The sequence below is a fragment of the Phalacrocorax carbo genome, chromosome 2 (assembly GCF_963921805.1).
Source record: "Phalacrocorax carbo chromosome 2, bPhaCar2.1, whole genome shotgun sequence".
In the NCBI taxonomy this organism is placed as follows: Eukaryota; Metazoa; Chordata; class Aves; order Suliformes; family Phalacrocoracidae; genus Phalacrocorax; species Phalacrocorax carbo.
Genome location: NC_087514.1, coordinates 47,961,573 through 48,098,924, shown reverse-complemented (window position 1 = coordinate 48,098,924; position 137,352 = coordinate 47,961,573). Strand labels below are relative to the sequence as shown.

Genomic DNA, 137,352 nt, shown 5'->3' with positions numbered 1-137,352 from the left:
AACAACATTGCTGATGAAATAAAGAGCATATTTGTTAAATTTGCAGAAGACACCAAGCTGAGAGAGCTACAAACACTTTGAAAGGCAGAATTAGGTTCCAGACTATACCCAGTATCTTGGAGGAGGCGATGAGAACAAAATACTATGTAAGTTCATAAGGAAAAAACCTACTCTCAGGAAGGAAAATGTGCACTCCAAAATGTGCAAAACTGGGATTAGGTGAGAAGGCATAAAAGTAATGGAGAAGACCAGGAAGTTATGGTGAATATGAGTTAATGATATGGCAAAAAAGTAAATATTGTACTGGGTTGTATAAAAATGAAGGTTTTTTCCTCCGCTCAGTGCAAGTGTGGTGTTCAACTGGAGAAGAGCATCTAGTTTTGAACACTTTGAGCACTTAAAGAAAGATGCAGGTGAAGTAAGGTGGATCCGGCCATTTTCTTTATTCTCCTCTGAACTCTTTGGCAAGATTAAAGGAACCCGACTGGTTTGATCTAAAGAAGAGAGAAATCGAAGCAGACAGATTTAGCATTTTCAAAATTCCTGTCCTTGGCAAAGTAGAGCAGGAACTGGCCCTTTGCATAGGCAGTGTAGGTGTTTGGCTGAACTATCAGACCACCAAGTCCACCAAAACAGCACAGTCCTGCTCTCTGTGCTGCTTACTCCAGAGGCCAGAAAGCCAGGCTGGAGAGGGCAGGGTAGCTAGACTGAGCTCATGCTGGGGTGAAGGACCCTTCCCAGGGGCATCATGTCTATCCTCTGGAGGAAGAGGGAGTGTCAACACCTTGACTCCAATCCAGCACTGTCCTTTCCTTTTGCTTTTCCTGAGGCAGGAGTAGAAATATGCTTGTAAGTTGCTCACACGGTTGAGAAGCCTGTGCCAGCTTTGCAGAAGAGGGAGATACCATTCCCAATAAACTTTCACTCTGTGACTTTCTCAACAGACAGAATTTTAGCAATTATTTGGCTAAAGTCACCACTGTTTGGAGAATACAGACATCTCAGAAGAGAATCTGAGGATGTATAAAGTCCTTCCTTGTGATCATGTGTTATAAGCCAACTGGACTGTGAATTGAAGGTAGTTAGATGCACTGATATAATGAGCTCAAGACCCAAGTGACAATTAACAATTCTATCTAAATAAAGTTTAATTCAATATTTTTGGTAATGTAACACTAAATGTGATAGAAGAAAAGAATGTCTTCTTTCTCAGCTTTTCACAGATGAGTTAGACTAACCCTACAAACTCCTGCCTGCATGCTTAGCGTGCCTTCAGCAGGGCTGTTGGCAGGTATGTGAATTTAAACAGATGGACAGGCAAGGATTTACAAGAGGCACTAACTGGTATCAGTACAGTACAGCCAACACATTCTCCTACTATGTGATGTGCCAACAGACATATAACTGTACAGGCCCTTTGCATTCCCCCATTTTGATCAGAGTTGCGGGTATGCAGAGGTGCAAGTCTTTGTAAGTATAGTAAACTTCTTTCTTGAAGTCTAGGATCACTGAGCAGTGAGCACCTCTTGTCATTATAAGTGGAGGCTTTTCAACAGAGTTCCCTCCTGTGTTCTGGAGCCAGAAACGTGGGACATGTAGTGCAATAATATGGGACTCCCTGAGACAGAGGTATCATAGCAAGGGATAAGAAAGCAGCTGAACCTTTGTGGTTCCACTGGGCCCCTGATGGAATCACAGGACAAAACGTTCAAGGCCCAAATTGATTTTAGGTTTTTGAAGGACCTATTTGGTGATTAAAGATTTCAGGTCTTCCCTAAAGCTTTCAATAGTATTTCTAACACCAAAACTCTCAGAAAGACGGATGTATAATGGATCAATAAAAGGAATGATTTTTGCATTGCCAACCTGTTCTTTGTGGTCACATGTTAAAGATGAAGTGGAGATATTTTCCGCCAATCCATGGCTTTTGAGAAATTACTTAGCCTCTACTGAGTCACTTATCTTTGCTGCTATCCAATCATTAATAATTATATATAAATAATATAGATGCTTCTCTTATGCAAAAAGGAATGCCAATAGCATGTTAAGGCCCTCCAGGCTTTAGTTCCAATCTTCTATCACTTTCTGTGCTGTGTAAATAAATTCTGCTTCCCATAAAGGCAAGGTTGAGCACATACAGGTCACAAGTCACAAATGGTCTGAGGTACACACTTGCACAGCATTTCAGCAGGTACAGATCTACAGCCCACACTGAATGGCATGTGCTAAATTCCTAATCATGTGGTATCCATGACGGTCTACAGATATGACAGACACAGACTGCAGGAAGAAATTATACCATCTTTTTTTTTTCTTGGAGCAACTGGAAAAAATAGCCAAGTTTTCAGACACAAACTTCTTTGCAGGCAGAAGAAGCTAGAAAGCTCATCTGTTTTTACAGCCAAATCAGCAGGTCTAGCCAAAGACATCATCTTTCCTGACAGATTTGCCTCATGGCAGCCTGGACAGCAGGACTCATCAGTGCTTGCTGGTGGTGCGTGCCTTGGGCTGTGCCAGCGCCTGCCGTGGGGGCCTTCATGGGGACTGCAGTCCCCCGCACACAGCGGGAACAGGACAGGGCAGGGAGGTGGCAGCAGGAGGGAAGTGAGGAGAGGAAGAGAAAAACCTCACCATTTGCCCCCACAAAGACCACCTCTACTCTGCAAACCCCCATCAGGCTTTTATTTCCCCTCAGCCCCCAGGCACCACAGCTTTCCCCCTAGTTCAGACAACATCCCTGCCATCTCTATCCAACCAGCCTTCAGCCCTATTGCTCCTCTTCCTTCTTTGCAGCAAGACCACTCACCACCCCAGCAACAGCGGTCACCCAGCAGCCTCCTGCTCCGTGGGTACCCATCAGCAGCCGTCGCTTGCCACGGACGCCAAAGATGAAAAAGGAGAAACACCACAGCTCTTCACTGAGCACAAGTTCAAAGGTCTTCTTTCCAGGGAAACACTTAATGAATCAAAGTCTCAAACAGGAGAGAGAAATTATAGCGGAATAAATCATATCACCGCAAGATTGGTTCAAAAGTGCTAAGAGAGCCAACACAAAATATGAACATCCTTTCTTAGCTCTAAAATAAGGGAATTAATATTACAAAAGGAGTTTAAGGAACAATTTTTAAAAAGGGCAAAGGTTTTATGTCTCCTGCTACTTTTGCAGGTTTGGTGGCTTCACCTTCTGAACAGTCGGCTTAAGGCCAGAAGTACTTCAGGTCCTGCATTAACTATACTTTATTTCCACAAAATATGGCCTAAGTACCCCTTTTTTGATCTCCTTTATTTATTTACTTAGACTTGAATTTGTGCTAAATGTGGAACTGTGAGATTTTTAGATGCTGAGTCAAGCTTATAATGAGGAAAATAACAGAAGTTGTAAGAGGACAAGTCCTTTCTATAGTTCCTTTGCAGTAAAACCACTTCTGGTAAAGACTGGGAGTAAATGGTGAAAAGGACATAGAACTGCTGTTTTGTGGTGTGGCTGTATGGGTGATGATGCAGCTGGTGCATACAGAGACCCCGTTTCATCCTGGAGCTGCTTCCACCTCTGTCGTTCCCTGTGCACTGGTCTGGGGTCATGGTGCCCATACAAAACCACTGATTTCTACAGCAAGCTGGTGTCCAGGGAGTGAGGCATTTCACAAGGCAGTGTTGGTGCTCCAGCAGCTGTATGCCCTGGGGACTGATTTTGTGGAGCAGAAAGAGTCATCCTGTGCCCAGAGAAAGGGCTTTGCCTTGCACACACCAGCTCAGCGCCCTAGCTGGTGCCTAGGTCCTTTTATTAAGGAAGCCAAAGCAATATTGCCCTCCACTGGTCCTGAAACTAGTTTAGCTGCTAATGTGAGTTGGACAAAATCGTTCTCAGTCCCATCAGGGGCACTTTGAAACCAAGACTCAGATTCCTGAGACATGTTGGTGTTGTTCCATCTGTGCTAGGACGTCTTGCTTTTCAGCCTCAGCTGCAGCAGAGACCATCATTACGAGTGGCGGTGGCATGACTGTGCAGCAGGAGCGGGGTGTGAGCAGTGTCATCTCCTGCAGGGACCAGCACTCTGCAGGGGATTTTTGGTCAGGAGACCTGCTGCTCAGCTTTCACTCAAAGCAGACAGAAACTTCACTCAGCGTGAGCTCTGGTGTTGTCTAACAGAGCCTGCCTAGTGAATGGATTTGCTGTCGTCAGGCAGTAACGTTCCCATCAGGTAAAACCTGCACCTCCACTAAACATTTCAGATTTCTAAAGCTTGCAATATTATGTTGAAACCCATGTTTTCAACTGTTATGTCTGCTGATTCTCACTGCTGGCTGAGGAGGAGGCAGTGGGCCCTACTCACAGAGCCTCCGGGCATACCCTGAAGGTGCCGGTGCTCGCTCCGAGGCACCCAATGAATTCGGCATCACTCGAATAACCCAGCCAAACACCAGCATCGAACAGCTCTACGCTAACAGCAAAAGAGATTAGATGCTTCCCATTGCACTTTGAGGACCATTTGAGGGCCATGCAGGCACCCCTGGCCTCCGCAGGCTTCAGGTTTATTCCTCGGGAGTGTGGTGTGAAGGCGTGTGGCACCGGAGAGTTTCACCTACATGCTGGTGACACAGAGGAAGCCTGGGAGATGATAGGTATTCCTGGTACAGTGAGCAGCAGTGAAATGATTAACCATCCTGGCATTTAAGTGACCATAACTAGGCTTCCTGTGAACAGCCCTTTGAGATAAATAATAGAAAATCACACCTATCTGTGTCCTACATTTTTTCAGCCTGTTTGGGGCAGGCTGAAATTAGGTGTGTAAATCTCCTTGAGCACCTTGGGCATTCTGCAGTTGTCTTAAGGAGCTGTGGCAGTTGCTAGCTTGGCCTCCCTAGTTCAGTCTTTTAACCTGCTGTTCCCAGCATCACCTACATCAATAAAAATATTTGCAAGGCATGCTCCTCGGAAAACTACTCTTCTAAGGACCCACAAATCTTACTTGTCTGAGCATGGCTTGATACACCTAGAATAGCTGTGGGAAATAAGTCCAAGACCGCCATGGCCAGTTGAGGTACGAAAGATTTTAATATCGATACACTTATTGTGCCTTATCATACGTAAGAAAAACTTCTTTAATTTCTACCATCATTTTCTTTCAGTGACGTTGGAAGAGGTGCACGAAAGCAGCTCGGAAGCCAGAGAGGTTTCTTGCCGTGTTAAGGACTTAATTTTAGAATAATTTCCGATAAGTCACCAGGAAAGATTATGGGCTGAGGGTTTTTGCAGGATATTAAGAATTATATCACCCCTTCCAGAGCTGTCTGCAAATCTTGTGCTGGTGTGATAAATAACCCCACGTTTACCAGAAGATGGGGAGCAACCAATGTCCTTGCAAACTAGAGGAGGTCTGTTTTCCAGAGAGCAAGGTAGTGAGAGCTACAGTTGTTGTTCTAATGCTGTTAATGGGCGACAGTATGCTAATTAGTCAGATTAACTAAGCGGGTGAGTCATGCACTAACCCTTCTTGAAAGAAAGTGCCCATTTTGAGATGCTAAATGAGAACATAAATGCAATCAGGCATAGAATTCTTGAAAGATAAGACAAGAGCAGACCTGCTTGTTAATGGAGCCAGTGAAATTAATTCTGCTTTGGAAAGGGGTGCACTTTTTCATATTCAGGGTTCATTTTAATGGGGAAGGATTCAAAACCTTCAGATCTATACAATGTATTTTACTGGGGTCTGAGTAGCTTTAATGACCTAACATAACAAAGATATTTCTGATATTCTCTTCTACATCTGCACCTTCAGAAAGACAACTCTTTTTTTTTTTTTTAATTAGAGGCATTCAGATGTTTCAAATGAAGACAAAACTATAATATTCTGAAAAAACACAAAGCCCTCTCATCTATAATTGATGGGAAAGTATTAAAAATGTTTACCGTGAATGCTCAATCTCTTATACTGAAAAACTACAGTCTCCCCACATTTGAGAAGTCGGCATTGATGCTCACAGGGACCACAGATGCAGCCCTGCTGTGGTGCTGGGAGTCACCGCCAAGGGTAAGGAGATCTGCCCTTCTGTGGAGAAGATCTGTGCCATTTTTTGGTGTGTACAATCCCTTCCTTTCTTGGTGGCCACCTGCTATGTGCGTGTTAGCCTATTTTAACCTTTTTCTCTTCATCAGTCATAATGGCGTAGGCATCAAGGAAATGCAGAAGTGGTGCTAGCAGCCATCGTACACTCTCTGGGATACTTTGGGCCCTGAGCTAAACATGACTCAGACAGCTGGGTGGTCCCAGTCTCAGGTCTGAAATCCATGTCAGCTTTCCAAGTGCCTGATGTGGCAAGCAAGGAAGCCCCGGGCCTGGCTCAGTGTAGCTGTTCAATGATCACACCTGCACATGGTGTTTGCTTGTGCCAGCACCTCCAGTGGTCCTTTGGGCACCATGGGTCTTGCAGATGCATGCTGCTGGGGACGACTTGATCGGTGCAAGGTCTTGCACCTGGGTCAGGGCAACCCCCAGTATTAATACAGGCTGGGGATGAAGGCATTGAGAGCAGCCCTGTGGAGAAGGACTTGAGGGTGCTGGTGGATGAAAAGCTGGACAAGAGCCAACAATGTGCACTTGCAGCGCAGAAGGCCAACCGTATCCTGGGCTGCACCAAAAGCAGTGCGGGCAGCAGGTCGAGGGAGGTGATTCTGCCCCTCTACTCCACTCTGGTGAGACCCCACCTGGAGTGCTGCGTCCAGCTCTGGGGTCCTCAGCACAGGAAGGACATGGACCTGTTGGAGCGGGCTCAGAGGAGGGCCACAAAAATGATGCGAGGGCTCGAGCACCTCTCCTGTGAGGACAGTCTGAGAGAGTTGGGGTTGTTCAGCCTGGAGAAGAGAAGGCTGCAGGGAGACCTTATTGCAGCCTTTCAGTACTTAAAGGGGGACTATAGGAAAGATGAGGGCAACCTCTTTAGCAAGGCCTGTTTTGACAGGATATAAGGAAAAAAGTTTTTACAATGAGGGTGGTGAAACCCTGGAACAGGTTGCCAAGCGAGGTGGTAGATGCCCCATCCCTAGAAACATTCAAGGCCAGGTTGGATGGGGCTCTGAGCAACCTGATCTAGTTGAAGATGCCCCAGCTCACTGCAGGGGTGTTGGACTAGATGACCTCTAAAGGTCTCTTCCAACCCAAACCATTCTATGGTTCTATTCTAATTCTATGATTCTGTGCAAGCCACGTCTCCGTGCGCGTGTGAGCCAGCAGGGAGGTCAGGCAGTGCTGCCTAGAGGGCCAGAGCTGGGCAGAAGCTCTGAAGGAATGATGCCCTGGGGTAGGGGGGTTCTGTGGTCATCAGGAGCTCCTGAAAACATACAGGCCTTATCACGACTACCCTTGGGTACTGAATTCACTATGAAAGTATTCTGCTTTACTCTTGTTTTTGAACATGCTCTGTTGACTCATCACTTGCCAGAACTAGTCTTTTTTCCTAAAGATTTATGACCTTTCCAGTCCTATTTCAAGGCAGCTATTTGCCAGTAGGACTGCTAGAAGTGCTGGCTCCGCTAGTCTGCCTTCTTTTCTAACCCAAAGTCTTTCCAGTCCTACTGCAATGGCCACCGGTTTCCACCCCAAAGGTAGCTGCACTTAGATGATTGGTGAAGTGATCCCTATATATATTTGCAATTCTCTGAAGTGCCTTGAGGCTTGCAAAAGGCACTGTATAAATCAATTAATAACAATATCAGAGGTCAGTCAGCCAATAAGAATACAATTTAGTTTAATGAGAGATAAATAAGACAGACAGAGTGAGAGGGGAAGGGAGCTACAAGGCTCCCTACTCGGTGCCAGGCTCTAAATATGCCAGCTCCTCGCTTTATCACAGTGATCATCAGAAACACAGAAGATAATTGTGTCATTGCCATTTCTTAGTCCAGTGTAATATCTATTACTGGTTTTGATGTCTTACTCATCTCTGTACCAGTATGATTTTAGGAAGAGTGTACATTATTTTCATGAAAACAAATATGAGCATGAGGAAGCATTTTTCCCTTGCGTGCAATTCCTACTAAAGAATTTACATTCTTCTAATTTACTGGTTTACTGCACCACTTAGTGCACTCCTGAGATGTGCAGAATGTCCTCGCAGTTAAGAATGTGCAGATGAAATTTACCCTTTTTGCACTGAATCACCCACTCTTCCCTTGGAAGTCACCATGCTCTTTCCTCCCTCTAAATCTCCTTTAACCGCTCTAATAAAAGAATAGATTATTCTGCAGAGTTACAAAATGGATCCAAAATGGACGGCTGGCATTTTATTTGGATGTTAGAGTAGTTATATATATTTGTGCCCAGTCTGGTACTAAACAAGTGAATGGAAAGACATTGTTTTACATTTGAATCTTCCTATTATATGGGACTGGAGATGTAGGAATGAAAATTCTCCATTGTAGCCCCAGATAAAAATCTGGGCTATATCACCCTCATCAAAGCAGCACTTGATAAGTTGCCAGAAGGTGCAGAGGACATGGGGAAATAACCCCGAGTGGAGCAGGACAAGGGATGGGGGGAGCCTGTGTGGGAAAGCGAGGTGTTTTGTGCTTGTGCCACACCAGCACAGAAGCTGCACAGTTTCACTGTGTCTGTGTCTACATGAACCTGTTGGGATGTGCTGGATAATGCCTCTGGCCCCGCTGCCCTGGTTGTGCAGCCTGAAGAACTGTTGGGGAAGGTGGCAGCTCCTGTCCATCCTCTGCACGTGTCCTTTCTGGGGGGCCAGGGGGAGCTTGTGCATTGGTACGGGTGCTGAGAAATGCTCCAAGGCTCAGTATTACAGAAACAGCCATTAGCAGCAGAGCATGAAACACGTATCTGAAGCAGAATAAAGGAGTATGAAGCACTCTTGGTGAGCAAGCCCATAGCTGTAGGGCAAGGCTGACTTGGGCTAAAACTTACCATAGTTCAGTGTAGCATCATTACATGCAGAATTGTCTCACCTGGTTATTCCTAGAACCTTCTTTTTTTAGCTCTGTCTGCATGTGCTGCATGTCTGTTTGGCAGTTACCTACATTGTGCTTAATGGGGTACTTGTTCAGACCTCAAGCCTTGTGGCCATGGTGGAAGGAGGCAAAGGAGGCAGAACAGACCTTCCTAAAGCTCTTTGACAAGAGCCAAAGCCAAACGGAGCTGACTTCCCGCACATCAGCACTTCCGAGGTTGCAACCCCCAAAAATTCCACTCACATTTTTGAGTCCTTTCATGTGCCTCAGAACAGCAGCCTGTGCAAATCTGGGGATGTCTGCTTCACACTTAGGTAATCCACTTGCAGCATCTCAGATCTGGACATGAAAACATTGCTTCTGCGAGGGGGGCAGCTCTTTGTTCTCTCTCCCCCGTGCCACAAAAAGCCAGCCTTGAACACCGTGACAAAGGATTAGCTCAAGCTGAGGCCAGGCTGCGTTGTAAATAGTCAGACAGAGAACAGAATGGCTTCTTTTATCAAACTTAACATCCCAAAGCTCTACTGACTTCATTGTCATTATGGTGGTGATTAATTTGACCCAGAGTACTGCCACCCACTGTTAAAGCCTTTGCTGCATCCCTGTTGATAGCTCTCATGACAGAGATTACAGTCTGCCACTGCGTTGTCCATAATTAGTACTTGTCAAAATGAGATTTGCCTATGGTAGCCCACCGTCCATAAGAAACCCACTGAAAATTAAGCACACTTTGGAAAACAGAAGACAGTTCATCCTCTAATTGGAACCAATGAGTACAGAATGAAGACTCTTTTTCTAATCTATTAAGTGTTGTTCCAGGTCTAAAAAATGATTTTGTGAATCCTCTCCATAGCTATCAATAAGTGTCCTCTGGTGAAGTATGAGGGTGCCGATTCTGTCTGCAGCTGGATCCTAAAATGTTTGCATGGTTAATTCCCTAAAACAGCGTAGTTTAATCACTTCATCTGAAACAGGGCCAGGGTCAGGGCACAGTGACAGTCCCTGCCGCGTGGCCGGTGCCAGTGCCGCTGCCCGGCCCTGAGCGAGGGACCCTTGGGAAGGGAGGGGCTGGGCACAGCCCAGGGAATACCTTGTGCCAGTAGGGGGGCACCTGGGGGGGCGTTTGGATGAGTCGTCGCACATTTCCAGGGAATGGAAGAGAGAGGAGGCAGTGAAGCCACCCAGCCCACGGCCTGCCCAATGGGCTAGCGTAGAAACGTGAGGTTTGTAGTGACCAGGGTGTAGGCTGGTCTGGGGCTTCACTCACTGGCATTTTGGGCTGGACTAGACATGGGGTCTAATAAAATGTTCGCTTTGCAGGCCAAGGCTACAACCCTTTAATTTTTTTTCCCACTGTAAGAGGAATGGCCAGTGTTATTGCAACCCTGAATGCAAAGACTCAGTAACCACATCCAGTATAGCGAAGGACTGCAATAAAAGGTTTTCTGATTAAACTCTGAACTACAGGGCCAGGGGTGGACACAGAGATGGTAAATGCGCTCAGAATAAGTGACCATGCTGGAATCAACTGAAGTTGATGTCCAATGACACTTTTTCACAGGACAAACAGGAGATCTGGTGTTTTTGTGACCAGAAGCCCGAATGCGTATAACTATGAAAATTGTTCTTGCTTGAGCCACTGCCTAAAAACAAGAGGAGGGAATCCAGAACACGACACCCTTGTGCTAGTCAAAATAGACCGCTGTTGGAGAAGTGTTCTATCTTTTAATTTCAGGGACTGGGAGTGCCTAATAGCTCTTGAAACCAGTGGAATATATCATGGGAAAAGTGAATGCTTGGAGAATAATTCACAAGAGGTGATGGTGTGCCAGACATAATTCTCTCATTTTATTCCACTAAAAGAAGTAAACGATTTTAAAAGACAACATTATTTTTTTGAGTGCCCAGCCACTGATAAAAGCGCCACAGGTCCTACAGCATGATAATTAATCTTTATGCAGTCCTGTATGTAAACTCCATTCACTAAAACTTACTGTAATGGACTCTGTACTTGAATCCTGCACAGCCAGATTAAAGCTCTCATCCTCATCTTCAGTGGAAGTGCTGTTAAGAAGAGGACGTTTTGTCTTGAACAGTGCCAAAACGTCAGTCTGATCAGCTCCAACTTGGGTAAGTTACAGGGAGGCTTATTAACGAAGGAAAGACCTCATTGGAAAGCTTCAGTCCATTGCAACCCTGGATTGCATTACTGCAGGTCAGAAACCTTCTGATCTTCTCTACACCCGTCAATGCACAGCTGAAGATGCGGGCCGGCTGGAGATCCGCTAAAAAGGATAAAATCAGACTGCTGGCAGATGTAGAATCCATAGTCAGGGAGGAGAGACTGAGTCACGGGCCTAGAGAAAAGTGAAGACTGGTAGTCTTTGGGTTTGCAAAAAAAAGCTGCTGCAAAAAGAGAGGGAATAAACAGTTCTTATCCACTGAGAGCAGGAGAAGGAAAAGCAGCTTTGAAGGTTCTGTCATTTGTGAAAGTTTTAGATTATTTAAATGTGACTTAAATTTTTGGAAAATATTTGTTTTCTCTTTTAGATTCTTCCTGGAATCATCTCTTTGAATTAATGAGACGTTTAAGCTAGACATTAGGAAGCATTTTCTAATGACGACTACATCCCATTACGCATCGCTACGAAGGTTAGGCAAGTCAGCAAACGTCTGCTGGGAGTGCACTGGGCATCGCCGGCCCCGCCGTGGCATGGGGGAGGCAGGGGATGACCTCAGCAAGCCCCAGTCAGTCCTGTTTCCTATCACTCCAGCAAGTCTGAAGATTTACTTTCACCCTGAAGGTAATCAGTCAGTCGTGATTTTGACCTACAGTTTAATGTGCTCTCTTGCTATAGTTACAGACATCCTCCTTCTGGTTATGCTCCCTGCTGTGACTAATGGCATCTTTGCAGTTAAAGAGGTGGTTTTTAAAGAAAAACATCCGCGTTTCAGTGCTGTTACTGAGTTTACAGATTTGGCAAAAACGACGACACAGCAGTCCTTGCTATGGCCTACGAACTTGACATTTTTTGGGTGCAAATGTGTTGGTGTATATTTATATGCGTTCCTCAAAACCCCTAAATACACAGGAAGCAACAATTTTTCTGTTACTGTTTACACAATGGACCGTCAGTCTCAGTATTCTCTATTCACAGTGAAGTAAGTGTAAAGTTCACTTACTCCATTCATGCAAAATATTCTTGATAGGCCCAAGGTTTTTTAAAACTGCATCGTTTTGCACAAATGCAAACAAAAATGGAAATGAGTTTGTGAAGAATCAGGAACTGAATACCACACAGGACACCGAGATACTCAGCAAGCTTTACAGATATGATCCTTCCAGTGTGGTATTTTTGGAAGATGTTTAAGGGTGATATGAGGAACCATCTCTTAAAGATAAAACATAAGGTTTTGAAAGGTATTTTGCAAAATACTTCAACCATTAATAAATATTACTTTTGAAAACAATGCAATGATTGAAGGTAGATCTCCAAACTGAAGAAAAGGTTTTTAAGTTAAGTGATGAGACCACTTTAAATCTATTCAACTGATTTGTGCGCGTGTGTATGCTGAAGAAAAATTTGGGAAAACGCTACATTTGTTTAAATCTCCTTCGTTTTAGTTTTCTAAATAGGTTCCCTGTATATGTTCACCTCTAGGCCCAATTAAGTTCAAGGGCAGCAGATCACAAAAGCTAATGCTACTTGACCAAAATTTCTACTCTGTGGGAAGATAATCAGTAGCTCAAGTTTTGCTTTTCTTTGCTAGGTAAGACTGCAGATGTCATCTGGATGCTAATTGGAGTCATTGTACAACCGTATTAGATGCCCTGTTCTCATTCAATATTGTGGCAGGTAACATAGTACCTGTGTTCTTCAGGAAAGGATCAATGACACAAAGGTAGTTTTCTGCTGCAGGGAGAAAGCAGACAATTAGAAAAATCACTATTTGTATTCAATCTCTGTTTACACTGGTTGACCACATCTCTTGCAAGCGCGCATTTCTCTCTAGCTTCAGAAATACACAAATGTATCAGCACCAGAAGTCTCCTCTCGTTTTACTTTGCAATTCAGGAATGCTTTATTAATCAACGCAAGATGCATTCATTGAACTGGATTAATCCTGCATAAGTAATTTTGAAATTTCCTGCTGAAGTTATTTTTCATTTCTGGGAACAAATCATTTATTTGGATTTTCATATATCAGGATCACAGAGATTTGCCACAGTCAGATTTTAATTTTAGTTACCTCTGAGCTGGCTTATATATTAGGGCACATAGTCTTGCATGAGAGCATCTTCTAAAATCTGTAATTGGTGTGGAACACTGACATGCACAGAATACATCTGACAAGGTCCAGAGAATTAGGTTCAGTTTCGCTGATCAACATCTATGCTGCAGATTAACTGAATCTTTTATGGCATTACAAGCCCTCCAGAATTCATTAGTGTACTTTCCCTTCCCGCTAACCACTCTGACCTCCAGCGCTGCCGTCACTGCTTCCTTGGCCTGGACCTGGAGGCTGAAACACTGACTCTTTTCCGCTGCGGCACTAACAACAGGAATGAGAGTGCATATGTTGGCAATTACCTTCTCAGCCTCTTTAGCACTGTTTGGGATTTCCGTCTCCTTTCTCTGTTCCCAGAAAGCTCCATTTAAACTGAAGCACAGCCTGTCCCTTAAAAGCAAGGGCACTAGAGTATGATATTGGAGAGTGATTATACTACAGTACAAACCAGTATATATAATGAGGTTTGGCATGGATTTTTCTCAGACATTGGCTCACAGATGCAGCTAGCAAATCGTTGTATTAAAAGCAGGAAGGGGGACAAACACGTGAAGGAAAGCAATGCCAGTTTTTGGGAGGTGGGTGCACAGTACCTTTGAGGACAGCACTATAATCAATGACAAGCATATTTCTGAAACACCATCTTTGCCCTCCTAAAGGATGTATGGGCTGCAAGTCAGCAGCAACCCAGCCTTCTCATGCTTCTCAGGCAGTGGATGGGACCACAGCTCAGGACCAGGGAAATAGCTCCATTCACTGGTCTGTTGTTCTGAAGGCCCAACTTTGCAAAAGTACCTAGGCAAATTTGTCATGCCGAGGTCAAAGAGAAGATTAATGTTTGGCAGAGAGGACAGCAGAGAAGGGGAAGGGAGGAATAGCCCAGGTCTCCAGCTCCCCAGGAGGACTCTCATTTGTGAATGAGAAACAGAGAACATGCTTCCCTCCAGCCCACTGGGGACCAGGCGATACGTCTGTTCCTCCTCTGCTTCTTGCCACCAGCAGCAGCTCTCCTCCCTTGCCACAGGTGCTGGCTGTAGTTGGGTGCTTGCCGCAGCCCAGGCACTGCAGAGAGGTGCTGCTCAGCATCTCTCTCATGATTGCTGTTGAGCTTAAGTCCGTGCATTGAAAGCTTGAACACTGCAACACCCAAGTACTCTGTTGATTTGATCCTTCTGCTTGACAGCTAGACCACTGTAAATGATTAGCTGAAGAAAATAGGAGCAGTACAATCACCAAGTGCTTATTTAGTTTCATGTTTATTTCATGTCCTCTTTTATTGCATTTTCCTGTGTTTCTCTTCTGCTCTTTATATCACCTCTCCTGTCATTTCTTTCCAGGCTTGCTCTGATATGTGCTTCTGAGAAACCATCTTTGCCTTCCTCATTACTCCAGCCCTTACCTTTTGTGCCCTTGATCTAGAAGAACTTCCCACTTCCTCCACTCGCAGGCTCTCATTTTCTATTTTTTCCTTTCATTCTTACCTCTTCTCACTTCACTCCCTTCCTTTCTCAGTCATATCTCTGCTCACGGCTTCCAGCTTCTCCTCTTCCTTCTTCTCCCGCATTACTTTAAAAAAATATGCATAAATCTCTCTACCTTCCTTTCTCTTCTGAAATAAACTCATTAATGAAACAGTCCTATTCCCTGTGCTGTCTCACTGTAGCTGCTGCTGTCTCGCCTTTCCCTTCCTCACAAAAGATTTGAACAGGACTGATGCCCTCTCGTTAGACCAGACTCTTTAACCGCGCTCACCGCCACCCCGCAGCACAGCTCACACTTGCTGTAAGCGTGGGAATCGGGGACTGCCTTTTTGTTTGCTTGGAGCACGCACTTGGTTTGCATAGGAAGGTTCTGGTCCATGACAAAGGTTGGGAGGCATGAATAAATAATACATGTTGTATAGTAACTGGCATCGAGAATGATTCTGTTTCCTGGTAAAACCCCTGCCCTGGTAAAACCTTGTCTGCTTAGCCTGGTGACACTTCTCGTCCCAACTCCTCTACTGCTCACCCGTGCCAGCACTTCCCCTCCAAGAACAGAAATACCCATACTTAGAAGGGTCAATCACCACAGGAGGGACATTTTGAAGAGGGAAGAAATTGCCACAACTAGCATTAAATTCCCCAAAGCAAGACCGCATTTAACCGGGCGGCGTCCTTTTCGCTTGCCTCGCCACGGGACGGAGGAACGGGCTAAGCAGTGCGAGGCAGAGGCGTTGCACAGGCATACGATCGCATCGGTAGGCTTCTGAGGTGGGACCCTGCCCGTGGGGACGCAGGTGGGGCTTTCCCCACTGCAAGCGCAGGCCAGGCACGTGCGCTCAGGGGAAGACCCTGACTCACTACATTTTACCGCGTTGCTGCGCTTACAAGCACAGAGTAATGACACTTGGAGAACGACGAGGCTGTTTTGTACGCCACCAAATAAAAGAAGTTTACGCATCTACATGATAAAAAAAGTTCCAAAGAATTTAATGTAGATATTATTTGTACATACATTTTATAAGTAGGAATATGGCAGACAGTTGAATTAGTACATAAAGTTTTATTTAAAGTTTCCCCCCTACAAGCAAGCTTCATTTACACAGTCTAGTACTGTACAAAATTTACATTCTTTGTGTGGCTTATTCAGTTAGCACTTTCCTTGGTCATGCCTTCCTGAAAGAAAGATTTACATACAGTCCTCATAAATCTTTAAATTATCTTGGTAAAAAAAAGAACCACTTAAAAGGACAACAAATATCCTTTAAAAATGGTACGTTTTAGTAGAGACAGGTGACAGGTTTAATGGCAGACCTTATCCTGATCTTAAATGTCATTCAAGGTTTCCTCATTTAGTATCTTAACAGTTTCCTTTTTATATATATTTATATTTATATACTTTCAACAGGAAAGGAAAAAAAAGTCATGATTGCACCAAATATATTTTACAAGGGATCCCTTGGATCTGAACAATATAAATAAATAGAAAACCAACTAAGATTGCACTATATAGTAGAAATGGATTGAGATTTCAGGATATACACTCCACCTTTATGAGTTCCTTAGTGATGCTCACTGGAAAACTCCCCAACGGTACATTAAAATATTAGCATCTTCAGATAATTATTTTATTTTAAAAAATTTTTCCAGGCGTGCAGCTACCTCATCATTTGGGTTATTGCATTTGTATGGTATCAGTCTTTACTGCATTACTCCAGTTTTACAACTGTGTAATTCTGCTGCAAGCAAGGGAGTTGCACTGCAAAAAAACTGGACTGATGCCAGAGAGAAACAGTGCCATGGTATTTGCTCTCCATTATTTATATTGCTCTCAAGCCTCAATATATAGTGTAATTTCTGTGTACATTCACCCTCTTTCTATTTTGCAAAGTAAATACTGAATTCTTTCTCCCATCTATTGCCTCTGCAGCAGAAACCAACCTCCAGTAGTTGCCTGCTCCTTGCTTAATTCACTAGCATTAAGTCCGATCATGAAAGAAATGCACAGGCTGGAAAACGCAGGATCTGAGTCTCCTTAGCCTTTTATCTGGTGCAGCCAGTTACAGCTAGGCAAATTAAAGGCCAGATTCTTAGCTGACATAAACCAAAGTACATCCATTGGCTTCAATGGAGCAATGTCAGTTTATACCAGCAAAGAGGATGGTCCTGAGCATAATGGATGCAGCAGCAGTAAACCACAATGGGAGAGCTATGCATATACTTTGCTGAGGTGTAGATGATTATGTTAACTGCAAGGTGGTGAAGAATCAGGCTCGGATTTTGTCACTTCCAGGACAGAAAGACATAAGCTCAAAATACGGACCGCCTGATTTGTGCAAACAACTACGGGTTCATGAAGTGAGTCCTAAATGCTACTGGTCCCATGTGGTAGCATTCTGAACTCACCTTGTAATGTGTAAATAATTACATAAGCCGTAGGGCAGTGGAAAGTCTAGCCGCATATTACTTTGGATCAACAGTAAAAATCTTTCAGGGTACATTTTAAGATCAACCACAGACAAGTATTTTAACTACTTACCAGTGTCTCTCCAAACTTGTGTATAATCATTTAAGAGTCCAAAGTAATACACTTAAGAGTTAAATGCAGTCTTCTTGTCTTTAGAAGCAACTGGGATGGATGCTCCTATTCTAACGGGTAGTGGGGCTTCGTTAAGCGGTCACAGAAGTAACTTTATGAACCCGGAACTTAAGGTGTAGGACCAAATTTCTGTTATAGTAATGTAAAAACAGTCATTCCATGTGATTTCAGAGAAATGACTCTGACTTTACACAAGTGTGATTAGAAGAATTTGATCCTAATCCCTAAACTGCTATTGCAAGAAGTGCTCTGTAAAGCATGGCTTTCATTGTAGTCTGCTTTCCGCTGCACTTTCACGTGGGGACTTTGAAGGCAGAGTGTATGAGTTGCCAAGCTGTGCAAAAACTGAATGATATTTCTTTACCTTTTATAATCTTCTGATGCTGTGTTGCTTGCAGAGCATGTGAAGTAGCTGTAGGTTAGGATTACAGAGGAGGAGACAATTCTGCAATGCAGTGTGAGCTTTTCACTATCTGAATTCTGAAGCATTCATGAAAACAACATCCTCATGACTTCAACACAGATCACATGCAGGTAGATACAATGCACAATACTGATCTTGTCTCTTCAGGCTGTATTTGAACATTTAGCCTTCATTTTTTTTAAAGTTAAATTTGATGTGAGGGATATCTCTGCAGCAAGAAAAAGTTAAAATCAGTCTGAAATGGCAGTCTGTCAGCATGTAATGTTCGGTGTATTTAGCTACTTGCTTCATAAGACACCGGCATCTATCTGAGCTGGGACAACACTTGGTTTTTGTTTTCTTTTAGTTTGCTCCTAAAGCATTAATATGGAATAAGGGGTCAATTATGGTAGCTTTTTTTTTTTTAACAGGAATCCTGTTCTAATAAAATATTTACGTCACCCGTCATTATTTTCCCAAACGCAATCAGTGTTCGTGTCAGTGCGCCTTGACCATCATTTGTTGTACGGTACACAGGCTGGCAATATGACAGTTGAACAAGCAGGTCCTGCAAGTGGCTCAGCAACGTCTCCTTCCAGTTCTGTCCAACTCCCTTTCTCAGGACTGTAACAAATAGTAGAAGATTTGTAGGCTCCCTGTAATAGAAAAAGAAGTCATATCAAATGTGGCTTTGGTAAAATCCAAGTCACACATCAGCTTTGAAGATGTTTTAAAGTGACACATCTTTTTGAGCTCTAATTTAGGGCCCTTCAAGAGGTTTGGTTCTCATACGGGCTGAACACCCAGCCTCCGCAAAGCAGGCACCTTTACAAGCACCTTATAAGCAGAGCTATAAGCATATAGTCCCGTCAATCACTTTTGCCAAATTTAATCTGATTTTTATATTACTCCATATCAGTGAATACAGTCTGATAATAAATCATCTAAATAGAAATGCACAAAGGTGAACAAATACTCCATGTTCTCCACAATTGGAAAACCAAACCAAAACCAGCCCCTGCAGCTACTTCATTCCTCGTCTCCTCTCCATCCCATCTGAGTAACATACAGACTGGCCGCAGGAGCCCAGGAAGAACGGAAGGGTCATTGCAAAAAGCAGGTACCCACCATACTCCAGCTGTAGCCTCCTACGAGGTAAATACTGTCGTCAAGGACTGCGCAGCCAGGGCCACTGCGACCCTCCAGAATAGGAGTCTGGAGGATATTCCACTGGTCACCTTTTGGATCGTAGCATTCCACAAGCATTACATCGAGATGGGAGAAACCTGGATGAGGGCGTTGAGAAAAGAGAATGTGTGTTATGACATACTGCTTTGTTATTTGTTTTACTGTTAAATTTATTAAATTACAGTTAGAATTATATTATTACAATTATAACCTCATTGTTAAACTTTGTTCTAGAAAATATTGCCATTTATATTTAAGCCACCTTCTGTAATGTTAATGTCTCGTTATTTCAGTTCAAATAAATCTGCTGAAAGCTTTTACAGTTCTACAGTCTTCTACAAATCACAAGTACATATAAAACCTGAACAGATCAGAAATTAACACTCAGTAATAACCCATCAATGGTGAAAGGAGATTCAAGCAATATTCCTCCTCATCTATCAGCACTAATGCAAGTTTGAACATGTAGGAAAAGCCTGTCCTGGCTGTCTTTCTCAAAGGTCAGCAGATCTAATCTATTCAAAAATCAACAGATTAAATCTCATTTAGAAATCAATGTCCAATGAGTCAAGGTAGAGCTTAGACAACTGATGCCATTTCATCCCAGAGGGACAAGGTGTTTAGCACAACGCATGTGCTGTTCAGGACCAGTTTCAATTTTCAAGCTGATTTAAGGTGTGCCCTCAGCATGCAGCTGTGATGTGACGAAGTCTTTGAGGTGACAGAAAACGTAACCAAAAAAACTGGTGGTCCCACCCTTCCCTGACCAAAAAAGGCTTCATGCGACTGTTGCTTTGTAATCACCAGAGCGCAGATGGGTCAAGACTCTCAAGACTCTCAAGCTGTAATATCAATTGAGCAAGCTGAACATAGACATAGAACCCAGGAGTCCTGGTTCCTGCTCCAGTATTTAGACATTTCCCTGTCTCAAACCACCTTCTTTATCAGAGCACCACAGAAAAGAATTGTGGCTTTCTCAACATGCTGGGATGCCTTACTTGACACTACTGTCTTCTCCATCCAGGCGTAACAGAAAAGAGAAGTTAAGATTTTCTGGAAAAGGGCATTTGGTGATATTGGTACTTCACAATGATGCTGCTTGTACAGGTATTATTTACGTCAGGAACAAATAGATGTGATGAAATAATTTTCCGTTGCTGTAAAGTTTTCAAGGGGCCACAGAAAGGCAACCACAGTGTGCTCAGAATCTGTCAAAAGTTCCATAATAAACTGCAGTATGCGCACGACTAGCTGTGACGTGGTAAACTCACTGCTGACACCAGTATACAGATCCAGCTTCACAAAGCAGGGCTTTGCCACGGAGCCCTGCTACTCCCCTCTCTGGTGGAGAATTTGTAGCATTTCACCCGCACTTCAGTTGTCTCCCTCCTCCCTTTGCTTTTGTTTCACGGTACAGAAGAAACCAGTTTTCCAAAAAGCCCTTCTACCAGACAACCGGCAGCTTTCCAGAAGCCTGGATGTTAAATACCTCTCACAACAGTGTGCAATCCATACATAACAAAGGCACCTATGGCAGCAGCTGTAGAGGCAAAAATGCAATGTTTATTAGAAGTTCCTTCTTTTCCAGAGGATGGTAGGTGAAACTGGGTGAAAAAAATGAAGGCAGGATGGAAGCAATTCAAACCAAAGCATGTGCTTTAGCTATAGGAGGGGTGTGGCATGTTGACTTCTACTTTAGTAGGAGAAAAAGCCAACACTGTGGAGCTCTGCAACCTCTACAAAATTTGCAGGTGCACTTGTGCAGGCAGCTTGTACCCCCTTCATCCTGTAAAGGCCAGTCCAGAACACCAATCACAACTGGGAGTGGGGAGTGGAGGCACAGCAGCCCTGCAAATGGCTGCAGGGGTTTATGCACCAGTACTATTTACCAGGGACAAAAACACATCTGAGACTTTGTCTGCTACATGCTCCACCACAGACATTCAGATCTTCAAAAGCAGTATGTGGCTTCAAAGCCTCCCAGGTACTTGGGTGCCCCAGAGTCATTCAGGCACACGTCCTGGTGTTCCTTGCAGTTAACATCACTTTTTCTTTTGCATTACAGTTTCCTCTTTGTTGTTGTGAGGCTTTTTTTTTCCTTTAAGCAAGGAAGGAGAAAGGAATATAAACCGTCAAATATTGTCAGGGGACAAAGGAGCAGGAGCTGTGCTTTTTGTCTAAGTGGCTGGATTAAGCAGAATCTCTTTAGCAGTAAAAGCAACGGCATGTAGGTATTAAGACAAAAATACCAGATGCCTAAGCAGTAGTTACTTTAATATGAGACCTTTTCAAAAGATGAAAACAAGAAACCTCTAAAAAGAGTTATAATTAACAAGCTACATTTAATACTTAAAAGGTATCTAAAGAGCCTAGTCCTAATATTTAATGGCAGGAAGTTTTTTTTTCTTCCTTCATTAAATCAGGAGCTTGTTTTTATGTGTTGCTTTGAATAAAGCTCTCTCTAACTGCACATTTTGGAAAACGATTTACAGAGGAAAATACTGCTGGTACTTTCGGGTCAAAGAATAATCTGTTTGTTTCATTGAATTCTTGGTAATGACAAATTGTCCATGTGCCTTTGAGTAATGGAATCTCCCATTTTTATTATCTAAAGCATTCATTACTCATATATTTAATGTACTGTTATAATTTTAAAATAATTTGCATAAAATGTTTTTAAAATTGCTGGCTCAAGTGTCCTGTTAAATTGTGTTGCCTGGATTTTAATGCATTTAACAATGACTGTCTAACAAAAATATTCTTTATCAGGAGACGGGGGACACTGAAATGCTTTTTTGCTATTAAAAATGTGACCTTTCAAATGGTTTCCTCCAATTGCATACAGTCGATCATTCATTACGGCCAAAGTGTGGATTGCTCGCTTTGTGTTCATGTCCTGTTTTCTGGCCCAGACGTCCATCACAGGGTCATAGCAGTACAGCCAGGGGACATATTCTCCATTGTGAACACCTCCTGCAAAGTAAATATGCTTCTGTTAATCAATGTAAATAAAGACATTGCGCTGCAGCAAGAATTTAGCTCTATGATTTTGAGTTCTGAGTTTCCAGGGTTTTTTATATTTCGTTTTTATACTTTGTTATATAGCAGGAATTATAGAAGACACTGGCCTGAAATATATATCTTGCCATTGTGAACGGCTCCCGCATGGGCTGCCAAAGGTTGCGGTAATGAAGACACGTAACGCCACTCGTTTGTCTCCAGATTGTAGCACTCCACGCTGGACAAGTAGCCAGTTTCGTTTCTTCCACCAATTACATACAAGTTCTTGTCAAGGCGACAGGCGTAGAAACTGGCTCTCCTGGAGGACAGGATGGAACAAAACAAAACAAGCCAACAACAAACCAATTAGCCACATCAACCATGTTTTTTCTCTCTCCAGCTGACTCCCTGAACTAAGACAGCAGCTCCTTCAAACGCTACTTCAGACAGAAGTGTCCAGGAGCTTCACATGCTTACAGCTATCCTAGAGACTGTGGCTGCTCTGCTAATCAAATACACGCTCCACATTAAATGAATACTTCATTTTTGGTGTCAAAACAATTAAGAACACATAACTCTGGCATAAAATACCCCTTTTCAAAGCTGTTTGTTGCTTTTTCACACCCGTGGAAGAGAAAAAAGGTGCTCATTAATGTTTGGGGCATTACCTTGTAAGGGATATAACAACTCAGTAAGACAAAGTGAAAAATGAGGTAGATAATGTAACAATAATAAATTATCTTGACATTCACTTTCTTTATGGTCCTTCAAGGGTCATTGTTCCCAATTTACTAAGAGAACCACATCATCAAAATTTTTCTTCAATTATCATTTTTTTCTTCCACAGTACTGCAAACAGAACAACTTCCCTTATGCCAGGCACAATATTACATTTCCGCCCTTTAATTCAAAAGCGGTCTGTCTCCATCCAACAAACTCTGAGGAAAGTTTTAGCCACCTGTCTGCTTTCACATGCAACTCAGGTATGCATGAAAATAGTTCATTTTTATGGTCAGGACTGCTAGGCACGTATTAGTTCGTCTTCCTGTGCCTCCAAAATTAACTGTAAGTGTCTGTTGCTGAAGTAACAATAGAGCAGTAGACGATTCTGAGAGACACTGTTTGGTGTAATCCACTTTCAGGGAAAGCTCCCTGTATTATTCAGCAGCAGGAAGGTTTGCTAGGGTAGAGGCCTTTAATTTTAAGCTGCAATGATATGAGAAATAAAACTGCAAAAGGCCACAGCTAGGCTAGGATGAAGACCTGTACAGAATGTTGAATGACAAGAATTGTCAGTCCCAAACCTCAGATTTTCTCCTGGGTGAAACAGGAGTGGCGTGCAAGCCCAGAGACAAGCAGGCAGGGCACGGTCTAGCTCCGATAGCTCCTGCAAAACAGGCACGCTGGAGCGTGGCTGCAGCTTGCTAAACCCTGCTCTGTGGCTGACACAATGCACTCCGGTTCCTGCCCAGGCACACGGATTTGAATCTAGGAGCAGGTGCATATTGTACTCCTGAATTGCACGGTCAATCCTGGGAGCTTGGTGGTCACCTGCACCATAAGGGCTCAATTCTACAGACCGTTACAAAGCATTCAGGAGTGGTGGTCCACGTACAGAGCACAACACCCTGCAATGAACATCTCTGGTATCTCCCAACTCCTCCCCAGGCTTTGCTACAGTCATCCCATGACTAGGTGAGGTAGTTGAGCCTGCTGTGCCGTGTCTCTAACTGGCCGTGTAGACAGGTACGCGTTCAGGAGCATCTCCTTCAGTGAAGGCAGGAGTAAGATCTCTCTCCTTTACCCAGCTGCCTATTTTCACAAAATTTGTAGTGTGCTTTAACATTTTGAAGAAATTTCCCTCTTTGTTAAAGGCGGTTGAGACTGGCTGATGGTTTGTAAGTTGGAGGAGAGGTTGGGCAGAAACAGCAGGGCTGGCTGGGCATTCAGGGAACCGATCTGCCACAATGCCACCTGCTTCTGGCCTTAGGTTTTGGATTTGGTGCACGCTTGACAGGGCTCCTCACCCTGGCTGGTGAGGAGCTGCATCACGGAGCACCTCTTGTCTACCTCTTTGCTTTCATCTTGCCTGCATATAGGCAACTTGGCTGGTGCGGGACAGCACCCCTTGTGGAGCAGGAACACTGGCACAAGGATAAGGCTACGGAAAGAAGATAGAAACAGGAGGACAGCAATGCTGCTAAGTGCCTCCAGCTCAGCTGACGAATTAAATAAGACCATTTAATTTATCTGTCAATGGGCAGATAGAAGCTGATGGCATATATTGCTCTGCATGGTCGGGCAGCAAATTGTGCATCTATGTTTTTAGCCTCATTTTCTATGGAAACAAAGCTTATTTGATTACACTGTACGTGTACCCATGTCTGTCTGAGTGTTGTCTCCTCAACAAAAACCTGCTGGCTGATTTCACTCTAATTTGACAGAGGGTATAGGTGTTAGAGGCAGTCAAGTGCCTATATGCTTCCTGAGAGTGTGTGACAGGCCAGAGGCAAGACAGCCTGCAGTGGCCCCAAAAGTAGGCAAAGCTGCAGAGGTTACATCCTATTAGACATCAGAGAGCCTGCAGAGCCACGTGGGCACATGCTCTCCACCCCTCCTGTGTCTGGCAGCTGCAAGCCACGAACCCACAGGGTGCCTGTCGTCAGTGCTTGGGGTGCTCACATGTCCGCTTGACTGTCCTCGCACACCTCCTCTGACAAAGCTGTTAACTAACTGCTCTCAGCGTGGTTTTTAGTTCAGGTTTAAGAAACAGAGGTAGGTACAACTGGCAGGCATTAACTATTTTAACTAGGATTTCACTGACATTATTCTGTACGTGTACTCCTGGTTTCATCCACACAGTGTCACTATAAGGAGCAAAAATGAAAGTGTCAGCACGCTTCACTCTTCTGCTTGGATGTGAATATTCACTCAGTAGCTCCTGGCACCAATAGTTTAAGCTTTTTGGGTTTTTTTTAACTTTTCAATGATACAGTCTGTAAGGGGCATGTTGTTAAGTGATGACTTTTTAAACTGTTTCAGAATATGATTCAGATTAAAATACAATACAGCAATCTTTGCATGACAACTTTCCCCACAAAACTGAGAAGAGACTATCCACTCTAACGAGATAAATGGAAACCACCTCAGGATCTGAATATAGACAGTGAGACAATTATTTTGTGGTTTTCTACAGGACTGCAAGTATTTGACGTTCACTAGTCTGAAATGCTTTTCTTTCACACCCCTTCACTCAACAATCAACCCAACTAACTTCTCGTCAGTACACACACATAAAAGGGAAGAATTTCTTTCTGATTTCCACAGATGATGAATTTATGCCCTGAAACAAGAAACACAACTGCCAGTCTAAGGTTTTAAACTACCAATGCTATTATTGATCATCGCAGTATCTGGACTTGCTTTCAGGGTCATTGTTAGAGTGTACGCTTTGCTTTTTAAAAACTAAAGTAATCTTAATAAGGGTTAACATTACTATTATTAAAGTCGCAGACTAAAATAAAATGTGAAATTCTTTTATCGCTTTTTCTGCGGCTTCTTTTCTCACTTCTCTCAGCCCCAGTGAGGACGCTGACCTGCTCACTTCCACTGGTGCTTCTTCAGGCTCTGGTACAATGCCGTGTTTTTTGCTGGTCTTCAAATGAAAAATTTTAACTCAGAATATAAGAAAAAAGATTATGTTTTAAATGTTACTATGTTCCACACACCTTGTCCAGCTCTGGGCTGAGCTGGCAAGATGCAACACTACTGACTGAGGTGTCCAGCTGAGGTTCAGGCCACAAATTCAGATACATCTCCTACAAAGACCACTCCTTCAGTAGGCATTTTAATCTAACTTAACTGGTCTCCAAAAAGCATCATGTTGCTATTGCATCATCAGGCAGATGTGTATTTCAGAAGCCGATGAGTCATTTGCTGCTTCTCTAAACAATGCACGCCTGAAAATAGCACATACTTTTCAAAAGCATGTATTTGTGAGATGTTCTTCAAATGAAAAGAAACTAAACTTGGCTTTAAAGAAAATACACTGACGGCTCTGAATCCATAATGGGATTAGACTTTTCTTTATAGCTCATACAGTAAAATCAATCAGATATGGATTTTAGCATATGAGATAAAAGTTTACTCATCAAGTATTTCATACAGATTTTCAACTTGAGAATATACTGCCTGTGAATGAGACCCACATTTACCTGGCAGTCATTTCAAAGGAGCTATTACAGTCTATCCAGCCAATTATTCTCAGACTAAAACTCCTAAGTAGGTTTTGACTTGATGGACCATAATGACTCAGAAGAACCCATTAAACAGTCTGTCTTGTCAATGGTGCCTGCATTATGCCAGCAGAGACAGGGCGTGACCCTGTATTCCTTGCAGGGAAAAAAATAGCGTGTTGACTTTAATGGGAACTTTATCTGACTAAAGGAGCTGGGAAAAGAGACCACGCAAAAGCCCTCTCTTGTTTGTATGATCTTCTAAAAACTGGGCCAGACCATACCTCTAAAGGCTGCAACAACTCTGAGGAAGTCATTAGGGATAAGAAAATAAACCATTAAAAACATTTTAGAAAGCAATTTGAAAATCCCTGTTTTCCAACAATAGCTCCAGTGCTTAGGAGCCTTTATAGAGAAATAACGGGCAAGCCTATGAGTTATGTATCCTGAACAAAAGAGGTGACAATTAACGTTGTCATAGTAAAGCCCCTTGCAGAAGGAACTATGTATGAGTGGACCATTACATTTAAATAACACTGTAAGGAGCTGAGATGCTAATATATTACAGTTTATTACTGGGCAGCTTCTAAGCAATCACAATGGGCAGCAGTTTCTGACTCCTGGCTGAAGGCAGCAGCTTCCACCAGAGCACAAGGCAAGTCATATTCCGCACCTGCAATTATAAGCCGATTTTCTTGTGAAACACAACTGGCCACTGCGGAGGTGGAAAAGCTCCTACTGTCTGCTTTCTCCAGCCCTCAACTACCTAATTCTGCCTTCTGAGCTTTGTCAGCCAAATAAGCCCAACTGTTCAGCCAGCCGCACGTGCCCCTCAGGAGTTTTGCTTGCGGATACCCAGAGGGCCTAATTAGGACACAGATTAGGCTCCACAGAAGAGTTTCAGGCTCCGTACAAACACCAGTCAGCCTCCCAGTTCACTGAGGATGACCTGCACAGCGATGTGCAATCTCACGCACGCCTCCTGTCGCCCCCGCCAACACGTGAGCCAGCAGCAACTCAGCCCGGTTAGCTGAACCAGAGGGGGAGGCATCCCTCTGTTTTAAGGTAAATAACCCAGTTGTGGGGTTATTCTACAGTGCTGGCAGGAGTGAGGGAGAAAGCGGGGTCTGCCAAAGCCGGGCCACCTCTTTAGCGAAAACCTGCTGTTGGACTAGCTCTACTAACAGCTAAAAAATAAAAGGGAATTTTAGTAAAGGATTTTTAAAGTAAAGGATGATGTTATTAATAAAGCCAGAGACTATAATGAACTGTGATGCTCTTTTTTATCTCCATTTATATGGCTAATTTTATCAGTTCACTCAGCTCCAACAGGGAACCCCATCAGGTCTGGTCCACTTGTGCTTTTTCATGCAGTGGTACAATGCAGTATTTTTTGGTGACACGCATTGCATGTGAGTCTGCATATGGACTTAGGTCAATCAAACTGAATCCTGAGCAAAGGCCTTTCAAAAACTCCATAGACTGACATTTTACCTCTGAAAATTGGAAAGGACAGCCATATTTCCTTGCACGTCGTAATACACACCTTGAATCGCAAGGTTGCACTGAGTTCAATGTATTTATGACTGCCAGACACCTGAACACCGGGGGCAGCCAACAGAAAAAGAGCTATAATACTGACAGCACATGGAATAACAACAAAAGTGTCTTAGGAAGGTGGTGTGAGATCTCTTGTACATTGGATGCATGAGAAGATGGGTATTGAACTGAAGAATGGACATTGAATGCTCTTTCATAAAACAACATTATAAGGTTGGATCTTCTGCCTCTGAGATTCTTCTTAGGAAACATGCATCATTCAGTTCAGGTTTGGGGGACTTTTTACCTGCCAAGGTAGGATTTGAGATCCAGAGTTAAGTTTATGCCATCTTTACCAGTTGTTGCTCAAGTCTACGTGCACCTCTGCTCTTCGGCACACAGTTAAGATTAAAATGTATGCTACTGTAATATGCATTAGCTGACAGCAACTTCACTTAACGACCACCTAGGATTAAGAGTCCTCTGACAAGGTGAGACATGTTGAGGAGAGCGTTTCATGGCTGGTGTGGTGAAACAGAAATGGAGTCAACATGTGAAGGTTTCAGTTCCCTAAAAAGTATCTGACTATAATTACTGCTTGTTTCCTGCAAACTCATCATGACGCTTCTGTCAGGGAACATGACAGGACACTATGAAGACTTCAGAAAAATCCTTCAGACCATACTCAGGCAACCAGTAACCGCACAAAGCCCATGGTTATTTCGCACAGGTTAGCCCTGAAGGATTTGGCATCTGGAATTATGAATTTGGAAAGTTTAAAAAAAAATCAGGAGACAAATGGGAAGCGACTGCATGCTGCAATTTTACCCCAGTATTTTCAATGCTTCTGTAGGTGCCCTTACTCCCAGAACTAAGCCAAACCTCAGCTGCTCCTAGGATGATAAAACATATATTGAAAAACATGTAGCAGGTTTTTACCTCTCTTGCATGGGTGGAAGTTGTATCCAGCTGTTAAACCTGGGATCGTATCGGCTAACAAAGTTTGTACTGTGTTTCCCTGTAAAGATAGATTATTTTGACACTCAGCTGTTTGTTTCATGTATTTAACATCACGATTGTAATATATATTACATATACTTCACAAGTTGACAGCTTTTATGAAGGGTTCCCCCTTTTACAACAATGTATGATTACACTATGTGTACAGTAATAATTCAACAAATGGGGCACTGCAAGGTTTGAATTAGCAATTGTTAGAAGTAAAAGCAGACAGAGATTATTCTTGCTCTCTGTAATAAGATCTTGAAAATGTGTATTTAAATTTACTTATAGATGCTGTGGTACTTTCACAGCCACAATAAATCACAGCACTAAACAAAATTACTGCCCAAAAGAGGGCATCCCCACGGTATTTTTATGACTAGAGTATTTTGTGTCAGGTAAAAAAATCAAAGGGAGGACATGTGCTTTTCTTTCTCCTCACATCACCTCTATAAGGAACGCGGTAAAAAAACATTGTGCAAATAACCAGGAGCTGCATAAGCCATCAGCATGGGGTATGCAGTGTTTGCACTAGATGGTTTATTCTACCATGTACTTTCAGTGTAAGTTAGAAGGAATTACACATGTGCATCGAAGGGGGAATACTCTCTTAAGAGTTTTATTCTGAGTGTGTTAGCTAAAATATGAAACATGAGCAACATACACCAGCTAACTAGCTTATCCCTACTGTCAAGCCCAAGAATCGTATTCACGTCTTCACGATATTAAGATTTCACCTTATTTTACATGCAGATTGACATCAAAGCAAGAAAACTGAAGCAAGAGAGTGTATGGCAATTTCCTTTAACACCTGAGACTTCAACAGATGAGGATCTTGGAAAGAGAAACCTTTGTTTATGTATGTGTGACTAAAAAATTGAATTAGAGGCTTCACAGGCCAGCAGTATAACCCAACTGCATATGTCACAGTTCTATAAATGGTCACTGGGTATTCTACAAGGTGAGTATTTTTGCATCGGAAAAGCCTCTGTATGATAGGCTCACTCTGCTTGTTTCATTCCACTCTTACTTCAGCATGTGTAAATGGACCATCAAGACTGTAGAGAAGAATAACGATACAGCTAGAATTTATATTCGTAATAATTTAAGATCATGTTCTACAAGAAAACAGGGAAAGAAACCGTGTTGACCACTCTGTCTGGAAGCAAACTCATTTCCTCACTATGTTATAAGCATGTTTCTATATGAGGAGGGTAAAGCAGAAGACTGATGAATAATGCAGCATTTCCCTTTAAATCCAGCACAGTGCCTAACGAGGACCAAAGCCCTTTATGCTGAGCACCGCTTGAACACATCTCAAGACATTCGGTGAGATCCCCATACATTAAGGGCAACTGGTCATTTTGCCACTGGGTTTAGTGAAGTGAGGCCTTGCTCTTGGTCCCCATCTGAAATCCTTTAGTCTATACAGCCGATTTAGAAAAAGAGGCACTGAGAGCTATATATTCAATAAACAGTAATACAGTAACAGCAAGCATCTAACTGGCCCTAGGTCTCACTACTTAGGCCATTTATTAATCTATTTCAAAAAGCAAGATTTCAAAACAATATAAGTATTAATCATAACTTTGGACTTGTAGTAGGAGATTTTAATGCTGTCATATTCACTACATCTTTCAGAGTTACTGGGGACTTCAGTGGTCACTGGTTATACAGCAGCTTTTTAATTCTTGTCACACAAACCTACCATTTGGGGACCTTGGCCTCATAATGTAACATGTGTGATACAAATATTTGCTAAAAATACCACATATGTAGAAGATTGTATAGCGCAGGGTAGAAAGACAAGGATTTAGTGAGCCTGCAGTGGGAATACAGGATAAACGAATCTGGTCACTTCACAGGAAGGGAGATGAAATCAAACCAGAACGGGCACAAAGAAGAGCTACTAGGGTAACAGGAGGAACAGAAAGTTTACCTTATGGCAGGAGACAAAGAACTTGGCTTGTTGCACCTTGAAAAACAAAAGCTGAAAGGGGATAGGAGCACTGTCTGTAATACATCAGAGGAACAAATCTCCAGGAGAGGAAAAACTATTAAGCTAAAGGCCAACTTTGGCATGAGAACAAGGTGATTTAGACAGTCAAAGAATACATTTTACTGGAAATTAGAATAAGGCTCCTAGTCATTAGAGCAATTGGATTCTGTAACAGCTTTCCAACAGGAGTAGCAGGGTCTAAAAATCCAACTGCTTTTTGAATGGAGCTTAGAAAATCTACAAAATGTGACTACATGTTGCCTGTGATGACAGGAAAAGGACTTGATGACCTACTTAACGTGTCTGGTAACTGGTTTGACTCCAGTTTAATTTTGGAATTCAGTTTGCAAGACAACTGTATGTATTATTTTGCCTTGCTCATCAGTCAGGAGGTTTACACATGTTAGGAAGCACCTCTCTGAATGCAGAAACTGTAACAAGTGATCAGAAATCAGGATTGGCAAATCCGAATGATGGGACAAAAGGAGGCAGATGCTGCTGCTCGCTGCTCTCTACAGGAAGGTCTCTGCAGCCATGCCAAAAGGTGAGTAGCTCTGAAGGTTATGAAGGTTGGTCTTAACCCATGCCTGTGTTCTGCAACCTGCTCTCATCAGCATTTACTCATGCAGGGATCCCTTGTGACTAGAAAGACATGGACATAGGAGGATGTAAAAAAAGAGAAAAAATGCCTCCCACACTCTCTAGGTTATCAGGAAGTCGCAGGAGCAGCGCAGAGGGTGCATGAGTGCTCCTCCAGGTCCACCCAGCTTCTCAAGAACCTGCGGGTCTGATGGCTAAAGAAATGCATGGCGCTTCTTCCATTGCCCTCATCTCAAGGATAATTCTGTCCACTGGAAAAAGACATGGCACATTCTCACTCAAATCAAAAGCCTTGCAATGCTCTTGGCAAGACAGTTCCAGCTAGGTCCACATGAAGCCCCTTCTGTACTATGAGGATAGCAGACAAAGGCCTCTACGTAAATTCAAGTGGGTACGCGCAAGCAGTTCCCATGTAGCTGCACATTTAAAGCAAATCAGTTTCAAGAAAGAACTAGCCCAGCAACAGCACAGGGTGCAGTTTATAATTTTCAGGTCCACTTTTTATGACAAGTAAGATCCACTTCTCTTGGGGTAAATCCATAGAGATTGGTATCAGCAATGCTCCTACCTCTTTTATTCCTATCTTCTCCACAGACAAATCATAGCTCTGGTATTCGCAGAACAAGGAAGCTGTTAAACATCTTGTGGTAACATCTTTAGCTCAGAAGTTGATCTAGCCGTCCTCAGACCTACGGTACTATCCATCTCAGAGTTGTGCTCAACTCCTGTCTCAGATGCAGGGTATGTAGCTGTTCTTACATCTCTCCATCATCTTGTGAGTCAGTTTCCACATCTTTAAATTGTGGGTATTTATACTTCTTTTCTTTCATCCTTCATGTGACATGGCTATTTAATTATAAACTGACTGGAACAAGGTCTGCCTCTTATTATCCATATGCCCACCACCAAGCACAACAGGGGCCCTCAGTTGTTGGATGTGGCTGATGCTCTTAATAATAATTATCATTAATGATACCACACTATCTCCTGTTTAATATAAAGGAGATCCAATGACAGAACTGAAGGGCTCTTCTCCTACGACATTTAGTGATATTTTTAACTACACCAGAAATATGCTTATAGGGTGGACTGGATTGTTTGTCTCAGGTTTTAGGAAGTGAACAGATGTAACAATTTTCTATAATTTGGTTTAGTGCAGATGCTGAAATGGGGCATTCACAATAAAATATATGCAGTATATGTAATTTCAGCTGGATCCTCTGGTGTTTTAAAGTAAAAATGTGTACCTGCAAGCTGTTTTATGGTTTCTCAGTCATAATTATCTCTGTTACACAGACTGCTACAACTAGAACTCTTTCTTCGTGTGCAAGCTTTTTAACAATGTCTTGACAATTTTGTGAATTTTGCAAGGCATGGTATTCTCCTTTTGCTTTGCTCAGAAGCGTGTTAAATTGTTTAATTTCTCTTTGCGGTAAATTTATGAAGTAATCAAATCAAAGAAGGTAGCAACAGATAATCTATATGAGAAGCTCTTGCACAAGACTAAAAAAAAGGACCAGTTTAAGAATCTCCGAGTCTAGATAATTAACACATTAACAACTTTAGCTGCAAGTATCTGGTTTGACAATAGAAAGGAAGCATTCATCTACTGCAATTGCATTAGTATATTATGACTGGAAGGAGACTGGAAATGAAGGTTAAAATTCTTAACAGCTGCTGCCTGGTGCATGCACTTGAAAGAGTCTGTTCTGCTGCCTGTGGCATTTCTCAAGGGATGTGGGAGCTGATGAATGACGGAGATGCTAATGCCAAAGTAACAGGTATTTATTACATCAATATCTAAAAGTAGCCTTTACTAGGTTCAACAATTAGGCTGAGGGTCCTCAAAATCCCTTGCTAATGACTACATCAGCTGACCTGACGGACAGAGGGACAGAGGAAGGCAGATGCTGCCTGTGCCTTTTAATGTTCTACACATACCATTAGGGTTCCACTGGTCTTCTCCTCCCAGCACGAACAAGAAGTTTTCCACTTCCACGACACAGTGATGGGCACTGTTATATGGCATAACTGCAAGTAAAGCAAGAATTCTTTGTTAGCTCAGGGCACTGATTCCATAGAATATCTCCAAAGGTACAAAATACAAGACTGGGATTACATCTGTATGAAATAATAGGGGACTACATCACCCCAAGCACTTATGTCCACTGAATTAGCAGCAGACAAAGCCACGTATTACTAATCTCATGTTATTCACTCTTGCAAATAATTGAGGAAAAAAGCTGGAATTCTGGTCCCTCAGTGCCCCCCACCTGCCCAAGTGCTGTATATGCTACTCTAAAAACAACTTGTAAAAAGGGGTGAAGTTGCCTGATATTCCCCTGAAAATTAGCAGATGCTAGGAATTCTGGTATGCTAGGAAACATTAAAAAACCCTCATCCCAGCTTTGTTCTGCTGGTAATGTTTCCACAAGAAGAGTCAGTGTGTTCAGTAGCTTTCTATTACACAGCAATGAACAAGCTGCATTTCCATACAGTTTTAAGTTTTTAAATTAAGGTCCTGCTGATTTAATGCCTTTTCCAAATGTATACGCTTAATTTCCTGTACAATGTCATTAGCAGCACAATCACACATTTTCTATTCATCTAATCAGGAAGCCCTTTGTTAACAAAGATCAGAACTGTGGCATTAGGTTTGCAGTATCCCTGTTTTTTGGAGGTGTCCTGATTACTATGGACCAACTACAGTTGCAATAATCTGTTTTTTTAAATTTACACTTTCCACTGCAAATGCTAAGACACAAAAATAAGAACTTGTACACCCATAATATGCACATATTATTGTGGCATGCCATACAGCACTATTGTGATATTATATGGTAAATGTAAACTTACACAGCATTAGTTATCATACCACATAGAGTAGTTTTGGCCCAATGACACCAGCAGGAAAAATGATGTCCTTGTTCAGCTCATCATATGGGCACCTTAAATCTAGGTGAGGACAAATGGGGAGGTGATGTGCATGTACAGGCAGGGAACTTATTGCTTGACACGGATCAACAGAGCACTTAGGAAACCAGTGCAGTGGGAAATCAATATGACTCAGGGCCAGCTCTTACTTTGTGCTCTTTTGCCAATGCCAAAAAAAAAAAAAAAAAAAAAAAAGCAGCCTATCTCACACTTGGATTATTTTGGGTGATGTATCTCTCATTTCATTTGTTTTATTATCTTTTATTTTTCTCAGAATGCAGTTGTGCAGTATAGCATATGCAAATAATAATAAGCAGAAATACGCACAGCTTTGTTATTTAGGACACATTTTCTTAAAGATCAAGTGGGCTCATTTAAGCTTCTTGCTGAAGTTTTTGCCAAGGCAATGATGAATAAGTAAGGCACATTTTTAGTTTCTAGTAAAGGTCGAATATCATTTTCATAGTCTGTGCTCTTACAAGTCATGTAAGTGAAGCAGTTCTTAAATTGGGCAGCCAGGTACAGTGAAAGTTCATTAATTAAGGTTATTTGTTACTAGTACACTTTATATAACTGGGAAGTAATCCTATACTAGGCACTGCATAAGATTTTACACTACCTACATGCTCCTACAGTGGGATCACAGAATGCAAAGGTTTTTGTTATCTTCTTAGCCCCATATCATATTTATCTCATTCTTTAATCTCAGACATCTTCCCATTTTAAAATTATCTCTCTCAAAAAACCCAGTACTTTCCTTGATTTTGTGGATGTTTTTACTACAGAATGAACTTGGGTCCCCCACGGGAAACTTGCTGTCTTCCTTAGATGTGTTTTAGGCCCCCTCCTCTCAAGGACAGACTCCCCAGGATCAGTCTGCAGGGGCTTCAATTCTTATGTCAATCCAATGCTCTATTACGGTTTCAAATTAGGTCCAAGCCAGTGGTTGTACTCTCAACCAGGCTCCTCCTTTGGTCAATCTGGACAGATCTAGCATTTATCCTGAGAACTGTCTGCAGGCAGCACACATGCATATTTTTCACATGTTGTGTTTTCATTTTTACAAACGGTTGTTTGTTTATCCTCCATATTGACACAAACAGGGCCAGTAGAGGAAGAAATTGTATTTTAAGCTTTTCTGCTGTTCCCATGCATATAAACTATGCAATAAGACTCCCACACTGATGATGATAATTAAACCTTGAAAACTAAGGGCTTAATCCTGGCTCCTACTTAGCTTGATGGCAACATTCCCACTGATATGGGATTGGGCCCAAATGACCCAAACTACCATCTGTAACTCATGGGAAAGCTAAAGGGAAGCTTGCCTTAGACAGGAGGGTAGTATTTGGGCTTCAGAAGGAAAGGTGACTGCCCCAAAACACTGCAGACCTTTACTATGACCTTTGTTTCTCACAGAGCTTTGGGGAAAACTGTTCTTGGTCTCATGAATTTGCCCATGGGGCTGGAGGGGGCTGGACAAAACGGAGGACAGAGCAACGCTGTGGACATTGAAGAGGAAGGAAGTTTTGTCACTGAAATGTGAAATCACCACCATCGCAGTCCTTCTCCCTGACCATTTTCAGGGTCCCTCAGAATCATGAGGTACACATAGAAATCAAAACTATGGGAATGAACAATTTTTTTTACAGCTATAAAACACCCCTTGAAAGCACCAGAAAACTTGTGCTGTAAACTGCAATTCCTTATGAACACACACCCATATAGGACATAATTTTTCATAACTATGGTCAAAATTATGTGGCAACGAGCACGCTAAAGTCAGTCTCTAGTAGGAACAATCTTCTTAAACTCACTAGGCTTGCCAGGGTCTAACAGGAAGAATTTGGCCCATCGCACAGTCTGGCCAGGCTGCTGCTTTGATTAATTTTACATAAGCCTTTGTCTGCTGTTTTGCTTTAATAATGTGGAAATCCCATCTCCTCATTTTTCGATTTCAACTCAGTGGAACACCTGCCTGCCCCGCAAAAAAGGTATTTGAAGAGAAGTTTGTATGCCACGCTCAAACACAGCCTGGTGTGAGTTTTTAGCGTGTCAGTCAGTGAGTTAGAGGGAAAGGGTAAGGAGAAGCTAATCAGGATGAAATGAGATTAAAGGCTGTCTAATTTTACAGCAACTGTGATCCATCAGCCACTGTGAAAGTGACAGTGGAAATGAATGATGGAGACAGACAGGTGGGGCTGTACATTTCACTGATTTATCCTCAAATGCACTGGGCCTTATTTTATTGAGTGAACATGACCGCATTTATCATGACTGTCATCTAAACCCACTTCCCTCCATTTAAAAAGGTCACTTTTCTAGGAGGGAGTAGGATAGAGGCACTTTCAAAACAGATTTAAAATTTAATAACACATGTTTATAAAACCCTGTGCAAGAATTCTCAACTTTATTAAAGACCGATTTAAAAGGAAGGAGAAAAGAGCAGAAGATGAAAAAGAACCATGGTCATCTGAGAAACATGCTTAGCTACCAAGGCAATAGGTGCCAGAGCATTATGTTAGACAGATATAAACAGATTAGTCGGAGCAGGCAGAAACCACCTCCTCTAAGCCCCTGCCCCTCACACAGACTTCCCAAAGCTTGGGAGGCCCATGGGTAACAAACTTGTGCTTTCCTGGACCAAGAGCACAAACGAGTCCAAGCATCCCTACAGAGGACAACACCCCCACCAGCTCCCTTCCCAGGCAATTTATGTATGATCTGTAGCAGACCCTTGGTAAGGTGGGAGGCAATTTCTCAGGCAGATATGTAACATGCAGAACTTTCTAGTTCAAAACCAAATGGGTGATTTATACTTGAGAATTATCTGGAAGGCTGTGGAGTCCAAGACTGCAGTGGTATTTGCTAAGAAATACTTCACTACACAAATGTCAGTGACATTGTCCAGGAGGTGACACTCATGGACGTTCTTCAGATGCAGGTGGAAGGCACAGCAGCACTCTGCACATCAGGATAGCTGACCCAGGCAAAAACTCCTCACATGTGCCAAACCTTAGTTAATAAAATGCACCAGGTATGTTCTGGGACCTACTTTCAGAGACAGTCTACATCTTATAGCCAAATGCTCATGAAACCAAACACTCTCAACCACAATGCCTATGAGGTCAGCCAGATGCAATGACGCTCCAAAAGCACCTCTGACTTTTGTATGGGGGTGACAGTGACAGACTTCACTCACCTAACAAACAGTAATGCGTGCTGTTTGTCTTACCAAGTTTTTGCTTAGTTTCTGCCAACAATTGCACATTTAGGAAACAGCATCTGGTTGTTCTCCGTACATTAATCAAGGGGTCATCAGTTCCTTCTTCTCCTTACAACCCACCTTCCCGTCTATTGTTACTGCAACACTAACTAGCAGGGAAGAAGGGGGAACAGGAATGGCATTTCTCAAGACAGGAGGGATGAGGTGTGGTCTCAGGAGACCTGAAAGCTGTGATACAGACCATAGCCATTCCCTTGCTCTGCTAAAAACTTTCAGAAACTGTATTTGATTCTTCTACTCGGAAGTTAAACAAAATCCATAGATTTTTCACTGCCCTGAACTGTTTAGCAGCTTGGGATACAGGAGGTACCATGAGGAAGCCAAGAAATCTCTTCCTCAGCTACTGTACATCTTGAGCATAGCCCCTTCAAGACTCAGTACACACCAAGAATTCATGTTTATCATCTCTAATGACCTGTGCAGATGATGCAAGAGAAGATTGTGTTTCCAGAACCAGGATGTGATTAGGGGAGGACGTATGGAGTCAATAATGACCTTCCACAGTATTAACAGTCTAACCTGTTGGCTACATAGTATTCAACTACTGCTACTTGAAAACTGGTTATTTCCATGGCTCTCCAGAGGGCAGAGTAATGTAAGAAGATGTCTTTTTCCAGTACAGAAGGCACCCATAACCTCACTTTAGGAGACTGTGATTTGCTCATGGCAGAGACACAATATTCATTTCATTCCCAACCCTCTCCCCAAAATGCTGGCCAGACCACAGCTGGTCCAATTATTTATTGAAAACAGAATATCAGATAGTGTTCAGCTTTCTTTGGTTCATACATTGTTTGCAGGAAGACTATGCATTTATTACTGAATGTGACTTGTTATTTCTCACCAAGGAGGTTATATAAATAAATGCTAGGATTCCTCTGCAAATTGTTCCCTTCAATTGTTGTTATTTAATAACTGTGGGGAAAGACTGACCACAATAAGTATGAAATTCTAGCCTCGGTGAACATGGTGAGACTTTTGCCATTGACTTTAAGGGCATTGGATTTTTTCCCCACTGGTATTTTCTGCTCAAACAGTAATGAAACAAAGTTTAAAAAGGAGAACAATCAACAGCAGATGGTAAATACCTCTGTTAAAATTCCTGTGGCCAAACTGCACCTTGTCACCTCAAATTCAAGCAAATACTGCAAAGTATTTTTTCTAGTAACTCCAATGCCGATCTTGAGCCTGAGCTGAATTCAGTGGGCGAAACCTGGGACAATCTGACAGGAGTCACGATAAGCAGAAAATCCTACAAGGATCAGGGTGAAGCACTGTGCCTCAAAAGTCACCTTTGAGAACAAATAACTGGTATAGCTCTGGTCCAGCTGCACCACAGAGATCTCCATCAGCTCAGCCAGAAATTTAACAACTTCTTCATCCCCGTGCCAGTTTTGCAGCAACTCCATTCAAGCCATTACAGGTAATATGGACACAGGCCACTAGAGTTCATCTAGGACACAGCCCCTACTTCACCTGAGGCTGCAAGTAAGCAAAGGTAAAATGCCACCCCATACCTACTCTAAATTCAAGATAACATAAGCACTATGAAAAAGTTATCTGAGCAGATGAAAGTCCTTGGTATCATTCACAACATAGTGACTGGTATTTCATATTAATCAAGGCATTTAACATTATGAAGATATTTCTTATTAATGAAAATATCACATTTTCATTCAAATGTCAGGAGTTATTATTTTGATACATTCTCTGGAATAACACCAGCCAGACCTGTCCAGCGGGGTTCTCAGTTTAATTGTTTTAATGGGCTAAATTTCCCGTTTGTGAGCATCTAAAGTAAGACACTTAAATTCATGCTGAAGCACCAGATCAGGCAAACATAACATCAGGAAAAGCTGGCATGCTCAGCTCCCTCCCGAAAGAAATTGTTTTCAAGTTAGTTGGATGCAAGTTCTGAGCATAGATCTGTCTATTTCCATGAATGAAACTCACTGCATGGCAGAAAGTTTTACTGGGTTTTCAGCAACATGTGTATCTGGCTGTTTGCAAGAACAAATTTTACCCATATATTTTCCAAGCTGCAAGCATACATTTGGATTTCACCTGACTAATAAAATAAAGCTGCCTGATCATATCAACAGTGTCTGGATAAAGTAGGAAAATACTGCATTTTTACCTTAAAAACTGATGCTCCAAAATCCTGACACAATCCTCCCCGTGCTGTGTATAGCAAACCTATGCGTACTCTGCTGTGCCCGCTTGCCACCTCCCCCGTGGAAATGACTCCGTGCAGCCAAACTGCCGATGCGGCGTCTGAGAAGCACATGTAAGCGATTACACCGAACTTCTTGGCATGACGCGGAGCAGGGGGATGTAATGCATGGTCCTGTGGGAAGGTTCAAAGCGACAGCTCCTCTTGTTTTGTTATCCCCTACTTATCCACCAACCTGCTGAAGGCTGCCCCCGCCACCCAGATGCCCCACCGATTCCCACAGACCCTTTGTTGTTGCCCACCACCGTGAGTTATGCAATGTTACCTCAGTGATGGATGCTCCCCAGTAGAATATGCTGTGTACCTACTCAGGCCTGGATCTACGGTCTCTAAAGTAGAGCCCCATGTTCTTTCTAAAGCCCCATGGCTTTCTAAAAAAGCCACAGGAGAGAAGACCCCGACCAGGAGTGGTGTGTTAAAGCCCAACTGCTTGTGACCAGTTGCATCTGTTCATGGCTCAATTTCTACCTGACCTTGAGATGCACACATCCTCCTGGTCTCCTCAGAAGGTAACCTTCCAAGCTCAGGAGAACCACAACCATGCCTTGTGTTTTCCTGGCCAGATCCTGTTGGTGCTGCTCAGGGACCCAAGTCTTGAAAAGAACTCATCACATTTGGCAAGATCTTACTTGGCCCCCCCTGCCCCAAAAGACGAATCTTTCGCTGTTTCCTCTCTCAGCCTCAGAACTTCCTATGCCGCTCTCCACTCTTGACTAACATATTATTTTAGAGCAACCAAAAGTTTTTTTTCTTCTCATTAAATCTTGAAGTCATTCCAAGAGAAGAAGAAAAATGTGATTTTGCATTTGGAAAACTCCACATGGAGGAGTGATGTACTCATATTTCACCATATTAGAACAGTGGTTCTACTCTACACTTAAGTTCGCTCATATTGGATAAATTGAAACCTTCAGAATTGCATTGCTACAGATTTTTTGACTTTTCAAGTACTTCAGTATTTTCAAACAAAAGGTTTTGTCTACAAGAAAGTCCAGCACATACCTAAAGCACCAGATATAAAGCAGAGGAGGGTGGAAAGATCTGTCCAATGTGTATCACCTGGAAAAAAGCTTAAAAAAATGCTTCTTTCCCAGAAGAAATCTGGGTATCTGAAGGCATCTGAAGAAAAGTCTGAAACTCCAACATGCCTAACTTCCAGCATGCCCAAGCACAGCATGCAGAAGTAGAAATGTCCAAGTGGTATCACGTTAACATACTTAGGCTGCCTAAAGAAAGCTCAGGAGTGCCTGCCAAAGACCGCAAGAAGGCTGAGTTAATCTTTAACACACAGACCACTCAGACAACATACTATCAGGGTGCTGAGGGCACCAACAGGACTTAGTGGCCCTGACCAGCCTGGGGTATCCCCCCACACCACTTGCCCATGGGCGCAGGAGCCCCGTTTCAGCTCAGGCCTGGGCACCCAGACCTGGCCTGGATGGACCCCATGTAGGTACGTTGCAGCATGTCTTCAGTCCTGTCTTTGGCCTTCTCTCCTGGATGGACTTTAGACCCATGTTGAGGTCTGTCCTCATAGAGCCACCAGCCCCACTGTGGCCTGACACATCCCATAGGTGGGAACGCTGCTGTCTGAGCAAGGACTGCAGCCCAGATTTTCCCTCAATTCTGTACGTCCCTACCAGCACCCTGAGACAAAAAGGCATGTGGAGATGTGCCGGCAGAGCTTAACATTCTCATCGCCACCAAAATGGTCATTCAAGTACCATGACATGAGTGTCTTACTGTTGACACTTTTTCCATGGTGGACAGAATTAAATACAATTTACAGTATTCTTTTTGCACAGGATGGGCAATAAAAGCCCACTCTAAAATGTACTAACCACTGGCCAAACAAATACAGAAGGAAATACAGGTTTCAATCCACATAATTAGGTAACACCAAAGACTGGTTTCTCCAACAGAAACCAGGCAGAAATGTTGCTCTCCTGCACCTCTCCCCACAGATGGGCTCCCAAGGAAGGGAAATGGCAGACCCACAGACAACTTTCAAATTCAGGGAAGGAAACTTGACCTGGGAAGCAAACCACATACTTATGTAGAATTGGAACAGATTGCTTACTTTGTAAATCTATACACAAAAGATGAAATGAGAATGTACACCTGAAAAAAAATTCATTAATAGATTTGGACTAAATTTATGTTAATTTTCTTTTGCTTTCTATAATAACAGTACTGTTTAATATTTTCAGGAAAACTGCCTGGAAAAAGGGTTGTGATGCCTAATCATAACAATCAGAAAAATTCACTCCATATGAGCACTCATACCAGAAATTTTATTCTGTCTCCTCAAAAACTCTTTGTGGATATAGAAAGCATCCAGTCAGGAAACAGAAGCAAAACCATGTGTCTTAAAATTAAATTCCAAGCTGAATATCACAGCACAAGTAGCTGCTATTTAAATCAAGCAATGTCAAAATTCATGGGCTGAATTAATGTTCACACAGAATCACAAATAATTCACGAATCACACACTAGCGCATGGTCATGGTCTGCTGACAAACAGGATTAAAGGTCAGGTTAATTTAAATCACTGGCCATGCTGGGACTGCAGGATTCAACACGTACAGTAGAGTAAATTAAACTTATTGTGATCAATCCCAAATACTTAAACCAGCCATAACTAAGTATCCTCAACTGGCCTGTGTTTTTTGTTGAAGAACTTAATTTTGCAAACAGTATTGTTCATGAAAGTATAATTTTCAGTTAGTTAGGTGAAGGGAAGTGAGGATTGAGACAGAAAGTCTGTATGAACGAAACTGGGGCTCCCTGTGCTAGTAACCATGGCTTGGACTGGGTTCTGGTGGAGACTGAATTCAAGAAGGGAATGAAACTGAAATGACCAGACAGGGATGGGTTGGGTCAGGTCAGAGGGGACACGGCAGAAGGGACCAGCACTGGAGGAAGAGAAGGCAAAGTCTGTGAACACAGCACCATGTACTGAGCCAGAGTCCCAGGACCTGCACTCTTCAAACTCCTCCATTGTCAGCATATCTGGGTGGACACTTGTGCTGTTTACTCCCCCAGGTTAATGGGGCGCATAGCCTCCTCTGTCACCAGCAACCGCCTGAATTCAGAAGGCACAGGTGTGTACGGCAGATCTATAAAGCCAACCTACATGATGCACTGTTTCTCAGCATACCTTGAAAAGGCAGTTTCACCTCCAAGTCTGTGTAAAAGCTGAGGAGATGCAGGGCACTCAGAAGTTACAGACTGCCATTGTGAGAGGCTGCAGTGCACATCTCCTCCAGCACATGTTTGTTTATTTATGCTGGCATGGTCCTTAAACAGCTAACCATGACAATTCCCAACTGCCCATCTTGCTGAGGGTTCAGTCCCATGAACACCAGAGACCTGCAGAAGCTACCACTGCAAGAAACATTTCTGCCCTTTCTTATCCCAGGTCCCATCACTCCTTGTGATGGCTGACACATGCATGCAGCCAAGCAATAAACAAGAAACCATGCCTTTTTTTTTAGGGTGCATTGAATTTAACCTAGACCTGTTCCCCACTAAGCTTCCCTGCCTGGCCTCACAAATTGGAGTTAGCAGGAGTGCGAGGCCATGAGAAGGGAAGGACTCATGTAACAGCAGAAGTGCAGCTTGCATCAGCTTATCGTGGTTGTGAAACTACAACCTCAGCACACGATACTAAACCATTCAAATGGGTCTAACCCAGTGCTGCTGTGGCCCTGCTCCTCTCACAGCCAGGGCAATCCAGGCCCCTCTTCGTGCCAGCACAGTCTCTCCTCGGCATCCCTCAGTGAGCCCTTTCAAAGTAATAATCTGGTGGAAAAATAACCCAGAAAACAAGAGAGTGCATTTTCATTTTTGTTTAATGCCCTGAGCAGGCTCACCCAGGAGTCAAACAAGTTCCAGCGCTGACATGAAGGAGGAGACAGGACCATGGGATGAGGTTTGGGTGGAAAGGAACTTGAAACAACAGCAACAGCTTCACCTACCATATGGCCGTGCAGGGGATGAAGCTGCCCTGCGAATGAGCCAGGTAACAGTGAACAAGACCTCTGACTGCAGAGGATGCTTCACTTCTGGAAGGTGTGTGGGAAAAGGCTGAGGGCTGCAGGAGCAGATGGGATTTCTTACAGTTATGGCAGCTGTGCCCTAAGCTGGAGGACAGGATTCTGTCCCTGCCTTTGCTACAAGATTTTACTGTGGTGCTAGACAAGTTCCTTTAGCCATTTTTTTCCACAGCTACCTGTTTCCTCTGTTCTGAGAACATTAATTATGTGTGCTTCATTTTCAGAGAGCCTGCTCTGATCCCTGTGTCTGATAGGAGTGCTCTGTGCTCACTGCTGTAATTGAAGTAGGTGGGAAAGGCAGTCTGGAAAGCATGGTCTGAGGGGTCTTGAAATGGGCACTCCAAAATAAAGGATACCTTTGACTTTAACCTCATTGCACCTCTGTTCCTTATCTGCAAAATGGGAACAATGACAGACTGTTCCTCACAAAGAGGACGGTGCAAAAATACCATAACATGCCAATGAAGCAGGTGGCCCCTGTTGTTGTGAACACTGTAAAGGAAACTTGTGAAAAAATTCTGTCTTCAGAGGATTTTAGTAGCGTGTGACAGACAGGATCTACTTTCTGAACAACAGAGAAAACAAAATACTGTGAGGAGAAATTCAGTACAGTCCCTTCTGTGCATTGACATGTGACAAAGAGTAGTATGTGATATCATTAGAGATCGTATCTTAATGCTTATGCAAACAGAGGCCAAATTAAGGTTGCAGAAGCAGCTCGATTCTCACATTTCCTAACTCCTGAGGGCTTGGCTTCACCGTCTAACACTCTTTTCAAGCTTGGTCCAAGCCCCTTGTGTGTGATCCACCCTAGGTTTGACAGCTAAAGCCTGCCTTATCCTGCAGCTCTTTCAGCATCTCTGGATCACCCACATAGGTGCTGTGGAGTCCGAAGTCTATCGAGCCCATGGCTGGAGTTACAGGAGCCCTTCCTCCTCCTCCTCCTGCTGCCGCATTTCCTTCTGGCTGGCAGTTTGAGGCTAAGCCACTAGATGGGGTGCGGTGTGCTCGGCTCCCCCCTCCCCCGGGAGAAGCATTTCAATCATCTTCTGGCTTCAGGTTTTGCAGCCAACCAAAAAACAAAGAGGTGAAACACAGCACAAAAAAAGACATAGCCAGCTTCCTCCCAAGCAGTTAACTTCTGCTTGTTCCTCATGTTCGGCGTGAAAGGGAAGAAATCAAACGGAGTACGCAAACCCCAGCTAACGCTCGGCGCATCAATCCTGGCGGATGCTGAGCCGCCTCGGCTCCCGCTGCCTGCAATGGGCACGGCGGGTGCTCAGGCTCTGGCACGGGTATCAGTCATACCTGCTTTGCCTCGTCTTGTCTCAGCTCCCCGAACCCAGACTGTGCGAGGATCAGTCAGCGATTTCTCTGGCAGTCCACACACATCTGCTTTTCTACTCCACGCGCCAGTCCCAGTGAAATATAGCAGGCACAGTTCCCTTCCCCACCAATACGCCGCCAAATCTCTCTCCCTCTCTCTCTTAATAATGATCTGGAAGCTGGGTAAAACAACATGCTCGCTTTTGACAAAGAGCATGCTTCCTCATTACAGGGGTAAGGAAGGGGAAAGAGAACGTGAGGAAACTCTGATACAAAAAAAACCCCAACCTACAGAATTACAGGAAAAAAAGAATCCTTTCCAAAATAGTCACTCCTTTCCAATGGAAATACAGTGCTTTACCCAAGATTAATCCCAAATTAGACTGCATAAAGGTGGCCATATCACAGCGCTCTTCTTGTCTCCCTGAAGAACGATTATTTTGGGAAGGCACACAGAAGCTGAAGCATGCCTATTCCATCAGGAATGTGGGAAGGGACTGGTATTTACCTGCGTACGCATGGCTTCTCACCTTCTCACACTCTTTCTCAACTGCTTACAAGAAGAACTGTCCCTCTCAAGGCATCATCCATCCCAGTAACACTACTTATTATTAAACCTGTACATAAAATACAACCAAGCGCTCCTTCCCAACGTCCAGCTTCTTCCATCCTTCCACAAAATTACAGATATCCTAGATTCCCTATACAGCACCTTCTCGTGACCCAGCCCAGCCTTGCAAGCTTCTGCAGACTCCTCTTCTTCTTCTCCATGGCCAAGAGAAGGACAGCAAAAAGCCAGGATCATTTTGAATTCACTCTTTTCTTTTGCTTATCTGGCATGGGTCGAGAAAGTCCTCCTCCCACCCAGCAGAGGAAGACTACCTGAGGGCAGCTGCTAGGGATGCCCCTAACACAGGGCAGCAGTACTGACAGGGGTAAGCACACCCCCAGTTCTCTTCTTTACCCCAGCAACGGGATAACTTGCATTTTGCAGCCTGTCACAGCCGGCACTGCACAGGCCTGTATCCCTGCTGGTGTCTCAAAAGCCATCTTGAAAGAGCCACACACAGGGGGTCACCCAAGTGGCAATGCAGCACTTTATTAGGCACGATTACACCTTCGCTGTGAACTGGGAGGCGAACACGGGGAGACAGATTTGTGCTGCCCAACAGTATGTCCTGTCACATAACCTGCATGACATTCCTGAGTAATTTGGATTTTCACAATAAGAAACAGATGAAAAAAATGTTGCAGAAAAAGAAACACAAAGGAAATAAAAAAAGTGTGCACTTGAGGAGTTCTTTTCTTAATTCATTGCAAAAACACTGACAAAACGCGCAGTGCATCATTACCGGGCATTAATACAGACTGATCCTGTCTGAGGAGTTTGCAGACTTCCTAAAAATGAATAAAGACAGAATATAAACCCAAATGCAGTGCCTTTGCTCGTGTATATTCATATGAACACTGCTGATCCACATCTGGCTAAAATAAATGTGTTTTTACACAAATTAGGTTACTACTGATACAAACAGTTTTGATTCATACTACAGAGCATGAACAGATGATCAACACAATTGCTTTGGTTTAGCACTGTGTTTGTGAAAGTCACCACTTATCAGCTGGGCTGCAGTAATTGTTTCTACCCTCTTACAATTAGAAAAAGCCACTAGCTTAAACTACCTTCAAGCACTGATTAGATTGTTTAAAAGAGCACATTTTACCTTACATTTGTAGCCACCTAGGAACATGAGCACTAGCAGGCATTGGGGCTCAACTAGTGGGTGCTACCTTGGAGAAAAACAGTACATGAGCTGGATCTCTTGCAATCCTTTGACCACAACAAAATTGCGAAAGATTTTTACTCAGAGAAATTCCACAGAGGACAAACAAACAATAATAGCAACTACCTGCAAAATGAGATGGTGAAATCAGCCTACTCCTTATGGCAGCGTACCTTATTTACACAGTACAAAAACACTGACATTTTGCACTGACTATACATATCCCAAGAAGCAGCGTGGTGTTTTTATTAGAGAAATACCTTCACTAAAATTCTGTAGAGTCCTTATAGCCAAATTTTAGACATTGAGTCTGCAAAGACAGCTCCGTATGATCAGCTATATGTAAACTTTCAAATGGTAAGTTCTCTGACTTTTTTCTTTCCTGACATAAAGAAGTATTTTTTGGCATTCTGCAATAGGTAGAACCTCTGAGTGATTACAAAAACCTGTTTAGGACACTTGCTGAAATCAATGTCACTGGAGGTTCACAAATACATTAATTCCTATTGCAGTACCAGGGTGCATAAGTGTAGTTTTGATGAACATTAATACTAAGCAGTTTTGCAAAAATCTTGTCTTCAAATCACATTATAAATCTTGCGGGCTTAGTTTTTTGCTCCCTATTCTACAGTACAAGTGCTGATAACCCAAAACATTTTCAAAAATTACAATCCAGACCACTAAATCCAAGACACTACATATGCTTGATGATGCCCCTTCAATTTACTTTCTTCAATTTACTTTCAATTTACTTTTAATTTTCAACCATAAGATCAAAACCTCCCATTTAAAAAATGATCAGTTGAATCACAAAGCTCTGTCTTAATACACTAAATGTGCAAGATCAGAGATAATTGTTGGCAACGCTGCTAATGTAACTCTGCAGCAACTTCACTGAAATAATCAGAATTAGGTGCTCAGTTAGGCTTTATTTAGACACGTGACAAAGGGCAGTATTATTGTTGCGCTCTGAGGGGATAGTCCTGGGGTAGAACTGTGAGTACTGAAGTTGATTCCGTATGGTACAGCAATACCTGAACTAACTTCATGCTACTGATTTAGCCCCAACTGTTGTACTCTCAGGTTCTCTTTTGTTTTAAAGGTCCCAGCTGGTCCGGGGCCTGAGTTCAGCAAGTGCTGTATACGCTGGTGGCAGGAAACAACACATTACAAAGGAATATAGAAATGATCAACAAATAGGTAAATCAAATATTTTTTTCCAGATTTTAAAACCTGTGGGTTGCTCCTGTGGACAACCACGAATCATGATGATCAAAGGACTGGGAAGCCTGCCATATGAGGATAGGCTGGGAGCACTGGGTTTGTTCAGCCTTGAGAAAAGGAGGCTCAGAGGGGATCTCATCACCATGTACCAGTACTTAAGGGCCAGCTACAAAGAAGATGGAGACTCCCTTTCTACAAGGAGTCACATGGAGAGGATAGGGGGAACAGACACAAGTTGCTCTTGGGGAGATTCTGATTGGACATGAGAGGAAAAGTTTTCACACTGAGGACAGTCAACCATGGAATAATCTCCCCAGGAAAGTGGCTGACTCGGCCACGTTGGATACTTTTAAGATTCAGCTGGACAGGGTGCTGGGCCATCTTGTCTAGACTCTGCTCTTCCTAGAAAGGTTGGACTAGATGATCCCTGAGGTCCCTTCCAACCTGTGATTCTGTGATTCTGTGATTTTTAAGTAGAACAGACATTAAATTCATAATAGATTTCATCCATAGATTTCATGGGGTGGTATGAATTTGGTCCACAGAGCTCTCTTTTTTTTTTACCTCTAATAGCCCAGACTCCTCTGCTTGTGGTTTTTTCCTGTGACACTTGCATGACATTTTTGCACCAGCCTCTGGAGCCCACCCAGGATGAATTCCAGTTGCAGACCCAGCAGGTAGCTCTGGTGTCCAACTACGCAACCCCCAACAAACTCATCCAACCAAAACCAGCCCTTCCTTCACCCCGCCTGCACTGTCCATGGGATTCCTTACACCCAGAATTAGTGTGCAATCGTTAGTCTTCCAGTACTCACATGCTACCTCTACAGCCTTGCTTCTGCAAAGACTTTCCATCCCTGGCTGTGCACCCGCGGGCAGCTCCACCACCCCGCTGCTATGTAACCCTGCAGCACCCCACAAAGCCTCTGAGCATCAGGGGAAATGCAGAGCTCTCCAGAACACTTTTTGCATACTGCAAAAAGGTAATTAGTGACTTCAGAAGCAGAGGCAAATAACCATGGTATCCTACAGTTAAATGACAAGCCCTGGAAGAATTTTTTTTTGTGGAAATTGATTTAAGGTGATAGATCAATAGAAGTTTTCTGCATAAAAACATCTTCTCCTGAAACAGTGAGTTTAGCATTATTCAAACAAATTCTTCTATTATTTAAAGATGTATCTTCATTCCCGTTGAACACTACTGTTTTGTGGCATGTAAAGCCAGAGGACTCTGCTCTAAGGAATCAGTTATTTTCTCTGAGGACAATGAATTATTTTCCAGTATTGAAAGTTTCAGATGAAAGTCCTCAAGTAGCAGCAACTGCTTCAGGTGGGCGCCAGCATTGTTTTACCTGGGGGGAAACCCCTTCCCACAGCAGCCCTGCCTCTCTGAGAGGAGGCTAAGCTGTTAAAATCAAGCAGGTGGAGTGCAGACAAATCATGGCTTCAGGAGAAAACGGATGCTATGTCAGGGCTTTATTGCTGTTGTAAATCTTTGCAGTTAAGAAAAATCAAACTTCAGAGCACTGAAATGATAATTTCTTGAAGCTGCACTAGAGGCAGCCCAAGAGCTGACAGGACAGTGGCTCCAACCTTGCTGGGTGAAAAGTGCCACAGTGCAGAAAGTCCCTGAAACACCCCACATATTAACAAGACTTAAGTTGTAGGCTTGAGTGCTGTACAAACCCTTATACAGGGCACTTCTGCCCTGGACGTATCTTTCTTTCCTGCAGCTGAAGTTAATGGGAGCCAGTAAATGCCCAGATGATTCCAGCAGTTGTGATTCTGCTGAATAAAACAAAGTTTAAACGAGCTTGTGCAGACATTAGTGATAATGCAGCTAGGAGTCAAGGACTACACAGGGACTAGCCAGAAGGCTGGGATTTGGACACCACAATTCATCCAGCTCTGTGCTACTGGCTGCCATAGTGCTTAAAATAATTGTAGTTCTCTGGAGAGAGTATATAGATAAACTCTGTCCTATGTTAAAGCACCATCATATAGAGTTGTTTACAGGCAGTACTTAGTAAAGTACTTAAGCGTGTATTTAAACACACTGCTGAACATCAGTGTGATTAATACTTTGCTGAATTAGAGATATGATACAAATACATTTTTCTGCTGCTGTAATTTTTCATTATATACACTTATAAGCTGGTCATAAGGATTTTCTTTCGGTTTTGCATCCAGCAAATGAGTTAATTTGGGAGTCAAATGAATGCTGCCTTAGTTATGCCTGCACAATGCCTTTCACATGCATGAGGGCAGAAGACTTATCCATGACCTTTAATTGGACTTCTTTTTTGTTAGTCTTTAATGATTCTTTCTTTTTGATCTGGCAGCTCTTTGACATTCCTTTCATGTCATTTCAATCAGAAAAGTATCTTTTTACATATGGTATATATGTTTGTTAAGGCTGTGCACATACAGAAGCTGTAATTCTTGACCAGCAAGGAAGCAGCTGCTGGTGAGTACAGACCAGAGCCATACACTCTGTTCTCCTGCATGTAAAACTTGGGGGGACAGATGGGAAGAGAAGAATTGCGGCTCTTACATCATTATTGATGGTGATTTTATTTAAATCTATTTCAATGATTTCTAATTACATAATTTGCCAAGCCCCCCCCCACCTGAGAGTAATGCCAGTGTATCTCTCTCACTTCCTTTCCTGCCTAACCCAGGGAGGAGCATTTACCTAGTTTCAAGTTTCAAGTTTTGGAGTCAAACTTTTTTGTTCTCCCTCTCGTTTTTTTCTTTTCCTTTTTTTAAATAATCAGAACTCAAAGCCTTGGCCTATCTGTATACATTAAGGTGCTCATTATCATGGCAAAACACACCACTCACATCTATTTAGCTTTTACTCACAAGGAAACAAACATGATTTAATAATTGCACATGTAGCCATCTCAGAGTTGAGGACTTCTTTCCTCCTAAAGTAAAGCTAAATAGTATGCATTAAATACATTATCTACTTGTAAAAAAAATGGGAAATTTAAAAATTATTCAGTCACAGATAATTTGTTACTCAAAACCACAGGCTCACCTCAGCCACTGGAAGCTCTGGGTGTTTGCTGAGCTCAGTAAGTGTCTGAGTGGGCTTACCCAGGTTCAAGGATAACAGACGTCACACTGTGGAAAAGATCCCAATTCCCATATGCTGTCCCTCTCACCAGCTCCCGAGAAGCCTGACTGGGGGTTTCTCGTGCCAAATGGCTGGGGTGTTGGGCTCGCCCCATGCCTCAGCCCTCACACACAGTTCACACAGGTGCAGGTTAGCTCAGGGCACCTCAGCTGGAAAATAGCCACCCTCCTCCATGCCAAAAAGAGAGTCCAGCTTATTTCACACACTACTCCTCGCAGGCACTACAGACAAGACCACCCAATGTCAGGCTTTTGCCACTCGCCCCAGTCCACTGACACCACCTGCTTAGGCCTTGCAACCTCAAACACTTGTGACATGACTTACTGCAGAGGGGGAGGAGTCGCACTCTACATTACGGAAAACCTCAAATGTATCGCAGTCAACTATGGTGATTGCGACTGCTCCATCAAAAGCCTCTGGGTTAAAGTCAGAGAGATCATATCCAAGCAGGACCTCACAGTGGGTGTCTGCTACTGACCACCTAACCACGACAACAAAGCCGATGAAGCGATACTTGGGGCACTAAAGCAAGCTTCTGGCCAACAGAACCTGGTCCTTATGAGTGACTTCAACTACCCAGAATTTGCTAGAAGAACAATATGGCAGCTCGCACGTCATCCACCAAGTTCCTGGAATGCGTAGAGGACTGCTTCCTCATACAAATTTTAGATGTGCCAACCAGGAATGAGGCACTGCTGGACTTGCTATTCACAAATCGAGAAAACCTGCTTTGTAATATCCTGGTTAGTGATAGCCTTGGCTGCAATAACCACAATATTGTGGAGCTCAGGATCAAGGTCAGTACTAAGACAAGGGTTATAGATTTTAGAAGAACAAACTTCAGCTCACGCAGAGCTCATTTGGGAGGGATTCCATGGGACGCTTCCATGGAAGATAAAGGAGTTAGTGAGTGCTGGGAGTTCTTCAAGAACTCTCTTGAAAGCACAAAACCAGTTTATCCCCTATAAAGGAAAGGGAAGTAAGTGGAGGAGGAGACCCCCTTGAATCAACCATGAGCTCTGGGGTCTACTCCAAACCAAAAGAGAAGCATGCCAGAGATGGAGAAGTGGAGGATTATCCATTGAGAGCTACAAGGGCATTGCCAGAGTGTGCAGAGATGCAGCTAGAAAAGCAAAAGCCCAGCTTGAATTGAAACTGGCTGTAGACGTCAAAAATAACAAGGGTTCTTCAGGTGTGTCAACTGCAAGCAGAAACAGAAGGAAAACATAGGCCCAATGTCAAATAGAAAAGGAGAGTCAGTCACCAACAATGCAAAAAAGGCAGAGGTTCTCAACAATTTCTTCACCTCTGTCTTTACCAACACTGTCAGGTCCCAGGCTTTGGGAACAAAATTCCCAGTTGATCAAAATATAGACCCACCATCAGTGAAGGAAGAGTTAGTACGTGAATTATTACAGGAGCTTGACCCCTACAAATCGATGGGCCCTGATGCCACCCACCCAAGGGTGTTCAGAGAGCTGGCTGATGTCATTGCAAGGCCACTCTCCGTAATCTTCGAGAAGTCATGGAGAACAGGGGATGTCCCAGAGGACTGGAGAAAGGCAAATGTTACCCCTATCTACAAGAAAGGCTTGAGGGAGGATCCGGGTAACTATAGGCCCATCAGCCTTACTTCAATCCCTGGGAAAGTTATGGAACGAATCCTCCTGGGGCCATCACAAGTCAAATGAAGCACGTGATTGGGAAAAGCCAACATGGCTTCACTAAAGGTAGATGGTGCTTGACAAACCTGGTGGCCTTCTATGACAAAGTGACTTGCCTGGTTGACATGGGGTGGGTGGTCGACATTGTCTACCTGGACTTCCGCAAGGCTTTTGATATGGTTCCCTACGGCCTCCTCCTGGAGAAATTAATGTGTTATGGCCTAGACAAGTGGTCTGTGCAGTGGGTGGGGAACTGGCTGACAGGCCGCACCCAAAGGGTGGTGGTAAATAGCTCTTTTTCAAAGTGGCGACCTGTCACAAGTGGGGTCCCCCAGGGATCGATACTGGGCCCAATGTTATTCAACATCTTCATAAGTGATCTGGATAACAGCATCAAGTGTAGCCTGATGAAATTTGCTGATGACACCTAGTTGAGTGGGGAAGTAGACACTCCAGAAGGGAGAGCTGCTCTGCAGGAAGATCTGGATAGGCTGAAAGAGTGGGCCAACAAGAACCTTACGAAGTTCAACAAGGACAAGTGTAAGGTCTTGTGCCTGGGAAAATGTAATCCGGTAGTGCAGCACAGACTGGGATCCACCTGGCTGGAAAGCAGCTCCGTGGAAAGGGACCTGGGGGTCCTAGTGGACAGAAAGCTCAACATGAGCAAACAGTGTGCTGCTGTGGCCAAGAAGGCCAAGAGGATGCTGGGTTGCATCAAAAAGGGCATCGCCAGCAGAGAGAAAGAAGTCATCATCCCACTCTACTCAGCGCTTGTCAGGCCACACCTGGAGTACTGGGTACAGTTCTGGTCCCCTCTATACAAAAAGGATGTGGACAGGCTGGAAGGGGTCCAGAGCAGGGCCGCCAAGATGATCAAAGGACTGGGAAGCTGCCATATGAGGATAGGCTGGGAGCACTGGGTTTGTTCAGCCTTGAGAAAAGGAGGCTCAGAGGGGATCTCATCACCATGTACCAGTACTTAAGGGCCAGCTACAAAGAAGATGGAGACTCCCTTTCTACAAGGAGTCACATGGAGAGGATAGGGGGAACAGACACAAGTTGCTCTTGGGGAGATTCTGATTGGACATGAGAGGAAAAGTTTTCATACTGAGGACAGTCAACCATGGAATAATCTCCCCAGGAAAGTGGCTGACTCGGCCACGTTGGATACTTTTAAGATTCAGCTGGACAGGGTGCTGGGCCATCTTGTCTAGACTCTGCTCTTCCTAGAAAGGTTGGATTAGGTGATCCCTGAGGTCCCTTCCAACCTGTGATTCTGTATTTGACACCCTGCCTTGGTGTTCTGTTAGAAAGAGCCTGTGAAAGCAGCTCCCGCCCCTTCATGCACATTAACTTAATGTAACTCACCAGAGCAGCAGGAGTCTTAGGGCAGCATTGGAGGAGACCCAGGCGGAGGACCGGAGGCATCCTGCACCACCTGCAGAGGGTGGGTGTGAGCCCCCCGACAGCAGAGCTGCAAGCTGAGCAGGGAGCCCCAGGTCCCAAGCCAAGGCCCCCGTGAAGCCAGCAGAGTGATTCCCCAGGGTAGCTCTCGGGGGGCTCAAAGTCATGTATTTTTTTTACCCCTGGGGGCGATCTATTCACAAACATAAGGGGTACAGTCATAGGGCAAGGGTGAGGTAGATCAATACTACAGCTGCCTTTGTTGCTCCTGCCCAGTAAATACTAGAGGACATCACTCGTCTAGATTGAAAGGAAGGCATATGTTAAAGCAATTAATTCATTTGCCCTAAAAGATTGAGGCCAGGCCAGGATTTGTACCTTTCCCAGTGCTCAGTCTGATCTTAAGCAATGGGATTTCCACCATTTCCCATGGGAGATTATTCCACAACCTAATAGATCTCAATGTCAGGAAGTTTTTTCCTGATATTCAGCTATAATTCATATCCATGAATTATGAGCTACTGTCGACATCACACCCATTGAGGCATTCCTAGAGCCTGCTTCATTTAAAATTATATGCTCTAGTTATGCAGGGTTTCTGTGTACTAGGGCAAAATGCTTTTTCTGCAGGTTAATTCATTACTATTCAATTTGTTAACACTTTTTTTCTCGGTGTGAACAGCCATTCTGCAGTTGCATACCCTATAGTAGCACAATCCCCATTTGGGAGTAGAATCACAATATATAAATATCACAAAACAACATACCAAAAACCATCCCCGTAAAGACATATTAGTCTGTTCCTGCAGATACTTACTCCAGCATTCAGTTAAATGAAAGCAGTAGCTCATACAACACCTGGTATGAGACAGAAAGCTTAGAAAAAAACCCTCTCGAGTCTGTAATAAATTTTATTTCTGTCTTAAACAGAGGGAAGGTACAGGAGTAGGGAGGCGAGTACGGAAGGGGGAAGGGATGTGGAAAGAACGGAAGACAGGAACTTAATCAAGCTGTGAGAAAATAGAGGAAAATTGAAAAGAGAACGACTTCCTACAAACAATGAGTCACCACAACGCAGTAAGGACATACAACAAAAAATAAAGTTGAGGATGCAAAATGTGCACCTCTTATCGTTAATAGCACTTACAAAACTGAGAAAGCTAAGGCAGGCTTCTGAAACCTGTATTGCAAATAATCGTGTACAAAACACTTCTTGGAAGGAAACTGCCTTTTATTTTAGGAACATTTGAGAGGAAAAGATTTATAAACCATGTATCAATTTCTCAAAAAAGTCTGAGGATTTCTATGAGAATTTTTTATGATTACATTATGCCCAGCTAGCGGTGCTTTGCAATCCTGTTTTCAACCCATTTGTATATAAATAAAATGTCACATTAGATACTGAAAAAAGGGAATGCTTTCTAAAGTAAGCAACTAGAAACACACCAGAGTTCATTTTCGTCTCCATACATGCCTAGCTCCCATTAATGCTACATAAATCCCAGAGCAACTAGATAAGAATAAACACATAAATTTTACCTGAAGTCACCTAAGGAAGAGAAAGCTATGTTTGCAGCGAGCACTAAATTCACACAACGCCACATAGTTTTGTGTGGAAGTTATTCCAGTTGGCTGATTTTTTAGAGAGTGTGGTCTCTAAACCAGAGACAGTAGGTCTCTTATTATTAAGGGACCTACACAAAAAGGTCTGGTGAGAACATTTTTGACAGTATTTCCTTTCACTAGAAATTATGTGACTTTACTGATATCTGCATCTAGCCAGGTGAGACACTTGCTTTAGACAGAAGACAGGGCAATGCAGCACCCAGTTCCTCCTGTACCAGGATATGCGTATTCATGGCGCACATACATTGCTCATAGACTGTAGATGACTCTAAATGTTACAGATCCTCTAGGGCTGCATTAAGCCCAAATACCTATGCTCTGTTGCTTACCTGGGTTTACCAGTGAAGTCATAGCAACTTGCTATTTGTAGCTATGTAGTTTCTGGTTTGCAGTTAGCCTTGCAAAGCTAGACAAAGCTTCCTTTGGTGAGACTGTGAAATACCCATCGGGACATACTTGAGGGATTCATAAGTTAAAAAACTGTACTCTGACTTGAGCAAAGTAGGGCCATGAACCTCAACTGCCTGCCTCTTCCCCACCCCACAAGAGCTGTTGAGATGAGAAGGGATGTTCTGATACAACACTGGTTTTGCAAAAACATTTCAAGGAATTTGTTTTCATTTTGCCTTGGAACAAAGCTGCAGAAGTTGCTGCAAAATGCATCGGTCATCCTTAAGCCATCTGCAAAGAAGTGCAACTCAAGTTGAAAGATGAGGTACAAAAAGATAAGTCCTGTGATCCAGGAGGAAGGTTTTGAGTCAAAGGTTTTGATGTACTTGCAAAGATATAGCAGGGAGTGGCATCTCCAGGAACCAACAGCTTTCTTTGTAAGATGTCTCCACAGAGGCCTGACATCAGGATCTGCTGTGGAAATGGCACAGATCATCCAACAACTCACCTGTCTTGCACCTGCCTCCTTCATATTAGGGCCACCCACAGCTCAGCTCTGCACTGTCTCGGTCCCCTGCCTAAGGAAGTCTTGGAATAGGGCTGTGCCTTGTTCTCTTGTCCCACTCAGGTTTTCAACCACAAATGGTCCTAACTGAGCAGAGGCAGGGAACAGGACACTGTTTGGGTAACACTTCTGGACTCTACCTGAAAGTAACTGTTTGCCGGTGGAGTTTCTGAGGATGCAGTTGAGTAGATTCAGGCATCTTTGTATATGCAGAAGAAAATGAGCACAGCCTGCTTTCCAGAGAGGTGGGTGTTCACAAGTCCATAACAAAGGCAGAAAGTAGCCAAGAGAAGCTGAAACTCTATTGAGAGCTTTAGCACAGGCTGAATGCAGTGATAAGACAGCCATTTCAAAGACAGAGAATAGCAAGATATAAAGGGACTGGAACACAGGAAGAGAAAGCTATCCAGAATCTACAATATGTCACACTTAAAAATAAGAGGGGAATATGCAGAACTATCTGCTTTTTAAATAAGCAGAAAGTCTCAACTGAAATGATAATAATAAAAAAAAAGGAATAATTTACTTACACTAGCCCTTCATTCTCTGAGGTGAACAGGTTGTTTGGTCAAGCCAGGCACAGAATACAGACGTTATCACAAAAGATACACACAGTCAAGTAACACCTGTTTAAGAGCAGAAGCTAACGACATTGTAATCAAAAAGCAAAATGCACAGAGAGCAAGCTAACATTTCCTGAAAGTTATCTCAAATGGTAGTGCAGAAGAAAACAATATTTAAGGCAAAATACAGTATTCATTGTGAGAACATGCTACATTTTCACTTATTCTTAGATCTCTGTCTTGCTCTTAGATATGCAGGCATGCACCATTAATGGCGCTAGCATACCTGAATTCCCATGCATCACCCTCAGAATGGGAGTTGTGGCTAACCTCTAGCATGCCACATGTAAAAAAATACTCTTCACTATATTTCTGTTTCTCACTTCTATATTCTCACCTCCCTGTATGTGTAAAGCATGGCAATGTGTCTGACCACACTGAATAAATCTGCTAAATCCAGGCTTAAAGTTGGACAGTCGTTCTGATCAGTCACCTTTTCTGTGTATGAATCTCTCTTCTTTCGTGACTGTATTTTCCTGGTTTTGAACCTTTTAAAAGCGGCTAAATATATGAGTGGAAAATACAGATGGAATTAACGTTTAAAATTAGCTTTTAATGCAATCAGTGTGTTTATTTAAGGAGGAGGATATCTATGAGGTGTATATATGTGTACATGTACTTCTACAACTTCTACATACATCCACCACATTTATTAAATCTATCTAGTGGATAATATCATGACTTCTGCCGTAGCAATATGCTAATGCTTGCTCAAGCTTTTCAATGCAGTACTGAAACCATCCTCACCACAGCAATGAAGCAGTAGCTGCAGCATCCCTGACTGCTGGATAAACGGAGTAAGAGAGATGAAATTTATCAGGGCTGACAAGAAGTGTTCATCAAGACACATTTTTGATTAACATAAGCCTGCACTATTCTCACAAATAAAAAAAAAAAAACGGGGGAAGAAATTATAACTGGCATATGTCAAGAGATTTAACCCGTCCATCTGACAACTCACTTTTTGCAAACACCACTTTTATTCAGTTACCAATTGATTGAGGTAAATTGAAGGAGGAAACCTTTGCTTCTAACACGCTAGCATTCTTCTCAAAAGTACAAGTTCTACAGTGGATGAATTTATTTACTTAAAAGACATAACATTTCCAAAGGCACAATATGCACTAGGCATCTATGGTACTTAAACTGACATTTACACCTCTGAAAATTTCTCCCAAAAACCTCTGCTGTGAGCATATAAATCCTACTGCCTGTCTCGTAAGTAACCAGCTTGGAAAAGAAAAAACTGGATAAAGCACTCCAACATACAAAGGACCGAGAAACTCTTAGTGACTCCAAAGCCATAGCAGAAAAACAGAGGAACAGGACTTCTGTTATTGATTTGCCCAGAAAGGACAAAGTATCATTCTGTATAGGAAAGGCTGACACAACGGAGCATCACAGAATTGCCAAAGTAAACAGAAGAGAAAGACATGCAGAAACAATGTAGTTTGGGTTCTCTGATGGTGACTATGATATGAAGCAACCTGTTCTACCTTCCTTTTACTTGACTCCCCAGTGGGTAAAATGGGTAAATAATGATGCTGAATGAGTTTCTAAAACCACCAGTATGCCTAAGTGCTGGCTGATTCTCAAAGCATTGTTACTGAAGACGGAAGACTGCTGTGCAGGAGGCTGTCCTGTCACAGAACATCTTCAAGGGAAATTAAAAAAGTCAGAATGACAGAAATAAAAAGATGTTGCATTCAGACCAGACTACCTGCAGTGGAGATGGCCTCATGTGAAAATGAAAGCACAGCCAACCTGGGGAAGGAAGGGGAAGGTGGGCTGCCTTTATCATAGCATCAAGATGAAAAGGTTACCGGCTGCTTGTTATGATCAGCGAGTCAGAGGAAGACAAATAAATGACAACTCCTTGATATTGTGCGATTGCTGCTGGCATGAAGGAGAGAGATGGAGAAGGAAATCGAAGTGCTTGATTCATTGTTTGTCCTTACACATGGACAAAACACAACAGACATAAATAAACCCAGCAAAGGGCAGAAAGGTCAAGGTAACTAAAATAAGACTATGGGATAACTAGGAAAAGAAGTAGCCAGAAACGGGGTGCTGGCCATCCTGACTAAACTCTCCAGTCTGGTGACCCTCTGGACATTTCCCTGTCTTTCCTATCCAAATATATATCACCTGTATTATACTTTTCATTGGACAATGACATTGGCTTTTACATTGGATTAAAATTCAAACCTAGTGCAAAACCTAAGCATAAATGTGTTATTGCCCATACATGTATCTGCCACTGTTTTGATGCTCATTGAATCCTCTCTGTGGTTTACGCAGATGATGTGGTTAGCTACGGAGGTTAAGGAATGTTACAATTAGCATCTTACCGAAAAACAAAGTACCGATACGAAAGAAAGATCTGCTGCAGCTGCAGCTTCACATGGATAGAACGTGCCATGTAGGAGTTCAGTGACGTTTCCACTATTTTACCCTTTTGTGCTCTAGAGAAAAAGGAATTTTGCACTGAAAGGAGGATTCACTGTATACCTAGAAACCTGTAAGACAGAATTTCTCTCCTACTCATCGCTTCTAATCAGACATTGCTATGGAAAAAATAAAATAAAAAAAAACAATGACTGCATCATTTTTATTTATTTCTTGCATTCTCTGTTCACGTAGCAAGAAATTTAATTCCAGCTGGATCAGTCTCTTGTGATATTTTTTCTTTCATTTAATATATTTTTTAAATGCTTAGAGGCATTATGACAGAAAAGCATGTATTTTTTGCCCTGGTTTATACCCATCATCCTTACCATTACAACAAGACAAAAGCATTAAAGTAAAATTAATCATGTCAAAAGATTTTAGCAAAAAACAAGGGAGACCATGCATAAAGCATCGCTTTGTCTAGTGTGAAGTCACGCTCTGATTAAAAACATATAATGAAAGTGAAAGTAATACATCATTGCCTTAGCAGTAGGGTTTTTGGGAGAGCTATGCAATTCTGAACACAAAAAAATCTTTACAGGCTCTGGATTTTGAAACTTGCAATTATTATAGAATAATTCTAATAAACAAAACATTGTTTCACTTCCTTAAAGTTTAATTAATCTTAAACGTTGCAGTTAAAACAACCAACCAAAGGAGTTCTAGGATTAAACAAGGACTCCTGGCAGGACCCTAGCTGGTAATTAAAGCCAAAGCAGCAGTGGCTGGCTCTGAGCAGTGAGCCATGAGGTGGTTACACAGAGATCCTCCCCCACTGCCCCGCATCCAGTAAGTGGTTATGAGGACTGCCAAATATCATGGCACAATGAAACCCCATTAACAGAGCAGAACTTTTGCCATCACTAAGAACCGTCAAAAACCCATCAGCTGTTCAGTTTGTGTCACTGGCAGCGGTAGTCTGCTGCTGCCATGTGACATAGGTAGCTCCCAGTTGAAAAATGGACTGGTGTTTGTGCATGTGTAGGCAAGCCCTAGAAGAAACCACGCAGTGAATATCTGTTCACTGTACTTTGCCATACAGTCTATAAAAGCCTCTACTTTTCTCAGGCACGACTGTGCAATAAGTAGTGTTTCAAATTAAACAGCAACGTGCACGTTATGAATCTCAGATTAGGGTTGTGCCCACATCAAGTAAAATTAGGTGGCAGAAAATGTTTGTGAAATGCCACTCACTTTCTCCTTTTTTTTATTTATTCGGCCTCTATTCTTTGTTGCCAACACAGAAAAAATAACTCTCTTGAGAAATAGCAGACAGGAAAAATACACAGTAATACTAGGCTGTGAAAAATCTACCGATCCCTTGAGCCATAGCATTCTTGCCTATAGATGATGACATTAAAAGATTGGAAATGGGTGCATGCTTCCCCTCCTCTTCTGGATCTATGAACAAGGCAAGTTGTTTTCCTGATACCTTTAGAATTACTCCCATTAGTACTGATGCATTTGGTGCTTTGGCTAGCCAGGCAGAGAGAGGTGGGCAGTATCCCCTGCCAATAGATCTAGTCTTGTCGCGGGAACAAAATGAGATTGCTACTCTGCTGAGCTGTCATACTCGATAGCTTGTGCTGTTCCACCTGCAACTGTCTTCATAGCTCCAACTGCAAGTGCCACAGCTTACATGGAGTCAGTAGTTTCTGACGGTTGATCTTCTGTTCCTTATGCATCACACAAGGCAGGACAGAGTCCTAAGCAACTGAGTGGCTGCAACAGCCACTCTCCACACTGAGAAGGAAAAAGGCAACAGGCAACCAGCTCCCTCTCAAATGGGTTTGCAGGCCCTGCTGAGTAACTTCTGGGGCTCCTCTCAGCAGAGGGTGACAAGAGGAGATTTGGTCTCCTCTCCTCCATCTCCTCCTCAACAGCCCTGCCACTGCACCCAGGACTAAGTGTTTGCAAGCTTCTTTCTCACCTTCCCTATCTCCAAATGCCACTGGCACAGAGAGCAGAAAATAAGTAACGAAGATGGGTTTGGAGGAGGGGAAGGGGTGCACGTTTACATTGGATCAGTAAGCCTCTAAGTGCAAAGCCTGGCTTTTTGTGGTGCATGGAAGAGTCTATTGGAGGGCAGGCGGTTAAAGGAAAGACATTGTAAATGTTTGCTAGTACAGGAAGAAATCAAATACACCTAAAGTGATAGTAAGAATGTCCTAAAATACCAGACTACAAGGACTAAGATTCTTTCTGTCACAGAACGTTATGCGCAGGACACAACTTTTGCTCTGTCCCTGTTCACTGGGGAACAAACTCCTAATTTGCTGATGAGTTGGGGGTGAACTGCAACCTCACGATGGACAGCACTGTCTAAACAAGTGAAAAACAAACAGAAAAAAAATTCTTTCTCCTTTGCTGCAGATTGTACATCTCCGATGAGAATAAACAGACCAACTATTTTCCAAAACTGTGGACGACTGGGAGAAAGGTAAAAGGGTAAAGGAAGCAAACAAATGTACTTCTTCCTAAATTGCAAAATGTACATGAAAAATAAAGATAGAACAATGTCCTTAAATTCCTACACACACAAATGTCATAGTATGTTTATATAACACCATGACTGCACTGAACAATCACCATGTTATAATGTGATTAGTCTGTGGCCTTCCCTAAAACTGCTCAGTCACACCTCTTCGAGTCCCTGCACTCCTATGCTGTGTAGTCTTTCAATGTTTTATGGAGAGGACAGGACAAAAGTTCTATTCCAGCTTGTCTCCACTTCCCATCCTCTCTTATGTTAGGTTAGAAAATAAAGCAGGGGATACTTGAAACTCTTATTTCAACTTTTTTAAAAAAATAATTATTGCTGTCATTTGGTGAGTAGTAATAATTTTTTCTAAGAAACCATGCTTGCTAACATTTAGTCTTTTTTTCAGTGTGAAAAGACATCTTCAAACAGTAGTCCAGGCCAAGAAGGCAACTTTTTCTAACAGTTTTTGTAAGAACAGGATTACTCATGTCATAAGAGCGCTGTGTATTTGACAGCCAACACAGACAGATCCTGGGACCTTCTGGACTTCCAGTGCTGAGCACCAAGTGCTTGAACATGAGCTAGCTTGCACTGTAACAGATGCATTATCTTTTAATCACAGCACAGAGGGTTACGTGCAGTAACCAGATTGGAAAGAGAATTTTTGTTACCATTTTGTTAGAGGTAACACAGAAAAGACTATGCACTTTTGATAAAATTACATAAAATTATTCAGAAACACACACACACACCACCCCCGCAACACCACCACAAATGGTGGTGTTATTCAAATACTAGCGATGGATTTTTAACCAGAGCATTTAGGTATCATGCTTCTGGGTCCAGTTTCCCACAGTCCTAGAGATGGCGTCACAATGTAGGTAACCAAAAACTGAATAAACTTCATTCTTACAAAATCAGACACATCTGCAGATAGGTAAGATTTGGAATAAAGTTTTTTTACTTTAATTCAGTGGAGAGTTAAGATCTTGAAGCAAGAGATCCATTTCTCCTGCCTATCCTGGTGAGCCACTGGATTAGACAAAACGACTTCAAAAAACCTGAACACTTCTGCCGTACGTAATATCCTTGATTTTTCACTGACTCATCATCTTCAGAATTTTCTTAGAAGTAGCATACACGTGAGTATCATATCTCATGAAAATGTGAAGCATACTATGTTCCCTAATACAGATGCTGTAGACAGTCCATACGACCTTTTGTAATTGCCATTCTTACACAATACCCTCGGACTATTAGTCCAGGGCATCTACACCTAAGCAGTCTTTATGTTGCAGCACTTTGAGAAAGACTCCTGAATTTTCCACAGGAGAAAGCAATTTGCAGAGGCATCAAGTCCTGCATCATAGCAGTCTTTTAAATTATTTTTTCATCCTAACCTGTGCATATAATATTAATGTGGATGTATCCCATTAAAGGGCTTTGGATAAGGGATGGAGAACAGAATTCTGTAAAATGTATTTTACTAGGGAAAACAAGCAGGTCTATTAGGAAATCCAGGTTTTACCAGTTGTCCAGTTGTAGAAGTATGGCTTTGATTTATGGATCAAAATTGCTCATTTATTATTTTATCTATACTGCTTTGGGCAATTTTGACAGTTAAAATTTAGTTTTATTGACCAACGCAGCCAGTTTAGCCACAAGGGGACTAATGCACACACAGCCTGCTGCACTCAAGAAGCTATGATTTGATTCCATGACCAAGTCAGACTGGGAATCGCAACCAACATAACAATAAGTTCCAAATCTCGATGCTCGAGGCAAAATACTTACTCTAAAACACAATCAACCTTTAAAAGAAGGTGGGAAAGAATTTTGTGATAGGAGCCTCCGTGCACTGTTTATTGTAGCTGATATATTCCACCAATGCTTCTGTCAGCAATGGACGCAGAGCAGTACAGAGGAAACCTTTCTTTAATGATTGTGGACAACAAATAAAGCTGGAAGAAGGAAATGAAAATGCAAGAGAATCAAAGATGTGCTCTAGTATTATGGCTTACCAGGGATCTGACTCTGGGAAAACTGTCTCAAACATTGCTTTTTGTTTTTTCCCCCTAAACCAGATTTTATTCATATGTACATAAATATGCATGTACTCATGTTGCAGTATGAAAAGACTTACAAGTTTACTTAAAAAACTTACTGGAATGATTTTAAGCCAATGTTAATTTAGGCCTATCCTATTATAAAATTAGCATCTTCTGCAATCTCAATTTATTGCTCCATTGTGAAGCCCCCTGTGATACATAAACAAATCTCTGAAGAGAAACAAATCAATAAAGTGTCTAATTTGATTAACCATGTTTTTAAATTCATCAAGACAACTGTACAAAAATAAACCACTTACTTGTCAGTATTTTCCACGTCTTCTTTTCATCATCATAATACTGAACCAAATTGCTGGGTAGCCGGTCAGGTCCGGGAGGCAATCCTCCAACCAATAACAGCATTTTCTTATTGGAACGAATTCTTCACCCAAAACAAGAGGAAAGATGAACAACCACATTACTGAGGAGCATTTTTAGTGGCAACAAAATCATAACCATCAAAAGAACGTTCACTGCTTGCAGTTTTCTATTTCATTTTTTGTGTGTCTTTCCCCAATCATGTCTCAACAATTTTTTGAACCAAGCAGAAAAATGATCAGAAAAGCTGCATATCTCTCTACTCATGGAATAATAAGCTTCCTTTATGCAATTTGTTAGAGGTTCATTCTAGAACGACCTTTTTCTTATATTATCCCTTTAAATCATCACTCTTTACAGCTGAATACACATGAAATGCTCTGGAGTTGTACTAAGGTTAAGCATTAAAGTTGCATGTCAAAAATCGTATTAGTCAAAATCATTATTATAAGCCATTCTACACTCAAAGAACCTTGAAAAAATTAAGGTTATGCAGAGAGTTTGTGAGCCAACTCTTTAATCACACACTGAACTTCAGATATATAGTTTAGTACAATTAGCAGCACTGGGCTAATGGTTATGGGTTAAATGCTACTTACAAGCACTTTTGTTTGTTTAATCCAGGCTCTTGCTTTCACTCTTCCCCCCCCCGCCCCCCCTTCTCTCTGCTCTCCCCCTGTGCACCACTGGCTATAGCAACACCAATTGGTAAAAATGAGACTGTGATGTTGTTGTGAGCCTCCCCAGAGTGGAGCCCTGCCAATGCTTGCCACTGATCCAGCGGCATGAACCTGCTCAACTGTGCAAAGTCACTCTAATTCCCTCCCTCTGTTTTTCTACCTTCTCCCCCAGGGGGCAACCACTGAAAGGAGTGACTACCCACCCATCAAGAGCTGGCAATTCGCTGCTATTAACCGTGACCGTGATTCCCAATCTGCCTGGCAGTTCTTAAGAACAGGACTGCAATGTCTCATATGCAGTAAAAGCGGTTATCTGCACCCTGGCCTCCAACGCTCCACCTGATGAATGTACAATTTCTTTGCAACATTAAGGGATTTAGCACCATTGTAAGTGAAAAGGGGAGGGGAGGCCCAGACCCCCAGATGAGCCCTGATGCTTTAATAGTCACTTCGCATATAATTGAACTTTCATCAGTTATACTAAGCTTGGGTGTGATAACACTGAAATAAAGGTCCATGCCCAAAATGTTCCCGTGAAGTAGCAAGGTGACGTAGCCTGGAAAAAAAAAATTTAAAAATGCATCGATATGAACAAATGTACAGGGGGACCATGCATTTGATGGAAAGCACCCTTGCCAAACACCAGCATTTTTCCAAGCATGACGACATCGCTGTAGCATTCTGTGCGTTAGTCTGCAGCAAACGCTCCCAGTCAAGAAGGGTACAGAATGACACGAACCAAAGCCGCCCACCACCACAACTGCACGTTGCAGGGTAAAACCACCACCCAAGAGCTCCAACCTCAGCAGTGCACTCCAGAAGCAGGTGCTTTACCACCAAGGCACACCAGTGGCTTAGCTCCAATGACTACCTAGACAGTGTTGGGTACCATCCAATTTACATTTGTACCAGGATTGCATCATCTCTTCAGAAGACTGGGCAAAATGAACTAGGTCGTGCTGTAGACACGCTCAATCCAAAAGGAACCTCCTTCAGGAAGGGAGCATGCAGCTGAAGGCTCGATCCACACAATGCTTAGGAATAAAACCTTTCAAATGGCTATCCAAAAGACAACTACAGACTGCAGATACATCTATCACAAGAATACCCAGGGAATTATCTGGCAGATGGCCTTGTTTGTTTTTAGATGGATTTAGGGCTCAGAGAAGGTCCTGAATTGACAGCGGAAGAAATGAAACCCTCACTGCAGAGGCAGGAGTTACACTATGGGGGCAATGACACTGCAATATTCTCCCATGCTGTCCTACCCCCTACTTCACTCCCAACTTAGTGGGATCCAACTTAGTGGGATCTGTGGTCCTTCAGTCTTTATGAAAAGCCAGCCTTTGACCTCTGCACTGAACCTGCTACGTACTGTTAAATGATCACTGTTACCTGCCCCCAGACTGTATCTGCGTAGGGTATCAGGAACCATCTCATGATCAGTGTCAGCACCAACTCCACTCATGAGACCAAACCCTGGGGAAAGCATTGCCAGCATCTTGAAACATTCTATGTCCCTGGAAAAGTTTTTAATGAGAGAACATCTGATAAAAACTATGCAACACAGGAGTATGATAAACTATTTTTGGTATGAGTTAGGGATGACTGCACACTTAACAAGTGGCAGAGCAAACCAGAGCCATAAGTCAGTTATGCATGGTCATCCCTAACGATAGAGAATAAATTGTTTATTCCAACCCTCTTGTGTTGTATGTTATATCACAATCAACTCCCTGTGTATTGTAAAATTCAGAATGCCCTTGCAAGGTTTACTTGATAAAGGAGTTTATTTTGATTTTCATCTTTCATCTGTAAAACTCCCTTCTAACTCCAAAGCACTGTGAAAAACCAATGAATGGCCAAGGCTCAATAGTTAAGGTGAAGAATGAAATGTCAGATGTAACTCTGAGTTTCCAGACTTTGGCAGCTGCAACTATCCTTAACATTACTTTTTCAGCTAAACAGTCTGAGAAGCTACTGTTTCTTGAGAAGGAACAGCACTGCTATATGGGAATGTTTAACAAATATTTAGCATTTTGTTATGTTTAAAATGAAAAGCAGCATGGACAGAAGCCCTTAATGAAAGTTGAATAAGAACTTAACAGCCAGCACAGTCTCTACCAAAAGCACAAGGAACTCCAACATGGCAAAGAAGAGGTGGGTTCTTTACCCGAAGTATCTTACACATCTCTATTGAGAGCTCTTCCAGTGAACCAAGTAAAGACAATACAGTGACTGAAGATATGTATGTTTTAAACTGATGTGTTTTCTCAGACCCAGTTGTGCTTTCTAAGTTTTGGTGTGAATCACTACATCTTAGGTTTTGAAAAAAAAAAAAAAAAAAAAGAATTCTTTATCATATTTGTGTTTCATATTGAACTGAGTGGAACTGTAAAAATCTTGAAATATATTCTAAAATATGAAAGACATGGAAATGATCACTGCTTATATGCAGAAAACTTTTCCAAATATTAATAAAAATGTAATTCAGTGAAACACTATGATGAAGGCAGGATTTAAAAATATGTGTAATACCTTAGCAAGATAAAAGTTTCTTCCTTTCTTGCATTATTACATGTTTGCTATTTGGATAACTCAGGATTACCACGTGAAATGCTCTGCATTATGTCTGAAACGCTCTCTTTTCATAGTCCTTCTTTCACAGTGTAATATACTATTCAGTTACTTAGTGTGGTTCAGAGTATCCCTGGCAAGGTTATTATGATCTCCTTGTGTTCAGTTAACAGTAGTGGGTCCTGGTCAGGGAAGGCTAAAATAATGTTAACCGTGACCAGGCTGGCTGATGTCATGGCAAAAAGATGAGATAAATTTATCCATACCTTATCCCGAAAGCATTTCTTATACCTAGAATCCAAAACTCTAGTTCTCGTTGATGAACATGCATATGTTGTTATTATTCTGCACACACTTTGCAGTTTCTGTTCTGCAAAGATTTTAAAACACTTAATTCACCTTAATTAAGCTCCCGAGTACCCCACGTGGTCTGAAATTTCTCTACTTACAAGACTGGAAACCAAATTATATTTTAAAGTCAACATTTTCAAACTTGTATCATTTCCTTCAGGCACACCAACCCAGGAATTTGAGAACTCGTATAAACAGCTTTGGTTCCAGAGATGTTGAATACCCATCAACATACCTAAATCCTACCCACTTCAAAGGCAGCAGCCGATGTGCATCAGCTCTAAAACTCAGTTCACTTGCCCGTAGTCTAAACTAACCATGAATACACAGGGCAAAATGCTGAGCCCAAGATTGTTTATCAACTCACAAGGAATCAGTAGAAAAGAGAGTAACAGACATCAATACACCTGACAACCACCCAAAGCTCTTTTGCAAGCTTGATAACCTTATGTTAATGGAAAATATATGAATGGGCAATACTCTTCTTGTACATTTTTTCATTATTAGCATATCCATCAATCTTGCACTGATGGGTTTTCCTTATCTGGGCAGTTAGTAGAACTTCATTCTACCAAGGCTGGCAAGAAAACAAGCCCCACCAACAACAGGTTTTCTCCAGACTATTCCAGTTTTGAAACAATGCAGTAAGGCTCCCCTCTCTCTGCATTAGCAAATGCAGAGAAATTGAAAGAATACAACGATGAAGTGGCAGTCCCATGGTTCTTAATGCATTCAGAGTAGTGCTAAACATCAGAAAGAAAACTGCATCTAAGATATACAGGTGATCATGGTAATCAATAAAAAAAAAAAAAAAGACTATTCAACTGTACTTTCCTCTTAACTCAGGGCTATAATAAAACAAAAAACCTGGATCATTAATTCTCTTTTGGCTTTGAGCATGGAGCAAGTCAGGTGGCTCTTCAGACCAGGGACCTCACAGACATGGGATGCCTCACTCCTGCTTGAGTGCTGACCTTAAATGCAGCAGAGCCAAGTCAAACTTCAGGTATTTGCTCACTGAACTCAGGCACAAACAAAAACAGCCAGACCACCACACCAGATCCAGCAACAGCAGGTGATCGGGTGGTGAATTTTACTTACATCCTCAAATCCAAATCCATGAAAGGATTTGAGAAAGTGGAAGCCGACGCATACTGTCAAAACAAGAAATAGCAAGAATCTCAGAAGAAGTGGTTGTATTAACCTGCAGCTGAAACAAAATACTGCAGTGAGGTTTAGACACCAACCTCAAGGTAATACACAAAGAGCTAAATACAATATCGCAATAACCATTTCAGTTGCAGACCTTTTGTTTGTTAACATTAAAGACTTAAATTAATCTTCAGAAACCAGGATGGTCCTTAGTAACCTTTTTCTTCTAAAAAGGCATCTGAAGGAGTATTGTGTTCAACAAAAATGTAATGGAGAATCTAGTTGCAGTCTGCAAATCCGAACTGATGCTGCAGGCATCCATTTGCCCGTGACTGAAGAAACTGTTTTGCCATCACAGAGCATGTGATGAGATCTTTGACAATTACCTTCCCCGCTCCTGGATAGGCATTTCAGTGCAACAAAAGTGTCATATGAAAACTGCTTATTTCAATGGATTTTGGCTTCAGCAGTTGACTGCAAAGATAGCCATAATTAGCAACACATGTTTAATAGAGAGAAAATATCATTATCCAGAAGTTTAACTATGAACTTGACGAAAGCTGTAAGATACAATGTAAAATTTATTTTCGACGGAGAATTTTTGTGAGGTTTTGTTATCACATAAAATGAACTAATGAACATCACAACTAATAGGCATCCAGAATCTCTTCCTAACCCTATAGCATTGCCGGGGAAGGACCTGAGCTCTCACAGCTGCCAGACCAAGTGCTCCAGATCAGACTTCTGCTGGAACTCTGACCCACCAGGAATATCTTTCTCCTCATGGGCAAAGCACGGACCTAAAAGAATATCTCAGTTTTGTCAAAACCTAAAGCATGTTGAGGTCTCTTGCAAACGGCCAAGAAATTATTTCATTCTTAAGTTCAAAATATGTTCAAAGATATGCTGAATGTATGAATATTGCTTTATGAGTGGATTTTTCTGACTCTTCTAAGGCATACATATTGCCCAAGGCAAACCTGAAAGAATGTGAAAAAACCTTCTATTGATACTGTACCTGGAAACCAGTCTTACCATTCACTTTAGTGCCACGACGACTTTGGTTTTCAAACTTTTCATCCTCAGTGTGGGCATGCTTAGCAGAAGGCCCCAAGTAGAAGCCTTCACTGCAGCAGAGATCACCATGACATTCACTGAAGAGGTTCAGTGATGCCCAAGAGACACCCACTCTCCTGCTCATTTAATACATGTTGCTGACCGCTGACAGATTGAAGTTTAGGAACATAAATACTAAGTTGGGAATCATTTGCTGCAGATATCAATTGTTGGTTTTATCCTCTGAATCTACTAGTTTGGTTTTTTTGTCCAATGCATTTTTTTTTAAAACAAATGCATAGAAAAAAAGGAGAGCCGCTGCTCCAACAATCTTTCCTTTTTGTCTCTATCTAAAAAGCAGAAGTCTAAAGCTAAGTGAATCTGACCAGAGTCTGACAGGCCACACTCAACTGCTGCAAAGTTACCTGACAAGTTAAAGTTTCCTTTATTTCTACAGTTGCAGACAATTTTCCATCCCCTGTATTAAAATAGCCTAGAATCTGTTTGGAGCTCTGAATACCTGATTATTCTTTATGAATGCAATCCCACTGCTGTTACTAGTTTAGAATTGTGTCTAAATAAATCTTTAAGAGTTAGGGTATTCTTTTAGCTGGCAGATTTTTAAACTTAATGCCCCTTCCTTTTGGGATAAGAGCCTCTGAACTAACAGGTAGCTTAGGGGTGGGCAACTATCCTAGAAGAGTGGCACCTACCATCAGTGTTCCTTTGGTTAGAACACACAGGAATGTTGTTCTCATCTTTGTCTCTCTGTATTGTCAGCTTATTCTTCATGTTGACAGAAGACTGGTACAGTTCCCCACAAAGTAGCTTTCCCAGACAGAGTCCTGCCAAGGTTGCTGTATTCATATACAACACTGTTGTTCCTTATAGCTTGAGAAAGGCTTTAATAGATGTGTCATGAGATCATGAGTAGTATTTCTACAGTGAGAATATCTACACAAATAAGTCATTTTTGAACCGAGATCTGAATGCTAAAGATACCATTACTAGCATCACTGAGTATTTGAAGCATTGCAAGGGATTTGAATCAAAGGTATTTTACTACCAAAGCTTATATTGGTAAATGAGTCACAAAACCTCCCGTGTCATGAATCTCATTGGCAAAACTATGCAAACAACTGATTTTCTATATTGTTGGAAGTTCTGAAAAACCTTCAAGAAATTCCCTTGATCCTGAATACTTTTAAAAATAAAACTAAAGAAAACAAAGCTAGACGGTTTCACAACTTGCTTTCCCTTCCCCACCTCTTTTTTGTTTGTTTTAGGCAGAGGTGGGAAAATTGAAATGTTTATAGAATGCTTCAGGGTGGTCAAATCCATATTTTTCCCCCAGGAAATTTCAATCACTCTTTTATTTTAGGCTGTGAATAGTCAGGAAGGTCCTTTTTTTGTTTGATTCTGTATCAGATGACCATGACAACAGGAGGTCTCTGCATCAGAGGCTGTGTTCTCCCCAGATGAGTCTCTTTTTCCTTAGGAAGCTGGGGAGGAGAAACACAACTTGCTGCTGTCTCACCCAAGCTATGACTGGTTACCTTTTCCACTGCCTTTTTTTTTTCCCCCGAAAGGGAAGATAGGAAGAACCAACTGTGGCATCAACTTCCAGCTTCAGTGTAAACTGTCTGTTTCCATTGAACTTGGCAGGTGATAATATTTGCTCAAAGTTTATTGTCTGCTTTCCAAGAATACAGCAAGAAGTGTCGACTACTAAGTACCAGGCATGACGGTCTTTAAAGAAAATTTCAGGAAGGCAGCAAATATGATTGATTTTGTGTTCTACGTTTGCTCTCCTCACTCCCCTTGCCCCCAAGGCTCGCTGTATTTTCTCTTCAAGTACAAATCCGAACAATTACACTGTCGCAGCTCTGTTCCATTTACTGCTCAGTAGTTACAGACTCGGAACCTCTGTATTCTTCTGCTATAAGGAAAAAAACTATAGTGACCCCAGGCCACAACGTGCCTTCAAAGACCCTCTCCTTCCTACCTCCTCTTTCCACGTGAAGAGGATGCACATCAGGCAAAGAGTGGACAGAAAAGCCTCAGACAGGACACGCAGGCAGCCAAGACAGATCACCATGATCCTACAGCACTCCATTTGTAAAATGTTCACTCTAACTATAAATCACACTAGGAGGACTTTGAGAGGGAAATTCCTTATCTAGAAGGCTCTGCACCACCTGTGACCTACGTTTTCCCTGACAGGACAGTCCTTGATCGTGTTGCCAAAGCATGGGCAAGAACAGCACAGGACCTCATGGGAGACAGCTCCATTTTTTAGGGACCTACAGGATTCATAAATATGCTGCAGGTGCTGGAAAGGGGCATTTTTGCTGAAGTACAGCATTTGAGGAGGAAGTTCCCATTTTCACAGGCACTTTGCCCTCAGTTTGAGTGCAAAGATTATTTTTCTAACTTAACTCAATTTTCACTCTAGAACAAGGCAGCTTGAAATCCAGTAAAAGATTTCCCCTCTTGGAAAGAGAGTTTGGAGATGCAGATACTTGAAGCTGCTTCAAGTGCTAAAAGGGGCAGGGTGATGGAAAGCTGAGGAGCAGCACAGCCCAACCAGCTGCAGCAGCCTCTGGAGATCCAAGCTGAGAGGTCTGGAGCAGTCGGCATTGGTGTGTGTGAGGCAGGGAGCCTGGCGGAAGGGGCACTGCGGGGCCAGGTGCCCTGGTAGCAGAGGATTCAAGAGAAGGAACAGGTGGGGGTGAAGCTCAAGTAGGTTGGATCTGTGGAAGACCCCTATCTGGCAAAGTGGCCTGGGAGCAGGGAGGAGCCTATGAGGCAGACTGGTAAGGGAAAATGAGTAGCTTAGACATTCAAAAGGCCTTGAAGTAGGGCATTTTTAGAAACTGAGCTTCTGGAGCAAGAGCGGGCAGGAGGCAGGGAAGGAGCTGGAGGTATTAGGACTATGTGTTGCTTAAGGACATGAATCAGGAGGGGCTGGCAGTTCACAAAGGAGGCTATCCCAACTAGGACCTCTGACCGGGACACTGGCTGGCAGAGGGAGTACCTGCACATGGTACTTGGCACCCCATCTTCATCTACAGCTGTTGGAAAGATGGTTGCCCCTAAGAAAGGCCATTAAATGCTCTTCATAATTCATGTTTCTCCTAAAAAGTACTATAACTGGGCCAAGAAACTGGCTGTCATCTGTGCAGCTCTCAAGGATTCTACCAGCCAGGACATACATGTCTTTAAGAAGGCTCCCAAGGACTGTCCTGACCCACAGCAGACTTCTTAGGACAACGGCTGCCTCCAACTGTAACCTGAGCTCCAGGCCTCCCTTGCTCTTGGATGCTCGACATCTCCCCACTTACACTTCAGCACTAGCCTGTCTCCAAAGGCAAATGAATGCACACAAGGCAAGTAAGGCAAGTAGGTGAGACTAACTAGGATTAAACTGACTACAGGTCTGTGGTTCACTTCCCTGCAGTCTCTGATGTGTCAGTCTCCCTTCTGCAGCTCAGCTGAGAGAATCCTGGCACAGGTACAATTTCCTGATATTAATTCAAGCACATAAGACCTGATCCAAAGCCCACTAAAATAAACCAGAGCCTCATCTTCACTTCAACCACATTGTAATGCATACGTTAATAATTCACATACATTTTAAGTTAGGGTTTTTATCTGCATGTTAATTTGGGGTCTGAAATATTTCTCACTTGCAATTAACCATGAGTACCAATATTAGTTAAAAATCCAAATATTGGTGTCAGAATCACAAAAGGACAGGCAGGTGGCTGTTACTAGAACATACAACAATGTGTTTCAGTGAAAAAACAAGCAATTTTTTTTACAACCACCAAACAAGCCCTACTGAGATTGTACAAAAATCTTAGCAGAAAAAGAAGTCAGATTGAACTACAGTCTGAGAGATTTGTAGACAAACAGGAAATTATTGAATTGCCAAGGGATGTAACCAGTTTCTTCAAATTTTTAATCTCCTCTGCAGAAAGTAAAACAGACCGGGCATATACCTCTTCCAGAGAAATGCTAGCATCTCACACTGTTCATCACTTCATTTTCCTTCTTCATCAACAGTTACCACTTTCCTATTGAGTGAAAACTGGTCATACCATCTTCATCACCTGTCACTGTTTAATTTGCTGTCACTTTCACTAATATCACCTAACACCAAACAGTCTGGATGACACCCTCTCCCTGCTGAAATTAAAGAAAAATAAAAACCTCTACAATTAGCTCAGCAGGACCAGAATTTGTGCTTCTAATCTCCCCAAGGTCCAGGGAACAAAAGTATAGAAAAACAGCTGGGTCTGTACTTGCTGGGACTTCACCAAACCCAGAAAACAGCACAGTCAGGCTTAGCCTTCTGTCTTTACCTTTTTATTTCCCTCCTTTCTCTTTTACTCTTTAATTACGAATTTCCTGCCTACAACTTTTCCCACTCAAGTCACTTGGTTGATCCCCATTCATTTTTCCTCCCCCACATCTGAAATAGCTTTTCCAGAAACTGAAATACTCAGCTGTTATTGACAACAGATGCTGTCGCTGCCAAGAATTAGGGTTTTTTCATTTTGTTTCATTCCCTCTCTTTACCTGCTGGGATCTTTTTTGTTTGGCTTGTCTCCTTTCCTGTCTGGTATCCTATTCTTTCACTTTTCTCCCTTCAAAATTGTTTTTCTCTCCCGTTTTCCCTCATTTGTACTTTCTTGCTTCCGCTACTTATGTCTTGTTTCTCCCCTGGAGTATCTTTATTCCTTTTTCTGCATTTTCCCCCTCTCTCCCAGTTTGACTTTCCTCACTCCCCTCTGCCTTCAGGTACCTGATGCAGCTGTACAGACATCTAACCGCTGCTCTGCCTGCAAATCCTGGAAGGAGCTGACCAGCTTAAACCACTGATGTTGAGAGGAGCTGCATGTGTCCTGCAGCCGACAAACAACTCCCAGGCCGTAAGGGGCTGCCTCTTCCCACCCAGCCTATCTTCTCACGTCTTTCTGGAACAGAAATCATTGTAAATAGTTACAGGCAAGCGAAACCATAAAGTCATGGCAATGTTCTATAAAAAGGCAACAATATTTAGGTAAAACATTTAATAATCAGCCCCATAATTTAAATATTTTTTCTATAGTGCTCCATTCTCTGTCTACAGCTATATTTTGCATTAGCATAAGCAAAATTAAAGTTAAAAGCTAGGTGTTTCATAGCAGTGATGCATTTTTAACCATTTTCATTGTTTCAAATAAACATGGAAGCAATAATAATTCTCACTAGTTCACTCATCTTTAAAAGTGAAATTCTTTCCAGCAGCCGGTAATGCTCTAACCTAGAACTTTTTAAAAAATTGAAAACACATACCATGTATTTTACAAAATATATTATACTACACAATAAAGCACAGAGACATTTTGATCAACTCAACACTCCAGTGAAGTCCCGAGAGTCAAATAAGTAACTAGAAGATGAACAATCCTTTATCTAAATGCATTTTCTTCCCAGAACAGAGAACATGACACAGCACAGAGTTGTCTGTCTGTCCCTGAGAGACAGATATCATTTAAGCCTAATGTTCAGGGTCACCATAATGGGCCTGATCCCATTCCATGCTGAAATCAGCTAGGATTTTTCCTACTGATGTCAACACTGACTGTGCCTCAAAAGCCTTTAATAGCAGTTTGCGTGCTGAGGCCCTACTGTAGGTGAGGATCCCAGAGGCCAGAAAGCTCCAGCACTAACCTGAAAAAGGGAGAGCAAAGTCAACAGAATTACTAACTTGCTTAGAGTTGAGCACCTGATCAAATGCCAGGTCAGAGCCAAAACACACAGCCCCCATGGTAAAGTCCTGAACCTCAGAGTGCACGGCAGGGTTCACGTCAGGAACATCATTCCTTAACTTTTTAAACTACAATCGTTTAGTTGCTGTATTTTGAAAAATTATTTTGCAAAAATGCATGAAGGCATTCAAGTGTAACCTTCCCTCAGGAAATTTCATGAGGGAAAGATCTCCTCTCCCTGCAGGTAAAGAGCGTTTTCCATTGTGGCACAAAAGACAACCCAGGTGCCTTCTAGCCCCAGTATCACTTGTGCTGCAGGATCTGCATTTGGAGCACAAACTTTATAAGTAACTTTGCTCATATAACACAGACTGGCTCTTATGATCCAAAATCGCTTTCCTCCAGGCCTGACAACAGCAGAAACTTGTGTTTGTCAGAAAAGCAAGCACACGTGATTTACCATATAAAAAACAAGCCTAAAGAAAGAACCAGTGCTATTTTTAGTTACATTTCAGAGGAGAATCACTGTATTTCGACCTTCCAATTACACTCATTTTGTTTAAGAAATGTAAGAAGCCCCATTTCCAAAGTACTCCAAAGCAGGAGTACACGCATGGATGTGTACATACCTATGTGTACACACTTCGTTTTTAAGTAGCATGTTACAAAAAAACCATGTTCTTTTTAAAAACGCAGAAGAGTTATTGGCAAGTGCTAATCCTGAGTGCAAGTCTCCCAGTTTGTTCCATATGCGGTAAGCAGGCAGCTATGACACTGTGCTGCTGCCTGTATTTCTCACCAACCCATGCTGCTATTCTCTTTCTAGACATTTAGAATCTTTTGTGAACGACCTTTCATTAAACTTTAAACTCCAAATTACCAAGGTCACCATTGCTCACAGAAAAGGTAATCAACATTTTAAAGTCTTTTTCTGTCTAATAATTTTTATCTATTTGCACATGTACTTTAACTGTTAGTTACTTTTAAGATTTCCTTCTGCAAATTAGTAACTTAAGAAACTCTCTGCAGATTTTCTTTCTTAAAATAGAATTTTACTGAATGAATGTCAACCTGTCATTGCAGCTTTAGAGAAACTATGAGTTAACAGGAAGGACAAGTCTGGAAATCTCTCCAGTCTTGGGTATGTTTCTCTTGTTTCTTTGTTTAAGAAGGCATTTGTACACTTAGGCAGCCTGATGAAATCTTAATATGATTAAGATTCAAAGACAGGCCTTCATGACATTTATGAATTCCCAGGAATACCATCCAAGACCCAAAACGAAAATATACCAACTGTATTCTGTATCACAGACTATTTCAACACCTCCAGTATCTTGAGTAAGTTCTAATGCCTGGTTATAAATAAGAGAAATCTAAACGGTTTTGCTCCGATTTCACCACCACCAAAGAACCCAGTCAAGAGAAGCTAGTTATGACGCTATCATTAAACACACATTAAAGTTGAGAAGGTGATGGTACGTTTTCACCCGCTATGGTTAAGGGTCTCTGAAACACCACTGTCTGCACAGATGTGCAGACCTACTACAAATAAAAAATGTGGTATTTGTGGTATTTGGAGTCCCCCATAAGTCATTAAGGAAGCATGACTTAGAATCTAATCTAGGTCCTCTTAAAGTGCGATCCTTTTGTGTACGCTCCCGCTTACAGGGAGAGCCAGCTCCCAGCACAGGGGTATCAGATTCTTGCAGCATCCACGATACTTGTAAGCATTCAGTGGTCAGAACACCACTACATATCCTTCAAATGACATGGACCAGTGAAGCTGGAAGGCATCTTCACTGAACCAAGCCGGCTGGTATCTCAGCAATCCACCAGGACACGAGCCCTGGCATGCCCCTGGCAGCGTGCAGAATCTCGACTGAGGAGGTGGTGGGTTTTGCATTTTTGAAAGTCAACAGTTTTGAATATTGAAATGCAAAGGGTACACGCCAGCTACGACAGCGGCGTCTCAAAAATACTTTACACTGCAAAATGCTGGTATTCGTTTTTTACGGTAGGATATCGGAGTGAGAATTGGTTAGACAGCAAGGTGATAAGCACGACAAAACACTAACAGAGCGAGCCAGCCAGAGATAATAAAAGAAGGCACAGCATTTTCAAAGTTAAATCATCAGGGTACCTATTACATGAAGATATAAAGAATCCCCTGCATTAATGCTAACGGAGCGTATTACCTAAAATATATAATAATGTACTAGTTTTTCTTGTTGCTGCTAAGTCATTAATAATATCCACCTATTAGTTAAAAAGCTGAACAATACGAAGTGTGCTTTGATTTTTGCGCTACCGTGCCGCTGTACTTGGAAGACGGTATTACCTTTCCATTTTTGAATGAAATGAAGTCTAATCGTATTTTAAAAGGAGAAAAATAAATACGCCCCTCCTTTCGGGTATATTTACTGCTCATTAAACTACATGCTGCGCTTTCAGTTCCTAATGCCAACCTCATATTGTCAATCTTTGACATCATGATTCATTACCTTATTAAATGAAAATAACTGACATGTCATAGATGCGAGGACTATGAATTCACAAGTTTCCACGCACAATACGGACATCACCCGCACATCAGAGACACCAGGGTGTCCACGAATAACGTGGTTACGAAAATAATTAATTAGATTTAGGGCTCGGGTATTACAGCTTAAAATGCCCTGAAGATGCAACTCCTTGTTAAGGAGTAACACGGGGGGGGGGGGGGGGGGGGGGGAGCGGAATAAATAACTACGGCCTGTAATAAATAACGACAACAGGTTCCCGGGGCGTGGGCTCCCCCACGCACGACGAAGCCTGCCGGTCACAAGCCAGCCCCGCGGACCGGGTACGACGGCTGCGGGCGCGGCGGCCGCCGCCAGGCCCCCGGGAGGGAGGCCGGGGAGGGTGGCGGGAGCCGTCCCCCCGCCCGGGCAGTCCCGGGACCCAGGCCGCGGCGGGCACCCCCGCCCCGCCGCCGCCGGGGAGGCCTCCCGCGCCCAGCACCGCGCTGGCGGCCCCGCAGCCCCCCCGGAGCCCGCAGCGACCCCGCCGGGCCGAGGGGAGGGGACGAAAAGTTTGGCTGTGCTGGGGGCGGGCAACTCGGCCCCGCCGCCACCGCCCTCCCTCCAGCAGCCGCCGCGGGCGGGCTCCCGCCGCCCGGCCCGGCCGCAGCCACCGCCCCCTGCCCCGCCGGAGGGCGCCTGGCCCAGCCCGGCCCCCGCCGCCGCCGCCGCCTCGGCCCCGCGTCGGCTCCCCGCTCCCCCGCGGCCAGAAGCCGCCAAGGGGGCGCCTGTGAGGGAAAGGCTCCCCCCCCGCCCGTCCCCGGCGCCCCCCTCACCTGCTGGCCAGGCTCTGCCGGCAGTGCTGCCTGAAGGGCATCAGGTGGTAGTTCATGGCGTCCAGCAGCAGCTTCTGGCAGACGGGGTCGGTGCGCATGAAATCCACCGACTGGACCCGCTCCACCAGCTCCGGGGCCGGGATGAGGGCGAAGCGGAGGCGCTTCATCAGGTCCGGGGCGTACTGCATGCGGGTCTCCCGGTCGTGCTCCAGCCAGAGCACGGACATCTGGAAAAGCGCCAGCTCCGACTCGACGGGGGGGGGCAGCGAGTCGAGCAGGGCGCGCATCTCCTCGAAGTTGAGCAGCAGCACGTCCTCCACCAGGTACTTGTTGGCCAGCTTCTTGGTCTCCTCCAGGCCGTGCAGGGCGGCGATCTTGCACACCTGCTTGTAGTTCTGCACCGAGATCTGGTCGTTGAGGAACTGCACGCACAGCTTGGTGACCTGCGGGATGTGCAGGATCTTGCTGACCGACAGCACCTCCTCCACCGTGTCCAGCGAGAGGGTCACGTTGGCCGTGTACAGGTACTCCAGCACCAGCCGCAGCCCGATGGACGAGCAGCCCTGCAGCACCAGGTTGTTGATGGCCCGCGGGCTGGCCAGCAGCTTGTCCTCCGGGGAGGAGGACGGGGTCCCGGGCTCCTCCTGCGGCTGCGACGGCGGCGGCTCCTTCGGCGGGCCCCCCAGCCCGTCCTGGGCGCCGGGCCCCAGCCCCAGGGCGTGGGGGTGCCCGCCGCTCCCGCCGCCGCTGGAGAAGAGGGATCGGAAGTACTGGGAGCAGGAGGCCAGCACGGCCTTGTGGCAGTGGAACTGCTGGCCCTGGGCCGTCAGGGTCACGTCGCAGAAGAGCTGCTTCCTCCACAGCAGGTTGAGGCCGTGCAGCAGGTTGTCGCTGTGGCTGGGGTCGAAGGTGGAGGTCCTGTCCCCGGATCTGGACATGGCGAGCGGCCTCCGACACACCTGCCTTTTAAACCCTCCTCCAACCTGGGCAGAGGGGTGGGGAGGAGAGCGGGGTGGGGGGGGGACACACACGGGACGACACAACAATAAACAGAAGAGCTTTAGAGGCCCGGAGGGCGCATCCCGGCCGTGAGCGCAGGGGCGGCTGGGGTCGCAGCCGGGGCACGGGCTCCCCTCTGCCCGCCGAGCCGCCCCCCCGGCCCCGGGCGCGGCCGGGATCGCTCGGAGGGGCCGCAACGTGCGAGGGCTGGAGGTTTATTTTTTTGGTCTCCCCCCCCTTCCCCCTCCCTCGGTGCAAAGCGGGCTGCTCTCCAGGGGAGGAGCGAGGAAGCCGGGGACGTTTTTAAAGCTGAGCCACCCCCGCCCCCCCAAAAAATCCAAAACCCAAACAAACCCACCCAAGCAATCACATACAAAAGAAGACCACCACCATCACACACACACCCCCCGTAAACTCCGCGATGCCCACAGAAACTACCAAGTGACAAACTCCAACGGGAAGGCGAGCAGCCCTGCCGCTCTGCCCGGCGCCAGCCCCCGGCCCCCCCCCCCCCGGCCTCTTCGGCAACTCGGAGGCGCCGGGACCCGCTTCCTCCGCGGGGCCGGGGGCGGCGTGCCCGGGGCGGGGGCACCGCCGCTAGCCGGCACCGGAGTTGAGCGCCCCCCCCCCCTTCTTCGCCGCAACGGGGGTGGGGGAGTTGCAATGCTTCGCACCCCGGAGGAGGCGGCGGCGGCGGCGGTGGCGGGGGGGGGGGGGGGAAGCGGCAGCCCCGGGCCCGGCGAGGGGCCGCCCGCTGCTGTCCTGCCCGGCTCGCCTCTCCTCGCAGCAGACGGCGCCGCTGCCGTAACTCCGGTAACTACGTGAAGTTCAAGTTGGGGGAAGGACGGGGGGTGGAGGCGGGCGGGGGCGGCGGGGAGCAGGGCCCTGCACGGCGGCCCCGGTACGGTCCGGTCCGGCCGGGCCCCACCGCGTCCCCCGGGTCCGGGAGGGGAGTCGGCGGGGCGGCCCCGAGCTGCGGCCGCACCTGCGGGGGCTGCGCAGCCACCGACCCGCGCTGGCCGCATCCCGCCCCGCGGAGCGCCGCCGCCGCTCTTCCTCCTCCTCCTCCTCCTCCTCAGCGGGATCCCGCCGAGACCTGCTCCTGCCATTGCAGCGCGCTCAGTCGCTCCTTGCCAGCGCTGGGCTTCCTCTGCCTCCCTTCACACACCCCCCCCCCCGCCCCATTTATCGGCAGAGCCCGGGGCTCCCTCCAGCCGCTCCCCCTGCCCCGGCGCCGCTCAGCCCCGCTCCGCGCCCCGCCGCCGGCTACAGAAACCTCCCGGAGCCTCTCCCTTTAAGTGGACCCGGTCAATCCCCCCCTCCCCACCGCACACACACACACACACATACATACATACATACGTGCACACACACTCACATACATACACACACACTCTCTCCTCCTCTTTCTCCCTCCCCTTCTTTCTTCCTCGTTTTGCCCATTTCTTGCAATCGGAGTTTATTCTGCAAACGCGTTCGTTACACAACTGCCCCCCCCCCGCACACACTTCCAGCACACACACCCGCACACACAGGCACCCCTTTCCTCTCCCCCAACAACAAACAAATCAGGAGACACAAGAAAATGCACAGAGACGGTTAGACACAAGGCCAGAAACTTACCTGCTCCACAACCAGCTGCCAAAGTAAAGGTTCACTTAAGCTCCCCCCCAAAAAAATCAATTGTCCTTCCTTTTTAAAGGTTTGCTCGCTCCTTCCAAAAAAAAAAAAAAAAAAAAAAAAAGAGGGAGAGAAAAGAAAGAAAGAAAGAAAAAAAAAAACCTTCTGGTTCCCAACTCGGAGCAGTCACTCTTTACAATTTATTTTGTCGTACATCATTTGATCACCATGAATTAGCAACAGCAAGAAAATGTACGAGAGAGAGAGAAGGAGAGAGAGAGAAAGAGAGAGAGAGAGAGAGCGCAGAGCTTTCTGCAAGAGAAGAAGAAGAAAAAATGTACGTGTGACAAATTATGCTACCAAGAAACAACACATCATTATCCTTGGGCCTGGGGCTCAGTGAGTCGTAACGAGAGTAATAGGAAATCCACGGTTGGGGAGAGAAACGGTCGTGCATGGCCGGTGGAGAGAGACCATACAGGGGGATGGATGCTGGAGAGACTCGCAAAATTATGGCTCAAGGCTATTGTAAAAATTGTCGAGCGTAAATGACTGCGATTTCAAACATCTTTGGAAGAAAGAAGGGGAAAAAGCGAGCCCCCCCCCTCCTCTCTGCCTCCCTCCCTCTCGCTCTCCCTCTCTCTTCTCTCTCTCTATAAAGAACCGTCAAGTTTTAGTGCGCATTGCTAATTAGTCAATTTCTCTCTGCCTTCACAGGCTGGCGACTTTGCTGCTGAGCTGAAACTGCTAATTTCTGTGACCAGCTTTTTTCTTAGCTGTGATCTGGATGAATGAGTAGCTGTCTCACAGAGATGACAAAAATAAACTCTAATCCCCCCAAAAATTTCCACTACATCTTTCTCATGCATAGATTTATGATCTTCAAGCGCCCTGTGCAATATGCAAACTTTTTGTGTGTGTGTGTGTGTTGCTGGGTGGGGGGGTGGGGGGGTGTAAGTCTGTTGTATTCAGGTTGCACAGTATTTGTTTTGTGTCTCTCCTCTCCCCCCACAACCCAGATGTGATGGAAATAATGTCTGATTTCAGTACCCAATATATATTGTTACTCACACCCCCCCGCCCCCCTTGTGTTTATATTATTGCTTTGACAGGATACATCCTCCTTCCCTGCAAGTATGATGAGGCTGGAGGGGTGGAGGGGAGAGAAAGAAACTGAGGCTACTAAATGGTGTTAGTGGTAAAACGTTCCCTTTACATTTGTTCCCCTGCACTGTTCAAGATTTATGATCTTGTTTGAAGGCATATTTTCTCTATCGTTTTGTCTGGTTAGACAACCGTCTCTGAACTTCACTGTCAGCTCTTCAACAGATAAGGGTTCAGAAGTCACTTTTTTTTTTTTTTTTATTGGAAGATTAGCATATTGTCAGATTTGTCTTTCGGTTTCGAGACTTTGCAGTGCAGAAGCCTGAATCAAATGGCAGGAAAGCAGCTGCTATTTCACAAACGTAACCTTTCAACTTTCTGCCAGAGCTGATACCCTAGAAACGTGCACAGCAGAGCCCATGGGTTGGGGCTTTGTTTTGGTTTTTGCTCCTTTATAGTTGCAACGAGCAGAGGGAATTCTCATTGTAGGCATGTTGGGCTTTTTCTTTCCACCTAGGGGCATTTTAGTAGAGGACATGTTCTCCACACTTTATCTCATGATATATTGCACCCTTACATTTATAGCTCTGTTCTTCTGTTGTCAAACCTCCAATTGTCAAAAACAAAAAAGAAAAAAAAAGAAAAAAGATGGAATGTATGCCCTTGAATGAAATGCACACAGAAGGAGACTAGAGCGAGCACTTAGAGAAAGTTTTACCTGGTGTGAAAGCCACAAGCCCCATCCCCTTTCCCAAATAATACTCAGGCTCCCATTAATTAAAATACACACCAGGAGTGGGACTTTGAATGCCAGGTCTCATGGTCTTTGACTTGGCCAAGGATGCCAATGCATTTACGGAGTTGGAGTCAGATTGCTTACGAATGCAAAGGGCTGGAACTGAAAGGCATCGAGGCAGTCTTTGCTTTTATTTATTTTCTGATGACCTTAAAAAAGAAATTCTGCCATAATCTTTCCATTTTCATTAACAGATAGCTCCCTTCCTCCTCCCTTGGACATCAATTATTTCTGCAAGAAATTTCCAAGAGAAATTAGGCAGCTGGTGTTTTAGGGCGTGGTATTCTGCCCAAAAGAGTGGCACCGTCATATGCTACTTCTAAAACCATTTTCTTTGTTTTGCTCCTGTTGTGCCTCCCCTTGTTGGACCCTGTTGCCCACCCAGATTTTGACCCTGTTCAGGTGAAGAGAAACATGTATTATAAGACGCCTCCATTTCGATAGTAGCTGGTGCCTTCGGTGATGTGAGTTGTCTTCCAACTGTAGTAGATGGGAAGAACAATTTTTATATCATGCTTGTGCTGCTGAACTTTACTGCTGTAATGGCTGTAAATAATCCCCAGGGGGTTTTGTATCAGTTTTCACTGAATGATGTGTCACACACTCCTATACCATTGTAAGCTGCCAAAATAGGTCTGTGCCAGTGTGTAGCAAGTTTCTGGGACTAGTATACTGGTATGTTTTGCTTGTTAGTGAAAAGACCTAGTTAATTTTTATTTAACTTTGCTACAGTAACTCAAGTTGAAATGAAGTTCAGTCTTATGTATATGATTTGTGATCACTTACGAATTACATTGGACAAATATCTCCAAAAGTCCTGGGTATCGTATTTTCTAAATGGGCTTGGGCACTTTTGGGAGACTTCAAAGTTTCTAACTCACTTGGGTGCTTTTCAAAAGTTTACACATTGTATCTACAAAGTAGAAAATTAAAGTTCCTCTCTTATAGGCACCAGCTGTCAGCAGAAAACGCCGTGTGTTTTCTTTCCTCTGTGGTCACTCCCTGACCTGCATCACGTAAAATTATCCCTTTTCTTCTGTGGAGCAAAACTAGATGTACTTGCCACTTGGTTTAAGCAGGGACTTCATGTCTCTAGCTTATAAGCCTAAGACCGTCACAGACTTAAGGGAAACCACTGGGAGTGAAGAGCATCTACCCTGAGGCACTGAACATATACTGACGCCTGAGCCTTCCCTATTGTAGCTATAGGGCTCTATCCCTAAGCAGGATTTTGAAAGAACAGCAGGCAGTGCCCATGCTTTCACCTTTTCAAAGCCAGAGGTTAGCAGATGTTGTGCTTTTACTTGTCTTCCCGTAGCTCATCTTCCTTCTATGCAGACTCCTCAACTTACCAAAGCCTTATTGCAGAGACTTGTAGTAGGGAGGTCAATACTGCAAAAGGAACAAAATCACATCTTGTAATTAAAGGAAGAGGCCCTCATGCAGAGGAGGCCTTCATCAAGAAGGTATAGTATAAGGCATCATCATTAAAGTCCCAGGGAACAAACTCGGTAAATAAGAAGGTAACTAATTTTCAAGTAAGAGTAATTTTATTAAAAAGAGACATTTAGAACCCCCTTATTATCCGTGCTTGTAATATGAAATATATTTCTGCAAAACTGATGTTTTGTGGTGGACTTTTTGCAGTTTTCCTGGCACAGCTCAGAAATCAAGTTACATGCGGAGTATCTTAATTATTGAGAACAAAAATAAGTGTAAATTCTGAACACCTGCCCCTTTGTCATTGAGACTGCTGTCAGAATCAGAGCTTCAGCTGGCTCCTCTGTTTGGGGCACAGAAATTGCCTTTGTGCATGTCGCCTGGCCTGCTGAACTCTCTCAGCAACCTGCATTTCTGCCACTGTTGCATTTCAGATGGTAGAACACAGATGATAGGGCTCACCAGAGCCACCTGTATGTGGATGGGATCTCTCACCACGGGAAAAGAAAGGTCTCTTGGGGACCTTCTAAAGAGGTAAAGACTACACGTAAGCTGGATCATTTTTGCTGGGCAACATGCCATACCATGTGTTTGGACAGGTCTGAGCACACCGGTCCTATTTGTAGTACAAGTACTGTACTGTGGCAGTATTGGCTGTTACCAGTAACATTGCTACTCATGCAGAACGTTGTTGTTTAATCCATCCAAAAGTTTCTGACGTGGAAGTTTGTAAGCTCGCACTCTGAAGGAAGACCTGGCATCACAGCAGCACTGTTCCTGGAGTACAGATTAACTACTCACTTCATCCATTGCCAGGTAGCGTCAGTCTAGGAGTAGGGCAGGAACGGAAGATTTCAGGAGGTTGCGGTGGTGGTTGTTAGAGCCAGGGTGCACGAGTCTGTGTCTCTGGATCCCCACCACTGGCACACAGTGACTGTACCTACACTGGTTTGCACACTTTGAGGGTAGAGCCTGGGAACCATCCAGAGCTCACAGGTGCCTTGTTGTTCCCTGAGTAGGGCTTTCCCTGGAAACCAAGGAGATGTGAAGCATTGCAAGATGCTGGGAGGGAGAGAGATCTGAAATCAAAAGTTATCTTGGGTCTAATTATATAGATGTAACAACCTTGACCCAGGTGCATCCTTTAGTATCTCTGTGCTTCAGTTAACAAATGCGGAAAAGGGTTTTCATTAGCGCAGTCCAAGGCTCTCCCAGTTTGTGGTCCATCGGCCCTGCTGAGCACATCTGCCCAGCTCCACCCCCAGCTGGGTATTTTTGAGTGTTTACTATTAGGCTTGCTATGAGAGTGGCTGCCGCAACCGTGTGGCCTTGGGGACTGGCACAACTGGCCCCAGAGGTGTCACAGGCATCCTGATCACCTCTGTTGTGTCCTGGTTAATCCATGCTTACCTAGTGCTTTGAGATTCCTCCAGGAATACCGACTGTTTTGATTTATACACACAGACATATTGTGAAGTATTGTTTCTATGCCTGAATGTATACAGAGCAGGATTTTTTGCTGTAACGAGTTGTGATACCATTACGAATTCACACTTTTTCCCTGCTTACCCAAAGCTCTGGTAGGGGTGGATTGGCAGCTGCTAAACAGGACCCTAAATGAGTGAACCTAAAAGAACCAAAAGACAAATTGTTCTTCCTCCTCTCCCAGTCCCCAAAAAGGCAATAGGGTAAACTACATAAAAAATAAAAAAGTTGTTCAATGCAATGCTGTGCAATCAAGATGACATGAATAAAGTTTGTAGAAAACCAGTAGCTTCTGAAAAATCAGAATATAAGGTACTGCCTCTGAAAGAGTTATTCAAATAACTTTGGGGGGGTAGAACTCAGAACTGTTAAAAGGAGCAGCTAAGCTTGGGGAAATTGCAATCTAAAAGCAAGGTGGATTAAGCAAATCCTTCTGTACAGAGCCATGCTACAACTAGGAACCCTCTAACCATCACTTGGAAAAGCTTACGCTCTGGGACTCGATTTTCAGGCACATAATACGAGCTTTAGTGATTGTGTCTGCACTGTACTCCCAATTAAGGGATATTCTCTTGTGTTTAAGTCCATTTCTGTTCAGGAAAGCATTTAAGCATTTCTTAAAGCATATTCTTAAGAGCTCTCTTGAAAGGGAATGCTTTCCTGATGTGGGACGTGTGTCTGCATTCACCATTCAGGTTGGCTGAATTTTCCCAGCCTGGTGCACACAAGACTCATTGCAAAACTAGGAGGAGGATACGTTGGTGGTAAGTAGCACTGCAATTACTCTAAAGTCACAGCCAAGCTTTGTAAGGGGACATCCCCACGTAGGACGGTGCTCCATCCCAGTTGCTTGGCTTCTTGAGGCAGCATTTTGAGACACAGAGGGGAAAGGGCAAGCTTCAGAGCAACAGGAACTAGCTGGATTGCAGTGGCTAGGTTTAGAGTACATTTTTGTACTGAAGTAATATATAATCCATAGGTTTAACATGGCTCTCACAAGCCCCAAGGGAGCACTAACAGTTTTTAAGGGAGAGAAGAGTTGTGAAAAATTTTTAATTCCCTTTCAAGCAAAGTTTGCTGACAAAGACTTTTGTTCTCCATCACAGCTAAGTGCTCTGGGGACAGAAATCTTTCCTGTAGTGCTCCATTTCAGCTGCCCCAAAATCATCTCCTCCCTTTGGATGTAGCAGAGAGGACACATTGGGTGTCAACTCCCTCATGAGGAAATAATGATTTAAAATAAAATGTGGCGTTAACTTTGACTACCAAGATACTTATTCATTAACATAATTTTGGGGCCATAAGTTAAACGTAAGTATAAAAAAAGCAAAGAAAATGCGAGTTAAGGTTTACAGTCTCCCCTTGCTTTATTCCATCTTTCTAAGATAACTCAGAGCACCTTCTGACCTGGCTGCTTAAATAGTAGGGCTGTGCTTAAAGAGTACAGCCTTGTTCTGTGGCAGAGAGGAAAGAGGTGATCTCTCTATGGCAATCGTGTGTCATCTCTTTCTCAGTAACCAGACCTATTCACCTTTGTGAAATAGTCGATGTCCTGCTTCTCCTCCACATTCCATACTGTACTTTTAAAGTCAGAACCTGCTAACTCAAGTTAGCTAGTTTGCTGTGAGAAGAAAAGAAAAAAAAAAAACACAAAAAAACCCCAAATACAGAACATGGAGACAGGGCTTTGTGAGATTAAAACCAGGTAATCCTTAACTTTATGCAGCCAGTGAAGGTCAAGCATTATTCCTCTAACTGGTGTTGACCCTCACTAGTTGGTGAGGGTGATTTTGGTGAACTCCTTAACCCAACTAGCTACCCAGATAAACAAGGACCTCTGCCTTTTCTCCGCTATGTCCAACTGCAAAATAGCAACCTGAGGTTGGTGTAGCATTGTGAAAATATACATTTCCATCAGGGAAGGTATAATTTTGGTAGCAGATACTCTGAATGAGGAGAATAATCCCTTTCCTTTGCTAAAGTGTTTCTTTGCTTCTTAGCGAAGTGGATAGTTGTGTCCAGCTTCCTGGTTTGAATCTGGCCCAGGCAGTAGGAACCAAAAAGAAGTCATCGCTGCATGGCTGGCAAGGCTCTGTGTGTGACCAGCCAGGTGTTTCAGGCCAGCATCTAGTTCACATAATAAAAATGTCCTTGTGTTTGGCTCTGAGTGACATTGCCTTGGAATATGAGCAGATCATCTGTGGTCCGCTTTGGTGTGAGGGATATGCCAACTGTTCACAGCTGGAAATTGTTTCCCCCTCACCTTTTCAAATATTTCTGTGGTGCCAAGTGGGGAATGTGAGGAAATCAATACTACCGTTATTTCTGTTGTACCAAAGGATTAAAAGGAGACTTTAGTCTTCCCAGTTATCAACAAACTCATTCATGAGCAGTAAATGGGAGGCAAAAAAGCAGGTATGAGGGTAGATATGACTAATTCATTAAAAAAAGGGATGAAGTAGAATAAAGTGGTACTTGATGTCGGAGCCCAATCACCAGAACTTCATCTAATTTTTTTTTTTCTTTGGCTCAGGTTGCCTGGGTGATTTTCAGGTACCTATTGCTCATGAGATAACATCTTCCAATGCCTCATATTCATTTACAACAAGGTATAAATAAACATCCCAAGTATCCTAGGGCTGAGAAATGACACCAGAGGAAAATGAAAAAGTTTTCCATTTTAACTTCATTCGAGTACAGCTCATCAGCAGACAAAGGTTCGTTGCTAACATAAAGGGACAGTCCTAGTGGACCCAGTACTCGCTCACACAAGCTATGAATCTGGCCAATAGTCTTTTTCCGATGATAAAACAGGGAGACAGCCAAAATGAAGAACATCCCTCTGCTGAGAAATTTCATTTTTTAAAATTAAACATATTTTAGTTACAAAAGACTGCAAAAGTGTTCAAAATAATAAAACTCTAGGATTTTTGTGCTCCTTATCTCAAGAATAGCCGCAATGATTTAAAATGAATATGATTAAAAGGAAATTTATATATTGCACCTTGACTTTGGTTTCAGACCTGAATGGATTTTAACTGCCAAGCGACAAGCCCTTTAAAACAGGATTAACAATGGAAATTCTGTCTTTTTAAGCTACCATGGCACTATTATAACACCCAGGCTTCTTCACAGCCTTTGGTCCACCGTCAAGAACTCCCAGTGACAGACACCAAGACTAAAGCTAGGGCAGTGACCCGAGTTATTTTGGAAGTTACAGCTCAACATATAAGATTTCATGCAGTAGCTCTGATGACAAAAAATGAATTTACCACATGGAATCTCACAACATATTGTGCGGTAACTCAGAAAATAACTTGGGTTACCATTGCACATATATATATAATACGCATTAACAGCATTTATAGACACTGATCTATTAAGTCATTTTCCTACACTACCTTCAGACCTTTTGTATGAAGCAGAAAAACCATCATTAAAGCTATGGTTTGCCAGACAATTACTTTGTCAAATCTCAAGAAATTGCATAATAAATTGTATACATGCATCAAACATGAACAGCAGAGGGGTATAACAAGCTGTGTATTTCCAGTCCACTTGTTCTTTCATCTAAACAGTAGCTTTTGTTTTGAAGAGTAATCCTATATTCTTTTCAAGGCATAAAATGTGCATATACATTTATCTATCAAACTAAGTAGAAATAATTGAAACACTTAATATGCACAGTAGTAAAGAAACGCACCAACAACTTCATTATTAATGTCTATTGATTATTTATGTTTTCAAATAGGCAAATGTAGCTACTAATATTTTATCATGTTAGTCTATATGTGCGTTTTGGCTTTACCTGTTTATTGGCAAATTTACTATCCACATTATGTGTGTTTTTATTGCTGTACACTCATTTGCTATGCGCATAACTGAGGTCAGTTTACGAACTGACTAGTGTTTACTCTATTTGATTACTATGTAACATTGCTAAGACTATTCCCCCTTTGGAAAATTAACTGTACAAGGAAGCCCAGTAAATCTTTACTTAAAAATTCCAAACTTTAGATTGATTTCAGCAGCGGGTCTGTATTGATCTAAAAAGCTTTGCGTTCCTAACTAAAAACTAATCTTTATTTCACCCTTTAGTGACTGCAGCCATAAATACGTTCACTCGTACTGGAGTTTAGTAGATTAATGGTTATTGGAGATTGTGGCTTCCAACTGAGGTTGGTAAACCTTAACCTTTGGAGGACAACATGAAGGCATTTACCCCTTGTCATCTGTAATAGCTGGGTCCCTTTCTGACAGTTACCTGAGTGTTAAAGAGGAGGCAGAACAGGGGATAGGAAATAAAGTACCAGTGGCTCACTTTAGCTATTAATCACGTATTAGACTCACCACTGTATCTGGACCTGACTCTTTCTCTAACGCAAAGGCATTAAAATGAAGCCATTTGTTTCATTCTTGATACTAGAACTCCAAAATTTCCAAGCACTGGAATTAGTCGTGCCTCAAAATTAAGAGGCAGAAGTATTATGTATCCTGTTCTCTTATTTCACTGTGTTTGTGGGAGATGCTTTATGTGTCTCAGGACAAATATTTCTCACTGTCTCTGACAGAGGATTTTTGAAGGCAGCTGGCAGGAAACATTACCTTACATTCCACTGCAATGACTTATTAGTTATTACCCAAAACATAGTTATACTAATTGTTATAAAAACCGTAATTGCATTAACGTCTTAAAGTAGGGTTTATTCCGGAATGTCATGTTCTGAAATAGATGTCAATTAGCACTTAAGTTATGAACAAGTCATCCCTACAAAACTTCAATTCACTCAAGTCAGCTTAAGTTACTCAAGAAAGTAATGTGAGGGTAGAAATTATTCCCACATGTAAGGACTGAAAGATCTGCCCTAACTTTTCATTAAAGAGAATAATGATTATTGAGAACATAAAAAAATTATTTCATTAGCAATACAGAGAAGGTTTCACTGGAACACGAAATATACAAAACGGTAGATGTCAAGTGATTATATTAACAGACACAATTCAATATCCATTGTTCCAGAAAATATACTGAGCTTAAAGGAGAGATTTCTTCTGCAAGAAATATTGACTCGAGTCTGCCTAAATTCAAGGGAGAGATTTATTTTTCATAAGCAGGTACCATCTTGTGACAGTCACTTCTGTAATTATTCCCATTTGAGAGCATAAGGGATACTTGTGTCAAAAAGGGCTCCTGGATTTTGGAAACCGACCTTATTTTAAAACCTTTCTTTCTATTTCTATTAATTCTTCTATTTTTGCATATCAAATTCCCAGGAAGGGAGATTGCTTTTGTAATAACATAGAATCGCATTCGCTGGCAGCTGTTGCAAATGATTCTAGGCAATTTACATCCCTCGAGACATTTCCCCAACATCAAGGTAATCAGGGCCAGTGGGATATAATCTGGGAACAATTCTAACAAGAGGTTTCCCATCCTGGACCAAAAAACACACTCTCAGGGGACATGCAGATCACTCACTGTGCCTTGACATTCACTCCTAACACTTAGCTGCAAATTTTGCATCTGTTTTGTTTATTAAACTAAGAGCATTGCTTCAAACATTTAAACAAAGGTAATGAGACTGTAGGAATACCGAACATCTGCTAGGCACAGCGTTGCCCTTATTTTGCCATTCCATTTGTCTTACTTTTTCTTGTTCCTCCAGTTCTCTCTGACTCATCTCCCAGTTTCAGACTGCAATAGATTTCACCGAAGAAGGTAAAAAAGCAGAGCAGCACGTGGGGTGGGACCCCACTATTTACTGTCCTCATTGAAGATGGAAACAGGATTTGTGGGGGTCTTCTACAAACTTTGGCTAACAGCAACAAGCACTGGGGCTTTGTAAAGATAATAGTTTTAATAACAAAGCATTGGCTTTCTTAAATATATTGGGTTCTAGAAATCTTTGATGATCTGAAGTTTGTTTCCTCTTAGCTTAAAAGCCTTAAAAACATGACCTAAGTGGAGAGAATGGAAAGAATAAAGAGTACTTCTGCTGCAGGGAGTTGAGCAGACAAAAACATGCCTCACTATCCCTGCCAAGCATACATGGAGAATATATATAAAATGGTGGCAGTTAAGAGTGTCCTAAAAGCATTTCCTCATTAAAAGTCCCTAAAAATTTTGTGCTGTATAAATAAAGTCACAGTAATCGCAGATATCTTTTGATTGCATATGGGGTGGAAAGAAGAAACTTCCAGCTCATGGCCAAATGCTAAGGCTGATCTTTCTACTTTACACTTAAAGCCCTCTCTGAATGCACGTGTATTTGATGCAGCATTGACAGCAGCAGCAAGACGAGTGAAATTGGTCTTTTTGGCCCAGCATGGAGTGAGAAAAGTGTGTACTGCCATGCACCAGAGAGAAGAGCTATTGCCTCTCCCTTCGGCACAAGCTGTTTGGGCGATACCTTTATCTGTCTGCATGGGACAGTCAACCTAGGGAACAGAAGGAAAAATTAATTTGCCTCTGACTACCTATTCCTGCAGCAGGGCAGACTCAGCAGTCATCGGAGCCACCACTGTAGGTGTAGCGCTGGCAGGAGAACTAAGCGCCACAGGGAGCAATGGTGACAAGAGACCACCAAGCTCATTTTTGCTGAATCAGCTTTGCAAAACAGTTGCTGGGCAAGGAGACCAGTTCTAAATGCTACCAAGTTATTGAGAGGAACGAGTGTGACGGATCCATGGGATAATGGCTCAAAATGGGAAATGAGAGTAAGGAGTTGGTGCTTTCTGGCTGAGAAAGGAGTATATGGAGTTGGCATGTTTTTTTGTGAGGAAGACATGCCCACAGAACATCGCAGGCATCATCGAGTGAGGGGTAAAGTATTTGGGAGAACCTTTGTTAAACCTGTGTGAGCTCATCACTCATGGTCACCTGGCTGAGATCAAAGTAGAGCCACCTAGAGTAAGACTGCTGTTCTCCTGAGAGAATGTCAAGCTGCCTAGAATATTATAGGAAAAATACAAAGAAATTAAAAATGACCACATCATTTCACACAGCAATAAATATGTCATAAGGATTTTTTATCACATGGACTTGATGCATGTTGGGCAGTAAGAAAATAGATTTGATCAATAGGAATAGCTGCTCTACAGCTAATGTGATCTACTGAGTCACAAATCCGCTTTTTCATAATGCTTAAATACGGATTTACATGATGGACCATAACAACTCCAAATGCACCATTTATGTTTATCATGTAAATAATGATGAGTTTTCAAATTAGAATGCAGATCAAAATAGCATGCTAGTTATTCAAATGGCTTCTTGGTTCAGAAACTCACTTTTTGAATAGTTCAAAAGTATGAACTATTTAGACTGTGAGTGTACGTTACTGAGACCCAGGTGAGTAATGTGCATGAGAGTGGTCCTGCTGAACTCGGTAGGTTTACTCAGCTGTATAAGGTTACTTATGGCTGTATGTACCTGCAGGAGAGACGTCAAAGTCAGTAAGGACACTTTATTTTTTCTTGTCGACTTCCAAGGATTCTGTGAGCTGATCACTAAGATCTTATTAGCATTCACTATTTGCTGCTAGGAGAATAATTTCTGTGTTCAAAGCACATGCAGTGTGATCACTAGTTTGCTAGTTCTTCTGCTCTTTTCTTCTTCCACAGTACAGTACTTTAAAAAATGAAGAAAACCTTGCCAGGATCCTGTTTAAGTGCACACACCTTCAGAAATGCTCTCTCAGCCTGCCTTTGCATGCCTCAGCTGCATACTAGCCCTACAGCTTGTGTGTTTGCACAAATGTGGGGATCTACGGGGGTCAGGAGATGTCCTGCATTTGACATCTAAATCTTTAATAGTTAAGCAATAAATTGTTCTCTGGATTATCTGGTGTTGCTGGAAAACAGACACATTTTCACCTTTGATACTACGATCTCAGCCAGGGGTGGCTTCTGTAGTTCTCTAAGGCTAAAAACCAGTCTTGTGCAAAAGGCCAGTACAAAGGTCTTATAAGTGAAGTTATTCAATTCCTCCCTCAGCCCCCAAAATTAGTCCTGATTGCTGTAGTTTGCAGCTGACAAAAGGCTTTGAGCTGCCTCTCAGTAGAAAGGTGAGGACTAAAAATAACCAAGGCCCAGGTGTTCAGCAGATACTAGAAAGCCCAAAGATTATCTGGCATTATGTTTTCCTGTTCTGTACCCACCTCCCCCTAAACAGAGTCCATCCCCTTCTTCTTCCTCTGAGTTAATTATAACTTGCATTGAGTAGTGTCATGGAGAGAGACATAAAAAGCAGCAACACTAATAGTACTCAAGGGGAATTTAGCAGCTCTACAGCAGAACAAAAATCTCCCAGCAAAGAGTTGTGGCAATAAATGAGCCAGTTTGATACCAGTCAAAGTCCACATGCAGATAGATTTATTTACTCTATATTGGCCATGCTTTTCCAGCTTCATGAGATATGGATATTTGTGCAGGAAGGATTCCACGTTTAGATTGAGAGGCAGCATGTCCCTGTAACATAAAGCATTCACTGGCCACTGCGCTGGTACAGGGACACTGGAGTTCAAATGAGCTTTTTCAAATCCCCAAGAAAGGAAGAAGAAAAAGACGGGGACTTGGACACTGCTTGAAAAGGAATATTTGGACTTACAGCAGAGTTGAGGGGGGGAGGAGGGGGAGATGTCACTGTCTCTGTTCCTGTTTGAGATAAGTCAGGAACAGCCAGAGGCAACCAGTGTATGAGCGGTTGGATGTGAGGGCTTCCCCAGCCTGGATGTTCCTGTTCTGTGATGGCGATTTGGGATCGTGGGCAGAGTGCAGCATAGATGTGATGCAGGGAACAATGCAAAACACGTCTGTGGTGCCAATATTTAGCTGCTTGCTTTTGCTTAATTTATTTATGCTGGTTTAGATGTCAGGCAAATTTTCAAGGTCAGTAGTGCCTTACTCAAATTGGCAGCTAGAGGGGACAACATGAAGCTGCTTGCAACTGGAATCCCAGCCAGCCTATCTACTTCCTTCCTCTTGGTTACTACTAGCTTGCCCAAAGGATCATATCCTTCTACCTGAAATTCAGCTGCAGTCCTTACTTCTTTCTCCCTCTCCCTCTCTGGTGACCTCTCTGTCTGTTCTCAGCGTGTGGTTATCAGCCTTCTCCTAAATGGTCTGAGAATCCTTCTGCCCTTCTGGTAAATTCCACCTTGTAGAAGGAAAATGGACATTTTTCAGCAAGAGGACCCGTACAGTAACAGAGCTATAGCAAGAACTCACTGTGGTCATTTAACTATGTTTTACTTCAGAATTTTTCTTTGTGATGCCTGAAGTCCTATTTGTAAAGTGTGCTGACCATGCTCCTTGGTAAAATATGAGCACAATGAAGACAGTGGTGTGGGTACCAACCCAGTTCAGAATCTATATCTTCGAGATACCTGTTTCCTATGGGATGTCTTCTCATAGTGAAGGGCTTGTACTCACACCGTGAACTCATGCCCATAGCCTGGATCAGACAAAACTGATAAAAGGGAAAAAATGGTTCTAAATCTGCACTTCATAGTTGGCCCCTAATACCAAAACAGGATTTAGTATTTAACTCCTGAAGGTTGGAAAAGGTAAGAATTATCTCCAAGGGCTGGAATCTGTAGCCTCCATTCATTTTTCAGGCTGCCTGTTTTCAAGACATACCACCCGTGCAGTGTAGGGGATAGGGGAGCTTGGCCTGTCTAAAGAAGCTTTAAACCATTTCATTTGAGTAGAACAAAGGCAGCAGAAAGCTTTGCAAGCCATGGATCGCTGGGGAGTCTGACTTCATTTGTATGTGTTTCCCTTCTTTGCAAAAAGATAAGTATTTTCTCTTGGTACTTAAAGCACCAATTTCTATAGCAGTGAAGAGATTCCAATGGTTGTTCCAGGTTTTCTAGACACTCCATAGACCTTTCTGCAGATGGAAAAGATAGATTTATGCAAGAAAGTGCTGAAAACTCTGATGGTAAGGAGAAAATATAGGGAGAAAAAAATGTCCTAAATGCTGATTAAACACAGAAGCGCACAAAAATTTACCATGACTTCCCATCCTTGTCTTCAAGTCAAACTGAACTTGTTGGCTACCACTTGGTCTTCTTCAAAGGTTTATGTAAAATAAGCAGACTTCCTGTGAAATTGCATTGAACAAGCACCAGATACACAGCTCCCTTCCCCCATCACCTTTCTGCACCATTGCAAAGACTTACTTAATGATTTACATTGTTCAAAGAGTCACTCAAGCAGGCAAAGTGAAATTCCACCTGATCGGTAACATAGGGTACTTCCTATCTGAGCTGGCATGTGAGCTGTTTGTCAGCTCTCCTATCACATGAAGAGCTATATGGTACCTGCTGAGATGGCTATAGATTTTAAGGGCAATAATCTGCTTTTTTTTTTTTTCAATGGCATGGAAAAAACACCATAGAGAATGCCATTAAAACAGGGGGCAAAGTGAACATTTAACACCAACACGTTATCCAGCCTCAATGGCACATAGTGCATTGTCTCCATTATCAGGCAAAAAAAACCTCACAAGAGACAGAGATCAAAGGGTTAGCTTTTCAGTGATCTTGTCATGCGGCTTCTTAAATGATAATGTAAAGGTTTTAAAAAACATTTACCGTAATTTCTGCTAAGTGTCACAGCCTAGTGAACCATTAAAAGTGAAGCAGATCACTGAACCGCATGGAAGTGAACAGATGGAATTCCACCCTCCCTCTGCTCCAGAGCCTCCTCAAACAATGCAAAGTCTTCTTTCAAATCTCCTCCTCTGAGCTCATTACCCAGGGCAAATATGTGGCGGGTTCTACCACCACAAAGGCTGGGGCTTGCTCTTCTCTGCGGCTGGTCTGTGTGGTAGGATTTTTTAAAAAACAAATATCATTTACACTGGTTTTTATACTTGTGCAATCCTTTCTTTGTTCCTCACTTTATATGAATGCCTGGAGAAAAGGAGGACACCCTGACTTAAGCTTCCCAGCGTTTTATGGCTCACTGTCAGTCTTGTTTTCTCCAGCCTTCAGCTTAAAAAAAAAGTGACCGTTTGCTTTGGGAACAGTTGCTTGTGCGTCTGTAGTTCTGAATTTTCTAGAGAGAAACACATAGCCCCAGCAACATTGCTGCTGTTGCACTTATTCCTGCTCCTCTTACATCCTCCTCTCCGATTCCCTGCCTAGGCGACAAGTAATTCTGCACAGGTATGCATGATCTTGCACTCTCCCCAGTAAGTTTTTAGAGTGCTTTATGGGCTCATGGAAATTTGGATCATTATCGCAGGGCTGAAATTTCCACCGAGCTTTGTGGGTTTTGTGAGCACAGTGTGAACCATCTCCTCAGGCCACCTTACAGTAGAGGCTAGTAGGTGTCCTGCAAGCTCCAGTGGGGCGTGTGAATCAGTGGTGCAGCAGCTGCAGGGAGAGGAGGCTGCAGGGGGAGATGGGGGATGCTTTGGGTTTGGTAGGTGCCAAAGTGTTTGAGGAGAGACAATTCATGGCAATAAACTCCAGTCCCACACAGGGACATTCTCTCCCTCCAAGGAGTCTCACTGATGGGTGAGGGATGGCATGCAAAGGATTGATCTTTCTCAAATTTGGACACGTTTAACAGCACAGCCCAAAACTGCAAGGTCACCATTTACAATCTGGGTTACCTGGTAAGCTTAATTTGGGCTGAATTCATTTCTGCAACATGTAACTGGACAAAATCTACTGCTTTTCATCTTTATCTTTGAAGTCAAAGCCACAATTTCTGCCAGTCTGTGGGTTAAGTGCCTAATCCCTCTGTTCTGTACCACGTTTACTTCTGTGTGCAACTTTGTCGAATATAATATTGCTCCTAATACCCAGTGAACCATGGCAATATGGTCCAGAAACCATCTGTGATTCTCCTCAGCCTGCTCTTGCCTTGGCATTCATCATAGGAACCTGGGATTGGGGCTTACTGTGAGATTCAGCCATTAGAGGTCCTTCAAACCACGAAAACCAGAAACCATGTGTCTTCAGGATTCATCCACACATGGTTTCAGCATTTTACAAGGAGGTTCACCCATGTGAGAGCTGGTGTCTCCTGAAAAGCCCTTTTTCTGCTTATCAACGGTCTTGTGTTCTGAGTGTACCTGGTGAGAATGGAGTACAAAATTTGTAGCTGAAGAAGAAAAACCACTTAAATTGGTCCTTTTCTAGATTCTGAGACTGTTTGTGAGTCATCAGTGCAGCACAGGAAAATTCACCATTTTGTCCTCAGCTTAAGTACACTGGAAAATAAGAAGAGTTGTCTTGGAGCTTGGGTGCTAGGCCTGAGGCCTGCTTTGAAATCTGGAATACAAAAAACACCCTGGCGTCTTGAGCTCTCCACTTTTTAAGGTTGAACTGAAATAAGTAATTCCATCCTTTCTGGATGTTGGAGAAGGTTGGAGTTCAACTTCATGGTGCACCTGGCTGGTGATGTGGGCTGAGAAATACAGGGCTGTGGGGAAGGAAGGAGGCTCTGGAACTTCCTTCTCTGGGAGAAGCAGCAATCCCTGTAACAGGCTCTGTACAGCAGCAGGAGACGCTGCCAGCTGAACAACACATCCCTACAGGGGCATGAAGTGCTGCTCAGCCAGGCATGGCCAGCCCCGTCTCTGCCTGGCCAGGCTCTCTGCTGACTGCAGCATGCTCTCACCAAGGACATCCTGTTTCTCCCCAGGAAGAGGCAAAGTACCTTCCTCAGCACATTCCTCCTACCCACCACACAGCTTCTTGTTTTCACAAGCTTCTGTCATCTGTCCATCTCTCTGATGAGACTCTTACTAGGCAATGTCTTTGGTTTCCCTCCCAGGAATTTATCCAAGATTTATCCAGGTGACTCTGGCCCTTCCTCCACTAGTTGAGCAGTATAAAAAGGGTCTTTTCTGGTGTGACAAACTGTGGCATTTGGGAGAAGATACACAGAGTTTGCTCAGAAATGGTAGCTGTAAACATAGGTAAACTGGGAAGGACTGAGTTAGCTTACTGGGAGAAGTTGCTACCCCCCTCAACTGCAAGCTGTGGCCATACCAGGAGAGGCAGAGTGCCCAACTGTGTCTGGGCAAGGCGGTTCCGTGATAAATGAAATGCACGTGCTTGAACCCCCTCTCTGATCATTTGACCATGCCCTTGGAGTAATTTGTATGGATCAAGATGTACTTCCTCTTGAATCTTCCAGGTTGTCACAGCAAGTGAGGATAACCACTGTGCTTCCAGGGTAGACCCTGCACCAACACCGATGCAGCCACTTCTAAGTGGTCTTCAGCTCCTCAAGAGTGGGATCAGTCCTTCTGCACAAGAGTTGTTATCCTGGTTTCCAGCAGCCACCAGCTTCCTTAAGGGCGCACTCCCTGAATAGCCCTAACTCATATCCTCACTCTGCCACAGCCACGGGAACTGCACTCTGAATGAAAGCCTGAGCACTGGTCCTTTTATTTGTGGAAATAGATACGAACGAGTGCTCCATGTTTCATTATCATATTACTTTTTTTTTTCATCTTCTTTTTTACCATTTACATTGCATGCATACACTTGAGCAACTTGGCTTCAGTCTTGATTGAAATATTTAATGGATATTATTCATTGTTGGTATTCTCTCAATGTTGTTCTCATTCATTTTAAAACTGCCAAACCTTCCCATTTTTCAAGGATGCCTGGCCTTTTAAATAAGGAAAGCATTTTGATACCTTTATTACATTTTTTTGAGGCCACATTAGCTTGTTTTTGCTATCATTTTGACTTTGATTCTAATAAACTGAATAGAAATAGCAGTGTCTCCATTTCTTAAATACTGCTTGCTTTTCCATTATTGTCCACAAACAGTTGATTCCAATCAACTTTCTTCAACTCATTCCGTCCTCAAAATTATTGTACTTTTATAACCATTCACAAATATTTTCAGAAGTGTTTCCAATTTGATGATATTATAACCTAGCCCTAAGGGTTTATTATCTTCTATATTATTCATTTCACCTAGTTTCATTTCCTTGGACTAAGTCCAAAATAGCCCCTGGTCTTGTTGATTGCTCCTCAAACCGAAAAAACAGTTTGGTACCACACTCAGAAACACACATCCATCCTTAATGACTCCACTACTGCTATGCCCATCAATGTCAGTATAATTGAAATTCCACTATAGTCACTGCATCTGCCTTTTTACAGTTTACCTCTTATCTACGTAAGCATTTCCTGATCTACTACTTTGTTTTAACCACTTCCCAGGTGCATGCCAGTTTTCTTCTTGGATTGTTTCATACCTTTAAGAGGTCCTTATTCATGCTTCACATTTGTCAGTTATTTGACAAGCTGAATGGAAAAGAAATAGCATTATAAGAGGCATGTTACCTATTTTTGGATTTCCCCTCAATGCAGGAGTAGAGTATGTCTTACAACATTTGCCAACTTTCTTTTGCTCAGGTGCAAAAGAAAGCGGAGAAAGTAAATAGAAGGAAAACACTCCCCCTTTATATTTAAGTGGTGTATATTCTTTTCTACATGCAGTTTTTCTTGGGAAATTCTGGTGGTAAAATAAAGCAGAACATTTAAGATGCTTCAAATAATACAACACTCCTCCTGGTGAGCAAACCATGAGGGGGCTTCCTGACCCTAGCAATGTTGCAGTGCCAGCAGAGAGAAACTACTCTTCCGTTGCTTAGGCATACGCTGAGCCTTCGAGAGCCTAATTTGGCTTTTTATATAAGCAGATCTTCCTTAAACAGAATTTTGAGTTAGCAATGAGGCCTTTACACTGTAATTCTGGGGAAGGTAGAGCCTTTCCCTTCATTTATTAAAAAAAGTAAGTTTTACTCTTACATGGCATGCTGAGATCTTGGATTATTGAGATGGGTGGGTAGACTAGTTTACTTCCAAAACTGCATAATCTCAGTGATGATATTGCTAAGCCATGTAAGATTTTAAAGGGTACCTGGTGCTGCTGAGACTCAATGAAATGAAACCTTCACAGTCCTTGAGGTCCCCTGAGGACTGACCTTATCAGTGGGTAGACCAAGGGGGCCCAGAGGTTGCTCAAAAAGCCAGGCCTCACTGGTGAGGATACATGTAAGATAAATACCAAATGATATTTAAGGGCTTGAGAAACCTCGCTACGCATTGCTGCCCATGAGCAGAAAAGGTCTGGTGTATGACTAAGATGCCCAGCTGATTGCCATCCTAACACATCCAGCCCATAGCTGTGGGAAGAATGCATCTGCTTTTCCAAACAGGGATCCCGCTTCCCCAAGGGGGCGAGTTTGCTGAGCCCTTCACTTGCTCCTTTCAAAATGGAGCCTGGCAGTGGCTCGCAGGGCCAAGCCGACACAGCTAATAGCGTTTCTTTTGTATGGGTGTCCCTTCTTACACAGGGATGCTGCGCCTGGCAGGTGTTTCCAGTGAGCAGCTCATGCTGGGATGCTGCTTTCTCACTATCTCAGCATCTCTGGAAGTTGTTCATGAAAGGATTACAATGCCCGTTCACTTTTCATATGCCTGCCAGCTTAATATTGTACCTAACCTCGCATTTGGGCATCGCCCATTCTGCAGTACATGTCTAGTGTTTATTTCAGTGTCTGTCAGAGACCCGGGGTTAAAACTATTGGAGGTCCAGATGACATCTGGCTTCTCAGCTCCTCCAGAATATTGGCTGCAGTGTTTATCAGTGCATTATTCATCAAAACTGATGATGCAAAGTACAACATGCTGTCTGCAGCTCAGTGTAAGAGTGGAAAGAAGTTGGCAGAAATGCCTAGTGTTCTGTGAGCAGCATGTAATCAATAGTCTGGGTGCTTGTTCACTTTATGTTGATGACTATTCCCTCTGGTACGCCTTTGTATATTTTTGGGTTCTCTGTATTACCAGCTGTGCGATTTTTCTCTCTCTTTTCTTGATACCAGCCTTGATAGAACAGAAGGGGCAACCTTTTGTGCAGTAGGTGTCAAATCAAATAAACTATTCGCACAAAGCCTGGAAATGAGAGTCAGAGGAAAAAGATTTAGTTGAGAATTTTCATGACAGCCTGATATTTCTTCCTTTTACCTTTTTTTATTTTTCCTTTTTTTTTTTTTCCCTTCTTAAGGAAACAGGAAGGGATTAATTGTAGTAAGAGGTAAACACTGCTTTAACTGTCATTAAGATTTCAAACTAAATTCTGCTTTCCACAGACTTCAGTGAAGTTACTCCCCCTTACACCAGTGTAGCAGAGCAGAATGTGAATGCATATCTTTAATGCAATAACTTGCAAAACAATAATCAGATTCTCAGCTGGGGTAAGTTGGCAAGTTTCCATTAAAGTCAATGGACCTAGGCTGATTTACACCAGCTGACGATCTGCCCCAGTATCTGCCATACTACACACTGCTTATTTATTTTCAGTGTTCGACCTGCATGTGAATTTGGTGCTACTACAACTGAAGAACAGTGGTAGGTGAGTCTTATTAAAAAGGCATATTGAAGATAAGAACAACATTATTTTTCTTATGGATCTTCCCTTAGCATGTGTGTATTGATCTGCAAAGTCTTACTATTCCTGTCCAATGCAAAAATTATAAAGAAGAATGGAACTAAAAAAGGCTGTTTCAATTGTGACCCAAAGCAAAATAGCAATCTTTGAAATTCTGAAATGGAGACTTAGCACTAATTCTCCTAAGCAAAACATAAGGGAAGCAAAACAAAACAAAATCTTGCCACCTCATTTAATGGCTCTTCTTAGAAGGGCTGTGTGACTTTTGTTTTCCGAAGGGGTTCAGAAATCCAGTAGCTGGAGGTATGTGGATCAGTATGCACCATGGCAGAGGGGGGCTGCTGTTCATCGGTTATCTGCCATTCTCCCAAAGCCACAGAAGACCAAACCGTGCATGGAATGGATACGACTGCTGCTAGCTCTGAACGATGGGTCAGTCCCAGAGTGCCATTCAGCCAATATGCTGTATTTTTTATATTTGAACAAGGCTAGTGATAAACAGTAAATGTTGTTATGGCTTTCTAGGTAAGGGGAGCTCAGATTAGAAAATACGGGAATGTAAATCAACAGTTTATTTGCTTCTTCAACAGAGATCCTCTGTTTTGCTTTCAGGACTGAGAAATGTGCTGTAGGGTGTCTAAGAATAAAATAAACTAGAGGGATGATGAGTTTCAGACTTGAGGATGTTTGCCTCAGCAGTGTTACTGGAATTGAAGTTGAACTGACATCCATGAAGCTGTGTAGACTCAATAGGTATCATTCTCAGTTCTTCTGTCACAGCATATGCTCTTCCTGCCTGAGACGGAGAATTGAAGTAGTAACTTCAGTCCATTGCTAAGTAACCTTCCAAGGCTCACTAGGGTCACAAATATAAGCTTTAAGGTCTCACATGGTAACATTAGGAATATCAGAGAGTCTTTCTTGTACCTACTGTGTCTTGGGCATTTGGAGACATTTTTTCAGTAGCTGCAGAATCCCCAGTGTTGGGACCAGAGAAAGTGCTGAGAAGGAAGAGAAGAGAAGAGATTTTGTACTTGCAAAGGTTCTGAGCATTAGGTCAAAAGACATACTGTCCTTGAGGATGTGCAAGACTGAGGGAACATGGGTTATGCTGGAGTTGGTATCTCTGCCTTGGCTCTATTCCACATGCTTTCTGCAATATGTGGAGTATGTCCTGGAAGCATAATCTTTCCTAGAGGAGAGTTCTGATTAGCTCGTCAGACTGACCTGCTCATCTTATTTGTCTCAGTTCAGTAGGCATGCTGCTAAGCTCAGGCTTTTTGGATCTCTCTGAGTCATGGGGTGCTCTGGCAGAGCAGATCTTCTAGGCTGGGAGTTAAAGATGTGACAATGCTAGAGGCAAGTGATTTTCGAGAACCACAGAGGAGAGGAGGAAATAAAGAGTGAAAGTGGGTCACTACTGCTATACACTGGCGTTCAGATTTGATTTTGATCACAGCCTGTCGCCAAATCATGCCACATTTAGCCTTGTCCCTCAGGGGACTATGGTACTAGAAGATCTTGCTGTGGGCAAGAGGAAGGAAACAGTGTTATTGTGCTTACCCATAAAACATTCAGCAAGACAGAATGTTATTGCAGTGACTGTTTTGCCTGGATGCAGACTGAAGGATTTGGACTGGAACAGTAAAAGAATTTGCTTACAGTCGTGTAACGGGTCAGGAGTTGGGTCAGGCCGAGGACCAAAAACATGTGATGTGGTGTACTGTCCTGCAATCATTAAACCATTTGTCACCCCTTGCTCCTGTACTTTTCAGGCTTTCAAAGGCCGAGCACACCTTCAACAAAATCAGACGACAGGAAGCACATCAGGAACCTTGCAGCCTGTAACTAATGGTCTATATTTGTATAGTCCCATAGCTGTCTCCTCTCCACAGTGTTCTCTGCCCTTTAGTGAACCCCTAGGTCTGCGTGACATGCTGCTCCTCTTCATACTCACTCCTCCTTTTTAGGACACATACGTGACAGAAATATTAAGAATAATGACATCTGAAATACCCCAATTTGCCTCCAAGTTGACAACAGAGTCATGCAGGGATACTTATGTATTCAAAATGCTTCTTATTCCAAATAAAAATGAAAAATTCCAAACTGGGGTGCTTGCTGGGGTGTGGGATTGTGTTGTTTTATTTCTCACAGAAAATAATTTTTTTTGAAGTTCTGGTTTCCAAAGTGCTTTGCAGATGTTTTGTTTGGTAGACTGAGGGAACGTGGGCAGATGGGTAGCTTTGGGAGGCTGTGGGTTCACATGTTCAGAACATAAAGTGGGAAAGCTAGTGAAGACCTCTGGGGCATGTTTTATAGGAAGATGCCAAGTCATGGGAGTAATATATTCCAGGGCAAACCTGCTCTGGCTGATGTTCTGGTTAGGTTCATAATGTATTGGATTTGCGTGGCAAGGTTTTGGTAATAGGGGACGCTACAGGTGGCTTCTGTGAGAAGCTGCTGGAAGATGCGGTTCCAAGAAGGACCCACTGCTGGCCAAGGCCGAGCCCACCAGTGACAGTGGTAGCTCCTCTGGGATAACGTATTTAAGAAGAAGGAAATGTTGTTGCGCAACAGCAACTGCAGCTGGAGAGAGGAGCGAGAATATGTGAGAGGAAAAACTCTGCAGACTCCAAGGTCAGTGAAGAAGGAGAGGGAGGAGGCAAAGACCATGGTGAGGCAGGCTGTCCCCCTGCAGCCCACGGAGGTTAATGGTGGAGCAGATACCCACCTGCAGACTGTGGAGGACCCCATGCTGGTGCAGGTGGATCCCAAAAGGACGCTGTGAGCCTGTGGGAAGCCTGCGCTGGAGCAGGCTCCTGGCAGGACCTGTGGACCTATGGAGAGAGGAGCCCATGCTGGAGCAGATTTGCTGGCAGGATTTGTGACCTTGTGGGGACCCACACTGGAGCAGTCTGTTCCCGAAGTACTGCACCCCATGGAAAGGACCCATGCTGGAGTAGTTTGTAAAAAACTGAAGCCTGGGGAATGACTCATATTGGAGAAGTTCATGGAGGACTGTCTCCCGTGGGAGGGACCCCTTGCTGGAGCAGGGGAAGAGTGTGAGGAGTCCTCCCCCTGAGGAGGAAAGAATGGCAGAGACAAGGTGTGATGAAATGACCGCAACACCCATTCCCCATCCTGCTGTACCACTCAGGGGCCAGAGGTAGAGAATTCAGGAGTAAAGCTAAGCCCAGGACGAAGGGAGGGATGGGGGGGAAGGTGATTTAAGATTTAGTTTTTATTTTCTCATTACCTCTCTCCGATTTGATTGATAATAAATTAAACTAATTTCCCCAAGTTAAGTCTGTTTTGCCTGTGACGGTAATTGGTGAACAATATCTCCCTGTCTTTATCTCAACCCATAAGCCTGTTGTTATATTTTCTCTCCCTGTCTAGCTGAGGAGGGGGAGTGATCGAGTGGTTTTGGTGGGCACCTGGCATACAGTCAGGGCCAACCCACCACACATTTCAATATAACTTCTTCCAGGGCTCTTCAGGGGACAAATAAGACTCCACCGTTGCCGGTTGACTGGAATATCATTCTGCAGTGTTAGGTTGACTGGACAGCCCCACCAGCCCAGTGTGAAGACCCAAGATTCATTTTCATCTGCTTTTTGTGCATGGCTTGCATAGCTTACCAGGGCAACACCCTATGCCTGGCATCGCTCTCCCATTCAGTGGGAAGCTGGAGCTTCCAGCATCACAGTGCACCAAAGATCCCCAAATCACCTCCCATCCATGGCCCCCCCTGCTTGGCTGCTGAGCCTGGCTGGGTGGGAGGACAGATTGGCACCATGCTGCAGCCTGCACCATGGACCAGGGCCATGTGCACCTCTCAGCTGCTGCATCAGCCTCTCTGCCAGGAGCAAGTGCCACTGCCGGCTTCAAGTTTTGAATGCTGTTCTTTCACAGAATCACAAAATCACAGAATGGTAGGGGTTGGAAGGGACCTCTGGAAATCATATCGTCCAACCCTCCTGCTTGAGTAGGTACACCTAGAGCAGGAGGCACAGGACTGCATCCAGGTGGCTTTTGAATATTTCCAGAGAAGGAGACTCCACAGCCTCTCTGGGCAGCCTGTTCCAGTGCTCCAGCACCCTCAGAGAAGTTTTTCCTCATATTCAGGTAGAACTTCCTGCCTTCCAATTTGTGCCCATTGACCCTTGTCCTGTTGTTGGGCACCACTGAAAAGAGTCTGGCTCCATCATCCTGACACCCACCCTTCAGATATTTATAAGCATTGATAAGATCCCCCCTCAGTCTTCTCTTCTCCAGGCTGAACAAACCCAAGTCTCTCAGCCTTTCCTCATAAGAGAGATGCTCTAATCCCCTGATCATCTTGGTAGCTCTTCGCTGGACTCTTTCCAGTAGTTCCCTGTCTTTCTTGAACTGGGGAGCCCAGAACCAGACGCATCTGGAATACTCCAGATGTAGCCTCACTAGGGCAGAGTAGAGGGGGAGGATAATCTCCCTTGACCTGCTGGCCACACTCCTTTTAATGCACCCCAGGATATCCTTGCCCTTCTTGGCCACAAGGGCACATTGCTGGCTCAGGGTCACCTTGCTGTCCACCAGCACTCCCAGGTCCTTCTCAGCAGAGCTGCTTTCCAGCACGTCGGCCCCCAGCCTGTACTGGTACATGGGGTTGTTCCTCCCCAGGGGCAGGACCTTACACTTGCTTTTGTTGAATTTCATTAAGTTCCCCTCGGCTGAGCTCTCCAGCCTGTCCAGGTCTCACTGGATGGCAGCACAGCTTTCCGGCATATTGGCCATTCCTCCCAGTTTGGTATCATCAGCAAATTTGCTGAGGGCCCACTCTGTCCCTTTGTCCAGGTCATGGATGAATATGTTGAAAAGGACTGGACCCAGAACAGACCCCTGGGGAACACCACCAATTACAGGCCTCCAACCAGACTCTTCCCCATTGATCATGACCCTCTGAGCTCTGCCGTTCAGCCAGTTCTCAATCCACCTCACTGTCCGCTCATCTAACCCACACTTCCTAAGCTTACCTATGGGGATGTTCTGGGAGACAGTGTCAAAAGTCTCGCTGAAGTAGAGGTAAACAACATGCACTGCTCTCCCTTCATCTGCCCAGCCAGTCACGCCATCATAGAAGGCTATCAGGTTGGTCAAGCATGATGTCCCCTTGGTGAATCCATGTTGACTGCTTCTGAGAACCTTCTTGTCCTCTGCATGCCTGGAGATGATATCCAGAATGAACTGTTCCGTCACCTTTCCAGGGATGGAGGTGAGGCTGACTGGCCTATAGTTTCCTGGGTCCTCCTTCTTGCCCTTTTTGAAGACTGGAGTGACATTGGCTACCCTCCAGTCCTTGGGCACCTCTCCTGTCCTCGGGCACCTCTCCTGTCCTCTATGACCTTTCAAAGATGATGGAGAGTGGCTTAGTGACAGCATCCACCAGCTCCCTCAGCACTCCCATGAGTGCATCCCATTGGGGCCCATGGATTTGCAAGGATTGTTTACCTAAATGATCTCTGACCCAGTCCTCCTCAACCAAGGGGAAGCCTTACTTTCTCTAGATCTTCTGTCTCACCTCTGCGGCTGGGATGCCTGAGGGCCAGCCTTAGCAGTAAAGACTGAAGCAAAAAAGGCATTCAGGAGCTCCGCCTTCTCTGCATTCTGTGTCAGCAGGGCCCCTGCCTTGTTAAGCAGCGGGCCCACTGTATCCCCAGTCTTCCTTTTACTGCTGATGTATTTAAAGAAGCTCTTCTTGTTATCCTTGACATCCCTTGCCAGATTTAGTTCCAAGTGGGCCTTGGCCTTCCTTGTTCCATCTCTGCATACACTTACAATGTTCCTATATTCCTCCCAAGTGGCTAGTCCCTTTTGCACATACTGTAAACCTCCATCTTCCATTTAAATTTTCCTAGAAGCTCTTCACTCATCCATGCAGGTCTCCTGGCTCCTTTGCTTGACTTCTTCCTCCTAGGGATGCACCAATCTTGAGCTTGGAGAAGATGGTACTTGAATACTTTGTAAGAGTACAAGTAGACACTCGCTCAAATACCTGGAAACATTCATACCTATGACATCCTGCCTAAACCTTTCAACTTCCCAAAAGGGTCTTCCTGCACAACACACAAGAAAATACTTTCTCTACTTCACAGATTTCCAAATTTGGCAGGTTAGAAATATCAGGCTGGTGCTTTCTACTAGGGATGGGAGTGCAGGCTATCTCAGATACCAGCTCCACACATGCACGCCTGTATATGGACACACAAATCCTCCAAGACAATAATATCTTGAATGACTAGTAGGGTCACAGCCGTTGTTTTCTGAGGATTAGTGAACGGTAGTCAGAAACAGCATATTCCTTTCCATACTGTTCTGGTTTCAAATGAAGTCTGAGATAAATTGAGAGTAAAGACTAGAGGAAAGAAAACATTTAGCTTTCTGGGACTCCGACTGTCAACTTCCATCTCAGATGCCCCATCTGAGCTAGCTTTTCCTGTAGAACATCATTAAGCAAAATCCCAGTGTTGGGATTTCCCAGTTTTCACTTCTCACTTGCAGTTTGACTCCATTTTGTTCTGTGCTCTATCCACAGCTGGTCACCACCTCCCTATTCATTTCTGCCACTTGCTAAGAAATGCTGCTCCACCAAATATCTGTCCTGCAGGCGAGGGACCTTTTCTCCTCCTACCTAAACTCTTCACAAAGCTGACTGCCATGCAGCGACAGAGAGGCACACAGTGCCCTCCCCGAGCACACATCTCTTTCCCGTCACTGCTGAAGCTTTCCACCACACCTGGCCCAGGACTGCCCACCTGCAGCTTGCAGACTGGACCAGGTTTTTCTGCCCAGCATCCCAAGGCAGGGACTCCAGCAGATCCCCAGCAGCTCTGCCACCCCCTCCCTTGCCTCACAGCCCCCCTGTCATAAACCCGATCGTGTGGTCTTGGCTTCCCCAGTTGTGTTTCATGACACCTGGTCTACCTCCAGACTGAGAAGGTCTGAGGAAAATGAGAAGTGAAAGGTCATTTAGTTCTTTTTACACATTATTGTATAAGACAACAAGCTTTGAGCTAAAGTTCAGACCAGCTCCTGCGTGGTGTAATCCGATTGCCTTGTCGCTAATAATAGTCACTAATCCAGCTCCAGGTGAGCTAAGCATCAGTTCCCAAAGGCATGGTTATCACGTGTGCTCTAAAATGAAAATGTAGCTATTATTCTTGTTAGACATAAAGGTATAATTTTAAACATTACTGCCACAAGACATTCACTGGCCAAATACCCACAAGAATTTTAATTGTGACAAAAAGATGGGCAAAATTATTGATCAGTATTGTGGTGTCCACAGTTTTGGGTCAAATCCTACATTGCTATAGATAAAGGGACTCCCATTAACTTCAGAGTGGGAATGTGATTTAATTAATTGAACATACATGGAGCAAGGCCCCTCAAAAATTGGCCCTTTGGATATACCTTGTCTAATTATTTTCTAATTATCTAAAAGATTATCTAATATAATCTTTTTATTTTAAGCTTCTCATAAAGCAATCAAAGTTCATTTTGTTACTATTAGCATTAGTATGACTTACTATCAATAATAACGTGAGTATTCTGGAGCCTAAAGTGAAGTCATCTAGCTTGGTGATATATTAAAAAGACCCTTAGGGAAATGAAGTCATACATAGAGTTTTGCTGCAAGACCAAGGTTTTAGTGACTCAGGTTTGGAAATTCAGAGCATCTATTCAGTAAAAAAAAAAAAAAGCCTAACTAAAGACCCTAAATAATCTAATTGCTACTTCAGAAAATACAAGTCTATTTCTCCCAAGGAAAGAGGGTGTAAATTCCACACTTAACCTATGACATTTTCAGGAATTTTGTCTTGTGACTAAATAATCTTGTAAGAATATCTCCTATGTAGGAGTGAAATTACATAAGAACAATTCACTCAGCAAAAACAGACAAACAAATAATACCCCAAAGCCGTTTCAAAGGCTCCTGCTTTCAATGGCATGGAATGAATCAGCATTAAAAAAGGAAGAAACCCGAGCTCCTTTCCTTTATTTTTTTTTCTTTGTAAACCAATCAGTTTGGATGATCCACTTTTTAAAAAAGCATCTGCACATCAATTACCCAAGCAGTTTAGAATGCCATAATCTCATTTTGTGACCAGGATGTGAAATCCAAATGTCATCCAATACTATCAGTAAATGACATTATGGTGCCTGTGCTAGATATTGTGCTATACCAAAAACTCCCCAGTTTTTTGCTGTTTTTAAACACAAGAATATGTAAGAGAAAACAGGTATAAAGATTAATTTTATAGATTCATCAGAGAGATAGGTGGGATTGGTTTTATCAGGGACTGGGGAAAGACAAAGGGATTTTAAATTCAGTTCAGAATATAAACTCTGTGTTGGGCAGTAAGTGTTGCAGGTGTAATATTTCACGTGTACATTTTTGACACGTGCACTCAGGTATTTTCACCTGCAGATCTGTAGACACGGTTCTGTATGGGCACAAATGGAGTCTGCTAGAGGCATGGTGGAAAATTTATCCCTAAAATATTGATTATTCTCCTGGTTGTTAAATCATTATTAAAGCAGGTTGAAAACTCGTTTGCAGTCTCTTCTAATACTACTAGTGTCACAAATGACACCACTTTTTAACAAGATGGATGTTTCCAACGCTAGGCTCAGAAATGCCAAGTGGAATTAGCAACTTTAAAAAAAATGCATTTCACTGTTTATTCATGCTGACAAGTGCTTCTCGCACTGTACTTTCATGCTGCTGGCCTCTGTAACGTGGCTGCAGTTTTCTTTTAACTTGCAAGCACAGGGCAGCTCCAAGGAGGCAAGGCAGAAGAAAGCTTGGCAGGGCACAGCCTGGTGAAGTGTGCAGGGGGCTGAATTCCACCCTCCCCATCGCTCCAGTCCAGCGAGCCGCATCCTTCTGAATACTCCCTATGCTGTGGCCACCGGAATTACAATAAAAATATTTGCAAAGTATTCTTGAGTTGTCTGAAGAAAGGAACTTCACGCAGAGAAGGCGTCGGGCAGAAACCTTCAAGACTTTAAAAAATATTGGTGTGGGGCAGATGTGACATTCAGAAGCTTCTCTTCTGTTTTTTAAGAAAGAAATGACAAATAGACAATATTTGCATAGAGGATTATCTGCTGAAATGGGATCAGATGGTCACATGTCCCTTACAGACACTGGAATGAAGCGGTGAGCTGTTATTCCTCAGCTGTGGTGTCTTACCACCCCAGTTGCCACATTTCTGTCATGGGCAAAGTGATTTCTTTGGAAAATATTTTAGAATCTTTTAAAATCCTTTATCCCTTTCTAAGGAACCAAAGCTGTCATCACAATGTCTGTTTCACCTTTAGCATTATTATTGTCTGTCATGACAATAAGTTGACCGTGGCTTTAAAGAGGGGAATTCTCCTCTAATGCTGTGCCTGGCACTAGGCTCGTTTTGCTCTCATTCCTCTATAGGTAACCAGAAAGAGGTGCAGGCAATAATTTGTTCTCTGGATTGATGAGCGCAAAGGTTATGTAATTCCAGTTGCTTGCCCTTGAGTAAACAAGTGGAGAGAGACAGAGAGGACCCTCTAAGGAAACCGTGAAAAATGTAGAATACCATATATACAAAATATATTTTATTTGGTGTAAAGCACTATGACATTCTGAAGAATACTGTGACATGTGAAATACAAAAGGCTCCTCTGAGAATTATTCTGCATTCAGGACTCCCGTGATCCTTCGGTGCTGCCTGTTGGGTTGACTCTCCCTAGCCAGCACTGGCCTTAAAACGCCTTCCAATGTGCTTGCAGGAGGAAAAGTGTTTGTAGGACATGGCAACCAGCTGTTAGTCAGACATTTGTACCACAGAATCCCGCGCTGCCCCTGAAATGCACGAGATTTTATAGGCCTACCTTGAAGTAACGTTTTCTTCTTCATTTGACCCTAAGCTTTTATTGTCCCAGGAAGCAACTGCAGCTCTGTTTAGTGTTCTGTGGTTTATCTAAGGACCCCAGAAAAAAATGCAACAAAAATATCGAATAATATGAAAAAAGCAGAAGCCAAATGAATACAAGCAAAGTGTTTTTAAAAGGGACTTTTTCTCATGGCTGAGGACAAAGAGATGAGAGACGATGCCTCGGAGCATGTATTGTTGCTCTTTATGTGTTGCAGTGGGAAATCAAATTTACAAGAACAGTAGGAAGGGCGGAAACAGTGAAACCCCAAGCAACATTAGTATATGCAGCTGAGCCACAGCACCCAAGAGACCAGAATCTGGGTCACAGCCTTGTCTTACCTTACAACATGACGAAATGGCCCCCGAGGAGCACAACCAGTGACCAAAAAGCAAGAAGAGAGGGGTTTGGATACTCAAAAGCCTCAGGAACAGGACTGCAGTTTCTTTCTATATAAAGGGCATTTGAAACCTAAAGCAAAGCCCTAAAAGAGTGTGTCGGGAAGGGAACAACTAGCCCCCTCCTGTCCCCAGCTTAACACATTTTTGTCTATTCTTTCTCCTGTGACATTGTACAGCACAGAGAACGCTGGCTGGATTTGCTGAATGTTTTTGATATGCAACCACACAATTTAATGAACCCACTAGAGTGAATTGCCTCCTGACTCTAACCCCAGTTGGAAAGCACTGTTCGCACGGCAGCCAGCAGGCACAGCCGGGCTCTGCCGCTGGCCCCTGAGCTCCTGCTCTGCCCACCTGCAGCAGGCTTCAGCCCCTGCAGCGCCTGATCCCTGCTCACTGGAGCAGTCACTGCGGCAAGGGAGAGAAAAGTGTATGGGACATTTCAACAAGATCCTGTTGGCACCAGTTTGCCCCTTATCTGTGCCTGTCCTCCATCCCTATACAGGAATATATTTTTTTTCAATGCACTCATTCTGCTTTTCTCACCCATTTTTTTTTGTCAGACCTCCTGTTGCTATTTTTCTCTTTCTTCTCACTGTTTTTTTTTTTGGCTCTTCAGTGTGTCTTGCATCAGTATGAAGTTCTATGTCTTTTCACACTTGTCTGTGTGTAAAAGGTACCTGTATTTTGCCAAAGCATGAGCTGAGACACAGAGACTGTAATCTAAAGTGCATTTGATGTTTCAGCTTGCATTTCGGAGTCAAGAGGCATAGGCCAGTTGTGTCCATACAGCATTTAAGGACTGAGGTCACATAAGGGTTATGATATTGCATAATTTTCAAAGCAGCTAAGTGCCTGTACTTACCTTAAACTTTCACAGGAACTAGAATTGCTCAGCACATCTGGAAGAAGAAAGATGGTGATGCTGTAATAAAGTCTCTGAAAGACCCAGGGTAATAGCTCTAAGTAAATTTTTCCTCATTAACACTTTCCTCCCTTGCCAGTCTAGGGAACAGCACAGCTTCCCAGGCACAGCTAGCACTCCTCTTTGCCCCAACCAAAGCCTACAAGAAAGCAACAAAGCCTATAATCCTATATAAGTACTGGCACATCAGCGCAAAGCTGGCCTATTCCTACAATTCAGCTTTACAACTATTTGAGTTAGCAACAATAAAATGTTAAGTTTGCACAAGGCTTTCTGCCTCCCTAAGTTTTCCCTTTTGTGCAAGGCATCCTTTGCTCCTGTTATCTCCTGACCTCAGGGTGACACAGTTCACAAACTTTTCTTGCTGCAGTGCAGGAGAGGTTCTGTGATTTTCCACCACAGTTTCCAGCTGAAGCTATTGCCAGAGCTCCATCTCCACCTCCAGCAAGAGCCCTGAGACAACAGAGGAGTTTTTCATCCGTGTGGTTGGGCTGCTGCCATCAGCTTGTGCTTTCCCATCGTACAGACCTGGGGTGTCCTTGTTCTGCTCTCCCAGGCTCATGCAGGGACTAGTTCCATTCTTTCACCCTCCCTGACACTCCTAAAATCCTTCTTTCCTCATGTTTTTTCTACTGTTGCAGTTACAAGAAGTTCTCATCTGCATCATGTCTCACCAAAACATTTTGGTTTTTCCCTCTCCTACCTCCCCCTTTATCTTAACCTCACATCGGACACCATTGTACCTGTTACCTGCTGATTTCCCCCTGCGGAGACACCTTCAGCTCTCCTCACTCAGACACACCCACTGGCTCTCTTACAAGTGGATCTTCTAGGCCTTTTTGATGCGTTTCTTCCTGAGGGAAGTGTTTATGCTTTTCTACCACTTGTGTATTTCTCCCATCTTGCTGCCTGCCAGCTTGCTCAGCTCTGGCTGCCCACTCCCTGCTCTTGCACATGCTTCTCTCACCGACTTTTTCAGTCATTGCAGTGATATAACATACACTGTAGACCTAATACTCAACAAAGCCAGGACCTTTAACAGAAGGATCCTGTTATCTTCTTTAGGGCTGCCTACTCCTTGAGATGGTATATGTCTGCCTTATGTTCCTAGACCACCACGCATGCTGTTAATGCACTGTCAGAGGGTTATGTGGCAAAATAAATTTCAAGTTTCCCATGGAAACTTTGTCCAGCCTTGTCTCACACCTAAACTCTGCCACAGAAGCTGAGAGCTCTTGGCATCACATATGTAATGGCAAAGTTGAGCCTGGAAGGTAACTGTGATTTTGGTTCAAACTTCTATCGAGCAATTCTGGACAAATTGTGACATGGCCCTCACCAGGCGTGCCTGGAAAACTCTGCCCAGGACAACTCAAGAAACTCATATCTTGTTCAATTTGTCACACAGTGTGGTCAGCTTCACAGGGTCTCTGCCTTCCAGGTTGGCATTTGGCAATAATTCCACGGCTCTTTCTTCCTTTTCCACCAGCCTGATCCTCACAGAAGAAAATAACAGCTCTGTTCTATCCTCACAGGGGTGCTGGAAAGGGTTAATTTTGCACTGTTTATGGTAGGGATACTTCTGTGTAAACAATGCTGACATTTTATCACTGGGATTTGCCACAAGCCAAAATAAGATCATATTCACCAGTTTAAAGGCCCTGAAGAAGTGTCACCGGCATCTCTCGGCTTAGGGCTGCATTAGTTTTCCTGCTACAGATCTTGTTTTCACAGATTAAGAACATCCACAGAAAGTTCTTATGCACGGCTGAAGCTATTTAAGAGCTGTGTTTTACAGGAAATGTGAGGACAGGCTAGAAAAATGCAAAGCAACACATGAGAGAGAATAATAAGAGTCAAAAAGAATACATTAATAAAGTACTCTTCTAGAAGAAGGAACGGCTTTCCTTAGTCTTAGATGGCAACCCAGAATAATCTACCGCCAAAGACGATATTAGTCCCTTATTCCCTCTTGCATCACTGCACCCAGACAGACATCAAAGATTTAGGGTGGGGGTCAGGATAGGATGAATAGGTGGATCAAATGAAATGTAGCTTTCTAATGCACTTTGCCTGGTTCCGTACCTGGATTTCCAATGGAAATCTTGTCTGGAAGTGAAACAGCTCCAGGCTGTGTTATGACCCTCTGGACACTTTCTCTGACTTCTGGTGCCCAAATAAAGAGAGATGAGGACAATCTTCTCTTAGGAGCTGCTGGAGAGAAGGGCTATAAACTGAGGACAAACCTTTCCCTAATAATTTTAATGGCTGGCATTTAAAGCACAATATAAATTTAAAGGAAACAATATGAGCTAAACTAATACAATATAGTCCATGGTTTGTAAGTGCTGTTGCTAGTTACTCTTCTTGTGCAACTACTGTAAAATGACAGCCAGCCCAGGCTAAGTTAATGCCAAAAGATGGGTTTGTGTTCTCAGCTCTGCTATGCCTGAGCTAATCTTCTGGGTAGGAAAAGCATAAATACTACAAGTATCCAAGAATAAGTAACGCTTGTAAGTTTTCGGCAAGGAGATAATGAGACAAGTTCACCAGTTGGCTCAGCCTTACTGATCCAGACACGGCGGTGACTCCTGGCAGGCACAAGGATGAGATATAAGTAGCAGGTCACAACTTTTAAGCTAACAGATCACAAAAGTGGGATTCAAGGGGGAAAAGTCTGGATTTCAGGTATCCAACCAGTTGCCCCAGAATAACACAGGCTGTCCTGAGCCATAGGGAGGACTCATCTCTCATTCTGAGTCCCCCCAGGCCCCCCACTGCAGGAGGTACCACCAGGGGGAAGGAGGGCTCATTCTGGGAAGTCACTAGGTCTTTTTTTTTTCTCTGATGAGCATTACGACCACCACTTGATCTTTGCTTTTGGGAACTAAACTTGAGGCCTGTAATCCTCACTAGGCAACAATCACAGGCTGTGGTGATCTAAGTAGGTCCCTATAAATTGTTAAATAAAAAGTTGAGGTCCATATTCTGCTTAAATTTTCCCAGGAGGGAGATGCATCAGGATCTGACACTTTTGGCTCCAAGGGGAGAAATATTGTCTTGGGGCCCAAAGTGGACCCTTTGATCAGCCCTGCAACACCCTACAACTGCAACATCTCCTTTTTGAGAAGGCTGGACAAGGCAGTCCAGTGAACACGTAGTTAGATGGAGGAGCTAATTGTGGGGCTAGGAAGAAGCAGCATATATAGCATGGCTGCTGGTGGAAAGGGCAGAAGGGGCCTCTGTCTTGCCAGACACCACACAGGTGAGACCAACCTGCAAGGGTGCATGGAGACATGCTGGCATCAGATGCAGTGGTGTGCACGTCCACAGCAGTGGCTAGAGGAGCAGTTAAGCAGCTGCACATCTACCTCACTTTGATCTTGGCAGTCTGCCATGAACTAGAGCTTCCCTGTCCTCCCAGCTTCGATGCATGGTACTTTCCTAGCCTGTACATCCTGGTGCAGACCTATACACCGTATGTAGCCTCAGCACTAGAGGTGCAGCACGCTCAGCTTTGCCAAGGAGGATGCTTACCATCCTGTGAGTTCAGCCAGAAGTGAGGAAGGGGGTTACACTGTGCCCAGATGTCACATTTGCCTTGTGGAAGTAGCACAAATTCTTCACATAGCTGCGGCATTGCACTTGCTTAGCAAGCAGGACCTCGCAGGAGAGGACGCTGTGGGAAGAAGGAGGTCTATGGAGGCCTGGGCTGGAAAGTACAAGATGGGAGCTCAGAGAAGTTAATCTCTCAAAGAGCTGGTTCAGGGCTTGGGGTGTTGAAAGGCTGTGCCAGAAGACAGGAGAGAGGATAGAACCTTTCTTCTCTGGTTCATGAGTTCAAAATTGGCCCATGGTGACAGACATTAATTGCTATTTCTGCATGATGGGTATTTGTAACACTGCTTGGTGGGTTCAGGCCAGCCCTGATGGCCAGAAATCTGCAGTGAGCCAAAACTGTCATTGAAACTCCCAGAGGCTGGAGGAGTCCCTGCTAGGGTGTTGGGAGGAGATGTGCCCTGGGGCCTGTCTTAGCCCTCCGAGGTGGGCGTGAGAGACTTGCAGGTCCATGCCACAGCTCACGTCACATCCATGGCAGCCAGAGGGGCATATCCTTGTTTAGAGCAGGGAGATATATTTATGCTACCATCAATTCGTTAAATTTCACCACTACAACAACCAACCAGTACCCGCTCTCCAAGGAAGATGCCCACATTTTAACAGCCACACAGGCACCTCTTTTTCATGTATAGCAATGGCACTTGGGAACACAGAGACTGAAAACAGATATGGGATGGTGATGGTGTGATGTGGGGAGGAAGGCACTCTGCAGAAATTAAGTGCTTGGCTGCTGGGGCACATCTGCTTGGCAGATGAACAGGAAAGCATGGCCCAGTCTTTAAGATAGCTACAGTTGGTAAGGTCAGGTAGGACAGCAGGAGTTGCCTCCTGTTTTGGGTTTCACCACCCTACTCTGATGAAACCATGGGTTAAAAAATGTGTTCCTAGTCAGTCTTGTGATTTGGGTAGAAAGAATGTATGTTGGTTAATTTTCATTCCTGGTATTTACTAGGACATAGTAACAAAGAGGACACAATATGCTAGAGGGAGATGCCAGCCTTTAAATTCACACGGCTTTGTCCTTAAATAGTAAAGATTTTTTTTTTATCACTACTGACACCTCAATATATAGCAAAGGACACCCTGAAATGGTCATTGCTATTTCAAATGAATGAGCATCAGTACACCACATTGTCAAAAGGAATTATGCACAAAACCAGGGTGCTTGAAAGCTGAACTTCCCCACAGTTGTGGGATTTTATGCAGCTGAGAAACTGGAGGTGATAGGAAATAACTCCATGCAGTGTTTTACATGGGCATGTCTGAATTACACACACAACAAGAGCCTTCCATTGTTCACCTCGCTAGTGTGAGTATATAATTTTCCTGCTGTCTTTTTCCCCCTTTTGTTCTTTTCAGCTATTTTGTGATTAACACTGTCTGGGGAAGAATTTCAGTATTTTCTCTGGTTTAGCAGGATGTGAGTGAGGTGGTGCTGCTGCATGAATCTTTTAAAAGCAGCCTAAGAAATATTTAAGACCTTAGTCTAGGAGGAACAGCTCTCCCAGGCATAATTTTTGGTGCTGGTTGCAGCAGGGAGCGTATGCTGTGAGGAAAGTATTATTTTTCTAAATGGAAGGTGTCAGATGGTCACGCAATGTGACTGCATGTTCGAGATCACTGCCTCCCATCTGCAATTTGTGACGTGTGAAAGATTCTGCCCAAATGTGCTCACCAACTGGAAACCCTCGGCACTTTTTTTTTCTTATCAGGAGAGACCAAGATAACCAATGGTTTTACAGATCAGGGATCCTATCAAATTAATATCATTCTAGGATAAAATCTGCTTTAAATACAACCACTAAACTCCAGCAAAGTTAACTAGTACATACAAGTTCATTCAACTGATTAAAAATCCCTACTAGTAAAACAAGAAAATATACATGGGATTTTTTTCAAGAAAAGTATTCTGCTCCTATCCTTTAACCAAAGGCTCGGTATAAAACATGACAGTCTCTTCCAGCACTAATTAATGCCATGTAATTATAACACTTACTAGGCTCATGCCAGGCATTAATATACTGGGGATAGTTTCTCCTTGTCCGACTTCCTGCTGGATCAAAAAAGTTCATTGCTTTTTGCATCTCTCTATAGGTTAAATGGATGTCACTGTGGCTGGGGCAAAGGCTCAGATAAGATTATTTGCCTCCAGAAGAGCATCTACAGCTTACCAAGAGGGGAAGGTGCTCTGGGCAGGAGCTGTTGGTATTGCCTCCCCTCCCCTCTGTCTGGCAAGGAAATCACATCCAAGTGGTTATGAGCCGGTGAGTTGAACCCTGACTGTGCTGATGGTGGGGGCCAGGGGATGGCTGCCCCCAGACTGCAGGGTGCCTGCTGCAAGGTTCAGGGGCTGCATGGAGCAGCATAGCCAGGATAGCCTGATGTCAAGTGTCCTGGTTCAGACCAGCAACCCGTCCGGCCACATTACCCTCAGCTTTGCCACACCATACAGTGTATGGTAACAGACCTGTATGATCCTTGCCTACCACAGGGCTACAGTGTGGCTCACCTACCATGTATATATCCCGGAGTAGCCCAAAGAGGAGTACTTGGTGAGGTCAGAGGATGGGTGTAAAACTCACCCAGCCACTGGAGCATCCTCCAGTGTTTTATAGTCTGAGCTGTCAGCTACCAGAGGAGAATTCCTCTCCTGTGAGTTACTATTTTTGATGATCGATAAGTTCATTGCATTTAATTTCCCTTCTTGGTTCAGCTAGGAGGTAATACAGCAGGTATCTCTGCCAACTCTCCAAAAAAGAGCAGATGTGCTCATGACTCAGCATTGGGTGCCTGTCCGAGGACAGGCTGCTGACCAAGGCTGTGCGATGAACAGTGCTGTTACAGGTGTGGCTGCAGCCGTTTGCATACAGCAGAGCTATCTGTAACCTAAGTGTTGTACACACAAAGTGGAACAGGAGAAGGAGAGACGTACAAGTTGATTAAAACCTTTCCAGGAAGGTAGAAATTTGCCCAGATGCCAAGGACCTAGTTAAGGTTATTAGCAACTGTTGGTACTGGGGTTATTTAGATTACAGGTACCTCTGCTGTCTCCCATTACCACATAGACAGACTTAAAGTCAGTGAACAAAGTGCAGGTGAAAAGCATTTGAGTGACAGCCCTTCCTCTGCTGATCTGATACATTCCAGGTTACATGCTTTCAGCATACTGGCTTTTTGTAGTCATTCTTTGTTGTACTAATACAGGTTCTTCTCTTCCCAAGCCATATCTAATCAATAAGCTCCCAGTTTACTATAAAAGAAACAAACACTGAGCCCCTGAAACTTTTCTAACCAAGAGAAGTGGAGAGCTTGCTAGAGGCACTTCAAAATGAATCTGAAATAGAGCCAGTTTTCTAAGGTATTGAGTTATGTGGGAAGATTAAAGCCCTACAGTATTTCTGTGCACACCTTCCTGCACTTAGCTTGAAGCCTGCCTCACCCAAGCTTGCTTCTCGCTGTCAGTCCACAAGCATCAGAGCCCTGGACAGTTTGCTCTTAGGAGAACTTGCAATACTACAGCTCCAAGAGGAGGTCTTTGCCGCACTCAGCTCTGATTTAGCAAATCAATACCTTACCCAAAGCCTTCCATCCATCATCTTTCTCTGCTCTTGTCCCATAAGAAGTGATGGCAGCTTTCTGGCCATATTTATTCCTACTTTCCCCACAATTATTTTATCTTCCCTCTCATCTCCCTGCTGTAGCAGCCAGCTCACAGGTGGTGCTGGTGGTTTCTGTCTGGCAGCCATGGGGCCACCATGTCCCTCAGAGTTGCTGAGCAAGGGGCTTTCTGTAAATCACAAAAAATGCAGTAAATATGTTTTGTCAGTATTTGGTGGTAGGCAAGTCAAATGAAAAAAGGGAAAATAGCCACTGAATTTCAGGGGCTAGAGCCTGGTGAGACATTTTCCAGCAAAGACCATACTATAGGATTCTTTTTTTTTTTTTCTTTAAGTCTGAAACAAAACAACAGAAGTTTTAAAAGCCCTAATGAAAAACCCCAAGCAACAGTCCAATGCTAAGAGTCTGTCACCTACTCTACCCCAAAACATGGTGAGCTGAACTGAGAAGTGACCAGAACATCCCCAAATGTTATGTGTGTGAGGCAGGAAGCTTGGTGGAGACGGCTTTGAAAGAAGATTTTGTATTGTTCGGAGAGTCACCCAAGCATGGCGAGGCTGGAATTCCATCTGTTCAGCTCCGCTCAATGAACTGGGTCACTTTCAATGGTTCACTAAGTTCTGACTATCTAAAAAGTTACAGTTATTATGCTTTCAAAATCTTGAGCTGCAGAGCAAGATCACCTTACTGTTTTTCCTGTCACCCTTGAGGTTAGCACCTCTGAAAGAGGCTTAAGTGTAGTTCACAACCTAGAAGGTGGGTCACGTGTCATATACAACATTTGGGTTTCTGGAAAAGAGATGTGAGCAAGTTTGCTCATTAATAAACATCCTTGTGCTGGAACAGTCCTTGGCAGGACTTTGTTTCCTGAAGAACTAATCTCTAACTTTGGGAAAAGCTGACCTTCCAAGCCTGATCTTCCAGTTCAGTCCTCATGGAGGTCTTTCTGCACCCTGGAGACTGATTTCTGGCTGCAGTAAAAGACAGTAAATATTTGGATGACCTTTTTGCACAGTAGTTCCTGGTGATTGTAAGAACATCTACAAAAGCAGTGGGAAGATAATATCTTTGAGGGCCAAAAACCAGCTTCCTGAAGGGTGGGAAGAGGGAGGAGGAAACAGCACTGCACAGGTCCTGGATATTCAAGTGCTCATGGGAGGAATTTCAAAGCAACTAATCACAGGTCACCTCTGAGAAACAAGTCTTGCTTGATGCATCCAAGTTTGGCTCACGAAAGAAGGAAATATATCTACCCTTGCCAAAATATGGATCTTCCTTCATGAACACTAGGGCTTAATAAGGTGATCTCTACTCCAAAACACAGAATTCGCTTCTCATTCCTATATTTAGTTATGCTTTATCCCTACTTAGATAGCACTGGGGCAAATTTACATTACTTTTTTAAAGTGTTTAAACTTCTTTTTCCTCTGTACAAAGGGGTTAATAATATTTAGCTGACTTCCAGAGGTGATTTATGTTGTTATAAAGAATATAATGTCACCAAAACCAAGAGAGTTAAAGAATGAGCACAGCTCGCCAACGAAACTATATGGACCTCTAAACAGAATCAACTGAAATCAGCACTTTGGAATTTAATGTGAAGAACACATTATGGAGCCTGCAATTAAAGACTTTTTCCCCCTAGATGGTCACATAAATAAATGAACCATTCAAAGTGAATCAGTTCACTGAGGAGCAGGAAAGTGCACAGTATCAGCTTTCTGATCACCTCCTGACACGAGTAGTATAACTTCCACACCCTGACCTCCTCCATGCCCAAATCCCTCCTCTCTAGTCCATTTGGGTCACTGACAGATAAGTACCCAGGATGAAACTCCTTGTGGAGATATTTAAGCTGCTAAGCACTAAATGCACCTATTGAGTCACTGCAGATGCTGTATATTTAAACTTCTTTCTTCCGCCTGGCAGATGAAACTGAGGTTCAAATTTGGTGCAAAGCAGCAGCACAAAATAATGGTTCCTCCCACCCAGGCATGGACAGGTTGGTGGATAAGATGAGGTCTCACATGTTTGGCAGGAAGAGGAGGTCTGTCTGAGGTGGAGAGAGTCCTGGAGATGCAGCAGACAGATGGTTCAACACCTGATTTGGGTTTTTCCACAAAGAAAAAAATTTCAGCCATTTTTGTTGCGGAGGAAAGAATCCAGACTGCAAACTGTTTGAGTTCTTGCAGGATTTTTTTTAATAAAAAAAAAAGAAAAAAAATCTTCAAAATATTTCAAGGGCAACAAAATATACACCAATGCTAGAATTATTTTTTTTATAAATCAAAGTGATTTTAAGACTTATTGGCAGATTCTCATGTGATTCTCTTCTAAATCTTCATTTCCATTTTGTGACTGATTGCATTCAGTTTTCCCTCTTACTTTCTTGTGTACATTTCTTCAGCCTCTGACCCACATAAGCAAGAAAATTAAAAGAAAGAGCTTTTCAGTTAATTTGCAGTATAGCTCAAAAGCAAACCTTCAGACACATCTCAAGAAGTGACCACTACATCTGTTTGTTGATTTTTTTCTGTTTTCTTTCCTGTGTCTAGACTGACCTTTTATCACTGCCCTGCCGTTTTGTTTTTCGTGGCTTTCTAGTTCTCCTGTTGTTGCTGGTGAGATGAGCCCTGTGGTGCAGGATACTGCATCAGCCCATCAACCTGCTGTTCTGTCTTTCTTTTAACAACTGTAGTAAGGATGTAAGTCTCAGATCTGGGTAGCGAGCAAGTGTCACAGATTTATTCTAACCCAAGAGCTGATGCCTTGCAGAGTAGCTTCTCCAACCCTTCATTAGGAATACATACATTATTTCTCTGATTGAAGAGGCGTAGGCTATTTCCCTGCTTTTGCCCACACAGTCAATCTGGTCATTATGGGAGATACAAAGATGCCTCGCCCCTTCTATCTGCTTAGCTGTGGGGATCTTCCAAAATGCTGAGGCTACCCAACTGACCTCCAAGGTTCAGGCAATTAGAAAGGCAGAGGAGGGAGAGATTTTCTTCAGAGCTGCACTAGGTAAGACACAGACACAACTTATCTCCAAGGTAATGGAAAGCAAAAAAAAAATAATTATTGGGTGACAGTAGGTCAGTTCCTGCAAGATGCTAAGTGTCATCAGCACTCCTGACCTTCACAGCAGGAGACATTATACATTTTTCAGAAGGTACCACTGGAGCTGCAGGAGCATGTCCCATAATCATACTTCTACAGTGCTCATCCCTCCGGATGTCAGAGCCCTTACAGTACGGTCTCTCCACACCATTATCGCCACTTCTGCTTCATAGAAGCAGGTGCATTGAAGTGTAGGGAGGAAAACAGCCACACTAGCAAAACCAGTCTCTAGTTTGGGTTCATGAGTAGGGATTGGAGGTGGAGTTCAAATAGCTGGTATTTGACTTCTACCTTGAGAACACCTAAGGCTCAGAAAGGAGGGAGCGAAGTCCAGCTACATTTCAGAGATCTTAATAAGTTACAGGGGGAATGGGATGTGCAGTGCCTCTGACAGTGTAGATACTCTCATGCTGCTCGCATACCAGGGACTGAGGCACTCAGAGAGGGAGCCACCTTTGAAAATAACACTGTGTGTAATTTACCCACATTTTAGCCTGATTCTGCATTGTCTTGTGCTTTGCTATTACTTACATCTTTGTGCAATGAGATCAAAGCACATGTGTTAAGCCCCAGTCCTCTTACCGAATAGCGCTTTTATTCGACCTAGTGGTTATTATGAAACAGAAAGGACTTCATCCCTGGTATGTTAGGATTTCTTCGGTTTGTTTTTGTTTGTTTGTTTGTTCGGGTTTTTTAATATTTTTTTTTCAGAAGAATCAGATGAACAAAGGAGAAAAAAGAAAGAAAAGCACTCAAAGGAATAGAAAGAAAAGCACTCTGCATCAACTACACGAGTACTTGCTTCTAAGTTACTGGCAGCTCTAAAGCAAATGATCTCAAATACTCATGATCAAAGGTATAGCACAGAAGGAACAAGATGAAGTGACAACTGACAACTACTCTGGGCTACCAAATCACACAAGAGAACAAGAAGGCCAGTCCTTTAAACATCTTACTATATATAAGATGTAGGGGGAAAAAAAGCTGTATTAGAGGAACAGACTTCAATCTGATTGACATGTGCAGGAAGTATCTGGCTGGCAGAACTAAAATATCCTTAGAATTTTTTAAAAGCATGGATGACAACTTCATAACTTCCAAAAAAATAAAAAACTCATGCTGGTTGTATCCAACATGGTGAAATTTATACTGGAGCTTATCTAACAGAAGAAGAGAAATTTATGTCTGAAATAAAATCTGACAACTGCTCAGGATTGTAAATTGGCTGTGTTATGTGAAAACAGAACACAGCCTGAACCCCCAATACATCTATCTGGTGCAATAGAAAAGGTGTATTTTACACAGCCTAAAAATTTAAGCAGAAAAATATGAATAACTGTAAACTGAGAAGTAGCTACCTCACCAAATTCACATAAGTCCTCAGAAGAAAGGCTGTATGAGCTAAGAAAGCATGGAAATGCAAACAGCTATAAACACCAAAACAAAAAGGAAAAAAACGAGATGCCAATAACAATGAACATACATTAAAAGCAGAGAAATACAGAAAACTGAGTAGTAAAGCTAGTGGACTCAAAGAGGAAATGTACCGATAGAGGAGTTAAAATAAAAAATAAAAGAAAGATCTTTTTAGACTTTGAAGAATAAAAAGCATCCAAACTGAAGGGTGTTTTTCAAGAAGAAGATGGAAATGTTAAAATAAACATTTCTAGTATAAAGGGGTGGAAGCATTAAAGAAATCTTTCTCTTTTTCTTTTGGGAAAGAGGTAGATCTATATTCATATGATATGAAATTGCTGCTGAAATCCCAGCATTCCCAACAGCATGTCAGGCTGATGGCAGGCAGTCATTAATAAGGTTAGAGGTTTAAAATCATCAGATGTTTTATTTAGAGCTTGCCAAGGACCACGTTAGATGGTTAACATTGATTTTCAGTATTTTTTGAAACAATGCAGATGTTGCAGAAAAGGAACAGAAAGGCAGTGTTGTGGCACTGTTTAAAAGAGTAAATACTACGATCCCATTAGTTCCAGGCTTCTTAGTCTGCTGTCAGTCCAGAGTTTTGAAATGGGGTCATTGGCAGAGGATTTGATTAATAGATAATGTAGTGTAATTAGTGACAATTAACATGGTTTTATAGAAAATGGTTCTTGTAAAACTAACTTTCTAACATTTTTAATGATAATACTGATTTATTTGATAATTATATTGACATAGTATACTTCAATTTTTGTAAAGTGTTTGACCTGATACTTCAAAGCATTTTGATCAACACACTACAGCAATACAAAACCAATATGGCACACATTATATGCATTAAAACTGGTTCAAGGGTATGTCTCAAAATGTAATTATAAGCACCAATCACCCCTGTCCATGTTTGTTGCTAGTGGGGTTCTGCAGGGATTGGTTCTTGGCTGTATATCACTTAACATTATCAGTGACATGGAAGAAAACATAAAATCATTACAATAAGATTTGCAGATGACGTGACATCTGGGGCCATGTTAAATAATGAACTGGAGAGATGTCTGCTGCAGGATGGTCTGATTGCTAGGACAACGAGTACAACAAGCAGTATAATTTCTGTAAGGCTGTATGTGCAAAATCTGGGGGAAAATACTTGAAAGAGAGGGGACACCTTTGTAACAGTGACAGTGAAGAAGGTGGGTATCATGATGACTGGTCAACTGAGCATGAACTCCAGTCTGGTCCCACGCCCAGTGTGGTCTCTGAGCGTATAAACAGGAGACTCTGCAGTGGCAGAGGGTTTGGTTATGTCAGCCATAATGCCATTTAAAGTCCCTTGTCCTGTTTATGTGCCTACAAATCAGACAGGTTGATACCAAGCTGTAGGTGGAACATGAAAGAGTGTCAAAGATAATTACATTGAATTATATGAGAAAACATGCCTTAATAAAAAAGGCTTAAGGAGCTCTGTCTACTTACCTTGTCAGGATGGAGGACAAAGATGTTTCTGAATGGTGGAAAACTGATACTAGATGGGTCCTCAGTCTTCTAGTCAGGCATATAACAGGACCCAGATGCTGCAGCCAAAGCTAGATCCTTAACATTTATAAATCTAAACTGTGAATGAATGACTTTGCAGTAATGATCAGTTCGGTCAGTCTGTCCCAAATAAAAAGCATTTTTTTCCCTCTTTTCTTGACATTGAGTGCTGTTGGTTTTGCTGTTTAGAGCAATAGATCCATTGCAAAGCTAGGTTCAGAGCTAAAGGTAGAGCGTTCAGGAACTGAAGGTTTAACAAGTCCTACTAATAAGCCCATTATTTCAATTTCCTAAGCAGGCTACTGTAGATCTTACTCCGCCTGGGAGCTGGATAAAAACAGCCAGTTAATGTACTAAAGGTCAAAATTTCAGAAGTGCTCTACAAATGCATTACAACCAACTATTAATAATTTTTTCCTTTTTTTAAGGGGTCTGGTCATGTCCAAGGGAATGCCAGCTACATTTTTCTTAATGTATGAGCACAAGTTACACATAACAACCTAACAACACAATACTGCCTCTTTAATGCTAATCTATTCCTTGCAATCTACTAGATACATGTAGAATCATTGGTGTGTATCAAGAGAGCAAAATCAGATTCTGAAAATATCTGAAAGGATGCACTAGAGTGTATATAATAATGTATTTTAATCTGCCAGGCCTTAAAATTAATCATGAATTCCCACAGAGATTTTAATAATTTTGAGATTATTTTTTTTCATATAGTGATATTCTTGGACAGAGTTCTTGAAATGCTACATGGAAATGGGTGGGGGAGGGAAAAATGGGGGCCATTTTTCAATTACCACGTTAGCTAAGATACAGATGCAAGAGCTACTGTTTAATTGGTTGTTTTATTCTTTTTCTTCCACCTAATAGATAATGAGTAAGGTACCTCAAACACAAACTTTTATCACGTCATAAAGTTGGCATACAGCATAAAGTTTATCTCTTTGGGCATATACTTAAGGGAGCAATTCTCATTAGCAAATGCATGCACTGAAGGAGTTGAAACTTCCTGGGGAAGTTTGTATGCCCAAGTGTTTGAGTGATGAGGTTAACAGGGGCTCCACGCTCTGGAGCTTCCCCTCAAGTTATTTAGGCTCAGACCCTAAAATATACCTTTAGGATCTCATTTTATGTTTTGTCCTAAATATTTTTGTCTCTTTATGGAAAATAATATGTTTTGGTTCCTCATGGCTTCCAGTCACCCAGGGCTAATACCTGGAGCTCCTGCTATTAAATATATTTTACCAAAGCCCCTTTGCACGGTCACAACACAAACATTATAACTCCCCCAAACCCAAGTTATTTTATTTTTCATTAAATGCTCTGTCTTTGATGTGTGGCCATGCATAAAGTATGGTAAACTACATTGGTAATGCAGAAGGTCTATGATTTTCAGGGCCAAAACAAAGGTATTGTTCCAAAACATATTATTGAATTCACCAAACCAAGGTATTTTTAATACATGTGGAATTAAACCAAGAAGTAAATGGTTACTGTGCACCCCTGGTTACTGTTCCTTTGAGATATTAATGTCATAAGGGACGAAGCACGATGAGCAAAAATACATTTAACTCCTTCAAAAAGAAAAACCTTGTAATTTTTTAAATTAAAGAGTATTACTTATGTTCCACCATTTATATGAATTTTGCACAGCTGTTTGCACTAATATGCGTTAAAATGGGTAATTACCACAGCAATCATGGTATGATACAACACTCTTGCTCCATTTTAAATATATAGCCTTGCTTTTATCTCTCTCTTACCCACAGACACACCTGGTTTTATGCCATTTGCTTGCTTGTTTGTTCCTTCCTACTAGTTGATGCCAACAAATATTTCAGACACGGAATATCTGACACATTTTTGGGTCTTGTGTTAACAGCTTCTGGGCTATGTTTTTGTTTCCCTGTTTTAATGGTTAGGCAAAGCAAGAGGCAAACGGAATAGTGATGTTTATGATGAGAGGGTAGATGAAGGGGTTGAGGAAAGCTGGGAATAGCTGAAGTGTGTCTGACACAGCAGTTTCTCTTCTGTATCACTATTTTATTTTTATGAGGCTGCAGCAAATTGATAGCTTCTGATACCATAGTCAATAAAACGTTGTGTAAATTCCAGCGATGGGCTGGAAAAAGATTGAATTAAAAGGGAGGTATTGGGTCACATCCATATTTCAAGTCATTTCTGTGCTGCCTTATCCCAGTACCTGGGGGAAACAGTTTCTTCACAACTAACCACCCAATTAGTACCTGCTGAGCACCCGGTGCTTGGTTTTCCTCTAACTGCCCCCCTCTTTCTATGCAAACCAATTTTCTCACAGCTTCCATTTCATCTCATAGAAGAACTTTTTTTTTTTTAGAAAGTTTAGACAAGTCACAAAAAAGGGTTTTAGAAAGAAAATTATTCTGAAACCTTCCTGATCCTGGAAAATGTTTTTTGTAAACATGATGTGGCAGTCTGTTTAGCCATAATTATTGCCGCAGTTGTCTTACTGCTTCTGCCAGGAAGAAGCTTTCAGTAGGATCACAGGATAATTTAGGTCAGAAGAGACCTCAGCAGGTCTCTAGTCCAACTTTCTTCTTCAGCCAGGCTCAGCCACAAGCCCAGATCAGGTGCTTGGGGATTTCTCTGGTCAGGTCTTGAAAAGCCCCAAACTCTCTGGGAAGCCTGTGGTACTGCCTTACTGTGTTTCTGGGGGAATTTTTCTCCTTATATCAGTGTGAAGCTGTCATACTTTCAACTCGTGGCTGCTGTCTCTCGAATTCTCACCATGCACCATTATAAAGAGACCAGCTCCACCTTCTTGATGACTTCCCCATAGGTACTGGAGGGCTGCTGTTAGATGCCCTTGAAGCTGTCGCATCTCCAGGCTGAACAAGCACTGGTCTGGCAGCCTCTCCTCACAGGGCAAGTGCTCCAGCCCCCAACCAGCCTCCACTGAACTTCCTCCAGTTTGATGATGTCTTTCCTGTACTGGGAGAGGGCACTATCAGGGAGCAGGCAAGTATAGGGTGGATATGAAAAAACGGACAGATTTCAAGGATGACAAGTACTCGTGTAGCACACTGACCTGCTTGCACAGCTGGGAAGCTGCTGTTTTACTGCTTTGGGCCAGGAGGTATCAGAGCAGCAGTGCATCATGGTGCCATGATCACTTTTCCCTCAAGTCTTGCCAGAGGTTTGCTGCTTCCTTAGTCTACCCCATTACCAAGAGCTCTGGCTATCTTACCCACAGATACCATTAGTTTTACTATTCTAAACTATCCATTGTCACTGTGCAGAGACCAGGGGAGGTCTCCACAGTACACTGAAGTCCACTTCAGCTCTGCCTGTACCAGTAATTAAATCAGAGCCAGGGTGTTGGCTCAAGCACTACCCACTCCTGTCCATCATGTTTCATTGCTCTCTGGCATGAGGGCAATGCCAGCGAGTGCGCTTCCAGGCAGTCCCCCAGTGCAGTTGAAGTGGTATCATGAGCCAGAAGCCATTACTGGGTACAGCCATGCTGTCCTGCATGGACAAGAGAGCAGAGAGAGCCCAGGTGTGCAGATGCAAGCTGTGACATTCTATGTGGCTCTGGGACTGGAGAACAGCCCCTGGCCTGTTTTATTCAGAATACAGATTTTGAATTTGCCCTGAGTCCTAGCAGCCATTTTCATGTCATCCCATACAGCTCTTCAAGCTTTCTTCAGCCTCTTACTGTCATAAACCAACCTTATCCCTTACTTGCATCAAGTTCAGCTGTAAAAAATGTGGCCCAAGCAAATCATGCAGGGTTCAGCTTCAGGTGGACAGCATAGCTATTACGTGGCGCTCTCAAACACTCTGGGGCCATTGACCACCTTGAGCATAATCTCTACCGTCTCTAAGATCTCTACAGTCTCTAACAACCTGTAGCAAGAGGGTTACTCCTACTTGCTTACAGATTTGGCAGAATAGGAAAATTGCTAGAGCTCAAACACACACTTCTGCATCCTCAGCTGGCCATGGGTAATGAGGTTTTTTTCTCCAAACCATACAGAATTGAATACACCCAATTTACAAAAAAAAAACACCCACAAAAAACCACCACCAACAACAACAAAAAAAAACCCCAAACCAAAACCAACAACAAACCAAAAACCCAAACCCCAAAACCCAACCCCACCTCTTCACCCTTGACGATTGTACTGGAGAATTCCAGAGGTGAAATTTTTTTGCCATCTACCTGGCCACACTGTAAACCAACTACCACTGCATGTCTTTTTGTACTTTTGTAAGAAAAAGAAGAGCAACAAAAATCTTAGAGAGACATCTTAGAGAGACTAAGATGGGGCTTTGTGGACTATCTCTGCATTTGGGTTTATTAAATTCTATATGATTTGGAGAAAAAAATATTTGCATCCTTCAGCTTATATATAAAAAGCCTTAATGTTCATCATTACATTAATTTGATAGACTACAATGGGAGTGAAATATATTTAGAACTTCCCCTGCAAGTGATGGTGCTCATAATACTAAAATATAGTTTACACTTTATGCAGCACCTTTTGTGAAGAAGGACTCCAAAGCATTTACAAACATAAAGAAACAGAAACAAACATGACTCTTCTTACCACTGAAATGCAACCTGGAGCTGGAGGTAAGTATTCAGCAGTGCACAACCGAAGAGGAGTTTATGACAGAACATAAAGAAAAATTTGTACCTACCAGAAACAGCAAGAGGAATTTAGCTAAGCGAAACGAAATTCCCTAACTCAGCATCTGGAAAGGACATCCTGCTTATGTACTTTTCCTCCTGGAAAAAAGTCTCATTTCTGGCTCTTCGCACTCAGCCTTTTAGACCATGCTGACTCACCATGAGCAGTGGAACTTGGAGAAGATAATAGGGGTGAAACCAATGGGATTCAATAGAAATTACTCTGAATAACAGATGGGATTTACTAGAGAATTATTTAAATTCTGGAGAACTGAAAAGCTAACCTATTGAACCAAGCAACATTTATATCACACACTTCTTCTGGAATGACATAGGGTGATGCAAACTCTCTGTGGAAAGAGGCATCACTATGTCAGATTTTTCCAGAAGAGCAGCATTAAGAAGCCCATACATAACCACCTCACACTTGCTATGATGCCACTGTTAACACCTTCATGATCCTGTCCTCACCAGCAATCTTTACCGCTGCTCACAGCACCCCTCCACGTTGCACTGCTGGGAACACTGGGAGCGTGTCTGTTGTGCTAGGAAGGGACCTGCAGGCAGGCAGGCAGCCTGGCAGGCACTGCAGGCACCATGGCAGCAAAGGTTTTACTGGCGACTAGAGTGGAGGGACTGATGTACCCCAGATGCTGTGGTCTGATGAATGGTGATGAACAGGGACCCACTGTAAAATGCTTGAAATGTGTCTACCACAAGACAAACTGTAACCACTGTAAAATCATTCTTAAGAGCTAAGCAATTTTTAAAATAACAACTCTGAGTATAATCTATGATTCTTTTACTAATGCATGTTTAGTAATTACAGTCTTCGAAATTAATTTGATATTTACTGAATTGCTAACATTTTGTCCTTTTAATTAAACACCTCTTTAACCAAAGCAAGGTTGAATCCAGCATATCCAAATGAAGCATGTAGCACCGTGCAATTCACCAAAAAAGGGTAGATGTTTATTAGTGAACTCAGGTGTCTAAAGCTGTCAGACTGCTTGCTTTTGAATCTCGTATGGATGCTGTGCCGCTATTGCCAAGAAAATGGCAAGTATAAAAGACATCAGAATAAAACCAGAAAGAGTGATGGTGAGAGAAGAAGAAATGTTAAAACTCTCCAAGAGATTCTCCTCCTGGCCTCACTTACATGTACCAAAGTAATGGATGAACATCATGTCAGATGGACAGAATATTTTGTATTGCCACTTTGCAATTTAATACATTATTTATTGCTTGTTTAAAAGTGAGGGGCCTAACTTCTATATTACCTGGGCTTTTGCATTCACATAGTCTTGTATGTTGTCTGCTTTAATAGGCAACACCAGTTTTCTTTCTCCATTTCAACTCTCTTTTCTCAGACTTCTCCCCTTTCTCACAGGGAGATGTTAGCTCAGCAGCAGACTATGGAAAGCCAAGGTAGCACGTTGCTGAGGGAGCTGGAATCAGCAGTCATATCCATCACAGCATTGAAAACCAGGGATAAAAGCAAACTAGTAAGTGTCAGGAGGGGATAGGACACCATCTCAGCAAGCAGGGGAGGGGATGTGCCTATGGGGTTGTCTTTGCTGCTGAGCAGATTGGCTAGATGGGCAGACCACCGCTAGGGCTGGCACCTTCAGTGCTGCTGGGACAGTGCTTTCCTGGAGGGAGATGGTGGTGGGAGTCCTGTTGCACTTGGTGGCCCCCATGGCATTTGTCCCTCCTGCAGGTCTTGTGCAGCAATTGTGTTGGGAATTCAGAGACCTGCAGACCAGCTGGTGAGCTGCAAGGTCTCCACCAAGAGGCAAAGAGTCAGGATGTGCCCTGCGCTGCTTCTGGCTATGTGTGCGTGTCTTCCAGCAGTGGGTCCTATGGGGACTCTAGCTGTGTGCCAGAACTCGCAGGAAGAGGTTGGCAGAAGTTGGCGTTGTCCCACAACAGCCAGCCCAAGAAAGGACATGGGCTTTGCCAGGGTTCCCGTGGGGCAGGGAACAGCCACAGAGAAACAGCAGTTTGCTCTTTTCTCCCTCTCCCCTCAGCTTTTCTCCTGCAGTGAGTTAATAAGGGGAGCAGATGATCAGCATAGGATGGTTTCCAGGCTAATTGTCAGGAAAGCAAGGAGCTCAGCCCAAGCTCCACTACACTGGGTTCAGTGTGTCCTGCTGCCACCATCAGTGCTGCCCAAAGAAGAGGGCAGTAGCTAGTCCTACTAATTCCTCAGCCTCACTGACATCCTTCACCCCATTCAGGGCAAAGGGGCTGTGGCATTGGTGCCATGCGGGAATGTCCTGGAGCCACAGGAGAGGGGCAAGGTGCTTTTGCGGCGCGATGCTGCTGTGTACTATGGTGCCAAGAGACAAATAGCATAGGCTGTTCACGTGCTCTGTGAAGCTCACCGCAGGCAAAGGCACACACATCTTGGTGCACAGATAGAGGTACGTCCTGAAACTCAGGAAAATGGCATTGTCTTTTGCCTTGGCCAGCTGGAAGCTGAGGTCAGGGAGAGTGAGGCAGCTCCCCAGTAAAAGAGCCCCTGAAGCTGCCTGTCCTTAACGTGGAGAAAACAACACTGACCACATGCTCTCCCCTCCCACATTCTTCACTGGGGGGATTAGGAGAGACTTGGCTCCTTGCTGCATACTGTGGTGTTGTCCCTCCCTGCTGGCAAGGGTTCAGCCTGCATTTGAAAGAGAAGTGAAAAGCGCAGAAACACAAGTTCTTGCAGTTTCTCTTGTGTGTGGTGGCAGATTCTTCCAATGCATTGAATCTCTGATTTAGATCCTAAGCCCTGAATAAATCAGCCTTTAGACTGACTGTTCTTTGGCCTTTTGAGCAATTTTCCAATTCAAGGGTGGGCCTTTTCTGAGGAGTCACGGAGCCCACTGCAAAGAAAATCAGGGTCACTCTCAGGTACATCCCTTCTGTTCTCCAGGATTTTGTTTTTCCCTGTGGCGTTTAACTCTTATATCCTTAAGCTGGGAGCAAGGCATCTGCACCTTGCCTAACCTTGTAACCATTTGTAGCATCTGCTACAAAATTATTAATTGGACAAATTTCACCAGGATTAAGAACCTAGGATTCTCAGGAAATTAAAAATTTATGATCAGATTTTTAAAAAGCATAGTGAATAGACAGTTCAGTTAGTGCAATTTTATTATAGAATTGTATTCTTCATTCAAAATGCAATAAAATGTTTTATAATAATCTCTCTCAGCAACTTTCCTAAATAGTCTGAATACTTTTTAATCAATGCCCATGGAATGGGCAAATAAAACATATTTCAAAACCATTCCCTGAAGTCAGCCACTTTAAAGTGTTAATTTGAGGTCATAACCTAATATTATTTTTGCCTTAGTTAAATCAGCCTTTAATAATATATTTAATTTCCAAAAGTTTTATGTTTTCTGCAATTATTATGGAGGAATATTGAGTATCTCTAGTAGATCATCTATATAAAAACTATATTAAGTGTGAAATACTTTGTGATTTATTCTTACATATACTGACCCGCTAATGATGACCGTGTCTGTCAAAGCACCCTTTGTCTGAGACAGTATCAGTACCGTGATCATTTTGGTGTAGCCATAAACCAGTTGCTGACTTTTAAAGTTACTGAATGTCAGTAATGACTTTTCAGCACTTCTGGTTTGAAGGACTACCTATAACCTGAGATAACTGAAATTAGAGTATTTTAATGCAACTAAACAATTACTACCATAATCCTGAGTCTGCAAGCCTATAGGTATGTGCTCAGCTGTAAATTCACAAGTGTCATTGTCTTTAATGGGACCATTTGCGTGCCTAAAAATCAATCATGTATACACATGCAGAATTGGAATCACAATAACAGAAAACAAATGCAATGATTAATTACCCAATTGAAAGTTGTTCACAAACACTGTGTCTGACAACTCTACAAATCCATTAAAATCTGTGTTAACAATAAATGATCAAAGCCTAATACTAAGAGTATGACCTAACTGGTACCACAGGAAGTGATAAATTCAAAAGGTATTAATGAAGACTACACTTAGACATTGGGAAAACCTTGCTGGCAACAAGAGCAGTGAAGCATAGTCACAAATTGTTCAGGGAAATTATGGAGTTGCCACCACTGGGGAATTTTAAAGAAGAACTCAGGCAAATTTTCCAATTTTTTTTCTAGTTTCACTCGTCCGTCATGTGGCAGAGGAGCAGACATGGTGATCTCTGGAGCTCTTCCACCTGGCAGGCTGGTGAGTCATTAGTGTGGCGTCCTTGCTGATAGAGCATGGTTTTACATTAATTAATCCTGGATCAGTTTAGGAGCAGATCCCCAAACTGTAAAGGTCAGATGTGAAGCAGGCAAAGCACACAGCT

At 43.3% G+C, this 137,352-nt stretch overlaps 1 protein-coding gene across 1 annotated transcript; it reads right to left on the bottom strand.

Annotated features, from left to right (window-relative positions):
* Nucleotides 1-15,698: 15,698 nt before the first annotated feature.
* KLHL14 (kelch like family member 14) lies at nt 15,699-82,028 on the bottom strand. Its single transcript, XM_064442803.1, has 8 exons — nt 79,829-82,028; nt 64,862-64,983; nt 33,243-33,332; nt 28,640-28,718; nt 22,055-22,245; nt 21,741-21,899; nt 18,867-19,024; nt 15,699-18,394 (listed from the first exon to the last, which is right to left on the bottom strand). The coding sequence occupies exons 1-8, from the start codon at nt 80,764-80,766 to the stop codon at nt 18,254-18,256; spliced, it is 1,878 nt and encodes a 625-aa protein (XP_064298873.1). The 5' UTR covers nt 80,767-82,028; the 3' UTR covers nt 15,699-18,253.
* Between the last annotated feature and the right edge of the window lie 55,324 nt (nt 82,029-137,352).

Bases quoted from the DNA above. Each gene is read 5' to 3' on its own strand.
- KLHL14 (XM_064442803.1), bottom strand. From the start codon at position 80,766: ATGTCCAGATCCGGGGACAGGACCTCCACCTTCGACCCCAGCCACAGC. The intron at 64,984-79,828 runs GTGAGGGGGGCG...TTTTGGGTGAAG, and splicing joins CGGCAGAGCCTGGCCAGCAG to AATTCGTTCCAATAAGAAAA. The intron at 28,719-33,242 runs GTATGTGTAGAA...CTATCTTTACAG, and splicing joins AGACCAGTGGAACCCTAATG to GGAAACACAGTACAAACTTT.